The following is a 144,179-nucleotide window of genomic DNA, read 5'->3' on the forward strand; positions in this document are numbered from 1 at the left end:
ATCCTCCTCCACTGAGAGCTGAGGCCTTATGCCATTGGGTAAGGACTGTGAACCTTGGCCTTTCTAGAGCACATGTGAAGACTGTCTGTGGCTGGGGAACTGCAGGAGAAAGAAAACGGTGTGCTCCTGGGGGTGGGGGCGGGGACAGGAAAGCGACCTGGATCCATACCATTCGAGATTTCCTAATGCTGTGGGGAAGGAGGCAGGCTCACCAAAAAAGCCATCCCCAACCCCCATCCAGTCTAGGGCTACAAAACCTGCCTGAAGATTGAGGTTGAGCCAGAACACCAGAGGATCCCACTCCTTCTCCCCAGCAGGGTAGGGTAACAGGAAGGGTGAAATAGGAACACTGAGGAAAACCCTTTGACAAAAAGATACCCACCCCACGCACCAAGCAACTCCAGACAAGTTTAAAGCTGATGGTGAACCCAAGGTCACCATAGCAATAACAAAAACCCAAACCCAGCCAACTCCTGACTAAACTGAGTGAACCCCCTTCTGCCAACACACACACTAATGGCCTAGGAAAAGATAGGTAACTTTTCTGTGCATAAATACTATTTATTTCAGTCTATAGTTTTTCAGCTTTATGTTTGGCAATAAAAAAAAAAACTATGAAACACACAAATACACAAGGAAAAATAATCCATGGTAAAGAGCAAGGCAAACAATACAATCAGGTAAACAATAGAAATGACCCCGATATTGGAATTATCCGACAGCAACAGTCACAGAGGTGAACTACATCTGTGGTAGCTGTGATGGTTAATTTTATATGTCAACTTGACTGGGTTAAAAAAATGCCAAATAGCTGGTAAAATATTATTTGGGGAGTATCTATGAGGGTGTTTACAAAAGAGATTTATGATCCTAGGTAGACTGAGTAAAGTTTACCCTCATCCTTCACCAGTGTGGACGCACATCATCCTATCCATTGAGGGCCAGAAAGAATACAAAGATAGAGATAGGGTGAATTTGCCCTCACTACTTAAACTGAGACACCTATTTTTTCTTACCCCCAGATGTCAGTGCTTCTGGGTCTCAAGCCTTCACTCTCAGACTGGGATGAATACATATATATATTCGTACATACTTTCTCAATAAAATAAGCAATCCAGTTAGGGAGTGGGCAAAAGTTTATTAATTTCACCAAAGAATATATACAGATAGCAAATGAACATACCAAAAGATGTTCAATTTGTATTAGGGAGATTGGACATTATGAGAATAAAAATTAAAATTATAACCAGATACTACTACACATACATTAGAAGATCTTAAAAAAAAAAGCGGACAGGACCAAGTACTGTCAAAAACGTGGACAAACTGAAACTCTCATATATTGCTGATGGAGTATGCAAAAATGGTGCAGACATTGTGGAAAACAGTTTGGCAGTTTCTTATAATGTTGAAATAGACTTACCACCAACCACCCAAGAGAAATGGTAACTTGTGTCCACACAAAAATCCATTCATGGTTGTATGCAGAAGTTTTATTCAATAGTGCCCCAAACTAGAAATAGCCCAAATGTCCTTCAACTGGGTAAACAAACTGGGATGCATCCATATGATGAAATACTACTCATCAGTAAAAATGAACCAACTACTAATAGACACACAACATGTATTGACCACAAAGGAACATGAGATAAAGTCTGGGGTAATGGAACTGTTCTGTATCTTGATCGTGGTAATGGTCACATCCTGTCAAAACTCAGAACTATATACTAAAAATGTTGAATTTTACTATATATAAGTTGTACCTCAATAAACTGACTTAAAAAAAACCTGGACAGAGTGTCATTTTCCACACTAGCTGTCAGACGGGTTTGTACACCATGATGGAAAGGAACTCCTTAAAAGGTACAGATTCCTTATAGGACATACATAGAAGTTTGTACATACTTAAACACATGGTATTATAAATTATCTTATATACTCATTTTCCAATAAAAACATAAATTAGAGTTTTATTATAGACATATAAAATAGGTTTGCCATACTCTTCCTACTTTTTTTTTTATGATAAGGCTATTATCTTGGTAAAATACAGAACATAGTACCTATTTAAGATAAATTAGAAAATGTCAGTGGTGCGCCTGAGTGGCTCAGTCGGTTGAGTGTCCAACTTTGGCTCAAGTCATGATTTCACAGTTCATGAGTTCAAGTCCCATGTTGGGCTCTGTGCTCACAGCTCAGAGCCTGGGTCCGCTCTAGATTCTGTGTCTCCTTCTCTCTCTGCCCCTCCCCACCCCCTCACACTCTGTCTCTCTCAAAAATAAACCCTAAAAAAATTTTTTAAAAAATGCTGGCTATTCACAAAAATATTTTCTTATCCAGTTATATGCTAAAGAATTTTAAACGCTGATTCCCCCCACCCCAAATCTCTTCAATTAGAATATTGTGGTTGTAAGTCGATTTCACTTTGATGATCTGTTAATGAAAAGGTATGCCCTAAGCTTGTCCGAATTTTTAAAAATTTATGAACCTGATCGATGATTTTTACCCCAATGGTAGTCATGCTTTACTGAGGGTTGTATCAATATTCAATTTATCAATTTTAAACATGAAGGAGTTTGAAAAGTCTGAAGATCTCAAAGCATGCAAAGAGACTTGTACCTTTTAAGATATTCCGACAACATCTCTGAAGCCCACATAGTTAACATTGTGTGGTAGGACGGGACATGGAGAGCCAGAACAGTCTGTTGGAGCCTGTGTAGGTGGGAGATAATTCAACCTATTAAAAATAATTTAAAATCTGGAATCAGAAAGGCAGAGTGTGTAGGTGGCAAACATGGAGATAAAGTCAAGGTCAGAGTCCAGGGACTCACAGGAGAGCTGAGAGTATCAAAGTTAGAAACTTCCTCTTGCAAGTGTTCTCTCCTCCATGGCCTGAATAACTGAAGCTACCATTTGTCCGACATTAACAATGCACAAGGGCCTTTACCTGCACTAAAACCTGTATCTTCATGACAAACTCCTGTGCAGTTATTATTATCTCCTTTCACCAGGAAAGAGACGGAGTTAGTGGCAGAAATGAACTTCTAGCTTCCTGATTCTGATTTCTCTGTTTGTTGCACACTATCCAGCATCTTATGGAAAACCACCCAGCGGTCCATCTTATTTGGCCCGAATGCACATTTTCCAGGTTCTCAAGACACATTCCCCACCTTCACACAACAATACCATTCTTCCCATTGGTCCTATCTCCTTCTTTATGATTTCTGTTGTGCTCTAGAACTCAGAACTGGCCCCCTCTCAGCAAGGCCCTGACAGTTTGCTTTTTGAAACTGAAACACCTGTTTTGCCTGGTAGCCGGTGCCTTCCTCTTTACAAGATCTTCTTCCTGATACACAGCATCTTCAGGTTTACAACATTCCTTTCTCACCTGCAGCCTGTATCAGGATTTTCTTTATAGTGAAAGTCCCATAGCTCCACAATTACCCTTAATTTGGGGATGGGAAAATTTCCCGCCTAAAAATAATTATTTCTGTCCTAAGTGCATGGTTTAATCAGCTACGTCGTCTTTAATAAATCATAAAACCACTTTGAATTTGAGTTTCTTGATCTCAAAAATCAGGCATACTTGCCAAATAATTTCTAAAGAGGTCCTAGAGACCCAAATCTCACTCTAGCTTGTTACCACATGCATGGGATAAACTCATGGTAGCTGGAATATGAGCTCATCATGGAGAGCTCTCAATATACTTGTGTTTTTCTTATATTTATAGTCTTTGTGTGAGCTGAATTCTTGTTCTATCATGAGGGACCAAATTACTAAAGGAAAAACAAGCACCTTTCCTCATTCACGATATGCATACCTATATAGAAGACATACCTAAAACACATCCATACACATATCACATACCCATTTCATCGTGTAAACCCTGAGTGTTTGGTTGTAACACAAGTGCCTGATTTAAGCTTTGATTGCCGAGACACCCACTTCAAAGATGGTTGTCTCTAATAAACATATTGGCAGCCACACAACCAGATAAAAAATCAGGCCACCTTCCCCCACTGAGCCTTCTTAGTTTTAGAGATCTTACTTCATTTCAGTAACTGACCATTTGAGCCACTTGTTTTTTCTCTTCACACACTTTACATTCTCATTCTTATATTTTAAAGTCACCAATGAAGAGTGAGCCTGTGAAACCTTAGGTCCCTACCCTCTCCCCCAATAAAAGCAGAACCCCAGATCCCATCTCTCTCTCCCCACTTCCCACGATCTCACTGGGTGGCTGAGGTGTGCTGTATAATGTCCAGATTCTACACATAATAAACCTTTATTTTTTTCAAGGCTTCCTGATGGTTACTGCTAAAGGGGGTTTTACAATGGTAATAAGAACCACAAGGGCCAGTTGAACACCAACATTGGTTATTGGTAGGCTGATACTGGAGTGAAAAAATTGGGATTAACTAAGGGGAATGCCCTATACCTGTAACCTGCTTGACTAGCCACCTAGCCCAGGTGGGTACTACCATCTGGAAAGTTGCCACTACTTGCTGGGGATGATTCGCATACAACCTCTGTAGTGTACTGCCTGCTATATCCAATCCAAAGGTCACAGCTGCCATAATAATTCAACATCTCCCCTGAGCAGGGTGATCAAGGCCACACAGTCTAATGAAACTATCATGCCACTAATTATAAAGGCCTTAGTTGACTTTTAATGTGTGTAAGTCTCCTCCATGCCTCAAGGCCAAGGATAGATAAAGAGGATATGTAGATTGCAAGCCTATTGTGACTGCCTCAGGAGAGGCTCTGGGCTAAAGCCATAAAGAAAACATTCCTGTGGGTGAGGAGGACGGGAGACCTCCACCTGCGGCCACTGAGTCAGTGGGTCATGCTTGGACTAGGTGTCCTAGCACAAGAGTGAAATAGCCTTGCAACCAGAAACCAATGGCGGCACCAGAGGGAAAATAAAACAGAGGCTTATGGTCTCTGTCACTGTTTCACTCACTACTATTCTCTTCATCTACTGATCCACCTGGATATTATGGGTCCAAATCCCTGGTGTGATATTGCTAAAAAACTAATGGACAAATATAAATGTCCTGAACATCTGGTGCCAATGCCTCCTAAAAACCATGAGTAAGTATGCCAGCTTTCTGATAAATGCAAAAATCCCATGAATGCTTCCTGGATATTACTCAGTGCTATATACTAACATGCCAAAACTGTAATATTTACACTATAGAGACCTGGGCTCTATAGTGTTTTAAAAATTAAAAAAAAAAATATTTATTTATTTTCGCAGAATGCAAGTGGGTTAGGGGCAGAGAGAGAGAGAGGCAGACACAGAATCCAAAGCAGGCTGCAGGCTCTGAGCTGTCAGAACAGAGCCCAACCCGGGGCTCAAACTCACGGGCTGTGAGATCATGACCTGAGCTGAAGTCGGAGGCTTACCGACTGAGCCACCCAGGCACCCCAAGCCTGGGTTCTTTAATACACTGTGCGTATCATGCTAGTGGAGACAGAATTTCAGAGAGATCTCTTGGGACATGCTGGAAGGAAAGCAACCACCTATAAGGAAGGGCCACAGTGACATCCAAAAATTTCTGGTAACAACATGTAAGATTAAGGTAACAGGATAAAAACAAGAAATAGAAATGGAGATCAAAAACTCTGCCTTAACTGAAATTTATACCTTTCTTAAAGATTTTATGCAGCATGAAGCAGAGAGGGGAGCTAATTGGTTATTGTGGATTTTCTCTTTTGGACCAGAAATTTTTACTTACAGCTGACAAAATGTATTACCTGGACAGTACCTCTAAAGACCCTACAATCTAAAACCTTCTTAAAGATCAATCTGGGCTTGATGCTTATTTCCTCCAAGATACCGCAGAATTCCAAGACTCTGGCTTTCCCCTGACTGGAACAGAAGTGAGCAGCATGTCTCATGAGGCATTTCTGTTCAAGGGAAAAGCTGACAGGGTTAGTGAGGCACCCGCTGAGGGAAAGGGGAAAAAAGGAAGGCAAAGCCCTCCAGAGCCACTGATACTCAAACCAGAGCGCCCCCACTCCTCACTTGGATATTTATTACCTGGCCCCAAGCCCACCCTTCCATCACAGTCATCAACAAACAAGGCTTGCAGTGAATAGGAAGCATTAAAGTGAAGCTGCACAAAATTGACATGGTCCAATGGATTTTATCATTTCCCCAAATAGTGACCCAAATGACCCCTCTTTGTTTTTCACCCTGAAGATGCCCCATTTGATCCTGAGTCCAGAGAATTATTCTTCACATGGGACTCCCCCTAATTACAGGATGGCACTAACTACATTTTAATTGGGGCTGCCAAAACAACCCAAAATGTACTAAACCTCCTAGGATAAAATTTGCATTTTCTTTCTCTGTCCCTTGAAGATGTAAATCTTACCACGCTTTGAAATGTAAACACCCCAGGAGATAACTAAAACTCTGCTCACAATTGCTTATGAAGGAAAAAAATGAGAAGGGAAAAAAAAACCCCACAAAAAACCCAAAACAGAAAGAGGCCTTTTAAAAATATAAACTGCTAAAAAAGCTCTTTTGCCCAAAATCTAGTCCGTAGCCTCAAGATTACTTGTCAAGGACAAATACAAACTTTTAAAGTAAAAAGCTTTAGCCACTGGAATGGGTAATCTTTATTTTTTCCTCTGCCAGAGAGCATTTGGATTCAGCTGTTATTTATGAACCAGTGAGTTTTATATTGCGCTGACTCATGGGTAAAATTTTAGAAAGAAAGCTATAAGGTTTCCGTTTGAATTTGTTTGTATGTGTCTATACATGTATGTTGCAGATGTGTGCAATTTTTCTCCCTCTAGATCGAATTGCCAAAATTAACTTCTAAAAGAGCTTTATTTAATTAGCTTAAAAATAAGCACATATGAATTAAGTGTTCTAAAAATCACAAATACAGAAACCCAAATATTAAAAAAAAATTTTTTTTTTAATTTTTTTTTTAACGTTTATTTTTGAGACAGAGAGAGACAGAGCATGAACGGGGGAGGGGCAGAGAGAGAGGGAGACACAGAATCGGAAACAGGCTCCAGGCTCTGAGCCATCAGCCCAGAGCCCGACACGGGGCTCGAACTCACGGACCGCGAGATCGTGACCTGGCTGAAGTCGGACGCCCAACCGACTGCACCACCCAGGCGCCCCTGAGAGAGAGAGTGAACAAGCATGAGCAGGGGAGGGGACAGAGAGAGGGAGAGAGAGAATCTCAAGTAGGCTCCACACTCACTGCAAAGCCCTACACAGGGCTTGATCTCATGACTATGAGATCATGACCTGAGCTGAATTCAAGAGTTGGAGGTTTAACAGACTAAGCAACCCAGGTGCCCCTGGATATATGTTATTAAGTGTTCCAGAAAATGTATGAAATTCCTAAAAATCAGATGTGTAATGTTATCAGTCATAATTCCACTTGTCATCTTAAGTTGTAGGTCACAGAAGTAACTATATTTCTTTGTTAATTGCATTATAATGAACTCTCCTCAGACCTTGACATTTTTTATATCTTTTATATCTTTTGTCATTTATAAACAGTTATTGTTTTACTCTGCTGCTTTTGCAAAAGTGCTTCATCTTCAAAGAAATTCAAAGAGGGTTCTCTAACAAGTACAGATTTCTGATAACTTGGAGGTCATAACACTGAACTGGGTAAAGATTCAGAACTCTAAGGAAAAAGTGGGTTCATAAAACTAACAAAAGATCAGTAATTAGTTACATAGGACTGGGTGAACAGATGAGGATGATTATAATTTTTCATGACTTTTGTTTGATACATTGCTGATTCTTTAATCTTTTGTTCTTCAGATTTAATGAAATTTTCTCTTACGCTAACTGTGACTTCCTGCAATTTGGTCAAGTATACCTTGATGAACAAAGAAGAAATAATTATTTTTTCTCCCTACTTATTAAATACCAGATGCAAACACTTGCACTATATAGACCTAACTTAGGTGAGGTCACCACCTCCTGAAATAAGATACAACCCTCTAACTGAATTGACTTATTCTCAAGACTAAGAGACTAATTCAATGAGATATGGAGCAATCTACCAACACAGGATAGATTCACACCTACTTATACCAGATGACCCAAAATGTTACAGTTTGTCAGAATATTCTCCAAATCTTTGGACAATTTCTAGGGCCCCTCAGATTACTGACTTGATTTCATCATGGGACACTTCAAGCTTTGGATAAGCAGACGGATGTTATGCCAACAGATCAAGACAGCTTAACAGAGAGATCAGCATAAGAGACAAAGAGAACCATGATAGAACTATGGTCATCTCAGGGTGGTTGCATCAAGGCCCAAGGTTACACTTTCTGAGGAGTAGCATCAGGGTCTGCATACCCCAGAAGAAATCAACTTTACCAAAGTGTCCAACCAAGTCACTAAACAAATAAACAAGCAAACAACATCAAGATTCTTAGGGGTAGATTAGCACATAGAGTTACTGCAATATATTATCGGAAATGTCCAGTTTTCAACAAAAAAATATGAGGCATACAAAGAAACAGGGAAGTATGACTGGGAAAAAAAAAGCAAGCAACACAAACTGCCTGAGAGAGGGTCAAGGTGTCAGATCTAGTAGACAAAACTTCAAAACAACAACTATCAATATGTTTAAGGAATTAAGGGCAATTTTGTTTAAAGAGATAAAGAAAGGTATTCTGACAGAATCTCAACAAAGAGAGATCACCAATTCAGAGAAATTACTTAAAAAAAAAACCAAAAGATAATTTTAGAGTTGCAAAGGATAATAACTGAAAGGTTCACTAGTGGGGCTCAATATATTTGAGTGGGCATATCAGCTTATTTGAAGATAAATTGATACAGATTATACATTCTGAAGAATAGAGAGGAAAAATAAAAAATATAAACACATCATAGGGATGTGTGGTACAACTTAAGCACATCAACATACATACAATAAAAGAACCATAGGAGAGGAGAGGGAGGAAAAAATAGAAAAAAATATTTGAAAAAAATAATGGCTGAAAGTTTCTCAAATTTGATTAAAAGCACTCATCCATACATCCAGGAACTCAACCCACTCCAAATATGATAGTAGAGAGAGAGCGACATCTAGACACATAAAAGTAAAAAACGTTGAAAGACAAACTGAAAATCTGGAAAACAGAAAGAGAAAAATGCCTAGTCATGTGCAAAGTACTCACACAAGATTAACAGCTGATTTCTCATCAGAAAAAATGGAGCAAGAAGGGAGTAGAATGACATATTTAAATGACATATTTTAAGGAGGGGAAAGAGAAAAACAAGAAAACTCATCAGCCAGAATCTTTTATCCAGCAAAACAGTATTTCAAAATTGAAGGTTAAGAAATAAAAGACATTCCCAGAGAAATAAAAATGGAGAGAATCCAATGCTAACAGACCTGCCTTAAAAGAAATAGTAAGGGGAATTCATCAGGTTGAAAATAAGTGACTCAGTAATTTGACTTGACACACATACATGTACGTGCATGTGTGTGTGAGAGCAAGCCCAGGCACGCTCAAAGAGTAACTGTGGAACATAACTACCACACATCACCAGAATCTACTATATATGGTAATTGCAAGAACAACCATTAAAAATTTTTAAATAGTAAAAAATATTACTAAAGTAAGAGTTGCACCAGGAAATGTTCATTTAATGCAAAAGAAAGCAGTAAAGAAGGAACAAAGGAATAAAAAAAAAAAAAAACGGGACAGGAGTAGATGGCAGAGGAGGAAAATCCTGAGCTGAACTCATTCCATGGATATACCTAGGTAACACCCACATCATAAACCCATAAATGTCTTGAATACTGGCAGAAGAGACTCTCCACAGCTATTTATGGATTAGAGGCCACATAGAAAAACTGTAGAAAGGGCAGAGACCCATTTGGGAGCCAAATTAACCTTTAAGACTAACCACAAAAGAGACAATGAAAGTATGGAGAAGGGAAAGGAAGAGACCCCACATCAGGCACCCCAGGCACAAGGGACGTATACTAGGAAAATAAATCCCCATAACATTTCGCTATGAAAAGCAGAAAGCTTAACTTTGTAAGTTTTTGTAATTAGTGGGGTTTAACACTAGGAATTTTATAAGTCAGTGGGTTTTGCTCTGGGATAACTGGAAGGAGATAGGAAACAGAGGCTCTACCCTTAAAAAGACAGTATAACAACCAACCACACAGAGATATAGCACGGAACCATCAGTTTGGAAAATGCCTGGGGTATACAGAAAGGGGATTTATTTACTAATGTCAGAATGGGTACAGGAAGGGCAGGAAATCTGTAGGAAATTTCTCCAAAAACCAAAGAGCTAACTGGCATGATTTCTTTTTCCTACCCACAAGCCTCAACATATGCACACCTAAGGGAACCAGTGCAAATACCGTCCACCTGGCTTGATAATAATTCACCCCACCCGCACATTCTCTTGTGAATCTACCCCATCAAACCTGCCCCGTTCAGCAGGAATTCTGCAAAAGTGGCGCTATTTCACTTCCAACAAGCAGACCAGTGGGTACATTGCTAATGAACCCCATCCCACCCTCCTGTGGATTCGCCCCATCCAATCGGCTGCACTTGGCAGGGATCATTCCAATGTGATGTCACAAGCATGGCAATGTGCAAGCAATGGCCACCACCACTCCCAAGTGGTTCCTACCCTCTCCCGGGGATGATAACTGTACTCAAGTTTAATTGCAGCTACAGCAGTGGGCCAGGGGCAGATATCTGGTCTGACTACAAGCCCCACTCGTCAACATACACCGTAAAAGGGGCAACACAAAGAGACAGCCTGGTAATTTGGGGTCACTGCAACCTCAACCGATAGAATGCAGGCAGACGTGGAGTCTGATTTCAGGCCCTGCCACTGACAAAAGCATCTTAGGGGATAATTCAGGGAAAGAACTCTGCAGTTCTGTGCAACTGCAGTTCTGGCAAACACCAGGTCTGACCAAACTCAAGTCCAAAGCAGCCTTATACCGGCCCCTTAGCACAGGACAAAACCCTGCCCACAACAATCAAAGCAAGTCATTGCAGATGGCTGGTTTGAAGGAAAAAGCAGCTCAGCCTCAACAGTAGGGCACACAGAACGCACATAGGAGACACCTCTAAAGCAACACATTTTGGGGAACAGAGGACAGTGCACTGCAGGGGAACGAAGGACCTCTTCTGCATAAGGCCACTACTTTAACAGCAGGAGATATAGCAGACTTTCCTAACAAATAGACACCAATAGTTAGATACAATGAAGGGACAGAGGAGTATGTCCCAAATGAAAGAACAGGACAAAATCAAACCAAGAGAGCCAAACAGAATAGAGGTAAGTAATATAATTGATAGAGAAGTTAAAATAATGGTCATAAAGATACTCATTGGACTTGAAAAAAGAGTGGAATCATGGGGTGCCTGGGTGGATCAGTCAGTCAAGCATCTGACTTTTGATCTCAGCCCTGGTCATGATCTCACAGTTTGTGTGATTGAGCCCTGCATCAGGCTCTGTGCTGGCAGCATGGATCCTGCTTGGGATTCTTTCTCTCTCTCTCTCTTTCTCTCTCTCTCTCCCTCCCTCCCTCTCTCCCTCTCTCTGCTCCTCCCCTGCTCTCTATCTCTCAAGATAAACATTTTTAAAAAATAAAAGTAGAATTTCAGTGAGATCTTCAACAACGAGATAGAAAATATCAAAAAGAACCAATCATACATGAGCTCAATAACTGAAATTAAAAATACATTAGAGGTAATAAACAGACTAGAGGAAGGAGAAGAATTTATCAGTGAGCTGGAAGATAGAGTAATGGAAACAACTAGGCTGAACAACAAAAAGAACAATAAAATAGGAGAATAAGTTAAGGGAACTCGATGACACCATTGAGAATACTAACATTTGCATTATTGGGACCCCAAAAAGAATAGACAGAGAAAAGGGGACAAAACATTTATATGAAAAAATAATAGCTGAAAACTCCCTAACTCTAGGGAAGGAAACAGACATTCAGATCCAGAAGCCACAGAGAGCCCCAACAAAATCAGACCAACAAGCTCCACACCCAGACATAGTAATTAAAATGGTGAAAAGGCGTAATAAAGTGAATTTTATTTTATTTATTTATTTTTTATTTTTTTTTTCAACGTTTATTTATTTTTTTTGGGACAGAGAGAGACAGAGCATGAACGGGGGAGGGGCAGAGAGAGAGGGAGACACAGAATCGGAAACAGGCTCCAGGCTCTGAGCCATCAGCCCAGAGCCTGACGCGGGGCTCGAACTCACGGACCAGGAGATCGTGACCTGGCTGAAGTCGGACGCTCAACCGAATGCGCCACCCAGGCGCCCCGATAAAGTGAATTTTAAAAGCCACGAGAGAAAAGAAAACATATACCAGGAAAACCCCACAAAGCTATTAGCTCATTTTTCAGCAGAAACTTTTAGACTAGAAGGGAGTGGCATGATATCCTCAAAGTGCTGAAAGGAAAAACCCTGCAAACAAGAACACTCTATCCAGCAAAGTTATCATTTAGAATAGAAGGAGAGATAATGAGTTTCCCAAACAAAAGTTAAAGGAATTCATCACCACTACACCAGTCTTACAAAAAATGTTAAAACAGGTTCTCTGAATGAAAAACAAAGACGAGGGGTGCCTGGTGGTTCAGTAGGTTGAGCATGCAACTCTTGATTTCAGCTCAGATCATGATCTCATGGTTTGTGAGTTTGAGCCCCACATCAGGCTCTGTGTTGGCAGTGTGGACCCTGGTTAGGATTCTCTGTCTCCCTCCCCCTGCCTCTCTCTGCCCCTCTCCCACTCATATGCACATGCTCTCTTTTGCTCTCTCTCAAAAATGAATAAATAAACATTGAAAAAAAAAGCAAAGGAAAGACCACAAGCATGAGTAAGAAAAATAGGAAAGGAAAAAAAATTCACAGGCACATATAAACATAATAAAATTATTAGATTAATCACTTACAAAACCAGTATGGAGGTTAAAGCACAAAAGTAGTAAAATCCAGTATATCTATAAAAAATAAGTCATGGATTCATGAAATAAAACGATGTAAAAGATGATACCGTATACCTAAAAGGTGTAGGGGGTAGCAAAAATTTACTGCTTTTAGAATAGATTCAAAAGTAAGTGACCATAATCTTAGTATAGACTGTATGCATAAGAAATTATATATAAACCTAATGGAAAGCACAAGTCAAAAACCTGTAATAGATCTACAAAAACTAAAGAGAAAGTAGTCCAAGCATATTACTAAAGAAAGCCATCAAACCACAAGAGCAAGAGAAGAAAACAACAGAGAAGAACTACAAATACAACCATAAAACAAGTAACAAAATGTCAATAAATACACACCTACCAATTATTTTGAATGTAAACGAACTAAATGCTCCAATCAAAAGATATAGGATGAATGAATGGATAAAAAAGTAAGACCCATCTATATGCTGCTTACAAGACACCAATTTCAGACCTGAAGACACATGCAAATTGAAAGTAAAGGGATGGAAAAACATTTACTGTGCAAAGAGAAGTGAAAGGAAAGCTGGGTAGTAATACTTATATTGTATAAAATAGACTTTAAAACAAACTGTAACAAGAGACAAAGAAGAACCCCACATAATCAAAAAGGGAATAATCCAACAAGAAGATTATAAATATTATAAATATTTATACACTCAACATGGAAACACCCAAATACATAAAGCAGTTATTAACAAATATGCAGAAAGAAATCAGTAGTAATACAATAGTATTACAATAATAATAAGTCTTTAACACCCCACCTATAGCAATGGACAGATCATCCAAACAGAAAATGAACACAAAACAGTTGCTTTGAATGACACATTAGACTAGATGAATATAACAAATATATTCACAACACTCCATCCAAAACTAGCAGAATGCACATTCTTTCAAGTACACATGAAAAATTCTCTAGAACAGATTACACTAGGCCACAAGTCAACCTAGAAATAAACCATAAGAAAAAATCTGGAAGGAATACAAATCCATGGAGGTTAAATAACATGCTACTAAACGATAAATGGGTCAACCAAGACATAAAAGAAGAAAGAAAAAAATACATGAAGACAAGTGAAAATGAAAATACAATGGTTCAAAATCTTTTAGATGCAGCAAAAGCTGTTCTAAGAGGGATTATAGCAATACAGGCCTACTTCAAGAACAAAAATCCCAAACAACTTAACCTAGCTCTTAAAAGAACTACAAAAAGAAAAACAAAACCCCAAACCAGGAGAAGAAAGGAATAATTAAGATTAGAGCAGAAATAAGTGAAATAGAAACTAAACAATAGAACAGATCAATGAAACCAGGATCTGGTTCTTTGAAAAGATCAACCAAATTGATAAGCCTTGAGCCAGACTCATAAATAAAAGAGAGAGAGAGAGAGAGAGAGAGAGAAAGAGATCTCAAATAAACAGTATCTGCAATTAAAGAAGACTATTAACAATCAACACCACAGAAATACAAAGGATTATAAGAGAATATTATGAAAAATTATATGCCAACAAACTGGACAACCTGGAAGAAATGCATAAATTCCTAGAAATATCCAGTCTTCAACAAACTGAACCATGAAGAAATAAAAAATTTGACTAGACTGATAAGTAATGAAATTAAATAATTAATCAACCCCCTGCCAAATAAAAGTCCAGGACCCGATGGATTCACAAATGAGTTCTAGTAGACATTTATAGAAGAATTAATACCTATTCTCTTCAAACTATTCCAAAAAATGGAGAGGAAGTAAAGTTTCCAAATAGTTTCTACAGAGCCAGCATTACCCTAATACAAAGTCAGACAAGACACCACAAAAAAAGAGAACTACAGGCCGATATCCCTGATGAACATAGATGCAAAAATCCTCAACAAAATATTAGCAAACTACATATAACAATATATTAAAAAGATCATTCACCATGATCAGGTGGGATTTATTCCTGGGATGCTAGGATGATTCAAAGTCTGCAAATCAATCATCATGTACCCCATTAACAAAATGGACAAAAATCATACAATCATCTCAACAGATGCAGAAAAAGCATTTCACAAGATTCAATATCCTTGCATTATAAAAACTCTTAACAAAGTGGGGATAGATGGAACATACTTCAACATAATAAAGATCATATATGAAAAACTCGTGGCTAACATTATCTTAAGCAGTGAAAAACAGAGTTTTCCCTCTAAGGTCAGAAGCAAAACAGCATGTCAACTGTCTTCACTTTTATTCAACATAGTACTAAAAATCCTAGCCAAAGCAATCAGAGAAGAAAAAGAAATAAGAGGCATCCATATTGGTAAAGAAGTTAAACTGTCACTATTCACAGATGACATGATGCTATGTATAGAAAATCCTAGATTCCACCAAAAAAACTACTAGAAGCAATGAATGCAGTCAAGGGGCATGTAAATTCAGAAGTTGGTAGTGTCTTTATACACTACAACAAAGTAACAGGAAAGAGAAATTTAAAAAATAACACCATTTACAATTGCATCAGAAAGACGAAAGCATTTAAGAATAAACTTAACCAAAGAGGTGAAAGACCTGTACTCTGAAAATATAACACACTGATGAAAGAATTTGAAGATGACACAGACAAATGGGGATAGTCCAACCTCATGAACTGGAAGAATATTATCAGATGTCCATATCACCCAGGGCAATCTACAATTTCAATGCAATCTCTGCCAAGACACCAATAGCATTTATGGCAAAACTAGAATAAAACTAAAATTTGTATGGAATCACAGAAGACCCTGAATAACCAAAGCAACCTTGACAAAGAACAAAGCTGGAGTATCACAATCCCAGATTTCTAGATATATTACAGAGCTGTAGTAATCAAAAGAGTATGGTACTAGCACAAAAATAGACACATAGATTAACAAAACAGGATAGTGACTCCAGAAATAAACCCACATATACATACAGTCAATCAATCTATGACAAAGGAGAAAAGAATATCCAACAGGGGAAAACACAGTCTTTTCAATAAATGGTGCTGGGCAAACAGGACAGCTAGATGTAAAAGAATGAAAATGGACTGCTTTCCAACACCATACACAAAAATAAACTCACAATGGATTAGAGACCTGAAAATGAGACCTGAAACCATAAAAATCCTACACGAGAAAACAGGCAGTCATTTCTCTGACATCAGCCAAAGCAACTTATTTCTGGATAGGTCTCCTAAGGCAAGGGAAACAAAAGTAAAAATAAAGTACTGGGACTACATTGACACTTTTTTTTTTTTTTTTTTTTTTTTTTTTTTTGCATAGCAAAGAACACCATCAACAAAACAAAAAAGGCAATTTACTGAATGAGAGAATATATTTGGCAAGTGATATATCCAATAAGGAATTAATATCCAAAATACATAAAGAATTCATACTACTCAACACCAAAAAAACCCCCAAACAATCCAGTTAAAAATGGGCAAGGACCTTAATAGGCAGTTTTTCTAAAGAGGACATACAGATTGCCAACTGACACATGAAAAGATGCTCAAAATCACTAATCATGAGGGAAACAAATGAAAGCCACAATGAGATATCACCTCATACCTGTTAAAATGGGGAAAAAATCAAGAACATAAGAAATAACAAGTGTTGGCAAGGATGTAGAGAAAAAGGAACACTTGCATACTGTTGGTGAGAATGCAAATTGGTATAGTCCCTGTGAAAAACAGTATGGAGGTTCCTCATTAAAAAAAAATACCATATAGTCCAAAAATTCCACTACAGGGTATTTACTCAGGAAAAACGAAAACACTTAAAAAGATATATGAACCCCTATGTTTATTGCGGCATTATTTACAATAGCTAAGACATGGAAGCAATGTAAGTGTCTGTTAATAGACAAATGGATAACAAAATTTTGGTATATATACACAATAGAATATTGCATAGCCATAAAAAAGGAGATTGTGCCATTTGAGGCAACATGGATGGACCTATAAGGTTTCAGGTAAGTGAAATAAGTCCGACTGTGAAAGACAAATACCTTATGATTCCACTCATAAATGGAATCTAAAAAAAAAGTAAGAATCAGAACTATAAATACAGAGAATTGGTGGTTGCTAACAGGGGACAGGGGTCGGAGTTGGGCAAAATGGAAAGGAGAGAGGGAGATACAGGCCTCCAGTAATGGAATAAGTCATAGCGATAAAAAGGTAGAGCATAAGGAACACAATCAATGATATTGTAACAGCGATGTAAATGGGACAGATGGTAGGTCTACTTGTGGTGAACATAACATACTGTATACATGTGTCAAATCATTACGTTGTACACCTGAAACTAATGTAACATTGTGTCAAATATACTCAAAAAAATACAATCATCTCAATAGATGTGGAAAAAGCTTTAGACAAAGTACAACATCCATTCACGATAAAAACTCTCAGCCAAGTAGGTTTAGAGGGAACATGCCTCAACGTAATAAAGCCCATGTAATAGAATCCCACAGCTACCATACTCAATGGTGAAAAGCTGAGAGCTTTTTTACTAATATCAGGAATAAGGCAAGGATGTCTACTCTAACCACTTTTCTTGGTGGTGTAATTATTTTTTATTCTTAATTTTTAAATAACATCTTTGTTTTTATTCAAAATATCTGAGCAATTTTGACATTCTTTTAAAAAAAATAATTTTAACAGTTTTAAAAATTTAAATCCAAGTTAATTAACACAGAGTACTTATGGTTTCAGGAATAGAATTTAGTGATTCATCACTCTGCATGTAACACCTAGTGATCATCCCAACAAGTGCCTTCCTTAATACCCATCACCCATTTAACCCATTTCCCTGATCCAACCGTGGTCCAGCAACCCTCAGTTTATTCTCTGTATTTAAAAGTCTCTTCTGGGGTCACCTGAGTGGCTCAGTTGTTTAGGCATACGACTTTGGCTCAGGTCATGATCTCACGGTTCCTGAGTTCAAGCCCCACATAGGGCACAGAGCCTGAAACCTGCTTCAGATTCTGTTCTCCCTCTCTTTCCCACTCTCTTCCTCGTGCTGTGTCTCAAAAAGAGAGAAAGAAAACATAAAAAAAATTTTTTAAAAAGAGACTCATATGGTTTGCCTCCCTCTCTGTTTTTATCATAGATTTTTGTCTCCATTTTCATTCAACATAGTACTGGAAATCCTAGCTAAAGCAATCAGACAACAAAAATAAAAGGCATTCAAATTGGTAAGGAAGAAGTAAAACTTTCACTATTTGCAAAAGGCATAACAGTACACATAGAAAATCCTAAGACTCTACCAAAAATTACTAAAACTGACAAATTAGTTCAGTAAACTACCAGGATACAAAATTAATATACAGAAATCGGTTGCATTTCAATACACTAATAATGAAGTAGCAGAAAAAGAAACTTAGAAAACCATTTTGTTTACAATTACACCAGAAAATAATGTTTCAAGGAATAAACTTATCTAAGGATGCGAAAGGCTTGTGCTCTAAAAACTATGAAACACTGATGAAAAAAACTGAAGATAACACAAATAAATGGAAATACAGTCCGTTCTCATGGATTGGGGGAATATTGATAAAATGTTTCTACTACCCCAAAGCAATCTACAGATTTAATGAAATTCTTATCAAAACACCAACAGCATTTTTCCAACAGAACTAGAATAATCCTGAATTATTCTGAATAATTCAAATATACAACTTAATGACTTTGTAAGTTTACATATTATGCTATGTTCACCACAAGTATAGCTACCATGACCCTGAATAACCAAAGCAATCTTGAAAAAGAACAAAACTGCAAGTATCACAATCCCAGATTTCTAGATATACTACAAAGCTATAATAATAGCAGTATGGTATGGACACAAAAATAGACACATATGTCAATGGAATAGGATAGAGACCCCAGAAATAAACCCACAATTATATGGTCAATTAATAGATGGCAAAGGAGGCAAGAATATACAATGGAAATATGCAAGGTCTCTTCAACAAAGGGTGTTGAAAAATCTGGACGGCTACATGCAAAAGAAGGAAACTAGACCCCTTTCTAACACCATACACAAAAAGCAACTCAGAATGGATTAAAGACATAAATGTGAGACCTGAAACCATAAAAACGCTAGAAGAGAACACAGACAGTAATTTCTCTGCCATTGGCCATATCACTATTTTTCTAGAAGTGTTTCTTTCCTAAGACAAGGGAAACAAAAGCAAACAAAACAAAAAAACAACTGATAGCACTATTTCAAAATAAAAAGGTTTTGCACAAGAAAGGAAACAGTCAACAAAACTAAAAGACAACCTACTGAATGCGAGAAGATATCTGCAAATGATATATGTGATAAGGGATAAATATCCAAGATATATAAAGAACTCCTACAACTCAACACCCAAAAACCCAAATAATCCAATTAAACAATGGACAGAAGACATAAACAGACATTATTCCATAAACATAAAAATGACCAACACATGAAAACATAGTCAAAATTTCTAATAATCAGAGAAATGCAAATCAAAACCACAATGACCTATCACCTCACAGCTATCAGAATGGGTAAATTGAAGAAGACAAGGAACAAGTGTTGGTGAGGATGTGGAGAAAATGGAACTCTCATGCACTGTCGGTAGGATGCAAACTGGTGGAAAATAGCATGGAGGTACCTCAAAAAATTAAAAATAGAAATACTATATGACCCAGTAATTCTATTCAGTATTTACCCAAAGACAATGAAAACCGTAATATAAGAAAATATGCACCCAGAGGTTTATTGCAGCATTGTTTACAATAGGCAAGATATGAAAGCAACACAGGGTTCATTCATAGATGAATGGATCAAAAAGAGATGGGATACTCACACACACACACACACACACACACACACACACACCACACACTGGAATATTACTGAGCCATAAAAATGAAATTTTGCCAGTTATGACATCATGGATGAATGTAGAAAGTATAATGTTAAGTGAAATAAGTCCATCAGAGAAAGATAAATACCCTATGGTTTTACTCATACGTGGAATTTAAGGGAAAAAAGTGTGTGTGTGTGTGGGGGGGGGAGGACAAAAAACACTAGACTGTTAAATACAGAGAAGAAACTTATTGTTTCCAAAGAGGAGGTAAGAGGATAGGCAAAATAGTTGAAGAGGATTAAGAGTACACTTATCATGAAGAGCATGGAATAATGTAAAGAATTGTTGAATCACTTTATTATACACCTGAAAGTGATATAAGACTATATATTAATTATACTGGATTTAGAAAATAAATAAAATAAAAACACCCAAAATGGGACATACTGAAAATAAAAGTACAATTATCTCAGTATTAACATTAAATGTGAGTGGATTAATCAATCCAATCAAAAGGCACAGACTGCCAGATTGGTTAGTAAGAACCAACTCTAAATTGTCAACAGGAGACAACATTTAATAATGCTGAGAGACTGAAAGTAAAAGAATTTCAGAAGAATTTCTGTATAATTCATACAGAAAAAAATCTGGAGTTACTATAGATAAAATAGAATTATAGCAATATTACTAAAGACAATGAGGAACATTTTCTAGTGATAAAAAGCATTAATCAGGGATTTATAACAATTTTAAAAAATATACGCATCTAACAATGTTTGCTTCAGTGGAGCAAAACTAAGTGAAGGAAGAAATAAGACAATTCAGTGAGAATAGTTAGACACTTCAATATTTCACATTCAAAAAATATTAGAACAACCCGACAGAAGATCAAGGAAATCTAGTATTATTTAACATTATAAATGAACTAGACCTAATAAACATCTATACAAGTCTTCGCTCAGAAGACTACACAATTTTATCAAGTACACGTGGAATATTCTCCAGGACAGAACATGTACTATGCCAAAGAAGAAACTTCTCTCTATATGTAAGTTGAAATAATGCAGAGCATGTTCTCTAACCACACTGAATGAAATTAGACATTACTAATGGCAATGGGTTTGGTAAATTCACAAATAGGTGGAAAGTAAAACACTACTGAATAATCAGTGTGCCAAAGAAGAAACAAAAAGGAAAATTAGAATATTCTGAGAAAGAAATCAATGAATTATAAATTAACCTCCATCTTAAGAAAGTGGAAAAAGAGCAAACTAAACCCAAGGCAAGAAGAAGGAAGGAAATAGAAAGATTGGAGCAGAAATTAATAGAGAATAAAACAATCAGTAAAACCAAAAAAGGGTTCCTTTGCAAAGACCAACAAAATTAACATACCTTTATCTAGACTAGACAGGAAAAAAATTGAAGACTTAAATTACTAAAGTCAAGAATAAAAGGATAAATCACTGTTAATTTTACTGAAATAAAAAGGATTATAAGGAAGTGCCATGAATAACTGTATGCTAACAAATTAGATACTTTACATGAAGTAGATAAATTCCTAAAGAGACAAACAACCAACACTGCGTAAAAAAGAAAGAAAACGTTAATGACCTACAACAAATTTTAAAAAATGAATTGGTAATTTTAAAACTTCTTGCAAAGAAAAGCCCAGATCCAGATGACCTTATTGTTGAATTCAACTAAACACTTAAAAAAATTAATACCAATTATTCATAAACCCCTTTAAAAAATAGAAGAAGAGGGATCACTTCCCAACTCATTCTATGAAGCCTGTATTATTTGATCTCAAAACTGGACAAAGACACTACAAGAAAACTGTAGACCAGTATCTCTTATGAATATACATGCAAAATACTCAATAAAATATTAACAAACCACATTAACTTTAAGAAGGATTATACACCATGACCACATAGGATTTATTCCAGGAATGCAATATGAGTTTAACATGTGGAAATCAGTGTAATGTAACTTATCCATAGAATAAAGCACAAATCCCACAGGGTCATCTCACTACACACCAAAAAGGCATTTGACAAAATGTAACAGCTTTTCATGATTAAAACCTTCAACATACCATTAATAGAAGGTAACTTCCTCCACTTGCTAAGGGGCATCTATGAAAAACCCACAACTAATATCATACTTAACTGAAACAACTTAAGTGAAATACTGAACGCTTCCTCTAAGATCAAGATAAAGGCAAGGATGCCTGCTTTCACCACTGCTGCTCAACATTGTGCTGGAGATTCCAGGCAGGGCAATTAGGCATTAAGAAGGAATTAGGCATTCAGGTGGAAAAGAAGAAGTAAAATTATTTCTATTTGCAGGTGACATGATGATACCCTGTATAGAAATGCCCAAGCAATCCACTAAAAATTATTAGAACAACAACAAAAAAGAATTCAGCAAGGTTGCAGGGCAGATCAAAATACGAAAATCACTTGTATTTGTATAAATTATCAATGAACAACCTGAGGTTAAATTAAGAAAACAATTCTATTTATAGTTGCAAAAAATTAAGTATCTGAGAATAAATTAAATAAATGAAATCTTATAATCTGAATATTAAAAAACATTGTTGCAAGAAATTCAAGAAGACCGGGGGTCCCTGGGTGGCTCAGTCAATTAAGCATCTGACTTCAGCTCAGGTCATGATCTCATGATTCATGGGTTTGAGCCCCACAACAGGCTCTGTGCTGACAGCTCAGAGCCTGGACACTGCATCCAATTCTGTGTCTCCCTCTCTTTCTCTCTCTGCCCCTCCCCTGCTCATGCTATGTCTCTCTCTCTGAAAAATAAGCAAACATTAAAAAGTTAAAAAAAAAAAAAAAGAAATCAAAGAAGACCTTAAAAATATCAAAGTCATCCCTCGTTCATGGACCAGAGAACTTAACACTGTGAAGATGACAATCTCTCCAAATCGATCTTTAAGATTTAACACCATCTCTATCAAATTCCCAGTTTTTTTTTTCTCGGAAAGTAGCACTTTACTTCCTAAAATTCATGTGGAAATTCAAGGGACATGTAATAGACAAAACAATCGTGGGGGAAAAAAATAAGATTAGAGAATTCACACTTCCCAGTTTGAAACCTTCTACAAAGTAACAGTAATCAAGCCTGTGTGGTCCTGGCATGAGGATAGACTTATAAATGAATGGAATGGAATTCACAGTCCAGAAATAAACCCTTACACTTATAATTACTTGATTTTTGGTGTGGGTGCCAAGACAATTCAATAGGAAAATAATCGTCTGAATAGTCTATTTGACAAATGATGCTGGGACAACTCTGTAACCATAAGCAAATGAATGAAGCTGGACTTCATATGTAGTAATTAACTAAAAATAGATCATAGACCTAAATGATTATACAAGGAAAACTACAAAACTCCTAAAAAGAAAATATACAAGGAAATACTTGTGACCTCAGGTTAGACAAAGCCTTCTGAATTATGATACCAAAACACAAGGAACAAAAGAAAAAAAAATTCTGCTTCATTGCAAGAAAAAAAAAAAACGTTTGTGGTTCAAAGGACACCATTTAAAAAATAAAACAACAGTGATTGCTTCGGCAGCAAATAAACTCAAATTGGAACGATACAGAGAAGATTAGCATGGCCCTTGCACAAAGATGACATATAAATTCGTGAAGCCCTCCCTATTTTATGAAAAAATAAAACCACCCACAAAACTGGAGAAAATATTTGCCCCCATCTATCCAACTAGGTACTTGTAACTAGAATAAAGAACTCTTACACCTCAATAAGAAAAACACAAACCAATTTTAAAAATGGACAGAAGAGATGAATAGACATTTCACCAAAGATGATACACAAAAAGGCAATCAGCACATGAAAAGATGCTCGGCATCATTAGTCATTAGGGAAATGCAAATAAAAATCACATTGGAGATAGCTCTAAATAAAAAGACAATAGCAAGTGTTGGCGAGGATGTGGAGAAATGGAGATCCTCATACATTGCTGGTGGGAGTATAAAATGGCACAATTGCTTTGGAAAACTGTCTAGCAGCTCCTCAAAATGTTAAACATAGAGTTACCATGTGCCCAGAAATTCCAGTCCTTGGATATATACCCAAGAGAAATGAAATCATACCTCTATACAAAAACATGTACATAAATGTTCATGGCAGCATTATTAGCAAGATCGCCAAAGGGGAAACAACCTGAATATCCAACAACTGATGAATGGATAAATAAAATTTGGTCTATGTATGCGATGGATTACAGTTCAGCAATATAAAGGAATAAAGTACTGATTCATGCTGCTATTCGAATAAAACCTCATAAAAACTTTTATGCTGAGTGGGAAAAAAGTCATAAAAGACCATATATTGAATGATTACATTTATATGAAACATCCATAAAACCTAGAGACTCATAGCAGGTTAACAGATATCTATCCGGGGCTGGAAGTGGGAATGAGAAGCGACTGTAGATGGACACAAGGAAAATGTGCCAAAAGGAAATGTGCCAAAATTTTTTTGTGATGGTTTCACAACTGGGTACATTTATTAAGAGTCAGTGAACCTTACACTGGGTGAATTTTATGGTACGTATACTCTAGCTCAACAACGTTGTTAAAACAAAAAAATTATGTGGGATATATGCTCTAATAATGGAATGTGTGACATACTGGCAACAAATTAAGGGAACATCTGTTCATTTTGAGGCTAGAGGACACTGAATATAGAATGTGGAATGCAAACCATTCTTGGTTTCATCTATATCACCCTCTTCTATGGAATCCCTCCTGTTATGGAGGGTTATTCTCTCCTGCTAACACCCTCACCACCCTCCTTTGCCTTCTGTCAAGATCTCTCTTATATCTTAATAGAGTTTAGTATGCAGTTCACGACCTTCCTCCCCATTCTCATTTTGGGAGTTTTTAATAGTCTCAAAGATGGCACATGTGACATATAAGTCCTCCTAGCTTCTTATCTGTCTTCAACCCAGTGACCTTCCCTCTTCATACCACTTCAGATCATCAGACCCATAGGCACATGTTACAGCTTGTCATCAGCCATATTTCTCTGCCACTTGACTATGCTACCTGCTGAACACAACCTTCTCTTCTTGTTGCCCTCTCACTTTTTTATTCTTACGAATCCAACCAATTATTAGATTGTTTAGACCAGGGGTCATCAGCAAGCTTTTTCTGTCAAGAGCCAGATAGTAAGTATTTTAGGCTTGGGGTTCATATGACCTCTGTCACAATTCCTCAGCTCTGTGCCCTACTCTGTTGTTGTAGGGAGAACGCAACAAAAGGCAATAAGTAAGTGGGCCTGGTGGTCCTCCAAGAAAAACTTTTATAAAACAGGCCAAAGACTAGATTTGGTTTATGGGACACAGTTTGTACTTCTCTCTCCTTCATGGAGACATAGGCCTAGGCACAGACTTATAGGAAGGAGTACACGCAAATTGTTTTACTTTTCTGAGTCTCCCTTTTTCCGTGTATGTAGTGGAAATAATGCTTTCTACGTCTTCAAGTTTATAGCAGTCCAATGAGAAGATGAACAAAAAGTTTAAGTGCAGATGATGGCACATAGTAATGAGGAAATTCATGGGTTTTCAAATGAGTTCTAATAAATATATTCTTTCCTCTCTGTTGAGTTCTAAATGAGTTTAGAAATTAGAAAAAAGTAAGCAAGGTTGCCTGGGTAGCTTAGTCGGTCAAGGGTTCAACACTTGATTTTCGCTCAGGTCATGATCTCACAGTTGGTGAGTTCCAGTCCTTTGTCAGACTCTGTGCTGTCAGATTGAGATTCCCACCCACCCCCCCTCCTCCACTTCTCCCCCACTTGTGCGTGTACTCACACACATGCTCTCTCTCAAAATGGAGAATCACGCCCCAAAACTCACTGTCATATATAAGAAAGGTGAAGTTGGAGAATGCTGCATGTCTACAGGCCAGGGGTCTAATACTGAATTCTGGAATTGGAGAAGCTTACCTGTCCTGTCCAAGCAGCACTAGACCAAGCCAGGCCTTCCGGAACAGGAATAAGTAGAGAATTTTGGGTTCCTTCTTAAAAAAAAATTATCAAATGTTCTTCCAAACGGATGGAAACATCAGGAGTGGGTTCTTCATTTTCTGCCTAGAACAAATGTTCGTTTTCTTCTCCCACTGTCCCCAAACTGGATAGCTATGTTCATGAGGTCAGAGCAACCTCTCCCACAAGGGTACACACACATTCTTGTGGTTTCTCTGAGTGTGTGCCAGGAGAGTTTCTTAGAGGCTAGTTCAAACTTCTCTACAAATGTATTCTAAAAGTAAAGAAGAATAAACTCTAATCTCCAGGGGCCTATGGATATTGCTATAAAAGATCCTGCTAAGAGATTAAAATTCTTTAGCAGTCTTTTATCTTAAAAACCAAGCATATGTTGCATTGTTCCCTATGGTTGAAGTTTATTTACCAATTAAAGAGCTTTAATCACCTACCCCTAACGCAAAATAATTGAGTAAAATTAACAGTGTGAAGAAACGTGCTGTGTACATTTTCTAACAACCTTCCTGCCACACATACGGCCTCACTCCCTCCACCATCAGGCAAAATAACTTCGAGAAGCACAAGTCAGGACTATGTTACTTCATTTAAAATTCAGCTCTCTTTCATCATGTTTATTTCCTCTCAATCTGGTCTCAAGGATTTTGGAGCCAGACCCTACTTTCTGTGGGGTGCAGGTCCACAAAGGTCAGGGTCCTGGAGCTCCAGCCCCAACTCAATTGCTGAACTATGAGCTCAGACCGGTTTTGTGGCCTTTCTCCACATCACAGGCTCTTTGTTACTAAGGGTGGTAGTGTTTTTCCTGACCAGCTCAACACTATTACAAAACAACACGAGCTAATTATTTTAGGGGTGCAAAGCAAATGTCTGTTTACTGTGGTATTCTCTATGTGGTCATGGTAATTATGCCAGTAGCTCAGAGCACTGTCTTTCCCCACTCCCCAATAAATTCCTTTAGAAATTATCTATCATATCTCTGAGCCTATCTCCAACATGCTATGATCACAGTTCTGATATCCATACGATTGTATGGATATGTGCCTGGAAAGATTGGCAAACAAGTATTAAATGTATATACATAGACCCTATATATGAAAAACATGCATGTATACCTATATACATATCTATATCGATATCTCTATAATTGGATCTATCTGTATCTTCTTATACCTCTCTCCATATTTCTATCTATATAGATACCCCATGCAGAGCAATTCAAGTTGAGCATGGCTGGTGTAGTATGGTGTAACAGGTCATCTGGTAGGTGGCTGCACTGTGAACACGTACCACCTTTAGTGGTAGGGATACTCATGTCCACAGAGTTTGCTCCTTTAGCTCTGCTACAGATCTAAGTTTTACTGGGATTTAGACCTATGGCTCTTCCTTTTATGACCTGAGATTTAACTTAAATCATTGTTGGTTAGGTTCATTTGTAGGTATCTTACTGTTTTTGGTGCAATTGCAAATGGGATTCATTTATTTCTTTTTCTGCTGCTTCATTAGTGTATAAAAATGCAACACATTTCTGTATGTTGATTTTCTATCCTACAACTTTGCTGAATTCGTGTATTAGTTCTAGCAAGTTTTTGGTGGAGTCTTTTGGGTTTTCTACACAGAGTGTGTGTGTATCTGTCTGTCTGTCTGTCTGTCTCTCTCTCTCTCTCTCTCACACACACACACACACACACACACACACACACACACACACAGGAGTATTACTCAGCCATCAAAAAGAATGAAATCTTGCCAACTGAAATGACATGGATGGAGCCAGGATGTATTATGCTAAGCAAAATAAATCAGAGAAAGACAAATGCCATAAGGTTTCACTCATATGTGGAATTTAAGAAACAAAACAGATGATCATATGAGAAGTGGTGGAAGAGAAGAATGGTGGGAGAAACAAACTACAAGAGACTCTTAATACAGAGAACAAACTGAGGGTTGATGGAGGGAGGTGGGTGGGAGATGGGCTAGATGGGTGAGAGATAAAAGGAAAGCACTTGCGATGAGCAATGGGTGTTGTATGTAAGGGATGTATCACTAAAATCTACTCCTGAAACCAATATTGCATTATATGTTAACTAAAATGTAAACTAAAAAAATCAGTATATGCAGTTGTTTACAGCAAGAGAAAGAACTTATGAAAAAAAGCACTACAAATATTGAGAGAAATCAGCCAAATCAAGTCTCAGTTGTTCAGGAACTATAGACAAGGGCTTCTGTTTTCCTTCTTCCCAGTTTTTCAAATACTTCTGCTACTGTGGAAGTGACTACTTCCTCATGATAGCAAAACAAAGGCATTATTAAAGGAAATGCACTTGGTATAAAAATTTGCAAGGCCTCAACCACAGGTGGCAATAGGCTCTAATTAGATCTATTCTCTAAAACGCCCTGAAGAACTCCCTCCTGGCTGCTTTCTTCTGGCTGTGTGGAGTGAGCAGGGGCAGGTCATGGACGGGAGTTTTGTGATGCCAGGTGGCACACTGTGGCCATAAATGGCATTTCAGATTTTGACCAATGAAGCTTAGAGGGAAACTCTAACACTGAAAATAAAGACTGCTTGAACCAAAGAAACTCTGGATGGTTGTAATTCCTCTGAAAGAATATGTGCATCCATAGATGTGGTACTTTTCAACTCTTATTTTTAGGTTTAATAGCAAAGACAGGAGGGAGAACCACAGGCTGGTCAGTCTATCCTTTTCAAATGGTGCATTACAACCCTTAAGGGGATAGTAAAGTTATTTTATTTGGGCATGGAAAATACTTTACAACTGGAATAGAACGGAAGGGAGTCAAATAGAATAACTACAAAATATCATAATACATTGCATGCGGTTAGGATAAACATTGTTTTAACAGACTTGTGTTTTCTGTATATGCTCTGAAATGAGGTTTCATAGGGTTTTCTTATTGTGGACCCCAGGGAAAAAAAAGTTTGAGAAACAGTTACATAATTTAGGTCTTTGTCACATACTTTTGGGATTCTAGGTTTAAAAAATAAACTAAAATTCTGGCCACTTAACAATGGCCTTTTCTTTTCTTTTTTTTTTTTTTTTAATTTTTTTTTCAGTGTTTATTTATTTTTGGGACAGAGAGAGACAGAGCATGAATGGGGGAGAGGCAGAGAGAGAGGGAGACACAGAATCGGAAACAGGCTTCAGGCTCTGAGCCATCAGCCCAGAGCCTGACGCGGGGCTCGAACTCACGGACCGCGAGATCGTGACCTGGCTGAAGTCGGACGCCCAACCGACTGCACCACCCAGGCGCCCCATCAATGGCCTATTCTAAAGAATATACCCTTGTCACTTATGGCAATGTTTCTCAACTACTTCAACGTGAAGAGATTTAAAACCTGAGGTGGAAACAAGCTGCCTAAAAATCAAATAGGAGATTTAAAATGAAGTTTCAAGAAATGTATCCATTTCTTCCAGGTTGCCCAATTGGTTGGCATGTAATTTTTCATAGTATTCTTTTATAATTGTTTGTATTTCTGTGGTGTTGCTTATGATCTCTCTCGTTTATGATTTAGTTTATTTGGGTCCTTTCTTTTTTCTTTTTGATAAGTCTGGCTAGGGGTTTATACATTTTATAAATTCTTTCAAAATACCAATTCTTAGTTTTATTGATCTGTTTTTTGTTGTTGTTGTTCTGATAGCATTTATTTCTGCTCTCATCTTTATTATTACCCTTCTAGTGGCTTCAGTCTTCATCTGCTGTTCTTTTTCTAGCTTCTTTAGGTGCAAGCTTAGATTGTGTTTTGAGATTTTTCCTGCTTCTTGAGGTAGGCCTGTATTGCTCTCTACTTCCCTCTTATGACTGATTTTGTTGCATCTCAAAGGTTTGAACTGTTGTGTTTTCATTTTCATTTGTTTCTATGTTTTTTTTTATTTCTCCTTTAATTTCCTGGTTAAGATAAAAAGCTTCTGCAAAGCAAAGGAACAATCAACACAAAAGGCAACAGAATAAAAGAAGATATTTAAGAATGACAGACACGAAAAAAGAATTAGCATCTAATAATCTATGAATAACTTATCAAACTCAACACTTAACAAATAATCCAGTTAATAAATGGGCAGAATACATCAAAAGACATTTTCCCAAAGAAGACATCCAGATGGCTAACAGACACATGAAAATATGCTCATCATCAGGGAAAAACAAAACAAGACAACAAAGAGATACCACCTCAAACCTGTCAGAATGACTAAAATGAACAACTCAGGAAAAAAACAGATGCTGGTGAGGATGTAGATAAAGGGGAACCTTCTCACACAGTTGGTGGGAATGCAAACTGGCTCAGCCAGTTTGGAAGATGGTATGGAGGTTCCTCAAAAAGTTAAAAATAGAACTACCCTACAACCCAGCATTTGCACTGGTAGGTATTTACCCACGGGATACAGAAGTACTGATTCAAAGGGGCATATGCACCCTGATGTTTATAGCAGCATTATCAACAATAGCCAAACTATGGAAATGCCCAAGTCTCCATTGACTGATGGATGGATAATGATATGGCATATATACATATACAATGGAATATTGCTCAGCCATAAAGAGAATGAAATCTTGCCATTTGCATTGATGTGGATGGAGCTAGGGTGCTTTATGCTAAGTGAAGAAAGTCAGAGAAAAACAAATACCATATGGTTTCATACGTAGAATTTAACAAGCCAAACAGATCAACATAGGGGAAAGAGAAAAAAAAAAGAGAAGGAGGCAAACCTTAAGAGACTCTTAACTATAGAGAATAAACTGAGGGTTGCTGGAGGGGAGGTTGGTGGGGAAATGGGCTAAATGGATGACAGGTATTAAGGACAGCGCTTGTGAAGAACAGCAGGTGTTATATGTAAGTGATGAATCACTAAATTCTTCTCCTGAAACTAACATTACATTATGTGTTAACTAGAATTTAAACAAAAACTTGAAAGATTAAAATAAAAATAAAATGAAGCTTCACGAGGAGGGGAAGATCAAGGAGAGAGAACACCAAGTAATACATATATTTGTGTATCTGAGATTTAGACACTAGGATGCATTGGAGGGCACCAGGAAAGAGTGTTTCTTAGGGTAAACCATTGCTAAAACTTTGCTATAGCCACTAAGTACTTGAGGAGAGAAAAGGCTCAGAGCCCTTATGTCATTCCAAATGGAAGAATTAACCCGAGTCAGGAAAAGGAGTCCTTTAACAAGTTCACTTCCTGGCTTTAGGAAGGACCACTGTGTCTGATTTCTAGTAAAACATTTAAGGGAGCTTTCTGAAGACCCAGGAGATAGCAGCGTTATAGAACATAAGTAACCTTTTCTGGAAAGTTTTGAGGGATGTATGTAGAGCAGTATCATGTGTGTATGACTTAATGTGTGATTATGTCTCCTGTCCTCTCTTAAAGGATACTAACTTGGTTTATAAATGCCATAGTTCATAAATTACTGCTGATGTTGATATTTTTGTTAGTTTTCTGTGTCACTTATTTGGCTGCAGAAGACCATATAAGAAGGAAGAAAGGAAGGAGGAAGGAAGAAAGGAAGGGCAAGGGCAAGGGCAAGCAAGAAAGAAACCTAGAATGGCTTGACTCATGGGCTTTCAATGCTTTTTTCCTTTTCTTGATTTATTCTATTTCCTGGATAAAATTTTACCAAGTATCAAAGCAAAAACAATCCACCCGAAACCAAAACAAAACCGTCACCACTAAAAACAAAATAAAATGAAACGAAACAAGAGAGAGAGAGAGAGAGAGAGAGAGAGAGAAAGACCACAATTGTTTCCTTTTTCAAAATTTCAGGAATGGTCATATCCTTCGAAAGCTCACCTTGATTACCAAGGGAAAATCTAAAAATTAAAAGCATTTCATCTTAGAAACAGATGTGAAAAGAGGATTAGTCCCTTTGACAGTGGATTTGCAGCCAACTCTAGTATTTGGCTCTACCAACCATCTTTCCAAAAAATTCTTTCTGATATTGGCTTTTGAGACTCCAGTCCAGTTAAATCTCTGTTTCAGCCCTACTCTACTTTTTCCATAAGGGTTTTCTTATTTGTTTTGCATAGTTCAGCTAGTTTTTTTTTTTAATTACTTTTCTGCAGTCTTTAACTGATCTTGCGTACGCTTTCTCTTTCTCGCAAGTATATAGTACAAAATTGATCTTTCAAACTTTCTGCTTTCATAATCTTCTTGTCCCAGTCAAAAATTTTCACTAATGGTTCGCACAGATGATGGCACCAATGAGATAAAACTCCTTAGTTTAGCCACTAAAGCCATTAAATTTGAACACAATTTCTTTTAAAAGGTTCTTTCTTACCTCTATCTAATACAAACTTCCAGATCCAAACAAAAAGGACCCTAAGGGGTGGCTGGTTGGCTCAGTCAGTAGAGCATGTGACTTTTGACCTTGGGGTTGTAAATTCAAGACTCACAATGGGTAAGATGTGACCTGGGAAATAATAGAGCATTCAGACTATAGCTCAGAAGGTTTGTTTCCGTTTGTGAGTCCTCTCCATCGTATCTGTGCTCTCTAGATTTTTCCTTCTAATCTTTTTCTCTTTCACGCTTACACCTTTTAATTCACCTGCTCAGGTCCCATTATCCACTACTAATATTAAAGTGAGGTCTCGACAGTCTAGGCACTGTAACAGCAGCTGGGTTTCTGTGTGTGTGCAAAATGCAGATTCCTGGGCCATGCTTCAGTACTACTGAAAAGAAATTTCTGGGCTTAAGCCTAAAATTACTAAGTATTAACAAGCTCCCCTGCTGATTCTTATGCCTGCTAAAGTTTGAGAATCTCTGCTATGTAGCCCCAGAGCTGACTTCCTCTGTGTCTCACCCTTGAGTATGTGCTGCTCATCAGTTTTCTTCACCTCAGTCTTCCACTAGTGTTGGTACCAAAGAAATATATACTGAATCTATCATCTCCCTTACTACCCTTCTTGGCACAAACAGAATCAAATGAAAACAAATTCCCTGCTCTTCCTCCCATTTCTCCTATGTTGCCACAGCTCATTAGTCAACAAAACCAAAACTCTCTTCACAAGCAAGCTGCCACTAAACCTCATAAATTCTACCTCCTAAATAGCTCTCAAATTGAACCTTTTTCTCTCTATCCCTATTGTCTTGATTTAGTTCAGTCCTTTGTCATTTCTTATCCTTGGTATTGAAATAGTAGTCTTCTAATTAATTTCCCTGTCTCCAGTCCAAGCCTGCTCTCATCATTTATTCAACAAATATTTGTTGAATACAGACTGTGTCTAGCACTGAATTAAGTATTAGGGATACAGAAATACAGGACATCATCCTTGTGTTCAAGAATCTGAGATGATATTTCTAAAATGAAAATTTGGATATGTTACTCTAACCAATTTCAGCGGCTCTTCCTGTAGAGGACAGGGTCCACACTCCTTAGTACAGTGCTTCAGACTCAATTAAAGGAAACAAAAACCCACTTACTCTACCCCAGACATTCTTAGACTGGCTTTTCCTCTGGCTTCTTTTCCTCCAGGTTTTCACATTGCTAAATCTCTTCCTTCAAGTCTGTCCTCAGTGTCATATTCTTTATTTAACACTAGAAACAGCCTTACTTGCATGTTAGCATTACCCTTACTCTGTTTTTTTTCAATAATGCTTTTCACTTTCCAAAGGATTACATAATTTATGGATTTACTATGTTCATTACCTGTTGTCCATCATCACCTAATAAAAGGTGACCTGCATAAGAGCAAGCATTTTATCTGTATTTATTTATTGGTATATCCCAAGTGCCCAGAACAGTGTCTGGCACATAGTAGGTGCTTAATAAATAACTGTCAAATAACAGGAGATTGTTAACTGATCTAGATGGGAGGTAGTGGTGATTTAAAATAATGTGCTAAGAGAGAGGAGCCAAGATGGTGGAACAGCATGGAAGTTTTTTGTGTGTCTCACGCCAATGAAATACAGTCAGACCAACACTAAACCATCCTACACACCTAGAAAATTGATTGGAGGATTAACACAACAATCTTCACAACCTGAACCACAGAATTCAGCAGGTATGCGGTGCAGAGAGCTGAACGTGGGAAGTGGGAAGGAGCAGGAAGGGAGGTGCTTTTGCGAGCAGAAAGAGGAAAGAGACTGGGTGGGGGGGGGGGATACAGGAAAAACACCCTCCCCAAAAGCAGCTGGAGAGAAAGTGGAAAATTGGAAACAGCCATAGGGACTAAACTAAAAAGGGACAAAGGAGAAAGGAGAGGGTTTAAATTCCATTAAGACTGTAAACAAGGGGAGTGCAGAGTCTGCAACTCCACAGCTCGATACCTGGCGGTGCTCTGGTGGGAAGGGCAAATCCCCAGGAGCAGAATGGGGTCTGGGAGGTTCTCGGACCACACGGGGAAAGGTGGTTCCACTGCTGGAAGGACATTTGGTAGAGACCGTTGAGGCCACCTGATCCCAGCAGACCCCAGAAAATGGCCACATTCCCGGGTGCTGGAACAAGGTCATTGTGGGTGAAGCCTGGTGCCAGATGTGTGTTGTGATTTTCCATAATCCCTGAAATGCTGCTGCTACACTGTCTCACGAACTTTTTCTGGGGCAGACTGGCACCTGGCCACAGTCTTGGGGCACTGGCAGCATCAGGGTCCAGCAAGCGTTCACAGATGCGGCCGACATTCAGCCATTGCTCATTTGGCCATTGCTCAGTGAGACCCTCCCACGGGGGGGTGGGGGGAACAGATCAAAGCCACAGTCCTTCAGAAGTAAGGGGCCAGAGAAAACAGCTGCATCTGAGACAAAACTCGGGAGAGAGATGCTGCCTGGGGCCTGGTCACGGAGAGTGAAGAAGCGGGGAGTAGACAAGAGCTCAAGACTGAGGACAGGTGCGCGGTTGCTGATCCCGGAGAACCGACTGGGTAGCTGGGTGGCACCATTTTTACCTGCGCATGCGCTAACGCATGTACAAGCACCGCAACAATCCACCCCAGTAGGATATAAGCGCCATCTAGTGGAGAGCATAGCTGTTACACTGAGCCCAGCCCAAATGGGCCAACTTCAAGAACGCAAGTCTCACTGCCCGCTTAGTTTATGGACTATAAAGCGCTACATAGTCTGACTTCTAGGGGAAAATGAAGTAATTTCAGTCCTACTTCAATCTGTTAGCAGGTCCATTTATTTAATTTTCTTTCTTTTCTCTTTTACACATCTTTTCTTTTTCTTGAATGCAGAAAGAGAAAAACTTCCTGTTTACTTTCAATTTCTATTAAAAATATTTTTAATTTTTTTACTACATTGTTTGCTTGTATGTAATTTTTTTCAAATTCTGTTTTACTTCCTTCATTTTATTTTAGTCTACTATGGTATATTCACTTTTTCAAATTTCCAACGATTTTTAAAAATAATTTCTCCTTTTTCTTTTCCTCAAATACAGAAAAAGAAAAAAATTTTATTTTTATTAAAAATATTTTTCTTGGGAGGAGGGAAGATGGCGGCGTAGGAGGACTCTGGGCTCACTGCGCGTCCTGCTGATCACTTAGATTCCACCTACACCTGCCTAAATAACCCAGAAAACCGCCAGAGGATTAGCAGAACGGAGTGGCCGGAGCCAAGCGCAGACGAGAGGCCCACGGAAGAGGGTAGGAAGGGCGGCGAGGCGGTGCGCGCTCCACGGACTGGCGGGAGGGAGCCGGGGCGGAGGGGTGGCTCGCCGGCCAAGCAGAGCCCCCGAGTCTGGCGGGCAAAAGCGGAGGGGCCTGACGGACTGTGTTCCGACAGCAAGCGCGACTTAGCGTCTGGGAGGTCATAAGTTAACAGCTCTGCTCGGAAAGCGGGAAGGCTGGAGGACAAAGGGAGGGAGAGCTGCTGAGCCCCCGGACGACAGAGCTCAGTTTGGTGGGCAACAAAGGCGCTCGCCAGCGCCATCTCCCCCGCCCATCCCCCAGCCAAAATCCCAAAGAGAACCAGTTCCTGCCAGGGAACTTCCTCGCTTCGCGCAAACACCCAACTCTGTGCTTCTGCGGAGCCAAACCTCCGGCAGCGGATCTGACTCCCTCCCGCTGCCACAGGGCCCCTCCTGAAGTGGATCACCTAAGGAGAAGCGAGCTAAACCTGCCCCTCCTGCCCCCGTGCACCTTGCCTACCCACCCCAGCTAATACGCCAGATCCCCAGCATCACAAGCCTGGAAGTGTGCAAGTAGCCCAGACGGGCCACGCCACCCCACAGTGAATCCCGCCCCTAGGAGAGGGGAAGAGAAGGCACACACCAGTCTGACTGTGGCCCCAGCGGTGGGCCGGGGGCGGACATCAGGTCTGACTGCGACTCCGCCCACCAACTCCAGTTATACACCACAGCACAGGGGAAGTGCCCTGCAGGTCCTCACCACGCCAGGGACTATCCAAAATGACCAAGCGGAAGAATTCCCCTCAGAACAATCTCCAGGAAATAACAACAGCTAATGAGCTGATCAAAAAGGATTTAAATAATATAACAGAAAGTGAACTTAGAATAATAGTCATAAAATTAATCGCTGGGCTTGAAAACAGTATAGAGGACAGCAGAGAATCTCTTGCTACAGAGATCAAGGGACTAAGGAACAGTCATGAGGAGCTGAAAAACGCTTTAAATGAAATGCAAAACAAAATGGAAACCACCACGGCTCAGCTTGAAGAGGCAGAGGAGAGAATAGGTGAACTAGAAGATAAAGTTATGGAAAAAGAGGAAGCTGAGAGAAAGAGAGATAAAAAAATCCAGGAGTATGAGGGGAAAATTAGAGAACTAAGTGATACACTAAAAAGAAATAATATACGCATAATTGGTATCCCAGAGGAGGAAGAGAGAGGGAAAGGTGCTGAAGGGGTACTTGAAGAAATAATAGCTGAGAACCTCCCTGAACTGGGGAAGGAAAAAGGCATTGAAATCCAAGAGGCACAGAGAACTCCCTTCAGACGTAACTTGAATCGATCTTCTGCACGACATATCATAGTGAAACTGGCAAAATACAAGGATAAAGAGAAAATTCTGAAAGCAGCAAGGGGTAAACGTGCCCTCACATATAAAGGGAGACCTATAAGACTCGTGACTGATCTCTCTTTTGAAACTTGGCAGGCCAGAAAGGATTGGCACGAGATTTTCAGTGTGCTAGACAGAAAAAATATGCAGCCGAGAATCCTTTATCCAGCAAGTCTGTCATTTAGAATAGAAGGAGAGATAAAGGTCTTCCCAAACAAACAAAAACTGAAGGAATTTGTCACCACTAAACCAGCCCTACAAGAGATCCTAAGGGGGACCCTGTGAGACAAAGTACCAGAGACAACACTACAAGCATAAAACATACAGACATCACAATGACTCTAAACCCGTATCTTTCTATAATAACACTGAATGTAAATGGATTAAATGCGCCAACCAAAAGACATAGGGTATCAGAATGGATAAAAAAAACAAGACCCATCTATTTGCTGTCTACAAGAGACTCATTTTAGACCTGAGGACACCTTTAGATTGAGAGTGAGGGGATGGAGAACTATTTATCATGCTACTGGAAGCCAAAAGAAAGCTGGAGTAGCCATACTTATATCAGACAAACTAGACTTTAAATTAAAGGCTGTAACAAGAGATGAAGAAGGACATTATATAATAGTTACAGGGTCTATTCATCAGGAAGAGCTAACAATTATAAATGTCTATGCGCCGAATACTGGAGCCCCCAAATATATAAAACAACTACTCATAAACATAAGCAACCTTATTGATAAGAATGTGTAATTGCAGGGGACTTTAACACCCCACTTACAGAAATGGATAGATCATCTAGACACACGGTCAGTAAAGAAACAAGGGCCCTGAATGAGACATTGGATCAGATGGACTTGACAGATATATTTAGAACTCTGCACCCCAAAGCAACAGAATATACTTTCTTCTCGAGTGCACATGGAACATTCTCCAAGATAGATCACATACTGGGTCACAAAACAGCCCTTCATAAGTTTACCAGAATTGAAATTATACCATGCATACTTTCAGACCACAATGCTATGAAGCTTGAAATCAACCACAGAAAAAAGTCTGGAAAACCTCCAAAAGCATGGAGGTTAAAGAACACCCTACTAACGAATGAATGGGTCAACCAGGCAATTAGAGAAGAAATTAAAAAATATATGGAAACAAACGAAAATGAAAATACAACAATCCAAACGCTTTGGGACGCAGCGAAGGCAGTCCTGAATGGAAAATACATTGCAATCCAGGCCTATCTCAAGAAACAAGAAAAATCCCAAATACAAAATCTAACAGCACACCTAAAGGAAATAGAAGCAGAACAGCAAAGACACCCCAAACCCAGCAGAAGAAGAGAAATAATAAAGATCAGAGCAGAAATAAACAATATAGAGTCTAAAAAAACTGTAGAGCAGATCAACGAAACCAAGAGTTGGTTTTTTGAAAAAATAAACAAAATTGACAAACCTCTAGCCAGGCTTCTCAAAAAGAAAAGGGAGATGACCCAAATAGATAAAATCATGAATGAAAATGGAATAATTACAACCAATCCCTCAGAGATACAAACAATTATCAGGGAATACTATGAAAAATTATATGCCAACAAATTGGACAACCTGGAAGAAATGGACAAATTCCTGAACACCCACACTCTTCCAAAACTCAATCAGGAGGAAATAGAAAGCTTGAACAGACCCATAACCAGCGAAGAAATTGAATCGGTTATCAAAAATCTCCCAACAAATAAGAGTCCAGGACCAGATGGCTTCCCAGGGGAGTTCTACCAGACGTTTAAAGCAGAGATAATACCTATCCTTCTCAAGCTATTCCAAGAAATAGAAAGGGAAGGAAAACTTCCAGACTCATTCTATGAAGCCAGTATTACTTTGATTCCTAAACCAGACAGAGACCCAGTAAAAAAAGAGAACTACCGGCCAATATCCCTGATGAATATGGATGCAAAAATTCTCAATAAGATACTAGCAAATCGAATTCAACGGCATATAAAAAGAATTATTCACCATGATCAAGTGGGATTCATTCCTGGCATGCAGGGCTGGTTCAACATTCGCAAATCCATCAACGTGATACATCACATTAACAAAAAAAAAAAGAGAAGAACCATATGATCCTGTCAATCGATGCAGAAAAGGCCTTTGACAAAATCCAGCACCGTTTCTTAATAAAAACCCTTGAGAAAGTCGGGATAGAAGGAACATACTTAAAGATCATAAAAGCCATTTATGAAAAGCCCACAGCTAACATCATCCTCAACGGGGAAAAACTGAGAGCTTTTTCCCTGAGATCAGGAACACGACAGGGATGCCCACTCTCACTGCTGTTGTTTAACATAGTGCTGGAAGTTCTAGCATCAGCAATCAGACAACAAAAGGAAATCAAAGGCATCAAAATTGGCAAAGATGAAATCAAGCTTTCGCTTTTTGCAGATGACATGATATCATACATGGAAAATCTGACAGACTCCACCAAAAGTCTGCTAGAATTGATACATGAATTCATCAAAGTTGCAGGATACAAAATCAATGTACAGAAATCAGTTGCATTCTTATACACTAACAATGAAGCAACAGAAAGACAAATAAAGAAACTGATCCCATTCACAATTGCACCAAGAAGCATAAAATACCTAGGAATAAATCTAACCAAAGATGTAAAGGATCTGTATGCTGAAAACTATAGAAAGCTTATGAAGGTAATTGAAGAAGATTTAAAGAAATGGAAAGACATTCCCTGCTCATGGATTGGAAAAATAAATATTGTCAAAATGTCAATACTACCCAAAGCTATCTACACATTCAATGCAATCCCAATCAAAATTGCACCAGCATTCTTCTCAAAACTAGAACAAGCAATCCTAAAATTCATATGGAACCACAAAAGGCCCCGAATAGCCAAAGGAATTTTGAAGAAGAAGACCAAAGCAGGAGGCATCACAATCCCAGACTTTAGCCTCTACTACAAAGCTGTCATCATCAAGACAGCATGGTATTGGCACAAAAACAGACACAGAGACCAATGGAATAGAATAGAAACCCCAGAACTAGACCCACAAACGTATGGCCAACTCATCTTTGACAAAGCAGGAAAGAACATCCAATGGAAAAAAGACAGCCTCTTTAACAAATGGTGCTGGGAGAACTGGACAGCAACATGCAGAAGGTTGAAACTAGACCACTTTCTCACACCATTCACAAAAATAAACTCAAAAATGGATAAAGGACCTGAATGTGAGACAGGAAACCATCAAAACCTTAGAGGAGAAAGCAGGAAAAGACCTCTCTGACCTCAGCCGTAGCAATCTCTTACTCGACACATCCCCAAAGGCAAAGGAATTAAAAGCAAAAGTGAATTACTGGGACCTTATGAAGATAAAAAGCTTCTGCACAGCAAAGGAAACAACCAACAAAACTAAAAGGCAACCAACGGAATGGGAAAAGATATTTGCAAATGACATATCGGACAAAGGGCTAGTATCCAAAATCTATAAAGAGCTCACCAAACTCCACCCCCGAAAAACAAATAACCCAGTGAAGAAATGGGCAGAAAACATGAATAGACACTTCTCTAAAGAAGACATCCGGATGGCCAACAGGCACATGAAAAGATGTTCAACGTCGCTCCTTATCAGGGAAATACAAATCAAAACCACACTCAGGTATCACCTTATGCCAGTCAGAGTGGCAAAAATGAACAAATCAGGAGACTATAGATGCTGGAGAGGATGTGGAGAAATGGAACCCTCTTGCACTGTTGGTGGGAATGCAAATTGGTGCAGCCGCTCTGGAAAGCAGTGTGGAGGTTCCTCAGAAAATTAAAAATAGACCTACCCTATGACCCAGCAATAGCACTGCTAGGAATTTACCCAAGGGATACAGGAGTACTGATGCATAGGGGCACTTGTACCCCAATGTTTATAGCAGCACTCTCAACAATAGCCAAATTATGGAAAGAGCCTAAATATCCATCAATTGATGAATGGATAAAGAAATTGTGGTTTATATACACAATGGAGTACTATGTGGCAATGAGAAAAAATGAAATATGGCCTTTTGTAGCAACGTGGATGGAACTGGAGAGTGTGATGCTAAGTGAAATAAGCCATACAAAGAAAGACAGATACCATATGGTTTCACTCTTATGTGGATCCTGAGAAACTTAACCGGAACCCATGGGGGAGGGGGAGGAAAAAAGAAAAAAAAAAAGAAAAAAAAAAAAGAGGTTAGAGTGGGAGAGAGCCAAAGCATAAGAGACTGTTAAAAACTGAGAACAAACTGAGGGTTGATGGGGGGTGGGAGGGAGGGAAGGGTGGGTGATGGGTATGGAGGAGGGCACCTTTTGGGATGAGCACTGGGTGTTGTATGGAAACAAATTTGACAATAAATTTCATATAATAAAAAAAAAATAAAATAACAAAAAATAAAAATAAAAAAAATTTTTTCTTTAATTTTTTTCTACTGTATTCTTTACTTTTGTCTATATTTTTTCAAATTCTATTCTACTCCCATCTGATTTTAGTCTACTTCAGTGTATTCATTTTTTCAAATGCTCAAACTATTTCTATATTTTCTCCCCCCCCTTTTTATTGTCTAATCTGTCAAACCACTTTTAACACCCAGACCCAAACACACCTAGGAACTAGCATCATTTATTCAACTTTTGTGTGAGTGTGTGTTTAATTTTTTAATTTTAATTTTTTAATTTTTAATTTTTAATTTTTCTACTTCATTAATTCCTTTTCTCCCTTCAAAATGACAAAAAAAAAAAAAAAAAAAAAAGAATTCACCACAAAAGAGAGAGCACAAAGAAACAACATCCAGGGATTTAACCAACATAGATACAAGCAAGATGTCTGAACCAGAATTTAGTATCACAATAATTTAGAATCAGCAAACTTACAGAGAATAATGAAGCAGAAAACAGGAGGGAGATTAAGGCAAAAGAGCACGATTTAACAATTAGAGAAACCAGTGACTCATGAAAAAGGAACAACATCAGAATCATAGAGGTCCCAGAAGAGGAAGACAGAGAAATAGGAGTAGAAGGGTTATGTGAGCAAATCACAGAGGAAAACTTTCCTAACCTGTGGAAAGACACAGACATCAAAATCCAGGAAGCACAAAGGACCCCCCATTAGATTCAACAAAAACCGACCATCAACAAGGCATATCATAGTCAAATTCACAAAATACTCAGGCGAGGAGACAATCATGAAAGCAGCAAGGGAAAAAAAGTCTCTAACCTACAAGGGAAGAGAGATCAGGTTTGCACAGCAAACCTATCCACAGAAACTTGGCAGGCCAGAAAGGAGTGGCAGGATATATTCAGTATGCTGAATCAGAAAAATATGCAGCCAAGAATTCTTTATCCAGCAAGGTTGTCATTCAAAATAGAAGGAGAGATAAAAAGTTTCCCAAACAAAAATTAAAGGAGTTTGTGACCACTACACCAGCCCTGTAGGAAATTTTATGGGGGACTCTCTGAGGGGAGAATATGTATATATATGTATGTGTATATGTATATACACATATACATATACATATATATGTAAATATATAAAAATATATATAAATATAATATAAACAAACAAAAATTAAAGGAGTTTGTGACCACTACACCAGCCCTGTAAGAAATTTTATGGGGGACTCTCTGAGGGGAGAATATGTATATATATGTATGTATATATGTATATACACACATACATATACATATATATGTAAATATATAAAAATATACATAAATATAATATAAATATAATATAATAAATAATATAAATTATATTAAATATATATTAAGTATATATATATATTTTTATATATTAAATAAAATAAAATAAAATAATATATATATAAATTTATATATAAAAAATATACAAATAAATAAATACCAAAAGCAACAAAGATTAGAAAGGACCAAAGAACACCACCAGAAACTCCAACTCTACAAGCAACATAATGGCAATAAATTCATATCTTTCAGTACTTACTCTAAATATCAATGGACTCAATGCTCCAATCAAAAGACATAGGGTAACAGAATGGATAAGAAAACAAGATCCATCTATATTCAGTTTACAAGAGACCCACTTTAGACCTAAGACAACTTCAGATTGAAAATAAGGGGATGGAGAACCATCTACCATGCTAATGGCCAACAAAAGAAAGCCAGAATAGCCATACTTCTATCAGACAATCTAGACTTTAAAATAAAGACTGTATGAAGAGATGCAGAAGGGCATTATATCATAATCAAGGGGTCTGTCCACCAAGAAGACCTAACAATTGTAAACATTTATGAGCCAAATGTGAAGCACCCAAATATATAAACCAATTAATCACAAACGTAAAGAAACTCATTGATAATAGTACCATAATAGTAGGAGACTTCAACACCCCACTCACAACAATGGACAGATCATCTAATCAAAAAATCAACAAAGAAACTGGCTTTGAATGACACACTGGACCAGATGGACTTAACAGATATATTCAGAACATTTCATCCTAAAGCAGAATATACATTCTTCTCCAGTGCACATGGAACGTTCTCCAGAATAGACATTATACTGGGACACAAATCAGCCCTCGAGAAGTACAAAAAGATCGAGACCATACCGTGCATATTTTCAGACCACAACACTATGAAACTTGAAATTAACCACAAGAAAAAATTTGGAAAGGTAACAAATACTTGGAGACTGAAGAACATCCTACTAAAGAATGAATGGGCTACCCAAGAAGTTAAAGAGGAAATTAAAACATACATGGAAATCAATGAAAATGGTAACACCACAATCCAAAACCTCTGGGATGCAGCAAAGGCGGTCCTAAGAGAAAAGTATATAGCAATCCAGGCCTTCCTAAAGAAGATAGAAAGATCTCACATACACAACCTAACCTTACACTTTAAGGAGCTGGAAAAAGAACAGCAAATAAAACCCAAAACCAGCAGAAGACAGGAAATAATAAAGATTAGAGCAGAAATTAATGCTGTTGAAACCAAAAAAAAAAAAAAAAAAAAAAAAAACAGTAGAAAAGATCAATGAACCCAGAAGCCAGGTCTTTGAAAGAATTAACAAAACTGATAAACCACTAGCCAGTTGGATCAAAACAAAAAAGGAAAGGGCCGGAAGAAATAAAATCAAGAATGAAAGAGGAGAAATCACAACCAACACAGCAGAAATAAAAACAATAATACGAGAATATTATCAGCAATTATATGCCAATAAAATGGGCAATCTGGAAGAAATGGACAAATTCTTAGAAACATACACACTACCAAAAGTGAAACAGTAAGAAATAGAAAATGTGAACAGACCCATAACCAATAAGGAAATCGAAATAGTAATAAAAAATCTGCCAAAAAACAAGACTCCAGGGCTAGATGTCTTTCCAGGTGAATTTTACCAAACATTTAAGAAAGAGTTAACACCTATTCTCTTGAAGCTGTTCCAAAAAAAAAAAAAAACAAAACAAAAAAACAAAAAAACAAAAAGAAGGAAAACTTCCAAACTCTTTCTATGAAGCCAGCATTACCTTGATTCCAAAACCAGAAAGAAACCTCACTAAAAAGGAGAACTATAGGCCAATTTCCCTGATGAACATGGATGCAAAAATCCTCAAGATATTAGCCAACTGGATCCAACAATACATTAAAAAAAAATTATTCACCACGACCAAGTGGGATTTATACCTGAGATGCAGGGCTGGTTCAATATCTCCAAAACAACCAATGTGATTCATCACATCCTAAAAGAAAGGACAAGAACCTTGATCCTCTCAATAGATGCAGAGAAAATATTTGACAAAATACGGCATCCTTTCTTGATAAAAACCCTCAACAAAGTAGGGACAGAAGGAGCATACCTTGAAATCATAAAAGCCATATATGAACGACCCAACGCTAATAACATCCTCAATGGGGAAAAACTGAGAGCTTTCCCCCTAAGGTCAGGAACAAGACAGGGATGTCCACTCTTGCCACTATGATTCAACATAGTATTGGAAGTCTTAGCCTCTGCAATCAGACAACACAAAGAAATAAAAGGCATCCAAACTGGCCAGGAGGAGGTCATACTTCCACTCTTTGCAGATGACATGATACTCTGTATGGAAAACCCAAAAAGGTTCCACCAAAAAACTGCTAGAATTGATTCATGAACTCAGTAAAGTTGCAGGATATTAGATCAATGCACAGAAATGCATTCCTATATACCAACAATGAAGTGACAGAAAGAGAAATCAAGGAATTGATCCCATTTACAGTTGCGTGTGCATGTACACACACACACACACACACGCACACACACACAAATACCTAGGAATATATCTAACCAAAGATGTGAAAAATCTATCCACTGAAAACTATAGACTGCTTATGAAAGAAATTGAAGAAGACACAAAAAATGGAAAAAGATTCCATGCTCCTGGATAGGAAGAAAAAATATTGATAAAATGTTGCTACTACCCAAAGCCATCTACGTATTCAATACAATCCCTATCAAAATACCACCAGCACTTTTCACAGAGCTAGAACAAATAATCCTAAAATTTGTATGCAACCAGAAAAGACCCCGAATAGCCAAAGTGATCTTGAAAAAGAAAACCAAAGCAGGAGGCATCACAATCCCAGACTTCAAGATATACTACAAACCTGTATCATCAAGACAGTATGGTACTGGCACAAGAACAGATACTCCAATCAATGGAACAGAATAGAGAACCCAGAAATGGACCCACAAACGTATGGCCAACTAATCTTTGCCAAAGAAGGAAAGAATATCCAATGGAATAAAGACAGTCTCTTCAGCAAGTGGTTCTGGGAAAACTGGACAGCGACACACAGAAGAATGAACCTGGACCACTTTCTTTCACCATACACAAAAATAAACTAAAAGTGGATGAAAGACCTCAGTGTAAGACAGGAAGCCATCAAAATCCTCAAGGAGAAAGCAGGCAAAACCTCTTTGATCTTGGCTGCAGCAACTTCTTACTCAACACGTCTCCAGAGGCAAGGGAAACAAAAGCAAAAATGAACTACTGGAACCTCATCAAAATAAAAAGCTTCTGTACAGCGAAGGAAACTATTAGCAAGACAATTAGCAAGACTGACAGAACGGGAGAAGATATTTGCAAATGACATATCAGATAAAGGGTTAGTATCCAAAATCTATAAAGAACTGATCAAACTCAACACCCCAAAAATAAATAATCCAGTGAAGAAATGGGCAAGAGACATGAATAGACACTTCTCCAAAGACATCCAGATGGCCAACTGACACATGAAAAAACGCTCCACATCACTCATCATCAGGGAAATACAAATCAAAACCACAATGAGATACCATCTCATACCTCTCAGAATGGCTAACATGAACAACTCAGGCAACAAGAGATGTTGGTGAGGATGTGGAGAAAGAGGACCTCTTTTGCATTGTTGGTGGGAATGCAAGCTGGTGCAGCCACTCTGGAAGACAGTATGGAGGTTCCTCAAAAAACTAAAAATAGAACTACCCTATGACCCAGGAATTGCACTACTAGGCATTTATCCACGGGATACAGGTGTGCTATTTTGAAGGGACACATGCATCCCCATGTTTATAGCAGCACTATCCACAATAGTCAAAGTATGGAAAGAGTCCAAATGTCCATCGATGGATGAATGGATAAGGAAGATGTGGTGTGTGTGTGTGTATGTATGTATATATACACATATACATATATATACATATATATACATACATGTGTGTGTATGTATGTATATATACACATATACATATATATATACATACACACAATGGAGTATTACTCAGAAATCAAAAAGAATGAAATCTTGCCATTTGCAACTACGTGGATGGAACTAGAGGGTATTATGCTAAGTGAAATTAGTGAGTCAGAGAAAGACAACAATCAGATGACTTCACTCATCTGAGGACTTTAAGAGACAAAACAGATGAACATGAGGGAAGGGAAACAAAAATAACATAAAAACAGGAAGGGGGACAAAACAGAAGAGACTCATAAATATGGAGAACAAATTGAGGGTTATGGGAGGGGTTGTGGGAGGGGGGATGGGCTGAATGGGTAAGGGGTACTAAGGAATCTACTCCTTAAATCATTGTTGCACTATGTGCTAATTTGGATGCAAATTTTAAAACGTAAAAAATAAAATAAAAAAAATTGGCAAAAAAATAATGTGCTAACAATGAGGATGGCAAAAAGCCAACCTGAGATAAAATTGACAAAAATATTGATGGACTGTGGGGGTAAAAAGGTAGGGTTATAAGCAGGAATTATTTCAGGTATGTGCAGATGCATGACTGATGATGCCATTCGTTCAAGTACAGAACAGTAGGAGAAATGGTTTTGAAAGAAAAAGAAATTTAGATACAGTCTATGTTTGAGGTACTTTTTAGGTCATCCAAATGGAGACATTGCTTCAATAGACTGTTGAATATAAAGATTTGAAGCTGAGAAGGACTGGTTTAAAAAATTGATTTAGGAAGAATCAGAATATAAATGGCAGTTCAAATCATTGGATCCGGTGACAGTTCCCTGGGTGAACTATAGAGTGAGAAAAAAAAGTTGCTAATGATATCGCCTCAAGGAAAAACAACAAAAAACACTTGTTGAAGAAGTGAGTGGTAGCAGAGAAAGTGAGCACAGGGATTGAAGAGAACTTGTGAGAAGCTTAATTAGGTGACATTGGGAAATAGTAAAAATTAGGGTAGTAGTTAAAGGGAAGATAGAATGCTTAAAAAAAGTATATATTTTTCCCATATGGGAGATATTTGAATACTGTTAAATTCTTAAGGAAAAAAGCTAATAGAAATATCTAGGAAAGAAAGAGGAAAGAAAAGTTGTGGCTACAGTTACAGACAGGGTAACAGGTAACAGGGTAACAGGAAGTTGGATTGCTATTTGGCTACTCTTATGGGTCTCTAAAGCTAAGAAGGTTAAGAAGCAAAGAGATCTAGGTATTGAACAAGTTGTCTACATGGACATTGAGGTCTACCTGGAGGATGTAAAAAATATTAATAATAAGACTGTAACTTAAAATTCTTCAAAGTCTTCAGTAAATGAGTGGAAAAAAAAATCAATGGGTTGGAAAATGACAGAGAAAGGAGAGTTGTGTAGAAATAGGTGATATTTGATCAGATGTATAATGGCAAACAAAAGAGTTTAGAGTCTTCTGAAAAAGACCCTGTCTATTAGGGTCTATAAATTGAAACATGTATTTGAAGTGTGTATGTATTTATATTTACCTTTGTATTTATTATTTATATTTATATTTATATTTAAATTAAGTATCTCTTTTATACGTGTGTATATATGTATTAATTTATTTGAGATCGATTATAAAGAAGGAGGAAATTGAGTTAAGGGTTAAATTAATCATTGACTGCTGACTCTAGCTCTGCTACTACAATTTTAAAGAGTCTTTCCCCTTTATATGCCTAACTTTAAGCATAAAATGGCACAAAATTGTTTTCATTTGCTCAGATTTAGGTCTCATATGTTGTATGATTCCACTACGTAATATTTTTAAACGACAAAATAGAAACCGATTACAGGTAAATTATTGCCAGGGGCTAAAGGGGTTAAGAAGGACTAGGGGTGGAAGGAAAGTAGCTGTGGCTAGAAAAGGGAAATGTGAAGGAAATGTTCTGGATCTTGACTCTACCAGTGTTTGTATTCTGGTTATGGTATTTTGCTACTGTTTTGTAAGATGTTGTGGAAACTGGGTAGGGATACATGGGATTTCCCTATTATTTCTAACAACTAATGTATATTTCAATTATATAAACATTAAAAAGCTTAATTTTTCCTCTTTACTATGCTTTTGTTCAAGTTTAAAATCTTATTATATACTGAATCTTATCCAAACAATTTTTCCCTTAAGAGTTTAGAACTCAGTGTAGTGCTAAGAATGCCTCTGTCAGACCATGTTCAAATGTTCTTGCTTAATCTCAGGTGCTACAGGAAATCTAGGGGAACGTATTAGGTTTTTCACTCAGGCTAGGAATCCTTCTTCCTTTGCCATGTGTCTGCCTGAAAGACCAAAAGTAGGAACCCTGGAGAGTAGAAAATGTTAAGTGAAATTGCAGAGAAGACAAAGCTCCAAAAAGCTATCCCATAAAATTGTGGATGAACTTCTGGGCTCAACTCTGAATTTAGCATGTGTTTTTCTTACTCTGAAAATACACTCAAGGGTTTGGAAATTGACCTATAGGCTGGACCACTGTCTAGGTCCCAGATTGGCCACGGATGTCACACACATGGGACATATTTGAATAGCATAGCAAAGGGTTTAGAACCGAACAGACTTTAAAGCCCACAAAAGATAAGTTTGGAACTTGTGGTCTTAGCTAAATCAATTACCTAATTTTTAAACATCTACATTATCCTTAAGGTTCTAAACAAGACCCAGAATCTCATCGTCTAATATTTAAAATATCTAAGATACGAGCCAAACTATTCAGCTTCTGAAGAACCAGGAAAATCACCACTTACAAGGGAATAAACAACGGTCACCAACACTAAGATAACATAGATGTGGGAATTATCCAAGAGTAAAACAGCAGTCATCGTCATACTGGTTTTCTAATGCTGTTAAAACAAATTACCCCAAACATAGTAGTTAAAATAATACAAATGTATTATCTTACATTTCTGGACGTCAAAACTTTAGGATGGACCTCACTGGGCTAAAATCAAGGTGTTGGTAGGTTCTGTACCTTTTGGGACAGTCCAGGGAAGAATTCTTTCCCTAGCCATGTCTAGCTTCTAAAGGCTGTCTGCTTCCCTTGGGTCCTCCATTTTTAAAGCTAGAACATTAGACTGAGTTCCCACACTTCTCTCTTGTTTTCCCTTTTCTGCTTCCTTCACTCACTTGTGAGGACCTTTGTGTTGATAGTAGACTTACCTGGATAACTTAGGACACTCTCCCTATTTTAAGTCAGCTTATTAGCAACTTTAATTTCAACTGTGATCTTAATTTCCCTTCAACATGTAACCTAACATATTCATAAGTTTGTAGAATAGGACATAGACATCTTATGTGTGTGTTCTTCAACAGGGAAGATGATTTGCTCCCTCTGCTTTCTACCATGATTCTTCTCTTTGATTTTCTACTGTTTGAATGATATACTTTGGTGTAGATATTTTTGGTATTTATCATCCTTGGTGTTCTTTTAATTTCCTAAGTCTATGGTTTACCTTTGTTATTAATTCTGGGCAATTCTCAGATATTATTTTGAGTATTTTTTCTGTTTTTTTTTATTTTTCTCTTCCTTTTGGTATTCCCATTATGTGTATGTTATATCTTTTGTATTTGCCCCACAGTTTCAGATATTTTGTTGTTTCTTCTTTTTTTATTCTTTATTTTTTCCTATTCGCCTCGGGAAGATTCTATTGACATACCTTCCAGCTCACTGATTCTTTCCTTAGCTGTGCTCAGTCCACTAGTGAGTTCATCAAAGGAATTATTCATTTCTTTTTCAATGTTATAAATTTCTAGCACTTTGATTCTTACAGTTTCCTCTCTACTTATATTACCCATGTGTTTCTGTATGTTTCTTACTTTTTCCATTAGAACCATTAGCACATTATAGTTACATTACTGGTCTGATAATTCCAAAATCTCTACTATAACCTCGTTCTGATGCTTACATTGTTTCTCTAGCTTTTTTGGGCATGCCTTGTAATGTTTAAATGAAAACTAGACATGATATATTAGATAAACTGCAACTGGCATAGATTAGCTTTTAGTGTGAGACTTTGTTTATCTGGATAGGAGTTGGACTGTGTTTACTGTTTATTACAGATACACTGTTAAAGGCTATAATTTTCTTAGAATTGTTGGTTTGTTTCTTTTAGAGACGGTATTTGGTTTTTCCTACATGCTCTTTTAGGGATCTGAGGCTTACAATGCTTTTAGCTTTCACCCATTTTCATACAAGATTTCTGTTGATGTGGTGGTAAGGTGTTTGAGAGGAAAAGCATTCTACAGTACTATGATTTTAGTCTCAGTATTTTAGTGAGTTTGTACCCTAAGCTCTTTAAGAACTACTCAGCTTCCTGTCCCTGACTCCCCCACCTCACTCATTAAATAAATTAGGAAGGCTAAAAAGGAGCTGGACTTAGGTATTTTCTTTCTCCAAGGTTGGTTAGGCTTTGGTAAACCCAAGTTATTTAAGCTCTGGTGAAATTCTTTCCCATGAAGGCAAACGTTGTTAGGGGGAACAGAAAGCTCTGGGCATATTTCAAAAATAGTTCTAGAGGAACTAAAAAACAAAAAACCAAAAACAGAAAAACAAAAACTGAACAAAGAAAATAAAATGGCAGACCTAAGTAAAATCATATCAATAAATACATATAGTCAAAACATACCAATTAAAAGATAGTGAATATCAAATGATTTTTTTAAAAAGGAACCAAGCATAACTATAAAACATCTACATTTTAAATATAAAGATACAGGTAGACTAAAAGCAAAATTATGGAAACAAGTATACCATGCTAATATTAACCAAAGTAATGGTTATAAGGATTTATTAATATCAAAGTTGATTTCAGAAAAAGAAAGTTGACCAGAAGTGAAGAGTTTCATTATGTAGTGATAAAAGGATCAATTTACCCCAAATTCTTAATCATAAGTTCATGTACAACTGACATGAGAGCACATATAAACAAAAGAAGGACAAATCTAAAATTAGTAATAGCTGGTGACTTCAGTGGTGCTCTCAGTAACTGACAAACAAGTGGCCAGAAAGTCACATAGTAGGTTGAATGATATCCTCCAAAAAAGATAAGTCTACCTAAAACCACTGAATGTAAGCTATTTACTACAATACTTTTTGCAGATTTAATTAAATTAAGGATCTCAAGACGGGATCATCCTGGATTAGGGTGGACCCTAAATTTAAGGTAATTGTCCTTTTAAGGGAAAGGGAGACAACACACAGAGGGGAATGATGATGTGAAGATAATGGCAAAGATTGCAATGATACATCTACAAGTCAAGAATTGCAAGGATTGGTAGTAGCCACCAGAAGTTAGGACAAAGGCATTGAGTAGATTCTCCCTCAGTGCCTCCAGAGCAATCAACTCTGTTTACACCTTAAGACTTCTGGCCTCCGTACCTATGAGAGAATAATGTTTTTTTAAGCCAGGAAATTTGTGGTAATTTGTGACAGGAGCCCAAGGAAACTAATAATAAGCAAAAATATAAAAGAACTAAGGAATACAATCAATTAACTTGATTTGATTGACATTAAAAAATAGTTCACCAAATAGCAGAATATACATTTTTTTCAATGCACATGAAACATTCACCAAGATAGAACATATTTTGAATCACAAGACAAACCTTAAATTTTAAAATAATTGAAATCATACAAATAAGTCCTTTGACCATAATGAAATTAAACTGCAAATACATAACAGAAAAATTGGTAAATCTCCAAGCATTTGGAAATTAAATATTGCGCTTCTATGTAATACATAGATTAAAGATACAGTCTCAAGGAATATTAGAAAATACTTCGAACTCAACAAAAATTGCAATAGAACTTAATACTTATATACAGGTAAAATAGTGCTTAGAGTGACATTTATAACATTAAGTTAATATTCTAGAAAAAATTAATAGTTCAAAACCTAATATTCCATCTTAAAAAAACTAGAGAAAGAAGGACATATTACAGTAGAAATTATCAAAATAGGAAAGAAAAACACAATAGAAAAGTCAATAGAACTAAAACTGGTTCTTCAAAATGATGGATAAAATTGATAAAATGTGAGCCTAACTTAAAAGGAAATGAGACCTAAATAAGCAATATCAGGAATTAAAGAAGGAATACTACTAAAGAAATCACGGACTTTAAATGTATTAAGGGAACAGAGTTTGTGGAAATGACAGAGTAGGGGGATCTGGAGCTCAACTTCATCACATGGGCACAGTGAAATAACAGCCACATTAGTGCAACTAACTCTGAAAATCAACCACAGGACTGGCAGAACAAACTTTAGACAGTCAATTGTAGAGAGGAGGCTAAATCAAAAAGGGTTGGAGGGGTGGACACCAAACCCTGGTTGGTAACCAAACCCCTTGCTGGACTAACCACAAATGGGAGGGATACCACAAACATGGAGCAGATGATCAGACCCCACTTCAGGTACCCCAGACCTGGGTTATCTACAATGGGAAGATGAGTCGATATAACACTTTCACTTTGAAAACCAGGGGCTTTGCTTTGTGAGTTTTTACTATCAGCAGGGCTTAACTGTATACTTTTTTTTTAATGTTTATTTTTGAGAGAAAGAGAGACAGTGTGAGTGGGGGAGGGGCAGGGAGAGAGAGGAAGACACAGAATCTGAAGCAGGCTCCAGGCTCTGAGCTGTCAACACATAGCCCGACATGGGGCTCGAACTCATGAACCATGAGATCACGACATGAGCCAAAGTTGGACACTTAACTGGCTGAGCCACCCAGTGGCCTTTAACTCTACATACTTCAAAACTCAGCAGACTTAAGTCTGGGAGATCTAGAGGGTGATAGGAAACTGAGTCCCATCCTTAAAGAGCCAGGATAACAAATAACCTGGCTGAGATACAGCATAGAAGCAGCAGTTTGAAAAGCACCTGCGGTATACAACATTTATTTACTAATATCAGAACAGGTCCTGGGGTGGGGGCAGCAGAAATCTTTAGGAGACTTCTCCACAAACAAAAGTGCTGAGGGTGCTACTTCTCTCCTACCCTATCCGCTAAGCGTACATAGCCAGACATTTGCAGGAACTAGAGAAAAAATATATGAAATTTATTGTCAAATTGGTTTCCATACAACACCCAGTGCTCATCCCAAAAGGTGCCCTCTTCAATACCCATCACCCATCCTCCCCTCCTTCCCACCCCCCATCAACCCTCAGTTTGTTCTCAGTTTTTAAGAGTTAGAGAAAATACTTTATACCTATCTTGCTAGCACTGCACACTCCACTGTTTTCACGTTCTCCTAGGAATCTGCCCCATCAACCTGCCCCACTCTTCAGGCATTCCTCCAAAGTGCCTCCTGCTCATACAGATCATGTAAGAAGTCTTGGCAGACAAGCACCACTCCAAAGTGGCCCCTGCCCTGAGGAAAGGGGAACACAAACACATGCACCAGTGTGCCCTCAGTCCCAGCAGCTGAATTTTACAGCTAACATCACAGATAGAGTGCCCTTGAAATCAGTGCAACTGCAGCCATGCCAAAATGGACTAGGGGCAGGCACCTGGCCTGATTGCTAACCCTGACCATCAATGAAAGACTCATAGGGTGAAGGCAGGGAGGTTGCTTGGCAGGTTGATGCAACTACAGCACTGGCAGATGTGCTGAGGACAGGCATCTTGTCTGACTGCTGATACTATTAAACTACAGCCCACATCAGCCCCAGACTTGCCTCTGAAGAGCAGAGGGACCAAACCCTGCTTGGTGTACCCACAAAAGGCAAAGTGTGCCACTGCAGTTACTGATTTCAAGGCAAACGTGGATCAGCTACAATAGTACTACACTCACAATCTACAAAGGAAACACCACTCAAGTGCCTGGTTCTGGTGAACGGGGGGCATTGCACTACAGGATATCAAATGACTTCTTCATAAGGTCACTACTTTCAAGATCAAGAGACATAGCTGATTTTCCTAATACCTAGAAACAAGCACCAAGAAAGGGAAAGGGAAATGAGACAGAGGAATATGTTCCAAATGAAAGAAGAGGGAAAAACCACAGTAAAAGAGCTAAATGAAACAGAGATAAGCATTATGCCTGATAAAGAATTCAAAGTAATGGTCATAAAGTTACTCAACAGGACTGAGAAAAAGGTGGAGGATTTCCATGAGACCTTCAACAAAGAGATAGAAAATATAAAAAATAACTAGTCATAGATGAAGATTTCAATAACTGAAATGAACAAACTAGAGGGAATCAATAGCAGATTAGAGGAGGTGGAAGAATGGATCAGTGATCTGGAAGACAGAGCAATGGAAAGCAACCAAGCTGAAGAGTATAAAGAACAAAAAATAATATTTACACTAAAAATAATATGCATACAAATAACCTTAACCAAAGAGATGAATTATAAAATTATAAATTTATAAAATTATAAATTTATAAAATTATAAAACATTGATCAAAGAAATTAAAGATGACAGAAAGAAATGGAAAGATATTCCATGATCATGGATTGGAAGAATATTGTTAAAATGTCCCTACTACAAAAAGAAATCTACAGATTGAAGGCAATCTCTATTAAACTCCAACAACATTTATCACAGAACTAAAACAATCCTCAAATTTGTATGGAACCACAAAAGACCCTGAATAACCAAAGCAATCTTGAGAAAGAAGAACTAAGCTGGAGGTCTCAAAAACACTATGGCACTGGTAGAAAATAGACACATAGATTAATGAAACAGAAAAGAGAGCCCAGAAATAAACCCAAATTTATATGGTCAATTAATCTACAACAAAGGAGGCAAGAATATACAATGGGGGAAATACAGTCTCTTCAACAAATGGTACTGGGAAAACTGGACAGCAACAGGCAAAAGAATGAAATTGGACCACTTTCTTATACCATACACCAAAATAGGTCAAAATGGATTAAAGACCTAAATGTGAAACCTAAAGCCTTAAGACCCTGGAAGGAAACACAGGCAATAATTTCTTTGACACTGGCCATAGAAACATTTTTCAAGGTATGTTTACTCAGGCAAGGGAAACAAAAGCAAAATTAAACTATTGCGACTACACAAAAATAAAAAGGTTTTGTACAGTGAAGGAAACCATCAGTAAAAGGACAAGGCAACCTACTGGAAGGGAGAAAATATATGCAAGTGATATATCCAGTAAAGGGTTAATATCCAAATTATATAAAGAACTTATACAACCAACGCAACACTGAAAAACACAAATAACCCAATTTAAAAATGGGCAAAAGACCTGAATAGACATTTTTCAAAAGAAGACATCCAGATGGCCAACAGACACATGAGAAGATACTCAAAATCACTAATCATCAGGCAAATGCAAATCAAAGCGACAATGAGATATCATCTCACACCCGCCAGAATGTCCAAAATAAAAACACAAGAGTAAGTGTTGGCGAGGATGTGGAGAATAAGGAACACTTGTGCACTATTGGGGGGAGGGATGCAAATTGGGACAGCCACTGTGGAGAATGGTATAGAGGTTCCTCAAATAATTAAAACAATTCCCCTTTCTCCACATGCTCACCAACATCTGTTGTTTCTTGAGTTGTTAATTTTAGCCACTCTGACTGGGATGAGGTGCTATCTCAATGTGGTTTTGATTTGTATTTCCATGATGAAGACTGATTTCCCTGATGTCTTTCTTGGTAAAGTGTCTATTTATGTTTTCTGCCCATTTCTTCACTGGATTATTTGGTTTTTGGTTGTTGACTTTGGTATGTTTTTATAGATTTTGAATACTAACCCTTTATCCAATATGTCATTTGCAAATATCTTCTCCCATTCTGTTGGTTGCCTTTAAGTTTTCTTGATTGTTTCCTTCACTGTACAGAATCATTTTATCTTGATGAGGTCCCAATAGTTTATTTCTGCTTTTGTTTCCCTGACTCCACAGACACGTCTAGAAAGAAGTTGCTGCAGCTGAGGTCAAAGAGGTTGCTGCCTGTTTTCTCCTCTAATATTTTGATGACTCCTGTCCCACATTTGTGTCTTTCATCCATTTTTAATTTATTTTTGTGTATGGTGTAGGAAAGTGGTCCACGTTTATTATTCTGCATGTTGTTGTTCAGTTCTCCCAGGACCATTTGCTAAAGAGACTGTCTTCTTTTCCATTGGATGCACTTTCCTGTTTTGTTGAAGATTAGTTGGCCATATATTTGTGCATCAAGTTCTGGGTTCTCTCTTCTGTACCATTGGTCTATGTGTCTGTTTTGTGCCAAAACCATACTGTCTTGATAATTACGACTTTGTAGTAGGGGCTAAAATCCGGGATTGTGATGTCTCCCACTTTGGTTTTCTTTTTCAACATTACTTTGGCTCTTTGGGGTCTTTTGTGTTTCCAAATAAATTTTAAGATTGTTTGTTCTAGGTCTGAGAAAAATGCTAGTACAATTTTAAGTGGGACTGCACTGAGTGTGTAGATGACAGAGCAGCATGGAATTTTTTTTTTTGCTGCTCTCATCCATGAAATGCAGCCAGATAAACACAAAACCATCCTGCACACCTAGAAAACTGATTTGAGGATTAACACAACAATATGCACAACTTGAACCAAGAATTTGGCAGGTATGTGGGGCGGAGAGGTGAAATGGTGGAGAGAAATGCCACGGAGGGTAGGAAGCTATTTTTGCTTGCAGAGAGAGGATGGGGATAGTGGGGGAGAGTACAGGAAAAGCACTCTACCCAAAAGGAGCCAGAGAGAAAGAGTGGAAACACCCACAAGGGACTGAACAAAAGAGGGAGAAAGGAGCAAGAACAGAGTTTAAATCTAATTAGGAGTCTATAAAGAGGGGAGTTCAGAGTCTAAAACTCCACAGCTCAATACCTGGCAGAGTCCTGGTGGGAAGGGCAGATCCCCAGGAGTATACAGTGAGGTCTGAGGGGTCCTCAGACCACATGGGGAGTGGCAGAGTTCCTCTGCTGGGAGGACATTTGGTAGAGGCTGTGTGGCCTCCCCACAGGCAAAGGTCCCAGAAGATCCCAGAGAACAGCCACATTCGCTGGTGTTGGAACAAGTACATTAAAGGGGAAGCCTGGTGCCAGATGTATGTTGTCATTTACCATAATCCCTGAAACGCTGCTGTTACACGATTACATGAACTTTTTCTGGGGCAGCCTGGCACCCAGCCACAATCTCTAAGCGTCTGCAGCAGTATGGCTGTGTGAACATTCCTGGGGGTGGGCCAGCACCCATGAGACTCTCCCCGAGAGGGTCTGAATGGGTCAAAGCCACAGGACACTCAGAAGTGAGGGGTTTGGAAATATAGACCCATCCGATATAAACCCTGGAGGGAGGGGCCACCTGGGAGACTAACGGTATGGTCATGGACAGTGTAGAAGCAGGGAGTGGACAGAAGCCAGAAAAAAAGGTGGGGAGCTTGATTGTGGGGGCAAGAGCACATACTTTTGATACTAGAGACTGTATAGCTGGGTGATGCCATTTTCATCCCTCTTGTACATGTGCATACATGCCTACAAGTACCACAACAATCCACCCCAGTAAGCTAATCAGTGCAATCTAGTGGAGAATGGAGCCATTACACCAAGCCTCTTCAAACTTGGCCAACCACGCTCTAGAGGAACACCACAAGTCTCTCTGCCTGCATAGCTTACACACTATAAAGTGTTGCATAGTTTTATTTGTAGGGGAAACTGAATGTAACTTCAATCATATTTCATTGTGTTCACTGGTACAACTATTTAGTTTTTTTTTCTTATTCTTGAATAGAGAGAAAAAAGTTATTTTTATTTTCTGTTTTTATAAAAAAGATTTTTCTTTATTTTTTTTCTACTTTTTTGTAAATTTTTAAAATTATATTTTTATCATTTCATTTTATTCTATTCTGTTGTACTCATTTTTTAAACATTTCTAACGTTTTACTCCCCATCCCTGTTTTCTTTTCTTTCCCCTTTTTCCCTCTATTGTATCAAGCTTCTTTCAACAACCAGACAAAAACACACCTGGGATCTAGCATCCATTATTTGATTTTTTCTGTTTTTTTTTTTTTTTTTACTTTTTACATTTTTAATATTTTTATTGTATTAATTCTTCCTTCAAAATGGTGAATTGAAGTAATTCACCCAAAAGAAAAAACAGGAAAAAATGACAACCAGGGACTTAATGAACACAGATACAAGCAAGATGTCTGAACCTGAATTTAGAATCATAACAATAACAATACTAGCTGGGGTCAAAAATAGGTTAGAATCCCTCTCTCTGGAGATAAAAGAAGTAAAAGCTAGTCAGGATCAAATAAGAAATGTAACTGAGCTGCAATCTTGAATGGATGCCATGGCAGCAAGGATGGATGAGGCAGAACAGAGTCAGTAATAGAGGACAAACTTATAGAGAATAATGAAGCAGAAAAAAAGAGGGAGACTAAAGCAAAAGAGCACGATTTAAGAATTAGAGAAATCAGTGACTCATTAAAAAGGAACAACATCAGAATCATAGGGGTCCCAGAAGAGGAAGAGAGAGAAATAGGGGTAGAAGGGTTATGTCAGCAAATCACAGCAGAAAACTTTCCTAACCTGGGGAAAGACACAGACCTCAAAAATCCAGGAAGCACAGAGGACCCCCATTAGATTCAACAAAAACCGACCATCAACAAGGCATATCATAGTCAAATTCACAAAATACTCAGGTGAGGAGAGAACATGAAAGCAGCAAGGGAAAAAGTGTTCAGTCTACAAGGGAAGACAGATCAGGGTTTCAGCAAACCTATTCACAGAAACTTGGCAGGCCAGTGACAGGATATATTCAATGTGCTGAATTGGAAAAATAACCAGCCAAGAATTCTTTACCCAGCAAGGGTGTCATTCAAAATATAAGGAGAGATTAAAAGTTTGTCAGACAAACAAAAATTAAAGGAGTTTGTGACCACTAAACCAGCCCTGCAAGGTATTTTAAGGGGGAATCTTTGAGGGGAAAAAAAGATGAAGAAAAAAAAAAAAGACCAAAAGCAATGTAGACTAGAAAGGACCAAAGAACACTACCAGAAACTCCAACTCTACAAGCAACATAATGGCAATAAATTCATTTGTTTCATTACTCACTCTAACCATCAATGGACTCAATGCTCCAATCTAAAGACAAAGGGTAACAGAATGAATAAGACAACAAGACCCATCTATATGCTGTTTACAAGAGACCTACTTCACATCTAAAGACACCTTCCAATTGAAAGTAAGGGGATGGAGAACCATCTATCATGCTAATGGCAGACAAAAGAAAGCCAGAGTAGCCATACTTTTATCAGACAATCTAGACTTTAAAATAAAGACTATAACAAGAGATGAAGAAGGGCATTATATCATAATTAAGGGGTTTATCCACCAAGAAAACCTAACAATTGTAAACATTTATGCACAAAATTAGGAAGCACTGAATATATAAATCAATTAATTACAAACATAAAGACACTCATTGATAATAATACCATAATAGTAGGGGACTTCAACACCCCATTTACAGAAATGCACAGATCATCTGAACAGTAAATCAACAAGTAAACAATAGCTTTGAATGACACACTGGACCAGATGCACTTAACAGATATATTCAGAACATTTCATCCTAAAGCAGAGGAATATATCTTCTTCTCCAGTGCACATAGAACATTCTCCAGAATAGATCACATAATGGGACACAAATCAGCCATCAACAAGTACAAAAATATCGAGATCATACCATGCACATTTTCAGACCAAAACGCTATGAAACTCGAAATCAACCACAAGAAAAAATTTGGAAAGGTAACGAATACTTGGAGACTGAAAAACATCCTAGTAAAGAACGAACGGGCTAACCAAGAAGTTAAAGAAGAAATTAAAAAGTACATGGAAGCCGATGAAAATGGTAACACCACAGTCCAAACCTCTGGGATGCAGCAAAGGCGGTCTTAAGAGGAAAGTATAGCAATCCAGGCCTTCCTAAAGAAGGAAGAAAGATCACAGATACACAACCTAACATTTCACGGTAAGGAGCTGGAAAAAGAACAGCAAATAAAACCCCAAACCAGCACAAGATGGTAAATAATAAAGATTACAGCAGAAATCAATGCTATCAAAACAAACTAACAAAAACCCAGTAAAACAGATCAACAAAACCTGGAACTGGTTCTTTGAATTAACAATATTGATAAACCTCTAGCCAGTTTGATTAAAAAGAAAAAGGAAAGGGTCCAAATGAATAAAATCAAGAATGAAAGAGGAGAGATCACAACCACCACTGCGGAAATATAAACAATAAAATTATGAGCCATTATACACTGATAAATTGGACGATATGGAAGAAATAGACAAATTCCTAGAAACATATAAAGTACCAAACTGAAACAAGAAGAAATATAAAAATTTGAACAGACCCATAACCCATAAAGAACTCAAATTAGTAATCAAAAATCTCCCAAAAAACAAGGGTCCAGAGACAGAGGGCTTTCCAGGGAAATTCTACCAAACATTTAAGGAAGAGTTAACACTTATTCTTTTGAAGCTGTTCTAAAAAATGGAAATGGAAGGAAAACTTCCCAACTCATTCTATGAAGCTAGCATTACCTTGATTCCAAAACCAGACAGAGACCCCACTAAAAAAGGGTAACTATAGATTAATTTCCCTGATGAACATGGATGCAAAAATCCTCAAAAAGGTACTAGCCAACTGGATACAACGATACAGTAAAATAATTATTCACCACAAACCAAGTGGGATTTATACCTGAGATGCAGGGCTGGTTCAATATCTCCAAAACAATCAATGTGATTCATCACCTCAATAAAAGAAAGGAGAAGAACGCTATGATCCTCTCAGTCGATGCAGAGAAAGCATTTGACAAAATATAGCATCTTTTCTTGACAAAAACCCTCAAGACAGTAAGGATAGAAGGATCATATCTCAAGATCATAAAAGCCATAAAGGAAAGACCCACCACTAATACCATCCTCAATGGGGAAAAACTGAGAGCTTTCCCTCCAAGGTCAGGAACATGACAGGAATGTCCATTCTTGCCACTGTTAATTCAACATAGTATTAGAAGTCCTAGACTCAGCACTCAGACAACATAAAGGAATAAAAGGCATCCAAATCGGCAAAGAGGAAGTCAAACTTCCACTCTTCACAGATACCATGATACTCTATATGGAAAAACCCAAACTATTCCACCAAAAAACTGTTAGAATTGATCAATGCTTTCAGCTAAGTCACAGGATATAAAATCAATGCACAGAAAATGGTTGCATTTCTATACGCCAATGATGAAGCAACCAGAAAGAGAAATCAGGGAATCGATCCCATTTGCAGTTGCACCAAAAACCATAAAATACCTAGAATGAACCTAACCAAAGAGGTGAAAAATCTACACACTGATAACTATAGAAAGCTATGCATGAAATTTAAGACACAAAATCCGATAGACTCCACCAAAAGTCTGCTAGAACTGATACATGAATTCAGCAAAGTTGCAGGATACAAAATCAATGTACAGAAATCATTCTTATACACTAACAATGAAGCAACAGAAAGACAAATAAAGAAACTGATCCCATTCACAATTGCACCAAGAAGCATAAAATACCTAGGAATAAATCTAACCAAAGATGTAAAGGATCTGTATGCTGAAAACTATAGAAAGCTTATGAAGGTAATTGAAGAAGATTTAAAGAAATGGAAAGACATTCCCTGCTCACGGATTGGAAAAATAAATATTGTCAAAATGTCAATACTACCCAAAGCTATCTACACATTCAATGCAATCCCAATCAAAATTGCACCAGCATTCTTCTCAAAACTAGAACAAGCAATCCTAAAATTCATATGGAACCACAAAAGGCCCCGAATAGCCAAAGGAATTTTGAAGAAGAAGACCAAAGCAGGAGGCATCACAATCCCAGACTTTAGCCTCTACTACAAAGCTGTCATCATCAAGACAGCACGGTATTGGCACAAAAACAGACACATAGACCAATGGAATAGAATAGAAACCCCAGAACTAGACCCACAAACGTATGGCCAACTCATCTTTGACAAAGCAGGAAAGAACATCCAATGGAAAAAAGACAGTCTCTTTAACAAATGGTGCTGGGAGAACTGGACAGCAACATGCAGAAGGTTGAAACTAGACCACTTTCTCACACCATTCACAAAAATAAACTCAAAATGGATAAAGGACCTGAATGTGAGACAGGAAACCATCAAAACCCTAGAGGAGAACGCAGGAAAAGACCTCTCTGACCTCAGCCGTAGCAATCTCTTACTTGACACATCCCCAAAGGCAAAGGAATTAAAAGCAAAAGTGAATTACTGGGACCTTATGAAGATAAAAAGCTTCTGCACAGCAAAGGAAACAACCAACAAAACTAAAAGGCAACCAACGGAATGGGAAAAGATATTTGCAAATGACATATCGGACAAAGGGCTAGTATCCAAAATTTATAAAGAGCTCACCAAACTCCACCCCCGAAAAACAAATAACCCAGTGAAGAAATGGGCAGAAAACATGAATAGACACTTCTCTAAAGAAGACATCCGGATGGCCAACAGGCACATGAAAAGATGTTCAACGTCGCTCCTTATCAGGGAAATACAAATCAAAACCACACTCAGATATCACCTCACACCAGTCAGAGTGGCCAAAATGAACAAATCAGGAGACTATAGATGCTGGAGAGGATGTGGAGAAATGGAACCCTCTTGCACTGTTGGTGGGAATGCAAATTGGTGCAGCCGCTCTGGAAAGCAGTGTGGAGGTTCTTCAGAAAATTAAAAATAGACCTACCCTATGACCCAGCAATAGCACTGCTAGGAATTTACCCAAGGGATACAGGAGTACTGATGCATAGGGGCACTTGTACCCCAATGTTTATAGCAGCACTCTCAACAATAGCCAAATTATGGAAAGAGCCTAAATGTCCATCAACTGATGAATGGATAAAGAAATTGTGGTTTATATACACAATGGAGTACTATGTGGCAATGAGAAAGAATGAAATATGGCCTTTTCTGGCAACGTGGATGGAACTGGAGAGTGTGATGCTAAGTGAAATAAGCCATACAGAGAAAGACAGATACCATATGGTTTCACTCTTATGTGGATCCTGAGAAACTTAACAGAAACCTATGGGGGAGGGGAAGGAAAAAAAAAAAAAAGAGGTTAGAGTGGGAGAGAGCCAAAGCATAAGACACTCTTAAAAACTGAGAACAAACTGAGGGTTAATGGGGGGTGGGAGGGAGGGGAGGGTGGGTGATGGGTGTTGAGGAGGGCACCTTTTGGGATGAGCACTGGGTGTTGTATGGAAACCAATTTGACAATAAATTTCATACATTGAAAAAAATAAAAATAAAAAATAAAATAAAATATAATAAATAAATAAAAAATAAAATGTTATCTACATTTAGCTATCGACAAAGCTATGTACATATTCAATGTAATCCCTATCAAAATAACACCAACATTCTTCACAGAGCTAGAGAAAACAATCTTAAAATTTGTATGGAACCAGAAAAAAACACAAATAGCCAAAGCAATCCTGAAAAAGAAAACCAAAGCTGGAGGCATCACAATCCGGGAATTCAAGCTGTATTGCAAAGTTGTAATCGTCAAGACAGTATGGTACTGGCATAAAAATAGACGTACAGATCATAGGAACTGAATGCAGAACCCAGAAATGGATCTACAACCATACAGCAAAGTAAATTTTGGCAAAGCAGGAGAGAATATCCGTTGGAAAAAAGACAGTCTGTTCAGCAAATGGTGCTGGGAAAACTGGACAGTGACATGCATAAAAATGAATCTGGATCACTGTCTTATACCATACACAAAAATAAACTCAAAATGGATTAAAGACCTAAACACAAGACGGGAAGCCATCAAAATCCTAGGGTAGAAAGCAGGCAAAAACCTCTTTGACCTTGGCCACAGCAACTTCTTACTCAACACATCTCTGGAGGCAAGGAAAACAAAAGAAAAAATCTACTATTGGGACCTCATCAAGATAAAAAGCTTCTGCACAGCAAAGGAAAAAATCAGCAAAACTAAAAGGCAACCCACAGAATGGGGGAAGATACTTGCAAACGGCATATCAGATAAAGGGTTAGTATCCAAAATCTATAAAGAACTGATCAAACTCAACACGCAGAAAACAAATAATCCAGTGAAGAAATGGACAAAAGACATGAATAGACACTTCTCCAAAGAAGACATCCAGATGGCCAACTGACACATTAAAAAAAATGCTCAACATCAATCATCAGGGAAATACAAATCAAAACCACAATGAGATTCCACCTTACACCTGTCAGAAAGGCTAAAATTAACAACTCAGTCAACAACAGATATTGTTGAGGGTGTGGAGAAAAATGACCTCTTTTGCACTGCTGGTGGGAATGCAAACTGGTACAGTCACTCTGGAAAACAGTATGGAAATTCATCAAAAAATTAAAAGTAGAACTACCCTATGACATAGCAATTGCACTACTAGGTATTCATCTAATGGATACAGCTGTGCTGTTTCAAAGGGACACAGGTACCCCAATGTTTATAGTAGCATTATCAACAATAGCCAAAGAATACAAACAGCCCAAATGTCCATGAACTGATGAATGGATAATGATGTGGTATATTACATATATACATACATACATATACATATATATGTACACATGTATGTATGTGTGTATATATGTATAGATACATATATATGCGTGTATATGTATACATATACATGTATATGCATGTGTGTATATGTATACATATACACGCATATATATGTATACACACACACACATACATACAATGTAGTATTACTCAGCAATCAAGAAGAATGAAATCTTGGGGCTCTCGGGTGGCTCAGTTGGTTAGGCATCCAACTTCGGCTCAGGTCATGATTTCCCGGTTTGTGAGTTCGAGCCACGCATTGGGCTCTGTGCTGACAGCTCAGAGCCTGTAGCCTGCTTCAGATTCTGTGTCTCCCTGTCTCCGCCCCTCTCCCAATAGCACTCTGCCTGCCTCTCTCTCTCAAAAATAAACAAAATTTAAAAAAAAAGAATGAAATCTTGTCATTTGCAACAACGTGGATGGAACTAGAGGGTGTTATGCTAAGCGAAATTAGCCACAGAAAGGCAAATATCTTATCACTTCATTCATATGAATAATTTAATATACAAAACAGATAAACATAGGGGAAGGGCAACAAAAATAACATAAAAACAAGGAGGGGACAAAATTCTTAAAGAGAACAAACTGAGGGTTGCTGGAAGGGTTGTGGGTGGGGGATGGGCTAAATGGGTGAGGAGCATTAAGGAAGACACTTGGGATAAGCACTGGGTGTTATACATAGGGAATGCATCACTGGAATCTACTTCTGAAATCATTGCACTATATGCTAGCTAACTTGGATATAAAAGGAAGGAAGGAAGGAAGGAAGGAAGGAAGGAAGGAAGGAAGGAAGGAAGGAAGGAAGGAAGGAAGGAAGGAAGGATAGAAGGAAGGATAGAAGGAAGGAAGGAAGGATAGATTGCTATGGGTAGTATTGACATTTTAACAATATTTGTTCTTCCAATCCATGAGCATGGGGTGTGTTTTCAATTCTTTATGTCGTCTTCAATTTCTTTTATAAGTTTTCTATAGTTTTCAGCATAGAGATCTTTTACCTTTTCGTTATGTTTATTCCTAGGTATTTTATGGTTCTTGGTGCAATTTTAAATGGGATCTTGCACTGTGGTGGGAATGCAATCTAGCAGCTACTATGGAAAACAGTATGGAGGTTCCTCAAAATATTAAAAATAGAATTACCCTATGACCCATCAACAGCACTACTAGGAATTTATCCAAAGGATATGGAGTGCTGATTCATAGGGGCACATGTACCCTATGTTTACAGCAGCACTATCAATAATAGCCAAATTATGGAAAGGGCCCAAATGTCTATCAACCGATGAATGGATAAAGAATATGTGTTTTATATATACAATGGAATACTACTCGGCAATGATAAAGAATAAAATCTTGACATTTACAACAACGTGGATGGAACTGGAGGGTATTATGCCAAGTGAAGTCAGTCAGAGAAAGACAGATACTGTATGTTCTCACTCCTACGTAGAACTTGAGGAACCTAACAGAAACCATGGGGGGAAGGGTAGGGGAAAAATAGTTTCAAACAGAGAGGGAGGCAAACTGTAAGAGATTCTTAAACACAGAAAACAAACTGAGGGTTGAAGGGGTGTGCGGGGGGAGGGGAAAATGGTTGCTGGGCACTGAGGAGGGCACTTGTTGGGATGAGCACAGGGTGTTGTATGTAAGCAATGAATCATGGCAATCTCTCAAAGCCAAGAGCATATTGTACACACTATGTTAGTTAACTTGACAATAAACTATATTTAAAAATAAACTTTTAAAAGTTAAAAATTTTTAAAGTAAACAGGTAACAGGCAACAATACTGTTATTTACGTAAGCCTTTCTAAAAGCCAACTAATTAGTTACGATGTCACCTTCAGGTCTTTTATCCAGGTACCTACAGACTTCTCATGGGTTTTCATCACAAAACAGTGTTGAGTGCCTTGTTAAGGGATAAATAGATTATCATTATTCTGATACTCCTGTGTACTCATTCAATTATGTCAAAATACACACCGTGTTCTGATGTAGTTCAGGCTCTTACAAAAGTGTACCAATAACTTGGTTACATATCCTCCTTTCTGAGATAGACAAAATTAACTTCTTTGCATTGTTTTCAAATGCTTTTTGGAGATACCAACACACAAGTCATTTTAGTGATTAGCAGTTGACTCTGTCCCTTCTCAAATTTGACTCACATCATTTCTACAGCTCTGGAATAATTCCTTTGATGACTATAATAAATCAAAGATATCCTTTCCAATAATTTGCTGTCTCATAATCCTGATAAGATTGTTAATCTTCATTACTGCCTGTCTTCACTCTTGCATCTAGGGGTTGATTATGACAAACTTGAATTGTACATTAATCCATCTCTAGTTTGTTTCAAGCTTATTAACTGAAATTTATAAACCAATTTCTGTTTATATGCCCCTAGAACAGTAACCTTACACTGGACTGTCTCAGAGGCTTAATGTACATAGCAACTGGCGACATATAAAAGACTGGGTAAGTAAAATAAATAAAAATGCAAATACCATAAAACTCAGTAACTTCAATGAAAATGAGAACGCTAATTAAAAAAGTATATGTATTCCTATGTTTATTGCGCCCATATTATTTATAATAGTCAAGATAAGGAAGCAACCCAAGTGTCCATGGATAGATAAATGAAGGTGTGATACACGCTCATGCAGGCATACATGTGTACACACACACACACACACACACACACACACAGAGGAATATTATTTGACCATAAAAAGAAGGAGATCTTGCCTTTTGTAACAATATGGATGGATCTCGGGTGGTATAATGCTAAGTGACATAAGAGAAAGACAAATACCATATGATTTCACTCACATGTATGATTTATGAAACAAAAAAAGAAGAGAGAAAAAATATACTCTTAAATACAAAGAACAAACTGGTGGTTGTCAGAAGAAATTTGAGAGTATGAGTGAAATAATTGTTATCAAGAGTACAATTATCTTGAGGGACACTGAGAAGTGTATAGAATTGCTGCATCATTATACTGTATACTTGAAACTAATGTAATACTATGTACCAATTATACTTCAATAAAAAAACAATTAAAAACCCAGAAAACAATTAACAAGATGGCAAGAAGTACATACTTAACAATAATTATTGTAAGTGTAAATGGACTAAATACTCTAATCAAAGACATACAGTGAATAAATGGATAAAAACAAGTCCTTTCTATATGCTGCCTACAAGAGGCTCCCTTCAGACTTAAAGACACATATAACTAAAAGTGAAGAGATGGGAAAAAAATTTCATGCAAATTGAAGCAAAAAAAAAAAAAAGCTGGAGGAGCAATACTTCTATCAGAAAAAAATAGATTAAAAAAAGAGGCCGTGTAAGTGATGAATCTCTAAATTCTACTCCTGTAACCAAATTTACACTATATGTTAATTAACTAGAATTTAAATAAAAACTTGAAATGTGAAAAAGAGACTATAACAAGAAACAAAAAGGGCATCACACAATGATAAAGGGAACCATCCCACAAGAGAATAAAGCAATTATAAATACCTATGCACCCAACTTTAGAGCACCTAACTATAAAGTAGATATTAACAAAGGGAAAAATTAACAGTAATACAATGAAGAAGGGGACTTTAACACTTTACTTACATCAATGGATAGATCATCCAGAAGAAAATCAATAAAGAAACAGTGAGTTGAACACCACACTAGATTAGATGGATTTAACAGACATATATAGAGCATTAAATATAAAATACATACTCTTTTCAAATGTACATAAAACATTCTCTAGGATAGATCACAAGTTAGGCCAGAAAAAGTCTCAATACATTTAATAAAACTGAAATTATATCAAGAAGATTTTCTGACCACAATGGTAAGAAACGAAAACTTACAAGAAAAAGATTCTGGAAAAAACACAATCACACAGAGGCTAGAAAACATGCTACTAAACCATCAGTGGGTCAACTAAAGAAAAAACTAAAAAATACCTTGAGATAAATAAAATAAAAATACAATGGTTCAAAATCTTTGGTACAAAGCAAAAGCAGTTCTAAGTTTAAAGAAATACCTGCCTATCTTGAAAAACAAAAATCTCAAACCATCTATTGTTACACTTAAAGGAACGAGAAAAAGAATAAACAAAGCCCAAATATAGTTCAAGGAAAGAAATAACAAAGATCAGAGTGGAAATAAAGTACACATACACACACGGGAAAGATCAATAAAACAAAGAGCTGGCTCTCTGAAGATAAAATTGATAAGCTTTTAGCCAGAATCATCAAGAAAAGAGGACTCGAAATAAAAAAGTGGAAATTCTACAATTACCACCACAGAAATACACAAAATTATGAGGCAACTACAAAAAATTATATACCAACAAATTAGATAACCCAGAAGAAGATAAATTTCTAGAAACATACAGTCTTCTACAACTAGGAAAAAATAGAAAAGCTAAACAGACTGAAACTAGTAATGAAATTGAATTGGTGAGTAAAAACTCCCAACAAATCTAAGTCCAAGACCAAATGGCTTCACAGGTGAATTCTACCAAATATTTGAGGAATTAACACATATTCTTCTCAAATTATTTCACAAAGAGAAGAGGAAAGAAACTTTCAAATTCATTCTACAGGGCCAGCATTACCCTAATACCAAAACCTGACAAAGGCCCTATGCAAAACAGTGGGGCCAGAGGGAAATTACAGGCTAATATCCCTGATGAAGATAAATGAAAAAGCCTTCAATAAAGTAGTAGCAAACTGAATTCAAAAGTACATTGAAAGGATTGTTCACCAAAATCAATAAACATTTATTTCAGGGATCCAAGGATGGTTTAGTATTCCCAAATCAATCAATATACCAATACTGTGGCATGATATATCACAGTAACCAAATGAAGGATAAAAATTATCTTCATTGATACAGAAAAAGCACTTGACCGAATCAACATTCATTCATGATAAAAACTCTCAACCAACATGGGTTTAGAGGAGATGTATCTTATCACAATAAAGGCCATATATAAAAAAAAAAAAACCCATAGCTAATATCAATAATGAAAAGCCAAAAGTTTTTCTGTAAGATCAGGAACAAGACAAGGAAGTCCACTCTAGTGACTTTTACTCAACACAGTACTGGGAGTTCTAGCCACAGCAAAAAGGCAAGAAAAAGAAATAATGGTCATCCAAATTGGTAAGGAAGATGTAAAACTATTGCTATTTGCAGAGAATATGATATTATATACAGAAAAACCTAAAGAGTCACAAAAATTATAATAAATTCAGTAAAGTTGCAGGATACAGAAATTGTTTTCCATACATTATGCCAGGAAGAGAAATTAAGAAAATAATTCCATTTACAAATGCATAAAGAATAGCTAAAAAGAAATTCTCCAGGAAGGTAAAAAAAATATATATGTATGTATACTGAACACTATAAGACATTGATAGTGAAATTAAAGACCCCGTGAATAAATGCAAAGATATACCATGCTCATGGATTTGAAGAATAATTATTTTTTAAATATCCATACTACTAAAAGCAATGTATAGATTCAATGCAATCTCTATAAAAATACCAATAGTATTTTTCACAGAATTAGAGTAATCGAATTTATATGAAACCACAAAAGACCATCTTTTGCACAGCAAAGGAAGTCATCAGCAAAATGAAAGGACAGCTTCATGGAATGTAAAAAGATATTTTCAAACTATCTACCTCATAAAGGGTTAATATTCAAAACACAGAGTTCCAGGTGTAGGAATACCCTGAATTATCTGAATACCCTTAATACCCTGAATTATCTCTTCCATGGATAAGCCAAATCTACATCTATATACAGAGTGATCCTGCTGAAGAAGAACTGAAGGCTTATTGAGCAGCTCATGCCCAACAAAAGATGAAGAGACCACACAGAAAATGGCAAGAGAGACAGAGGCATGGTAACAAAGGGAACTTCCACCTCTGATGCTACTAACTGCAGTGAGGAAGAATAGGACTAAGTGTCTCTGAGCAGATACATATATCCTGGGACACAGAAAAATAAAAAGCTGCAGTTTAAAAAAGCAACTAAAATATAAAGGAAAGGAATATAAAGACAGAACCATGCCATATGTCAGGAAAGCTGCTGGAACTCTCTCCAAGTCAGAGCAGCTGGTGAACACCATTGTTTAGGTTACCCTCTTCACCTTAATAGTGAAGATAGAAGCAGGGTCCCAGTGCCATAGCTGGCTGCTTCCTCAGTGAGCCCTGGTCCCTTAGCCCATATCAGCTCTGGAGGCCATGAGGCATATAGAAAAGGCCATGATTTAAAAGAGCAAATAGAATATAAAAGATTCATCCCTAGAACTCTAATAAATGGTAGGGAAACTGCTGAAATTCTGTTCAAATAGGGGGGCTGGTGAGCACTATAGTTATGTTCCCCTTCTACCATGATAGCATGGACAGCAACAGGAGTTAGATGACCTACCTGGCCTCCCACCTCAGTGAGCCCTATTCCCCTAGCCCATCACAATCCCAGAAGTCCCACCAAGGCAGCCCAGCATGGTACACAATGGGACATCCCAGATCAGCTCTCAGTACATTCCCAGCCATCTTGCCAAGGTAACAAGGTGCACGACACCCTGTAACACTTCAGGCCCACATCATTTTGGCCTCAGACAACTTGCCAGGGCATCCCCAAGTGCAGAGTGCCCTGGTACTTCCTAGTTTATGTTTGTTTACTTTGACTCCAAACCACTCACCAGAGCATCCCCTGCAAAGCAACCCAAGGATCACCTTGGCCTATACCCACTTCAGCTTCAGGTATTTTTCCAAGATGCTTTCTAAAAAGAGCCCTGAGAATCCTGGTTTGTACCCACTTTAGTTAGCTTCAGCTGTCCTGCCAGGGAGCTCTCTATGTGAAAGCCTTGGGACTGCCTGAGCCTGTGTCCACCTCAGGTCTAGCCATCCCACCAGGGCAGCCCCTGCATGGAGTGATTCTGGCTGGTAGCCCAAATCAGCCACAGCTGCAGCCAGCAAACCAAAGTTGCAAGGCACACATGGACAACCATACATAAGAACACACCTTCAAGTTTAAGATAAGTAGCTATTCCGTCTAATTCATATATAAACCAACACAGAACACAGACAAATGATGAGACAGAAGACTATGCTCCAAATGAAAGAACAAGGCAAAATCTCAGAAAAAAAAAGAATAAATTTAATGGAGGTAAGCAATCTACCTGATATAAAGTTCAAAGTAATGGTCATAAAGATGATAACCGGACTGGAGATAAGAGTGTATGAACTCAGTGAGTACTTTAAGAAAAAATATAGAAAAGAACCAATCAGACTGAAGTATACAATAACTGAAATTAATACCACACTAGAGGGAATCAATACCAGATTACAGAATGTAGAATGGCTCAGTGGTCTGGAAGACAGGGTAATGAAAAGCACCCAAGGTGAACAGCAAAATAAAAAAAAAAAAAATTAAATGAGGATAGGTTACAGGATCTCTTGGATAACATTACATGAACAAACATGGGCGTTCATGAAGGAGAAAAGAGAGAAATGGGGTAGGAAACTTACCTGAAGAAATAATAGAAGAAAATTTTTCTAACGTGGGGAAGGAAACAGAATTCCAAACAAGATGAACCCAAGGAGGACCATGCTGAGACACATAGTAATTAAAATGTCAAAAATTAAAGATAAAGGTATTTGGGTAATGATTGCCTCAAAATGAATTTGGAAGTTTTTCTTCCATTTCTATTTTTTTTTTTTTTTTGGAATAATTTGAGAAGAATAGGTATTAACTCTTCCTTAAATGTTTGGTAAAATTCACCCATGAAGCTATTTGGCCCTGAACTTTGTTTCTTGGGAGATTTTTGATTACTGATTCAATTTCTTTGCTTGTTATCAGTATGTTCAAGTTTTCTATTTTTTCCTGTTTCAGTTTTGGTACTTTATATGTTTCTAGGAATTTATCCATTTCTTCCAGCTTGTTCAATCTGTTGGCATACAGATTTTTCATAATATTCTCATAATTGTTTGTATTTCTGTGATGTTGGTTGTTATTTCTCCTTATTTGTGATTTTATTTGAGTCTTTTTTTCTTTTTGTTAAGTCTGGCTAGGGGGTTACAGCATGGTTCTGGAACAAATATAGACAGATCAAGGGAACAGAATAGAGAACCTAGAAATAAACCTACAACTATATGGTCAAGTAATCTCTGACAAACCAAGAAGATATCCAATGGAAAAAAGACGGTCTCTTCAACAAATGGTGCTGGGAAAACTGGACAGCAACATGTAAAAGACTGGAACTAAGCCACTGACTTACACTATAAACAAAAATAAATTCAAAATTGATCAAAGACCCGAATGAGAGACAGAATACCATTACAATCCTAAAAGAAAACACAGGCAGTGACCACATTGACATTGGCTGTACCAACTTTTTACTAGATACGTCTCTGGAGGCCAGGTAAACAAAAGCAAAAATAAACTATTGGGACTTAAGATAAAAAAGCTCTGTACAGCAAAGAAACAATAAAACTAAAAGGTCAACTTCAGGATAGGCGAATATATTTGCAAATAACATATTGAATAAAGGGTTAGTATCCAAAGTATATAAAGAACTTATCAAACTCAAAACCCAAAAAACAAATAATCCAGTTAAGAAATAGGCAGAAAACATGAATTAACATTTTTCAAAAGATGACATACAGAAGCGAACAGACACATGAAATGGTGTTCAACATCCATCATTTTCAGGGAAATACAAATCAAAACTACAATGAGCTATCACTTTACCTCTGTCAGAATGGCTAAACACAGCAAACATGCTATGCAAGAATGTGGAGAAAGGGGAACCCTCTTATACTGTTGGTAGGAATGCAAACTGGTACAGCCACTCTGGAATTGAGGTTCCTCAAAAAATTAAAGATAGAACTACGCTATGACCCAGCAATTGCACTACTAGGTAATTATCCAAGGCATACAGGTATGTGGTTTCGAAGGGGCACATGTGCTCCAATGTTTATAGCAGCACTATCCACAATAGCCAAAGTATGGAAAGAGACCAAATGTCCATCGATGGATGAATGGATAAAGAAGATGTGGTATATATATATATGGTATAGATGTGGTGTATATATATATATACACCACATCTATACCATATATATATATATATATATATGGTGTGTGTATATATATATATATATATATATATATATATATATATATGTGGTATATAAACATATACATACACACAATGGAATATTTCTCAGAAATGAAAAAGAATGAAATCATGCCATTTGCAACTATGTGGATGGAACTGGAGGGTGTTATGCTAAGTGAAATTAGTCAGAGAAAGACAAAAATCATATGACTTCACTCATCTGAGGACTTTAAGAGACAAAACAGATGAACATAAGGAAAGGGAAACAAAAATAATATAAAACTGACTAATTTGGATGTAAATTAAAAAAAATAAAATAAAATAGAGACTGAAAAATCAATGTAAAAGATCAATGAAACCAAGAGTGGGTTCTTTGGAAAGAGAAATAAGGTTGACAAACTTTTAGAGACATCAAGGAAAAAAATATAGGACCCAAATAAAATCAGAATTTAAAGAGAAGTAACAACAGATATTACAGACACACAAAGAATTAGAAGAGACTACTTGAAAAATCACATGCCAACAAAGTGCACAAAGTAGAAGAAATAAATTCCTCAAAATGTATAATTTTCCAAACCTGAGTAAGAAAGAAAGAAAAATATGAAATCAATTACCAGTAATGAAATGGAATCAGTAATTAAAAACTCACAGTGATTCCAGGACCAGATGAGTTCACAGATAAATTCTACCAAACATTTAAAAAAAGAGGGGTTGCTTGGGTGGCTCAGTTGGTTAAGCATCCAACTTCGGCTTGGGTCATGATCTCACAGTTCCTGAATTCAAACCCTACCTTGAGTTCTGCGCTGACAGCGTGGAGCCTGGAGCCCACTTTGAGTTCAGTGTACCCCTGTAACTCTGCCATTCCCCCACTCATGCTCTGTCTCTCTCTCTTTCAAAAATAAAATAAACTTTAAAGGAGTTAATACCTATTCCTTAGACTATTCCAAAAATAAATAAATGAGAAAGGAAAACTTCTAACTACATTTTACAAGGCCAGCATTTCCCCGATGCCTATGTTAGACACACTATTAAAAAAAAAAAAAAAAGTACTGGCCAATATCTCTGATGAACAGGATGCAAAAATTCTCAACAAAATATCAGCAAACTGCATTGAACAATATACTATAAAGATCATTCACAGCAATCAAGTGGGATTTGTTCTGGGGATGCAAGGGTGGTTCAATATCCACAGATCAATTAACATGATAAAACACATTAACAAAATGAAGGATAAAAATCATCTGATGATCTCAATAGATTTAGAAAAAGCACCTGAAAAAATTCATCATTATTCATAAAATTCTCAACAACGTGGGTTTTAGAGAAAATATACCTCAACATAATAATGGCCATAAATGACAAACCCACAGCTAACATCAAACTTAACGGTGAAAAATAGAGCTCTTCCTGTAAGATTAGGAAGACAGCAAGGATGTCAACTTCTGCCAGTTTTACTCAACATAGTAATAGAAGTCCTAGTCACAGCAATCAGACAGGGAAAAGAAGTAACAGGCATCCAAATTAGTATAGCAGAAGTAAAACTGTCATTATTTCCAGATGGCAGGATACAATACATACAAAACCCTCAAGACTCTATCAAATAAACCATTAAAGTCATAAATGAATTCAGTAAAGTTGCAGGATACAAAATATTCAGAAAATGTGTCTTATTTCTACATACTAAGAACACATCAGAAATAGAAATTAAGAAAATAATCCTATTTACAAGTATATGAAAAAGAATTAAATTCTAGAAATAAATTTAACCAAGGAGATGAAGGACCTATACTCTGAATGCTATAATGATGGAAGCTTCACTCATGAAAGAAATTAAAGAGGACGCAAGTGGAAAGATAGTCCAAGCTAAGGAATTAGAAATATATTGTTAAAATATCTCTACTTCCAAAAGCAATCTACACTTTCAATGGAATCCTTATCAAAATATCAATAGCATTTTTCACAGAACTAGAAGAAATAGTATTAAGTTTGTGTGGATCCACCAAAGCCCTGAATAGCCAGAGCAATCCTGAGAAAGAAGAATGAAGCTGCAGGTATCACAATCCCATATTTCAAGATATACTAGACAGCTGTAAAAATCACCACACCTTAGTACTAAACCAAAATAGACACACAGATCAATGGAACAAAGTAAAGAGGCAAAAATAAACCCACACTTATACGGTCAATTAATCTACAACCAAGGAGGCAAGGATATACACGGGGAGAAAACAATCTCTTCAATAAATAGTACTGGAAAACTGGGCAGCTATAAGCTAAAGAAAGGAAACTGGACCACTCTCATGTCATACACTAAAATAAACTCAAAGTGGATTAAAGACCTAAATGTGAGACCTGAAACCATAAGACTCCTAGAAGAAATCAGAGGCATTAATCTCTGACATCAGCTTGAACAACATTTTCCTAGCTGTGTCTCCTCAGGCAATGGAAAGAAAAACAAAAATAAACTATTGGGACTACAACAAAATAAAAAGGGTTTACAGAGCAAAGGAAACTATGAACAAAACTGAATGGGAGAGGGTATCTCTAAATGATACATCCAGTAAGGAGTTAATATCCAAAATACACAAAATTATACAACTCCATCTAACCCCCCCACTCCAAATAAAAAATGGGCAGGTGACCTGAGTAGGAATTTTTTCAAAGAGGACACACAGATGGCCAGAAGACATATGAAAAGACGCTCAACATCACACATTATCAGGCAAATCCAAGTCAAAATCACAATGAAATATCACCTTGCACTCATCAAAATGCCTAGAATAAAAAAGATATGAAGTAGTGTGTTGGTGAGGATATGGAAAAAATGTATCCCTTGTGAGCTGTTGCTGGGAATGCAAACTGGTACAGCCACTGTGGAAAACAGTATGGAGGTTTCTCAAAAAATTAATGGTATCTTCCATGAATTTCTGTTTATAATGCAAGGAAAGGGTTGTCTGTTTAATTCTGAGTATTATCATTAGCAAGAAGTCTGAGCTTCCGGTGACCTGATAAACCTACTAGTAAGATTTTTAGCATCAAGAAATTTTTGGATCATGTTTACGTTAGCTAGAATAGGAAAAAAACATTAGATTTCTGTTGCCCACAATTTTCTACATAATAGAAAATGTGCTCACACTAAGAATCCAGAACAAACACGGCCTCATAACAACATTCTGTTTACAGACAAATTTGATTCCTGGTATTAATATATTTAAAGTGGGTTTTCTATTGTCATTTTAGGAAACTTAGATTTGATGGATGGGGATATGTGAGATAGCTTTTACATGTGTTGTCACTGTATAAATGAAATTTATCTCTTTTTTAAAAATTAAGACACAGTTCAAAACAATAGAAATACTTTATGATTTACTAATTCCACTACTGGGTTTTACCCAAAGAAAACCAAAACTCTAATTAAAGAAGATACATGCATCCCTATGTTTAATGTAGCATTATTTACAATACTCAAGCTATGGAAGCAACTTAAGTGTACATCAACAAATTAATGAATAAAGATGTGGTATATTATAAGTGAAATATTTAGCCGTTAAAAAAGAATGAAGTCTTTCCAGTCATGAAAATACAGAGGGACCTAGAAGATATTATACTTAGTAAAATGTTAGAGAAAGACATACCATACAATTTTACTTATATGCAGAATATAAAAAACAAGTCAACAAACAAAACAAAAATAACCCAGAAATGGACATAAATACAGAAAACTAGTGGTTGCCGGAAGGAAGGGGGTGAAGGATGGACAAAATAGGTGAAGGATATTAAGAGGTAAAAACTTTCATTTATGAAATCAGTCATGAAGATGAAAAGTATGCCATAGTTAATACAGTTATTAATATTGTAATAAATTTGTATGGTGACATATCATAACCATACTTACTGTGGTGAGCATTTTGTAATGTATAGAATTGTTGTATTACTATGCTATACACCTGAAATACAGTATTGTTCAACTCGAATAAAAAATCACTTATTAAATGCTAAGAGCAATTTGTAAATTAAACTTAAGAACTTATTCTGTATGTGGATAAAATGATAGTTTATTCTTATGCCTTTATAAATGAGTATTCATCTTTTATGATTCATTCTCAAGTATACATAGATTAAACAATATGATTTTTTGGAAATAACCCAGTAAGAAGAGTATGGGAGGTGAATAGCAGTATAAATGAGCTAGGATTGGTCACCATATGACAACTAACTGGACAAAGTAGAAGAAATGGATAAATCCCTCAAAACGTACAACTTCCCAAACCGGAGTCAGAAAGAAATAGAAAAATATGAAATCAATTGCTAGCAATGAAATGGAATCAATAATTAAAAACTTACAATGATTCCAGGACTAGATGAGTTCACAGATACATTCTACCAAACGTTTAAAAAACAGTTAATACCCGTTCTTCTCAAACTATTCCAAAAAATAGAAGAGAAAGGAAAACTTCTAAATATATCCTACAAGGCCAGCATTACCTTGATACCCAAGCCAGACAAACACTACAAAAAAAGAAAACTACAGGCTATTGTCTCTGATGAACAAGATGCAAAAATTCCTCACAAAATATTAGCAAACTGCATTCAACAATGCACTGCAAGGATCATTCATGGTGATCAAGTGGAATTTATTATGGGGATGCAGAAACACGTTTCTGAAGCTGAGTGATGAGTACATTGCAGGAGTAAGAGTTGCTTACACTACTCTCTGCTTCTGTATGCTTTTAATATCCATAACCAAAAGCTAAAATATCTTAAAAATGATAACATACGGCTTAATATGTGTAATGCCACTAGATTGTACACTTAAAAACTAGTTGTAATGGTAAATTTTGTATGTATGTTTTAACACAAAGAAAAATGGCCCAAAGGAAAAAAAAATTTAAGAAGATGATCCAGTGATTTGCTATTTATAAGGCATATGCGGAATTAAATAGATGCATTCTATTTTTTTTATTTCAACACCAAGGTCTCCTGTGTAAAGAACCCTGCTTTAACAGTGAGGAAATGGAACCTTGTCTAATGCATTATCACACAGGTAGTAATTGGTGATACCAGGAATCAAAACTCAGTGTTTTTACTGGAGCATATAATCACTATATATGTGATGAAGGAAAAAAAAAATCCTGTTTTCTTGGAATATCTGATGTCTTTAGCTGTCTATTCTGAGTCCTTGGCAATCTCATTCTCAATAATACTGAGTTGGATTTCGAAGTTTCAGGTATGACCATTGGCTAATGGAAGAGATCCCAACTCTTCAACTTCAGAGTTTGTCCCATGTATCATTTAGGACCCAGTGTTAGGAAAGGGGTCCTGAAGCCAAGAATTTTAACAAGCTCAAGAATATATGGTAGCCCTTAGTAATCAGATGAACACTCTGATCTTGAAGTTGTGTGTCAATAATAAGTTACAATTCTTCTTCAAAAACCCTAGCAAAAATATATATGCATCCCTATGTTTATTGTAGCATTATTTACAACAGTCAAGATATGGAAGCAGCCCAAATGTCCATCAATAGATGGATAAAGAAGATGTGGTGTGTGTGTGTGTGTGCCATATGCCAAATATATGCCATACAAATAGTATGTGTGTATTATATAAAGGAATATTACTCAGCCACAGAAAGGAATGAGATCTTGCCATTTGCAATGGGTCTAGGGGGCATAATGCTAAATGAAATAAGTTAGACAAAGACACATACCGTATGCTTTCATTTGTACGTGGGATTTAAGAAACAAAACAAATGAGCAAACAAAAGAGACAAAAAAAATGAACTTTTTAATACAAAGAAAAAACTGGTAATTGCCAGAGGGGAGATGGGGGTGAGGGAAAGAGTGAAATAAAAGGGATTAAGGTTACACTTATGGTGATGATCGCCGAGTATAGAATTATTAAATTATATTGTACATTTGAAATCAGTTTAACACTGTATGTTATCCTTCAATTAAAAAAAAAAAGTTACCATTCTTCAAAACCAACCAGAATGTCTTTACCACCTGTTAGCCTAGACTCTTCTTTAATTTGGTTATTACTTGTACCTTTTTAATGTAAGAACATTAGGATATTCGCTAATTTTTTTTCATGTTTATTTTTTTTGAAAGAGAGAGCGGGGGAGGGACATGGAGAGAAAGAGAGAAAATCCCAGGCAGGCTCCACTCTGTCAGCACAGAGCCAGAAGCGGGGCTCCATCTCACGAACCATGAGATCATGACCTGAGCCAGAATCCAGAGTCCAACATTTAACTGAGTCAACCAGACGCCCCAGAGGATATTTATTACTATAAAAGGATCAGGGAGCAGAACTGCCTAGTTATAATCAATGACTGTCTGTGTCAGATACAAGGAAACCAAGATAGCTGTCTTTATTAAGTCTGCTCCTCAGAGCTTCTCCAATCCTTTCAAAATATTTAGATTAACCCCTCATTTTTGGACACTAATAGCCTTCTTGCCTCAAGAAATTGTTCTTAAAGCAAGGTTAACAGTTCTGGACTTATGGACACACAGTTTACAGTGTGGAAGTTACAGCTACGCAGTTCACAGATACAGTGAAATTAAGATTTTTTAAAAAGAAAAATCCCATGGCAAATCTAGCTTTCCCTACCTAAAAGATGTTTTTTTCCTCCCCTCTGATCATCTCCTTCTAGTCTTTTGAGAATCAAAGGGCATCAGTCCTGTACAGTCATTCTTTTAAGGAAAAAAAAAAGTTTTGATAAATTGTTTACCTACTCTATAAATCTCATTTAAAGTCTTTAATTCTATAGTTTATGGTACATTATATTATTAATTATAAAAATTATGGTTATAGAGGCCCCTGGGTGGCTCAGTCAGTTAAGCATCCGACTCTTGGTTTAGGCTCAAGTCATGATCTTGCAGTCGTGAGACTGAACCCTGCATCATACTCTGCTCTGGGCATGAAGTCTGCTTAAGATTCTCTTTCTCCCACTGCCCCCCCCACCTCAAAAATATTATGGTTATAGATAACATAAAACTTTTCTCTTTTAACCATTGAAGTGTATAAAACAATGGCATTAATTACACTGACAGTATTATGCAACCATCACCACTATCCTTTTCATCACTCCACATGGAGACTCCCATGACCATTAAACTATAACTTCCATTCCCCCACCCCCATGAAGCCATTCTTAACTGTCCCAGGCCAAGTTTGCTACAATCTTTTAGGTACCCGTGAAATTTTGCTTATGTATCTTTCAAGTTACTTACTTTATTGTAATAAGTATACATGTTTGTTCTTCTCATGAGATTGGCTTCCCTGAGGGTATAATCATATCAGCTAAAAATAACAATTGTAGGTCCCTTTCATAATTAGTAATAATTAAGATTATTATAAAGATCAGTAAGAGAGCAGAGAGTATCTTTATCATAATAACCAGTAGACTTTCTATCCAATTGGCTGAATCTAGGTACACAAAAGAATAAAAAATCCAATCACAGAAGATATTTAAAAAATAAAATTAAATATTCAGAAATAAGTGTGGTGAACAGTCTAAATTTAGAAGCAACAGAAATAGGTCACAAAGGAAATCTTCACTGCTTTAACTCTAAATATTAAATATTTCTAAAATGTTGAACAATTAATAAAATATTTTCTGCAAAATTGAGAGACTGAGTGTTAAGATGTTTGTTATATAAGAATTGTCAACTAAGAAATTGAAAACGTTGACATCAAAATTAAAACAATGGGCAAAGGAAATAGATGATTTAGCTGAAATACCCTGGTACTAAAAGTCATTTAAAATAGGAAGTCTCCATTTTCGTCTGTAATATTGGCAAATATTTTTAATAGCATTTTATAATTTAACCAAAATACTTAAATTGAGGACAGTTATCCAAGGGCAATCTTGATGATCATTCATTCAGCTATTCATTCACCAATCAGAAGATGGATTTTCTAAGGATCTTTCTTTCAGGCACCTATCTAATTAGTAGCATATAATATAGGAGGTGTTTTAATTTTGGCATAATTAAATATCTTATTTCAGAAGAATCTTTAACAATTATGACAGAGGAAATAGTGTAACTAGGCTTCAAGCCTTTCTGTATTAATATTAAACAGCAGTTTAATTTAATTTGTAGATCTTGTTTCTTAAGTTCCACACAGAAGTGCAATGACATGGTGTTTGTCCTTTTCTGACTGACTTATTTTATTTAGCATTATACCCTCTAGGTCCATCGATGCCGTTTTAAATGGCAAGATCTCATTCTTTTTTATGGCTCAGTAATATTCCATTGTGTATATGTACCACGTCTTCTTTATCCAATCATTTATCAACGGACACTTGAATTGATGCCATATATTAGCTATTATAAGTAATGTTGCAATGAATATAGGAGTACAAAGATCTTTTTGCAGTAGTGTTTTTATTTTGTTTGGGTAAATACCTAGTAATGGAATTACTGGATCCTATGGTAATTTTTTTATTTTCTTGGAGAAACCTCCATATTGTTTTCTACAGCAGCTGTACCAATTGGCATCCCCACTAACAGCACATGATATGTCCTCATCAACACTTGTTATTTCCTGTATTTTTCATTTTAGCCATTCTGACAGGGTGTAAGGTGTTATGTGGAATTTAAAAAACAAAGACCAAAAACCAGATGCTTAAACACAGAGAACAAACCGGTGGTTTCCAGGAGGAAAGAGGATAGGAGGATAGGTAAGATAGATTCAAGAGATTAAGAATGAACTTATTTGGATAAGCAAGGAGAAATGTATAGCATTTTTGAATCATTATTTTGTACACCTGAAACACTGTGTGTTCTGCTTCAATAAAAACAATAAACACATTTTTGGCTAAACAAAAAAAGGCAATTTAAAAAAATAAAGGAAAAAACAGGCCAATTAACAAACAGGAGTAGATTTCCAACTTTGGCTTCACCTGTATTATTTTAGGCCATGGCTAAACATACCTCCATGGGGCTTAGGAGACGCCTGGGACCGTAACAGATGAATAGACTTTAGTATATATGCTGCCAAAGGGAGCACAAGATGAGCAGAATTTAAACTGGTGATGACATTCTCTTTACTTTGTTGTCCAAGTGAACACAATGACATTCAGTGTCAGTTAAACAAATATTTTTTATTAAATATTTGTCTCAGTATTCTTGTTGAGGAACACTATATGCAACTTTTGTGCTTTGTGTGTTGAGAAGCTGGAATGGTATACTGAAATGAGAACACGTAGATTATGACCTGATGAATGAGGGGGCACATGCCACACACGTTGGATCAGCAGGTAGTTCCCTCAGCATCCAAATTCCAAGTTTTTGGGGGGAGTAATAAGATCCACAGAGTCCTTTTGATTAAAGGTGCAGTTTCAATATACTCACACAAAGGAAGTAGAGTTACAGGGTTTATTCTTACAGAGAGCTCCCAATTTACAGTGGTTAGATTTATGATTCTTTGACTTTATGATGGTGTAAAAGCAGTAAGCCTTCAGCAGAAACCATACTTTGGATTTTGAACTTGAAGCTTTTCCCAAGGCTAGGAATATATAGTACAACACACTCTTGAGACCCTCTGCAGCAAGAGTGAACCACAGCCTACGGGCAGCCATGGGATCATGGGAGTCAACAACCCACACACTGACAATCATTCCATACATACAAGCATTCTGTTGTTCACTTTCAGTACAGTATGCGATTAAGTTACCTGAGATATTCAACATTCTTATAAAATAGGCTTTGGATTAGATGATTTTGCCCCACTGTAGGATAATAGAAGTGGTTCACATTTAGGGTGGGGTGGGTAAAGTAAGCTATGTTTTGTAGGTTACATGTATTAAATGCCTTTTTGTCTTATGGTATTTATTATTTTTTAAAGTATTTTTTTTTTTTAGAGAGCACGCAGACAAGGGTGCAAGAGCGGGGAAGGGGTGGACAGAGAGGGAGAGAGAGAATCCCAAGCAAGCTCTGCACTGCCAGTTCACAGACTGATCTCACCAACAGTGAGATCATGACCTGGGCTGCAATTAAGAGTTGGATGTCTAACTGACTGAGTCACAACTGACTGAGTCACCCAGGTGCCCCGGCTTCTGGTATTTTTTTCTAATTTAAAATGGACTTATTGGGATATAAACCCTATTATTAACTCAAGGAAAATCTGTACTTAGAAATCCCAGAAGGGAAGAGGGGTAATTGAGGGGGTGGGGAGTCCTCCATCAAGTAACCAGCAAGCAGGAGACAGGAGAGCAGGGTAGCAAGCACCTATTACTTATAAAGTGGCTGGGGTGGAGATTACTGACTTTTCATGGGCTCAAGCCTAAGTGGATATTTTACTTTTTTAAGTTTATTTATTTTTGAGAGCAAGAGAGAGAGAAGGAGAGAGAGAATCTCTGTGCTGTCAGCACAAAGCCCGAGGCAGGACTTCATCTCACAAACCATGAGATCATGACCTGAGGTGAAATCAAGAGTTGGATGCTTAAACGACTGAGCCGCCCAGCCACCCCTCTAAGTGGTTATTTTAAAAGGTGTCCAGGAAAAGTAAAAGGTGAACCTAGGGCAGGCACCCCAAACTCAAGTCCTTATCTAAATGTCCAGACTCGTATAGAGCAGGGTTCTACTGTAAAATGTCTGAATAGCAGCTCAGAAGAACAAAGTTGTTTTCCTCAAAAGTTATTTTCCTCATCACAGTTTGCTACCAAGACCAATGAGACACCTGTGTATTGTAACAGTCTTCCATACTGCTGGTGGCACTGTAAACTCTTACCTCGAGAGTATGTTTGACAGTCAAGAAGAATAAAAACACATATGTGCTTTCGCTGATTATTTAATTCAATAATATATAATCTGGTACTTCCACCCCTAGGTATTGATCATTAAAAGTCATGTAAAATAGCTATACTCCCGTTGTCCAATATCATTGTCTCCACAAGCCATTTCACATCCTCCTGTAGAATATCATGTGATTATAAATGATCACGAAAACTGATTAACAGTACTAAAATGTTTATACTGGGGTGCCTGTGTGGTTCAGTTCCTTAAGCATCTGACTTCGGCTCAGGTAATGATGTCATAGTTCATGGGTTCGAATCCCAGGTCAGGCTCTGCGCTGACAGCTCAGAACCTGACGCCTGCTTCTGATTATGTGTCTCCCTCACTCTCTCTGCCCCTTCTCACTCATCCTGTCTCTCACTCTCTCAAAAATAAATAAATATTAACAGATTTAAAAACTGTTTATAATGGTATTAGCTGCAAAAAGTACTAGTACTAATTTTAATGTGATCATTACTAAACAAAATACATACATGAAAGAAAAAAGGAAAAGGGGACACAATAAATAAAAAATACCATAAAAACAGCAAAGCGTGGGCAGGATCGTATTTTTAAAAGTTTGCTGTTTTCCGTATTGTCTATAACATGGCTATGTGATTTTTATAAAGAAAAAGTTAAGTGAGGATACGGCAAAGGGGCACACTTTAAAATTCAATCACAAAGTGATATATACTTATTTTATGTAGTCAATTTTTAAGCCAATGACTTCCAAAAAATCATCTGTTGGTGACAGAGGAAGTCACATTTCATGGAAATTGATTCTTATGATTCCAAAATTGCAAACCGTTAGAATCCGTTTTTGGTAGGTGTTTACACCAACTGAAATGTGTTTAAGCCGGGCCATAATAATTTATATTGAAAGCAGACTATATTATTTGTTGATAGTGCCTTCCTTTTCCCTCAATACTTCAGTTCTTGTTGAGTTTGAGAAGCCCTATTGCCCTGAACCAATGGAACATCTTAATAAAGACCTTACATCTTGAAGTACCACTGGATCCAGCAGTATGACTAACAGACTGAGCTGAGAATAAAGGGAATCATGGAGAAAGTAAACCAGCTGATCTGACCCAGACGTTTCACCCACACGAACACCACCACCAGGGCTGCACATGGCACAGCCACCATCTTCCAACCTCGAGACACCTATTGCAGGAGGAAGCAGCTAGATATCCTACTGGAGGCAAGGGACCAGTTGGGACATAGGAAGATGTATGGTGGGGATTTCCTGAGGGCCAGGATGTCCTCCCCAGCCCTGAAGGTAGGCGCTTCAGAATAGGTGACAGACTTCAACAACAGCACCCACCTTGTCAGCTTCATTTTGTTTAGGGAGGGCTGGGTCTCTATCTCTCCTGCTCATCCACCCCAGTGAAGGGGTGTCTGCTCTCTGGAGGGCAAGGAACCAAGACTATGACCGAATGATCTCCACAGGCCAGTTTGACAATGGCACCTCCTAGTCTTCGCTCTGTGTGGTCTGAACCTGAACTCGACTGCTCAACCATGTAAAGACCTGGACTACCAAGACCAAGAGGCCTTCTACTGCATGAAGCCTCCACATATTCCCTGTAGGTATGACTCACATGACCACCAGCGAGGGAAATATTTGCTATCTTAGAAAGGAAGAACCAAGTCTTTTCCACAGGTAACAGGCCTTCACATTCAATAGGCAATACAAAGAGGTAGGCTTAGGTTCAGACCAACCCTGCCTAGAAACTTTTCCTAATCAAGCTCCCTAACACCAAATAAATGTTGATTTGGTTATAATCCTATCAGAGTCGGTTCAGCTGGTGGTATACTCACAGGCCCCATACAGGTCATCTCTACACCTGTGGTTTTAAGGAGTATAACCAATGAAGCACTTTACATATCCCGATTGTTATCCATTGGTTTGTAATGCTTCTAGAGTTGGTAAGAGACCAACTTTTTAAGAGACCAGTATTTTCTGTAACATATTCTATAGGACAACAATCCTACAGAATATTAGATGCCATGTCAAAAAAAAGGGGGGGGGATGAATATCATTGGTCTACTTCACCCTGTACATTAAATAAATCACCAAATTCTATGCATTGTACCTCCCACAGAGTTACTGAACCCAGTCATCACTCCATTGCTGTTGCCTCTGTGGAGAAACTATCATTGTACCTCAATTAGATTATTCCACCCATCCCCAGAGCTGGTTTCCTTGTCCACAGTCTTGTTTCCTTCAATCTACTGTATCCAAACTAAGGTTTCTAAAATCTGGATGACTTTTACTTTTCCTTGCTTAAATTCCTGTATGTGACCCCATTGCTCTAAGGGTAAAACCCATACTCTGTAATGTTTACAAGGACTTGCCTAGCTCTAAACCTTGTTGTCTCACCCTTATGCTGCCTTGCTCTGTCAGACAAGCTAAATGTTTATTTCACAAATGGACCATGTGCTCCTTCAACTCTGTAATTATACAAGTCTTGGTTTAAATAGTACTCTTCCGCCTTTGGGTAAAGTGCTATTCCCATATTCTTTCAGTACATTCTGATTTTTTTTCCCAATCGTAACACTCATTATACTGTTAAATTTCACACATATTTTTATATCTTCTGCTAAATTTTAAGTTCTGTGAAGCAATAACCATAATTTTGTTGCCATTTATTCAATTTTTAAATAGTTAGGACTTTTATGTTCCAGACATAACTCTGGGTTGTGGGGAATAAGTTTAGGAATTCCCTGAGTTTGCACCAATGGTTTAACAAGGTTTAGGATGAAAGAATCCAAGATTAGGTAAACAGGGCACCCCAGTATAGAAGTATAGGAGTAGGAACCCACAGGATGAATGCATCCAAGATTAGGTAATAGACTGCTGGTGAAATTGCCTGAAGCAGAGGTAATTACCAAAAGAAAGGTGCCATGTTGACCCTGGGGTAGCATGCTCTGTCTTATCCCCTAGGCAAGTTGAGACAAACAGACTCACTCAGCACCTGATACTCACACCAGGATTTTGTTTTGTATTGACCCAAACCCCTAACACTGCATATCTTTGAAAGCCCCTTTCTTTCACACACATGAATTCATGATTACCGTTTCAATGTCTCTTTCTGCACACTCATCACGTTTGTAAGCCTTCTGATCCTAATAAAAACTGAGCAAGGACCCTTACTTGGGGCTCTTATCTCCTCCCAGACATTATTAGCCTCTCTCACATTTAATTTTGCATCCGCTTTCTTGCTGGACAAGAGAGAACTCCAGACTCATTCTGCAACACTGGGTATTTGGAATTCTATATTCTAGTGGAGTAAAAAGACGGCAAACAACAAGTTGTAACAAAGTCACTAGAATAAGGATTGTTAATGAAATGGTGAGTGCTATTTTAGAAGAGGCAGGTGAGACCTGTTTTGAATACCAACCTGAGAACAGGTGAGCTGAGCAACACCTTGAATGAAGTGAGGAAGTGAGCCAGATGAATTTGGGGGGAAATACCATTCCCGAGAGAGTATATGAACTGAGGTGAGAACATGCTGGAATGTTTCAGAAATGGTGAGGGGAACCACTGAGGCTCGAATGCAATGGATGATGGAGCAAGGAGGTCAGATGGGTAGGCAGAGCTTAGAGGCCATCTATATATGATAGGAAGCCATTAAGAGCCACCACTTTGTCTCCTAGCCCAGTGATGCCTAACATGTGGAATGTTCTCAACTGCTGAATGGAAAATAAGTGAAATACAATCAGGGAAAATAATTAAATAGGTTTATTTTCAGCTGGCTTATTCAGTAACTTTAGTATGTATCCATTCAAGTGGGGATGGAAGACAGAGTTTCAAAATTATTTGACCATGGAACAGTTATACCATTTTTAGAGACTTTGGTTCCATAGTTTGGTAATTGCTGCTATAGAAAGGCCTTGTTTTGTGATGTGGGTTCAAAAAAGCAAGTGGAATAATATAGTATCCTGAAAATTTAAGTTCAAATCCATTTCAAACATTATGACGACACCAGGGCAGGGGGCAGGGCACAACTGACCCTAGGTTTCTACAAAATGTCCCTTTCACGCTCTGTCACCTTCGCTTTTTTGTTTTCCTGATAAAGATATGGAACCATTCCTTTATCCTATGGCTCAGACAAAAGAGGCTGGGCTTTTCCAAAAAACTATTTTAACTAATACCTAAAGGAGGTATCCTCATGAAGATGTAGAGCCCTTTTCATTTTGAAGGCCATGTTTTAACTCTACAGGCTGAGTCTTGCTGTGCTGATTCCATTTTCCCTGTTGGCCACATACAGCTCCCTCTTGAGATGGTCTTCAACGCAGCCTGTGTTGGGGGAGCTCTCCCTACACACTTTCCTCCTTGTTCTCAGGAAATCCTAAATTCCTGGTCTAGCTAACGTACATGTATTTTTGGCTCAATCATGCTTCCAAAGTGGACTATATTTATGACAATTTGCCTGACCCTGTTTCACTTTCCAATACACACATTTACTTCTGGATTCCAAGCTTCATTAAAAAATGTCTTTTTTTCTCCTCTTGCACGGAAGATACGTTTCCTCACAGGTGAATAGTCAGTTTCACAGTTGATTCCATATCCAAGAACTCTTGCAGATTATTCTAATACAAAACTCTAAGCCCCATTCTTAAGCCCAAGTCAGGTGCTAGGACATCATTTCTTCCCACAAGTCCAAGGACTAAATTGGTTTCTTTCATTTGTAACGTAGTAAATACAGTTTCTCCCTCATGTTCTCTCATCCCTAGCTACCCAATCAGATGCTACCTCCTCAAATACTCACTTCTTCCAAGTTAAAAAAATATTTTTAATTTTAGTATTTTTTTTGATAATCATGGTGGGAAAATAAGCAAATGGTTGCCACCTGAGAAGATTTCATACAGGAAACACAGTTGTTGAGAAATCTTTCAGTTTCTGTCATGGTCTGTTACAGACTCCCTTCTGAAACATAATATGCATGTGTGTGTGAGTGTGTGTGAATGTGTGTGCACGCATATGTATATATACACGTGTGTGTATGTATATGTGTGTGTGTGTATATATACACAGATACATATATATACATACACATACCTGCACACTTAATACTAAGACAAGACACATTGACATGAACGTCATACTGTGTTTTTAATTCTACTTTTTTATATGTTTATATATGTTTATTTTTTTAAATTTTTTTTTTCAACGTTTATTTATTTTTGGGACAGAGAGAGACAGAGCATGAACGGGGGAGGGGCAGAGAGAGAGGGAGACACAGAATCGGAAACAGGCTCCAGGCTCTGAGCCATCAGCCCAGAGCCTGACGCGGGGCTCGAACTCACGGACCGCGAGATCGTGACCTGGCTGAAGTCGGACGCTTAACCGACTGCGCCACCCAGGCGCCCCTATATATGTTTATTTTTGAGAGAGCAAGAGAGAGCAAGTGCACACAAGCAGGGGAGGGGCAGAGAGACAAGGAGACAGAGAATCCCAAGTAGGCTCTGCACTGTCAGCACAGAGCCTGACATCGGGCTCGTACTCACTAACCGTGAGATCATGACCTGAGCCTAAGTTAGATGTCTAACCAACTGAGCCAACCAGGTGCCCCCCTTTAATCTTATTTTTAATGTCCCAAAGTTTGGCTTTGGTAATCCAATTCACAAGGTTGTCTCTTGACAACTTCAACTTTACCTTAAATAGATGTAGGAGAATAAATATTTCAAATTTCAGAAATCCAGGTTCTGCAACGAGACAAATTTTAACCTTGTGCCAAAGATAGGTCTGACGTGATCCTCAGTAAAAATAATCTGGAGTGACTATTATGCTTATTTAACATATGTGGAAATTTCAGCCCAAATATATTAAATAGCTTGGCCAAAGTAAGTTACACCTAGCAAGATGCAGTCAGAACCTGTATCCCAATCTACTTTATGCGAAAGTCAAGAGGCTATATATAACACTGTCTCCCATGACTCCACCACTCCCGACAGCTGTTACTGTCCAAATGCCCTGACTCCTCACTTCTGCAACCCTATGATGCCCGTGATGAGGGATTATTCTCATTTGACCCCAAAATTCAGACAATCTTTTTCAATTTTGGAAAATACTTCCTTTGTCCTTCCTCGAGGTCTCTGTGGACCTGGCCCCTGAAGTCCTTCATTTCCCAAGATGGATACTATGTTGATGGAATGAATTCAGTTGACCAGATATACTCACCAACTTAATTTGTAAAACCTATATACCTCGAGGTGAAGTTCACTGTGCTAGGCCACTAAAACATTATAATAAGACTGACCCAAATGCTACTCTCAAGGAGATGACAAAGTACAGAAAATAACCTCTGGGGATCTTGTGAAGGTCAAAAGTGCATGAATAGGAGGCTGGACAAATGGACTTTCATAGAAGGTTGTAAGCCAGTCAAGGACCTTGGTCCTTATCCTGTAGGTTGATGATGGAAAGTCATGGAAGTATTTTGTCTAGAGGAAAACAGGCAGCACAGAGGATGTTTTATTTGGGATAAACCAAAGGAGCAGAAATACACATATAACTTGTAGAATAGTTATCATGATCAAGTTGAATAACATATCCATCACCTCACATAGTTTGTATTTTTGTGTGTGTTTTATTTTTTATTTTTAAGTAATCTCTGCATTCAATGTGGGGCTTATAATCTTGAGACCAAGAGATGCATGCTCTACTGACTGAGCCAGCCAGGTGCTCGTGTGTGTGTTGTGTAAGGACACTTAAGATCTGCTTTCACAGCCAATTTTAAACCTACATTAACTATAGTTATCATGCTGTACGTTAGATCCCCAGACCTTAGTCATCTTATAACTGAAAGTTTATACCCCTTAACCAACATCTCCCCATTTCTCCCACCCCCAAACTCTGAAAACTACCATTCTACTGTTTCTATGAATTTGACTTGTTTAGATTTCATATACAAGTGAAATTTATCTTTCTGTATCTGACTTATTTTACTTAGCATGTCCTCCACGTTTATCCATGTTATTGCAAATGGCAAGCTATTTTTCTTTAAGTCTGAATGATATTGCATTGTATATTTAGACTACATCTGTATTCATTCATCCATCAATGGACACTTAGGTTCTTTCCATATCGTGGCTACTGTGAATTAATGAGGCTATGAACATGGGGTGTAGGTATCTCTTCAAGTGCCCCAGAACTATTGAATCAGAAGCCCTGGGGATACAGTTCAGTAATCGGAGTTATAATAAGCTCTCCAGATAATCCTGATGTACACTCAAGTTTGAGAAGTACTGCCATAGGACAATGTTGATGAAGGCCTGAATTACCACAGGTGGTAAAGATGCAAAGGCTGGCTTGCAGTAGAAAATCATTTAGAAGATAAAACCAAAGATATATGTTTTATGAATTCCACATCGCCCTCTTTCTGGATCTTTGGATCCCTTCCCTTACCAGGAGAATGATTTTCCAGAATCCTAACCCATTTACTTTCTCAGAATATCTTAGATATATCAAAGTAAAGGAAAATAAAGCATTTGTAGAGAGTTAAGAGTGGCTCAATCTCTCTCAGCTAGTGATTCATTTTTTACTTTAATACCTGGGCAGATATCTGGCTAATTTATTTTTCCATTTTTTTGAAGATCAAACATGGGGGTTGAAATGATAAAGAACTTTACCTACATTGAAGTCTTACCACATAATAGTAAGTCTATTGTGCTACTGCTTGCCGTGTTCACAATTTATCCATTTAAATGACTTACTTTGAGAAATTTCTTATACATTAACTATTTCAAACTTTCATTTCCTCGGACAAAGAGTATCAATCATCTTGGGTTTTACAGGGGGGACTTTATTATTCTTAGAAATTATTTTCATATCAATTTAAATCAATTTTAATACTAAGTCAGATCTAAATGTCTAACCAACTCTTAATTTCAGCTGCCTGCTCTCAAAATGTACATGTTATTTTTATTTAAACTTAAGATTTATTCTTAAAAATCCAATAATTAGGTACTGTGAAAATGTCACAGATAAGCTACAGAGTTAGATAATTTCTTTGGTGGTTTCTCATATCTGTTTCAGCCAAACCATCTTAATTAAAGTTCTATGAACTAGCAATTTCTGTGGATATTTTCATTTTATCACAGGAAATTCAGTGGTCAATATTCAGCCATCTCACTCATAAAAGCGATGGTTTTGCTATACCAGAATTTAAGTGAACTTCAGAAAAGCAAATGACTTCCGTTATAACAATCAATGCTGTATGCATTTGCACACTGCCCATTTTTCATATATTCAGTAAATGTTTATGGAGGGCCTACTGTAGGCAAAGTACTTTGCTAAACCTTGTGGAGAACATATAAATAAATCATGAACCCACTGAAAGCTCAGTCTATGGAAAAGACAGATCCCTTATCTCTGCCATGGCAACCATCATTCATACCAACTATTACACCAAAAAAAGTTGTTAGACTTGAAACAACTGGAGGCCTTTTAACACCTCTGTGGTTTCCCTATTTCCTGGACCATAATTTTTAATACAATTATGTGGTTCCTTAGATGATAATGCCAGATTGTTATTTTTAGAGCTATTTATAAATCTGATATAATTCAATATACATAAATTTAATTGTCTAAACATATACCACAAGTCCCAACAATGTAGGGAGATGACAAAGAAGGTATATTGTTTAAGCGGCAAAATATATAAATGACCTCCATCTTGAAAGAGAGAAGACAGTGGATTAGGAAAATCCTGAGCTCACCTCATCCCATGGACACTATGAGGCAACAACTATACATATTGCAACTAACTCCAAAAACAATCTGAAGTCCGGCAGAACATATCTTCCATAGCTAGTTGTAGAGAGAAGGCCACATCAAAAAGGGTAGGAGGGATACAGCTGGAAACCAAACCCCTGGTATAGTATAACTGACCACAAATGGGAGGGACATAACATGTATGGAGGAACAAGAGAATCAGACTCCATGGCAGACATCCCCGGTCCCGGGGACCTGCATGGAGAAGACCAGTCCCCATAGTATCTGGTTTTGAAAATCAGCAGGATTAACTCCAGGAGAGCCAGTGGGCAAAAGGAAACTGAGTCCCATCCCTTCAAGAGCTAGCCACTAAATAACTCAGCCTGAGACATAGTACAGGAGCAGCAATTTGAAAAGTGTATGGAGTATATGTGAAGGAGATTTATTGACTAATTTTAGGATGCGTTCTGGGGAAGGGCAAGTGTCTGCAGGAGCTTTCTACAAGAATGAAAGTGCTTGTGGGTGCCATTTTTCTTACCATCCCAAGCCTAGATAGCCAAATGCTTTCTGGACCCAGTTCTTTTTTTTATTCAAAAAAATTTTTTTTAATGTTTTTTTTTTTTTTTTTGAGAGAGAGAGAGAGAGAGTGCACAAGCAGGGGAGGGGCAGACAGAGAGGAAGACACAGAATCCTGTAGCAGGCTCCAGGCTCTGAGCTGTCAGCAAAGAGCCCGGTGTGGGGCTCAAACTCACAACCTGAGATCACAACCTGAGCCGAAGTCAGATGTTTAACCAACTGAGCCATCCAGGCGCCCCTCTGGAGCCAGTTTTAATACTCTCCATTCACCTTGCTGGCACTGCATGCCCCACCCCAGCATTTCCCTGTAGACCTGCCTCACCCAACCCACTTGCCCCAGCAGGTACCCCTCTAAAGCACCCTGTCACATCTATTGGGCAGGCCATTCTGCCCTGTGGAGGTGGCAAACTAACCCCACACACCAGCACCCTCCAGTGCTTGCAGCTGGGCCTCTCACCCGGCTTTGCAGGGAGCAAGCCCTGCCCTTTGATGTACCCACAGATGTCACAGGGGCTAATGGTGAACAGATAGTCTGAGGTCCGGTCCTACCCACCAGTGGGTCTGGGCTGAGCCTCTTACCAGCACAAGGAGCAAACTTGGCTGCCCAGGGCTCCTACAACCAGCAAAGAGGGTAATTACAGCAAGTAGGGCTGAGCACCAGCTTAACCCACCCAGCATCCTTACAGCAATTGTGGGTCAGCCATAACAAGATGGCATATGTAGCCTACATAGGGGAGACCCATGGAGGGCCTAGCTGTGGTGACCAAAGGGGATTATGCTACAGAGCACCACAGGAATCCTTCTACACAAGGCCACTACTTTTAAGACCAGTAGACATACCTGACCTACCAAATATATAGAAACAAATACAAAGATAAACAAAATGAAGAAACAGAGGACTATGATCCAAATGAAGAAAAAAAACCCACAGAAAAACAGGTAAATGAAACAAAGATAAGCAATATGGCTGTTAAAGAGTTCAAATTAATGGTCATAAAAATACTCACTTTTCTTGACATTAGAGTTGATAAACTCAGTAAAAACTTCAACAAAGAGATAGAAAATATAAAAAATAACCTGTCAGAGCTGAAGAATACGTAACTGAAATTAAAAATACACTAGAGGGAATCAATAGAAAATTAGAGGATGCAGAAGAATGGATAATTGATATTGAAGAAAGGGTCGTGGAAGGCAACCATGCTGAAAAAAAAAGAATAATAAATGAGAATACATTAAGGGACCCTGTGACATCATTAAGCATAATAACATTCACAGTACGGAGATCTCTGGAGGAGCAAGAGAGAGTGAGCAAAAGGGAAGGGGGAAGATCACTTAAAGAAATAGCTGAAAACTTCCCTAATCTGGGAGGAAGGGAACAGATATCCAGGTTCTGGACAGATGAGCCCAAATTAGATGAACCCATGGAGGTCCATACCAATTTAAACACATAACAATTTTAAAAGCAAGAATCCTGGGTGGCTGAGTCAGTTAACCATCTACCTTCAGCTCAGGTCATGATCTCATGGTTTATGAGTTCAATCCCCACATAGGACTCTCTGCTGTCAGTGCAGAGCCTGCTTCAGATCCTCTGTCCCCCTCTCTTTCTGCTCCTGCCCCACTCATGCTCGTGCCCTCTGTCAAAAATAAATTAAGAAAAAAAAGCAAAAAACAAAGATAGAGAATATTAAAAGCAGCAAGAGCAAAGATACTAGTTATAGGCCAGAGAAACTCTATAAGGCTATGAAGTGATTTTTGAATGGAAAGTTTGCAGGCCAGAAAGGAGTTGCATGGTATCTTCAAAGTGCTGAAAGCAAAAAACCTGCAACAAACAATAGCCTACAAGATCATCTATCAGTATTGAAGGAGATCTAAAGAAATTTCTAGACAAATAAAAGTTAAAGGAGTTCATCATCACTAATTTTGCCTTTCAAGAAATGTTAAGGGGAAATTTTTAAATGGAAAGCAAAGACCTTAACTAGAAGAAAATTATGAAAAAAAATTTCACTGGTTAAAGCAAACATAGTAAATGTAGTACAATAATCACTTATAAAGCCAGTACAGAAGTTAAAACATAAAAATAATAAAATCAATTATGTCTACAAAAATTACTCAAAAGACATACAAAGTAAAAACATGTAAAGCGACCTATATATAAAACAAGGAGGGAGCAATAAAAATGTAGTTCTTTTAGAATATATTCGAAAAATTTTAATGTTTATTTATTTATTTTGAGAGAGAGAGAGAGAGAGAGAGGGAACAAGCAGAGGAGGGACAGAGAGAGAATCCTGAGTGGGCTCTGTACTGTCGGTACAGAGCTTGACATGGAGCTTGAACCCACGAACCATGAAATCATGACCCGAGCTGAAATCAAAAGTCAGATGCTCAACCAACTGAACCACCCAGGTGCCCCAGAATGTGTTTAAATTTAAGGGGTCATCAACTTAATGTAGATTTATATATATATATATATATATATATATATATATATATATATATATATATATATATAAGATGTTACATATGAATCCGATGGTAACTATAAATCAAAACTTATTAATAGATACAAAAAATTAATGAGAAAGTAATCCAAGCATAACACTAAAGAAAGCCATCAAAACAGAATAGACAAGGGAAGAAGAAATCAACAGAACTACAAAAACAACAAAAACCATAACAAAATGGCAATATATATACTTATCAATAGTTATTGTCAATATAAGTGGTCTAAATGCTCTCATCAAAAGACATAGTGTGTCTGAGTGATTAAACTAACAAACTTGACCCATCTATATGCTGCCTACTTGAGATTCCCTTTTGATTTAAAGACATATAGGGGCGCCTGGGTGGCGCAGTCGGTTAAGCGTCCGACTTCAGCCAGGTCACGATCTCGCGGTCCGTGAGTTCGAGCCCCGCATCGGGCTCTGGGCTGATGGCTCAGAGCCTGGAGCCTGTTTCCGATTCTGTGTCTCCCTCTCTCTCTCTCTGCCCCTCCCCCGTTCATGCTCTGTCTCTCTCTGTCCCAAAAATAAATAAACGTTGAAAAAAAATTTAAAGACATATATAGCTTGAAAGTGTAAGGGCTGGACAAAGATATTCCATGCAAATAGAAGCAAAAAAAAAAAAAAAAAAAAAAAAAAAAGAAAAGAAAAAAAAAAGCTGTGATAACAATACTTATATCAGACAAAATAGACTTTAAAATGGAAACTGTAACCAGAGATAAAGCAGGGCATTACATAATGATAATACGATTATTCTAACAGGAGAATTATAAAAACTAGAAATGTCTAGCACCCATGTAGGAGCACCTAAATGCATAAAGCAATTATTAACAGACAGATGGAGAAATTGACATTGACACAATACTACTATGGGACTTTATACTTCTATCAATGGATAGATCATTCAGACAGAAAAATCAATGAAGAAACAGGGACTTTGAATGACACATTATACCAGATAGACTTAAAAGATACATAGAGGACCTTTTATCCCAAAACAGAATACATATTCCTTTCAAGTGCACGTGGAATATTCTATAGCACATATCACATATTAGGCCATAGAACAAGTCTCAATAAATTTAGGATTGAAATCATATTGAGCATTTTTTTCTGATGAAAATGGTATGAAATGAGAAATTAATTACAAGAAAAAAACTGGCAAAAACACAAACACACAGAAGCTAAACGACACACTACTAAACAACCAATAGGTTAATGAAGACATCAAAGTGGAAATAAAATACCTGCAGACAAATGAAAATAGAAACAATGGTCCAAAATCTTTGGGACACAACCAAATCAGTTCAATGAGGAAAATTTACAGCAATACAGGTTTACTGCATAAAACAAAAATCTTAAAAAGGAGGTGGGTGGGAGAAGAGCTAGATGGGTGATGGATATTAGGGAGAGCACTTGTTGTGAGGAGCACTGGGTATTGTATGTGAGTGATAAACCACTGCATTCTATTCCAGAACCAGTACTGCACTTTATGTTAACTAAAGTTTAAAAATAAAATAATCCAATCTCATACCTCAAGGAACTAAAGAAAGGAAGAATATCCAACATCTGTAGAAGAAAGGAAATAATAAAGATCAGAGTATAAGTTGAAACTGAAAAAAAAAAACAACCCAAAAACCAAAAAACAAAGAAAAAACAAACAAACAAAAAAACCCAAAACACCCCCCCCCCTAAAAAACAATAGATAAAAACACTGAAACTAAGAGCTGATTCTTTGAAAGGATAAATAAAAATGATAAACCTTTAGCCAGATTCATCAAGAACAAAAGAGAGAGGACTCAAACAAATAGAATAAAAAATTAAAAGGGAGAAATAACAACCAATATCACCAATACAGAAAGGATTATAAGAGTACTATTAAAAATTACATGTGAACAGGGGCACCTGGGTGGCTCAGTTAACTAAGCTTCTGACTCTTGATTTCAGCTCAGGTCATGATCTCACAGTTGGTGAAATCAACTCCCTTTGGGCTCTGTGCTGACAGCATGGGGCCTGTTTGGGATTCTCTCTCTCTCCTCCTCTCTCTGCTCCTCCCCTGCTCGTCCTGTCTCTCTCCCTCCTTCCCTCCTTCTCTCTCTGAAAATAAATCAACTTTAAAAATGTTGTGTATAAACAAATTAGACAACCTAGAAAAAAAATGGATAAATTCCTTGAAATTGGGTGAATTGGTAATCAAAACTCTTAAGCAATAAAAGTCCAATACCAAATGGTTTCACAGATGAGTTCTACCAAACATTTAAAGAAGAGTTAATACCTAGTCTCCTCAAAGTAGTCCAAAAAGAAGAAGAGGAAGGAAAATTTCCAGACTCATTCTACCTGTCTGGCATTCCCATGCTAGCAAAACCAGATAAAGACACCTAAGGGGGAAAAAAAAGTAAAGTTCAATATCCCTGATCAATATATATGCAAAATTCTTAATACTGGCAAACCAAATTCAATGATACATTTTTTTAAATATTTATTTTTTAAAATTTACATCCTAATTAGTTACCACATAGTGAAACAATGATTTCAGGAGTAGATTCCTTAATGTCTCTTACCCATTTAGCCCATCCTCCCTCCCACAACCCCTCCAGTAACCCTCAATTTGTTCTCCATATTTATGAGTCTCCTCTGTTTTGTCCCCCTTCCTGTTTTTGTTGTTTCCATTCCCTTATGTTCATCTGTTTTGTCTCTTAAAGTCCTCAGATGAGTGAGGTCATATGATTTTTGTCTTTCTCTAACTAATTTCACTTAGCATAATACCTTACAGTTCTATCCATGTAGTTGCAAATGGCAAGATTTCATTCTGATTGCCGAGTAATACTCCATTGTGTATGTGTATGTATATATATGTATATGTATATATATATATGTATGTATATGTGTATATATATGTATGTATGTGTGTATATATATGTATATATGTATATACACACATACATACATATATATATACACCACATCTTCTTTATCCATTCATCCATCGATGGACATTTGGGCTCTTTCCATACTTTGGCTCTTGTTGATAGTGCTGTTATAAACATGGGGGTGCATGTGTCCTTTTGAAACAGCACACCTGTATCCCATGGATAAATGTCTAGCAGTGCAATTGCTGGACTGTAGGGTAGTTCTATGTTTAGTTTTTTGAGGAACCTCCATACTGTTTTCCAGAAGGGCTGCACCAGCTTGCATTCCATCAATGCAAAAGAGATCCTCTTTCTCCACATCCTCACCAACATCTGTTCTTGCCTGAGTTTAATGTTAGTCATTCTGACAGGTGTAACATGGTATCTCATTGTGGTTTTGATTTGTATTTCCCTGATGATGACTGATGTGGAGCATGTTTTCATGTGTCGGTTGGCCATCTGGATGTCTTCTTTGGAGAAGTGTCTATTCGTGTCTTTTGTCCATTTCTTCATTGGATGATTTGTTTTTTGGGTGTTGAGTTTGATAAGTTCTTTATAGATTTTGGATACCAACCCTTTATCTAATATGTCGTTTGCAAATATCTTCTCCCATTCTGTCGGTTGCCTTTTAGTTTTGCTGATTGTTTCCTTCGTTGTGCAGAAGCTTTTTATTTTGACGAGGTTCCAGTAGTTCATTTTTGCTTTTGTTTCCCTTGCCTCCAGAGATGCAATGACACATTTTTTTAAATCACTCTTTTGTGTGTAGCTGTCTGGTTTTCCCAATGCCATTTATCAAAGAGACTGTCTTTTCCCCATTGTATAATCTTGCTTCCTGTCATAAATTAACTGACAATACAAGTTTGGGTTTATTTCTGTGATCTCTCTCCTGTGATACCAATCCACATATCTATTTTGTGCCAGTAGCATACAGTTTTGAATACTATAGCTTTCTAGTATATTTTTACATCTGAGATTGTGATACCTGAAGTTTTGGTCTCCTTTCTCAAGATTGCTTTGGCTATTCAGCATCTTCTATGCTCCAAACCAATTTTAGAATTATTTGTTCTAGTTCTGTGAAAAGTCCTATTGTAACTCTGATAAGGATTACATTAAATCTGTAAATTATTTGTGGTAATATGGACATGTGAACAGTATTCATTGTTCCGATCATGAGCATGGAATACTTTTCCACTTACTTGTGTCCTCTTCAATTCTTTAATCAATGTTTTACAGGTTTCAGAGTACTGGTCTTTCACTTCCTTGGTTAAGTTTATTTCTAGGTATTTTATTTTATGTTGCAATTTTAAATGGGATTGTTTTCTTGATTTCTTTCAGCTATGTTATTAAATTGGACCACTTTCTATACCACACACAAAAATGAACTAAAATGGATTAACAACATAATTTTGAGACCTAAAACCATAGAACTCCTGCAAGAAAACAGGCAGTGATCGCTTTGACATCAGCCTCAGCAACAGTTTTCTAAACAAATCAACTATTGAGAGTACACGAAGTAAAAAGCTTTTGCACAGGAAAGAAAAACAACAAAATGAAAAGACAACCTACTTAATGGGAGAAGGTATTTACAAATGATAGATCTTATTAGAGATTAATATCCAGAATATATAAGGAACTTGTACAACACCAAAACAAATAATCTGATTAAAAAATGGGCAGAGGACCTGAATAGACATTTTTCCAAATAGATATACAGATGGCCAACAGACACATGGAAAGATGCCCAAAATCATGGATTATCAGGCAAACGAAAATCAACACAATATCACCTTATACCTGTCAGAATGGCTCAAATAAAAAAAGACAAGAAATAGTAAGTGTTGATGATGATGTAGATAAAAAGAGAAACCCTTCTGTACTGTTGGTGGGAATGTAAATAGATGTTTATTGTGGAAAATAGTTTAGATGTTCCTCAAAAAATTAAAAATAGGATATGATTCAGTAATCCACTACTGGGTGTTTACCCCCAAACAATAAAAAACACTAATTTGAAAAGATATATGTACCTGTATGTTTTTTGCAGCATTATTTACAATAGCCAAGTTATGGAGGCAACCCAAGCATCCATTGATAAATGAATGGAAAAAGATGTTGTGGTATATAAATACAATGGGATACTAGTCAGGCATGAAAAAAGAATGTGATCTTGCTATTTGTAACATGGATAGACCTAGAGCATTACACTACGAAATAAGTCAGACACAAAGACAAGCATCATGTGATCCATCTTATATGTGTAATCCAAGAAACAAAGTAAATGAAGAAATAAAGCATAAACAGACCCAGAGAGAACAAACTGATGGTTTCTGGAGGTGAGGGGATGGCCACAAAGGGTGAGGGGAATGGGAGGTACAGGCTTCCAGTTAAGGAATAAATAAATCTCGGGATTAAAGGCACAGCACAGGGAATATAGTCAATGGTATTTTAATTGTGTTATGGTGAATGATGGTGGCTATACTTGTGGTAAACATAGCTGAACACACAGAGTTGTTGAATCACTCTGTTGTTATGCATGTGAACCTCATGTAACATTGTGTCAACTATACTTCATTAAAAAAAAAAAGGATTATTTGCTATAATCAAGTGGGATTCATTCCAGGGATGCAAGAATTTCTAAATATTTGCAAATCAATATTATGTATCTCACATTCAGAAGAGGAAGGATTAAAACCATGTGATCATCTGAATAGGAAAAAACACTTGACAAAATTCAACATATATTTATAATAAAAATTCTCAACGTGGGTTTAGAGGGTAACTACCTCAACATAATGTGGCTATATGGGACAAACCCACAGCTGACATCATACTCAGCAGTGAAGCTTAGCTTTTCCTCTAAGATCAGGAATAAGACAAAGATGTCCACTCTCAACACATTTAGTTAACATAGTACTGGAAGTCCTAGACAATGTAATCACACATGAAAAAGAATTAAAAGACATCCAAAATGGTAACAAAGAAGTAAAACTCTCACTATTTGCAGATGTGATTCAGTTTATAGTAAACCCTATAGACTCGAAGAAACTACTAGAAATAATAAATGAATTTAGTAAAGTTGCAGGATATAAAATTTACAGAAATTGGTTGCATTTCTATACACTAAAAATGATGTGTCGGAGAAATTAAGAAAACAATTCCATTTACAATTTTACCAAAAAGAATACCTAGGAATAAACTTAACCAAGGAGATGAAATAAGTAGACTCAGAAAAATAATATTAGATATTGATGAAAGAAACTGAAGATTTCACAAATATATAAAAAGATATTCCATACTTAGGGATTCAAAGAGTATGATTATAATGTCCTTATTACCCCCAATCTACAGATTCAATGCAATCCCTATCAAAATAGTGAGTGAGTGACTATAAGTGAGTGAGTGAGTGAGTTTGTTTTACAGAACTAGAATAATCCTGAAGTTTGTATGGAGCGCAAAAGACCCTGAAGAGCCAAAGCAATCTTGGGAAAAGACCAAAGGTGCAGGTATCACAATCCTAGATTTCAAGATGTACTAAAAAGCTATAGGAATTAAAACAGTATGCTACTGGCAGAAAAAAAGACACATCAATAGAACATGATAAAGAGCCCAGAAATACACCCATACTTACATAATTAATCTATGACAAAGGAGGTAAGAATACATAATAGGGAAAAGGCAGTATCTGCAATAAATGGTACAGGGAAAACTGGACAGCTACATAAAAAATGATACAAGGGGACCACTTTCTCACAATCATTCACAAAAATAAACTCAAATTGGACTAGAGACCTAAATGTGAGACCTGCAACTATAAAACTCCTAGAAGAAAACAGGCAGTAATCTCTGACACCAACCTTAACATTTGTAGATAGTTCTCCTCAGGGAAGGTAAACAAAAGCAAAAATAATGTATTTGGACTACACCAAAAATAAATCAATCAACGTGAATACATCACATTAATAAGACAAAGGATAAGAACCATATGATCCTCTCAATAGGTACAGAAAAAGCATTTGACAAGATAGAGTAGCCTTTCTTCATAAAAACCCTCAAGAAATTAAGGATAGAAGGAACATACCTCAAAATTGTAAAGTCCATATATGAAAGACAGTTAATACCATCCTCAATGGGGAAAAAATGAGAGCTTTCCCCCTAAGTCAGGAAGACAACAGGGAGGTCCACTCTCACCAGCTGTTGAACATAGTCCTGGAAGTCCTAGCCTCAGCAATCGGACAACGATGAAACAGAAGGCATCCAAATCAGCAAACGAGATCAGTTTTTCACTCATTGCACAAAACATGATACTTTATGTGGAAAACCCAAAAGACTCCACCAAAAATCAGGAAAGTTGCAGGATATAAAATCAACATACAGAAATCAGTTGCATTTCTATACACCAATAATGAAGCAGCACAAAGAGAAATCAAGGAATCAATCCCATTTATAATTGCACCAAAAACCCTATGATACTTAGGAATAAGCCTAGCTAAAAAGGTGAGACATCTGTATGTTGAAAACTGTATAAAGCTTATTCAAGAAATGTAAAAAGATGCAAAGAATTAGAGAAACATTCCATGCTCATGGATTGGAAGAATACCATCAAAGTGTTGATACTACCCAAAGCAATCTACACATTCAGTGCAACCCCTGTCAAATAACACCAGTATTCTTCACAGAGCTAGAATAAAAATTCTAAAATTAGTATGCAACCAGAAAAGACCCCAAGTAGCCAAAATGATGTTGAAAAAGAAAACCAAAGCTGGAGGCACCAGAATCCCAGACTTCAAGGTATATTACAGAGCTGTCATCATCAAGACAATATGGTACTGGCACAAAAACAGAAAGTCAGATCAATGGAATAGAATAGAAAACCCAGAAATGGACCCACAAACGTGTGGCCAAGTAATCTTTGACAAAGCAGGAAAGAATATCCTTTGGAAAAAAGACAGTCTCTTCAGCAAGTGGTGCTGGGAAAACTGGACAGTGATATGCAGAAAAATGAACCTGGACCACTTTATTTCACCATACACAAAAATAAACTCAAAATGGATGAAACACCTAAACATAAGACAGGAAGCCATCAAAATCCTAGGGGAGAAAGCAGGCAGCAACCTCTTTGATCTCAGCTACGGCAACTTCTTACTAGACAGATCTCTGGATGCAAGGAAAACAAAAGCAAAAATGAACTACTGTGACCTCATCAAGATAAAAAGCTTCTGCCTGGTGAAGGAAACAATCAGCAAAACTCAAGGCAACCAATGGAAAGGGATAAGATATTTGAAAATGACATATTGGATAAAGGGTTAGTATCCAAAATCTATAAATAACTTATCAAACTCAACACCCAAAAAAACAAATAATCCAGACAAGAAATCGGCAGAAGAAACAAACACTTTTCCAAAGAAGACATCCAAATGGCTAACACACATTTAAAAAATGCTCAAAATCACTCATCATCAAGGAACTACAAACCAAAACCATAATGAGATATCACCTCACACTTGCCAGAATGGCTAGAATGAACAACTCAGAAAACAACAGATGTTTGCGAGGATGTGGAGAAAGGGGAACACATTTACCTTGTTAGTGGGAATGCAAACTGGTGCAGCCACTCTGCTAGACAGTGTGGAGTTTCCTCAAAAAATTATAAATAGAACTATGCTACAACCCAGCTATTGCACTACTAGGTATTTATCCAAAGGATATAAAAACACTGATTCAAAACAATTGCACCCCAATGTTTATAATAGTGCTATCAACAAGAGCCAAATTATGGAAAGAGCCCAAATATCCATCAGCTGATAAATGGATAAAGATAGGGGCACTTGGGTGGCTCACAGTTAAGTGTTAGACTTCGGCTCAGGTCATGATCTTGCAGACCGTGAGTTTGAGCCCCGCACTGGGCTCTGTGCTGACAACTCAGAGCCTGGAGCCTGCCTCAGATTTGGTGTCTCCCTCTCAGCCCCCCACCCACTTGCACTCTGTCTCTCTCACTCTCTTTCACAAATAAACATTTATAATTTTTTTTTAAAAGAGGTGGTATGTGCACGCGCACACACACACACAACGGGATACTACTCAATGATCAACAAAAATGAAATCTTGCCATTTCCAACAACATGGACGGAACTAGAATGTGTTATGCTAAGCAAAGTAAGTCTGAGAAAGACAAATATATGATTACACTCACATGTGGAACTTAAGCAACAAAACATGTTCATCTGAACATAGGAAGGAAAATAAGATAGAAACAGAAGGGGAGGGAAACCAGAAGAATTTCTTAAATACAGAGAACTGAGCATTGCTGGAGGGCAAGTGGATGGAGGGATGGGCTAAATCAGTGAGGAGCATTAAGGAGGGCACTTACTGGGATGAGCACTGGGTGTTATATGTGTAAGTGATGAATCACTTGGGTTTGACTCCTGAAACCAATACTACGCTGGATGTTAACTAACTTGAATTTAAATAAATTAAACAAAACCCAACAAAAAAGCTTCACACACTGTAGGAAACTGTCAACAAAATTAAAAAGCAACCTACTGAATTACAGTGTGTATTGCAAATGATTTATCTGATAAGGGGTTAAGATCTAAAATATATTACTATCTTTTACAACTCAACACCAAAACAAACAACCCCATTAAAAAAAATGAGCAGAGGACCGGAATAGACATTTTTTTTAAGAAGACAGATAGCAGACACATGAAAATATCCTCCATATCACGAATCCTCAGGGAAATGCAAATCAAAACCACAAGGAGATGTTACCTTACACCTGTCAAAATGGCTAGAATCAGAAAGACAAGAAATAACAAACTTTGATGAGGCTGTAGATGAAAGGGAACACTTGTACACTGTTTGTGGGAATGTAAATTGGTGCAGCCACTGTGGAAAAGAAGTATGTAGGTTCATCAAAAAATTAAAAATAGAAATACTATGCAATCCAGTAATTACTGATTATTTATGCAGAGAAACCAAAAACACAAACTGAAAAAGATATATGCACTGCTGTGTTTATTGCAGTATTTATAATAGCCAAGATAGGAAAGCAACCTAGGTGTCCATCAATAGATGAATGGCAACAGAGATGCAGTATATATAAACACAATGGAGCATACTAGGCCTTATAAAGAGTGGGATCTTGCCATTTGCAACAAAATGGATGGACCTAGAGGGTATTGTGTTATATGAGTTAAGTCAGAAAGACAAAGACCATAGGATTTCTCCTTTGTGTGGAATCTAAAAATAAAAAATAAAAATAAAAAACCCAGAAAACCAGGAACAGACTCTGAGAACAAAGTGTTTGCTGCCAGAGGTATACAGAGCTCGGGAGATGGATCAAATAGGTGAAGGGTATTCAGAGGTACAAACTTCCAGTTATAAAGTAAGTAAGTCATGGGGATGAAAAGTACATCACAGGCAATATAATCAATAATACTGTAACAATGTTGTATGGTGACAGATGACGACTATAGTTATTGTAGTGAGAACTAAGTAATAAACAGAATTGTGGAATCACTATGTTGTACACTTGAAACTAATATAACATTTTTTATCAACTATACTTCAATGATATTTGTTTAAAAGGCCCGAGTCTTACCTGGGTCAAACCATGATGTGAGTCAATGAATACAGCTGAGGCTACTTTTATAGTGAAGTATTCAGAATAAGGAGGTATCAGCCCTCCCTTTTTCTACATTTATCAGACCTCACTGATAAGATGTTCAGCCTGGGCCCAACACTGAAATTTTAACCCAAGAACCGGATTCTGGTGCACACAAAATAAACAATGTGTGTGACATCATTTCATAAACACATTCAAGGTTTCTCCATGGAGAAGAGTTTGAGGGGAAATTTCACAAGTTACCAAGGTCAATGTTATTGGTACAATGTTTAGCTGAGTTACTGAGGCCTGCTATTTCATGGCCACTTATTTCCTCCTCATTTGGCTAGCTGTTGAGTAACTTGGGGGACTAGGTAAAGCCTGAGGAAAACATTGCAAATGCACAAGAAAAATTATCTCTACTCCAGGACAAACCATTCATTAGTGAGATTCAAAAGTGAGACTTTTAATTCATCCTTTAACATGATCTTGTTAAAAAAATTATTTGTTGAAGAGAGGAAAGAATGAATAGAGAAGGGTGGAGAGAAAAGAGAAAAAGAAGGGAGAAAATGAGGAATTTGTTTCAAAAATAATTTGTGGTAATAAAAATTGTTTACTGCACATATTTTTATTGCCAGAGAGTGAGAACATAGGAAAAAGTCAGACTGAAACGAAGACTCCTTTCCCCAGTGGTCATACTGTGAAAATAAGGTGGATTACAGCATTTTGTAAATAGAGCAAGTCAAACACAAATTAAAAATGACTGCTTGAAGAGAAAACTTACTTTCCTCATTGAAGATTCAACACTGCATCAATGGGTTTACTACTTACAAAAAAAGGTGAAAAGTATGTATTTTTATTTTGAAATTACAGTTGATTTATGAGTTTCTTATAAAATAATGTTTGTTTTTTTAATTTGCCAAACATTTGGATTTGGGTTTTTAACTACAAGTCAAATTTTATTTTTTCATTCATAAATACTAACATTTTTCTTCCTCTTTCTACACCCATTTTGTTAAGATTTTAATGCATCTGGTAAAGTTCTTTTCTTCCCCTTAGCAGTAATGCTATTATCGTTAGAAATTATCTTGGTTAGAATTTTACAAATGTGTACATTTAAAAATTATATAATTAATTTCATTTAGTTACAAAGAATTATTGATTTGTTTTCCATCAGCCTTAAAATATTTTTATCATCATGGAACTGGGGTCTTTAAAACATGTATACTTCTGGATGCCACAAGACATATTTTGATTCAGTGGAAAAAGCATGGTCCTCCGTGTATTACCAAACATCTGTTTGGTAATGAAAACTATATCCCAAGGAAAATTGATCGAGCAGCCAGAGACAATGACACAGCCATTGTCATTACCCCTGGCCAGCACCGCAGACCTTCTCCTGTCAAAATTTTCATTCACAGGGCCATTAATGTTCAAAAGGCCATTGAATGTCCACTCTCACAAAGCCCAGAGACCAAGTTGATCTTAAAACTGAAAATACCAGAGATGATTAGTGATTTCCATGGTTGTATTAAAAATCGTATTGTGAAGGATATTTTTGTGGATTTCGATGTGGGTATTATTGATGTTTGGGAGAGGACTACTGCATACGTTGCTAATAATGCTCATCCACCTGATTATGTGACTGGAAATCTTATTAACATTTTCTTTTTTTTTTTAATTTTACAAAAGTGTTTATTTTTGAGAGAGACAGAGACAGAGTGTGAGTGGGGCAGGGACAGAGAGAAAGGGAAACAGAATCTGGAGCAGGCTCCAGGCTCTGAGCAAGCTCTCAGCACAGAGCCTGACGTGGGGCTTGAACTCACAAACTGTGAGATCATGACCTGAGCCAAAGTTGGACACTCAACCAACTGAGCCACCCAGGCACCCTGAAATCATATTAACATGTCCTTATACTCTATTTGCTAGAGGAAAAATACAGAAAAACAGTACTAGCTATTCTCTATAGATGACCTTAGACTACCAGGACAATTTAATGTAATCCAAGAATAAAGAAATGAAATTTAAACAAATTAATGTAATAAATACAGAACAAATATACAGAACATAAAAATTACCATTGAAACGTTTTTTAAAATGTTTATTCATTTTTGAGAGAGAGAGAGAGAGAGAGAGAGAGAGAGAGAGAGAGAAAATGCACGTGAGCAGGGAGGAGCAGAAAGAGAGGGATACAGAGGATCCAAAGTGGCCTCTGAGCCGACAGCAGCAAGCCCAATGCGGGACTCGAACTCACAAACTGTGAGATCATGACCCGAGCTGAAGTTGGATGCTCAACTGACCAAGCCACCCAGGTATCCCCATTTAAACAATTTTTAAGTGTACAATTCAGTGGCTGTGCAATTCAGATACATTCACATTCATACTGTTATACAAACATTAGCATGATCTAGCTCCAGAACCTTTCATCATCCCAAACAAAAACTCTATGCCCATAAACTAACCCCTCATTCTCTGTTATCCCCAGGACCTGGCAACCACCATTCTAATGTCTCTATCAATTAGCATGTTCTATGTATAGCTCATAAAGTGGAATTATACAGTATTTGTCTTTTGTATCTGCTTATTTCATTTGATATAATGTCAAGTTTTATCTATGTTGTTGCCTATGTAAGAATTTCCTTTTTTAAGGCTGAATAATATTTCATTGTATACGTACACACACTTTGTTTATCCACCATCTATCAATTAACACTTGGGTTGTTTCCACTTTTTGGCAATTGTGAATAATGCTGCGATGAAGAGAAAACCAAAGTTGAAAGGAATGTCTCTAGTGCTTAGTGTGAGGACAGAAAAGATCATCATTCATAATTTAATTGTAAGAAATGCGTTGCCCAGAAACGAAGAGTCTAAATAATCGAAGTTTAGAGAAAATGGAATTTGGTAACCAGTTGTTCTTTAAATTCCAGTAAGAATCAGAGATCACAAACACCCATCAATGCATTGAGAGAAACCAAGTATCAAGTCAACATACAGATCCTGAAACCCTGCTTCCTGCTGACCCCAAAATTATGAGGTGAGATACCCTCCAGAGGACCCAAAATGACTTTATAAATGTCTCTAAAAATTCCTTTCAGCATTAAACTATGCACTTTTCCCATTAACATGTTCAAGGTCTCAAGAGTGAAACTGTTGTTTATTCCACATTTGAAATGTGTTTCTTAGTGAGAGGAAGTGAAACTACAATACTTTAGCATTAATACCATAGCCCAATCACACAGGTTAGGACTGGGATCCTCTCACCAAAGGAACACACATAGAAAGCTCTTTCTTGTATCAAACTTACCCACTAGTTCTATTTCTTTTTAAAGAAAACTTTTTTTTAAAAAAGATTTTTTTTAAGTAATCTCTAAGACCAAACTTGGGCTCGAACTCACAACCCCAGGATCAAGAGTCACACGCTCTACTGAGTGAGGAAGCCAGGAGCCCCTAAAGGAAACCTTCAAAATAAATGCATTCTTCCATGTACTGCAGTCTTACCTGCTTACATGAGTTAGCATTTTCCCTCCAAGGCCACTTCAAATTTCTTCATTCTAGTTCCAATACAACGAAGTTTCTAGTTTTCTTACCATGGCTCTTCTCTGAATACACTAAAGTTTGTCTATGTCACTCTATAACATGCTTTCCACCCCATCTCACATGCTCTAATGCAAATGCGATCATTAGTATAAAATAATGAGAATCTATTATTTTTCTTGTTCCAGAGCTGCATCGTACAACAGAATTGCTTTAAGTCATATGTGACTGTTTAAGTGAAGTGAAAAATTAGCTCCTTGGTTGCAACAATCACATTTCAAGTGTTCAACAGACATGTGTACCTAGCGGACTATAATGACAGCACAGTATTTGCTTTCATTGGTCTCTGGAGAGTTTTTTTTTTTTTAAGTTTTGTTGTATTTGTTTAAGTTTGTTGTATTTGTATTTTGTTGTATTTGTTTTTTTTTTTTAAGTTTTGTTGTATTTTAAAAATAAGTCAGTGGTATTTTATTAATTTTATGATGAGTAAAATAATCAAATATTAAGTGTTAAGGTCTTGACTTTTAAGTCATTTACTTCTGGCTCAGTTTTTTAGAGAAATTCTGGTATCTACATATTTTATAATGTTTTGGCCTTGAAGCGATAGTTTCAGGTCACTGCAGATATCGACTATATTGCTAATGTGTATGACTTGAGTAAGCCATTTGAAATGGTAAAAAGGCTCCTGACTGGAATTATCAGGCTTCTTTCAAAAGAAAGAAGTATACACAATGGATGTATACACAATGGAATGAAACTAGAAATCATTAGCATAAGGAAAACAGAAAAATACAAATATGTGGAAATTAAACACTGCATTCTTTATCGATAGGTCAAAGAATAAATAAAATTTAGAAAATATTTGGAGACAAGTGAAAATAAAAACAACATATCAAAACTTCTGGGATGCAGCAAAAATAGTACCAAGGGGTCTTTTCAATAAATGGTGCTGAAAAACTCGATAGGACAACAAATTGGACAACCCAGAAGATATGGAAAAATTCCTAGAACCATATAACCTACCAAGACTGACTCAGGAATACATTTAAAAATATATATAATTACATTTAATACAAGGAGTTTATTGAAGCAGTAATCAAAAACCTCCCCCAAAAAGAAAAGTCCCAAACCAGATGGCTTCACTGGAGAATTCTACATAACATTTAAAGAATAATTAACACCAATCCATCCCAAAATCTTACAAAGAATAGAAGACGGGAACACTGACTAACTCATTCTGGGAAGCCAGCATTACTCCAATACTAAAACCACACAAAGAGACAAAAAGAAAACTACACACCACTATCCCTGATGAATATTAATGCACAAGTCCTAAACAAGACACTAATAAAGTGAATTCATCAGCATATTGAAAAGATTGTATGTCATGAACAAGTGGAATTTATATCTGGAAACAAGGATAGCTCAGCTTATTAAAAATCAGTGTAATACACTACATTGACAAAATAAAGGTCAAAAGCCACAGTCTTAGTCAACGCAGAACAAAACATCTGAGAAAATTCTAGGTCCTTTTATGAGAAAAACATCTGACAAACTAGGAATAGAAGAAAACTACCTCAAAATAATAAAGTCTGTATATCAAAAGCCCACAGCTATCATCATATTCAATAGGGAAAGTCTGCAAGCTTTTCCTCCAAGATCAGGAAAAAGCAAGGGCTTGCAGCACATTCACCACTACTATGTAACATAGGACTGGAAGTTCTAGCCAGAGCAATTATATGAGAAAAAGAAAATTAGGGGCAAATTGGAAAAGAAGTAAAATTATATGTTTGCAGATGATACTATCTTTTATTTAAAAAATCCTAAAGGTTCCACAACAGAATTCTTAGAACTAATAAATTTACTAAGTTGCAAGACACAAAATCAACACGTAAAAATCAGTTGCATGTCTATACCTAACTATGAAACTCTGAAAATCAACAGTCCCATTTTCCATAGCATCAAAAAAATGAAATATTTTGGAATAAGTTTAACCAAGGAGGTGAAAGACTTGTACACTTGCAATATAAAACATTGTTGAAATAAATTAAAGAAGAGGGGCACCTGGGTAGCTCAGCTGGTTAAGTATCCAACTTCGGCTGAGGTCATGATCTCATGGTTTGTGGGTTCAAGGGCGCATCTGGCTCTGTGCTGACAGCTTGGACCCTGGAGCCTGCTTTGGATTCTGTGTCTCTCTCTCTCTCTCTCTGCTCCTCCAACATACGCACTCTCTCTCTCTCAAAAATAAATAAACATTAAAAAAATTGTAATAAAAAAATTAAAAAATTACACACACACGCCATGAGATAATCACCTCACACACCAGGATGGCCGCTATCCTAAGAACAGAAAATAGTATTAGTGAAGATGTGGAGACGTTAGAACACTTGTGTACTGTTAGTGTGAATGTAAACTGATACAGGTATTATGGAAAACCATATGGGGGATCCTCAAAGAGTTAAAGCTAGAATTACCATATGACCCAAAAATTCTACTTCTGGGTATACATCCCAAAGAACTAAAATCAGGTTTTAAAGAGATAATGTACACTTTCAAGTCCACTGCAGTATTGTTCATGATAGTCAAGACAGGGCAACAACCCGATGTTCATCAACATATGCACAGATAAAGAAAACAGGGTATACACATCCACTGTAATACAATACCATCTCTAAACAGGGATTCTGTCACATGCTACGTGGATAAATGTTGAGGACTTCTAAGGGAAATGAGCCAGTCAATAAAGGATAAATATTGTATGATTCCAATCATACAAAGTTTCTAAAATAGTCAAAATCATAAAAACAAAGTAGAAAAGCAAATACCAAATGTTGAGGAGGGGGATATTAATGTTTAGTGGGTATAGAGTATTAGTGTTGCAAGATAGAAGTTCTAGAGATCAATTGCACAACAAAGTGAATATACCTAATGCTACTGCACTGTAAATTTAAAATTGGTTAAGATGGTAAATTTCATGTTATGTTTTTTTTTTTACCACACAAATTCCTGATATATGTTCTTTTCCTTTCATAGAAAATAAACTTTAATGTGAGAACCAAGAGTATTTAAATTTTTTTTTGCCCAACCTGCTGAAATCAATTTGTGTCAGTTGCTCAGTAACCAATAATGACTTGAATTCCTTACCTTCTTCCTTAACAAATCAACATCAGGAAGCACAGTTTTTAAAAACTGTTCCTTTAATAAAAGAGCAAGTCAAGTGGCTTCAGGTATGGCATGCTGCACACATAGCTGCTGTTCCATTAGGAATAATCCCAATGTTCCTTTCCATTCTACACCATAGTTCACAAAATAATGCTCATGAAAATTCCTCCTCTAGAGCAGGAGTTTTCAATGACAACCAGAAGCAAAAAGTCATCAAGTGCTTCCATCTCTTATCAATGGGTACAGATGCCAAGAACTTTTTCATACTCTACATTATCACTTCAACCTACCACAAAGCAAAATGCGTCTAGTACACACCTTTCAATTTACACTGTATGCTACTGACATAATGTTTGTACAGCAGTATCATTTGATGAAAGAATTTTGTCAGTAGTTCATTCGGATTTAGCTCTAACCATGTTTGTCATTAACTCATGACTGGCTTTATAAACTTATCAGTGGTTTGACTTGTACCTTTTCTCTTTATGAGGAATGCAATACTGAGTGATAGCTTGGTAATTCTAGCTTTTCCTTTTACTTTATTGATAGAATTCATCAAATTCATACTGGAAGGCAATATTTTGTTCTTGTCCTAGAGAAAAGCACATTGCTTTAGCAGAGAGAGGACTGTGCTTTGTATGCTAAGTATAAAATCTTTGATGGCTTTCCACTTTTGTGTTAAACAGAACATTTATTTTTTACAGGTGATAGAAATCCACCTTAAACTCTTTAATGAGGGGTGGGAAGGAATGTATTAACTCATAACTGGAAAGTACAGAGAGGGCAGAAAAGTTGAGGGGTGTTGCATCCAGATGCTTAAAGTACAATGTTAGTTCTCTGTCTCCCCCTTGCCATCTTTTGGCTCTGTGTTTCTGTGTTGGTTTCATTTTCAGGTGGGATCTTTACATGTGACAGCTGAAAAAGGTAACATGTCCTTGTGAGGTGTAATCCCAGAGACCCTCTCCTAGTGTATACATATAGATAGAAAACAGAGCAGACTCTGGATGTCCCAGTTTGGGTTACATGTCCATGTTGGAACCAGTGCCAATAGTCAGGGGGATAATGGACCTTGATTGTCAAGCCTGGACCATATGCCAACTCTTGGGCCAGAGTCCATTGACAGAAATGAAGGAAACATAGACATCAAATATTTTTCTTCTACTGCATATTTGACAAAATCTCATAAAAAATAGTACCCAAAGGACAAATAGATTATTGATGCCATAAAATTTAATTACCAGAGATTCATGGCTATATTGCCTTTGTGTACTTTTTTTACTTAATTGCATAAAATCACCACATTCACAGGTATTTAAAAAGAAGTTCTTGGGGCGCCTGGGTGGCGCAGTCAGTTAAGCGTCCGACTTCAGCCAGGTCACGATCTCGCGGTCCGGGAGTTCGAGCCCCGCGTCGGGCTCTGGGCTGATGGCTCAGAGCCTGGAGCCTGTTTCTGATTCTGTGTCTCCCTCTCTCTCTGCCCCTCCCCCGTTCATGCTCTGTCTCTCTCTGTCCCAAAAATAAATAAACGTTGAAAAAAAAATTAAAAAAAAAAATAAATAAAAAAATAAAAAGAAGTTCTTTACTTTATGTTTAAAAATTACTTAAGTATTTATGTTACTAATTTTATCACTACCTTTACTTTTAATAATCTATTCTTAAGTCTTTGTTCCATAGTGAGCATAGAAAATCAAATAGAAACCAATAGAATATTAATTTAACACATACAAACAAAACACTGTAATAATGTAAAAATATGTTCAGAAAGATCAAACTGTTAACTGAATATTAGTCAAGAAGGACTTCCAGGGAAGATGGTGGAGTAGGAGGATCCTGGGCTCACCTTGTCCCCATGAACACAACTAGGTAAGAGCCACATCGGTGTAAATAAACCAGAAAATGATCTGAAGATTGGCAGGACAGACTCTGTACAGATAAATGTAGAGAAATGGCTACATCAAAGAGGGTAGAAAGGGTGGAGACGCCATCAGGAGACAAACCTTCAGGACTACCCATGGGAGGGAGGGATGCCCCATGTGCAGAGAAGGGAGAGGAGCAGATCCCCATGCCGGCACCCCAGGGTCAAGGACCCACACTGTAAAGACCAATGCCCCTAACATTTGGCTTTGAAAACAAGAAGGGCAATCAGTGGAGCTTAACAACTGGACACGAAAAATCAGTTGGCTCTGCTCTGGGAGCACAGAACAAGCAAAGAGAGCCATTTAAGATGACTGTACTAAAGGCAAATGCAGCTCAGCCCCAACAATAGGATACATACAACACACATGAGGCATCCCTAAAGTGTCAAGTTCCTGGTGAACAGGGGACATTGCACTGCAGGGCACTACAGGAGCTTTTCCTTATGAGGCCACTATTTTCAGGAGCAGGAGATACAGCTGACTTTCCTAACACAGAGACACCGATAGATTTAGACAAAATGAGGGGACAGAGGAACATGTCCCAAATGAAAAAAGAGGACAAAAATCAGAGCAAAATAGCAAAGCAAAACAGAGATCAGCAATATGCCTGATAGAGAATTTAAAGTAATGGTCCAAGTCCAGGACCAGATGGCTTCACAGGTGAATTCTACCCAACATTTATTATTTTTTTCTTTTCTTAATATGAAATTTATTGTCAAATTGGTTTCCATACAACACCCAGTGCTCATCCCAACAGATGCTTTCCTCAATGCCCATCACCCTCTTTCCCCTCCCTCCCACCCCCCATCAACCTTCAGTTCATTCTCAGTTTTTAAGAGTCTCTTATGGTTTGCCTCCCTCCCTCCCTAACTTTTTTTTCCCTCTTCCCCTTCCCCATGATCTTCTGTTAAGTTTCTCAGGATCCACCTAAAAGTGAAAACATACAGTATCTGTCTTTCTCTGCCTGACTTATTTCACTTAGCATAACACCCCCCAGTTCCATCCATGCTGCTACAAAAGGTCGTATTTCATTCTTTCTCATTGCCAAGTACTATTCTATTGTATATATAAACCACAACTTCTTTACCCCTTCATCAGTTGATGGACATTTATGGCTCTTTCCATAATTTGGCTATTGTTGAAAGTGCTGCTATAAACATTGGGGTACAAGTGCCCCCATGCATCAGGACTCCTGTATCCCTTGGGCAAATTCCTAGCAGTGCTATTGCTTCTACCAAACATTTAAGGAAGAGTTAAAATCTATTCTTCTCAAACTATTCTAGAAAAGAGCAAGGAAAACTTCCAAATTCATTCTCTGAGACCAGCATTACCCCTACAGGAAAACCAGATAAAGACACTAAAGAGGGAGAGAGAAAAGACAGAACTACAGGCCAAGATCTTTGATGAACACAGATGGAAAATTCCTCAACAAAATATTAGCAAACAAAATCCAACAATACATGAAGAGAATTATTTACCATTATCAAATGGGATTTATTTCTGGGAGGCAAGGGTGGTTCAGTATTTGCAAATCAATGTGATACATCATTTAAGAGAAAGGATAAAAAGCCCATGATTATTTCAATAGATGCAGAAAAAGCATTTGACAAGGTACAATATTCATTCACAATAAAACCTACAACACAGTAGATTTAGAGGGAACATACCTGAACATACTAAGGGCCATATAGAAAAAACTCACAGGAAACATTATACTCAAAGGTGAGAAACTGAGAGCTTTCCCCCTAAGATTAGGAACAAGAGAATGATGTCCACTCTCACCATTTTTACTCAACATAGTATTGGAAATCTTAGCCACAGCAATCAGAAAACAAAAAGAAATAAATGGCATCCAAATTGGTGAGGAAAAAGTAAAATATTCACTATTTGCAGATGACATGTTTCTCTATATAGGAAACCCTAAAGACTCCACCAAAAAACTACTAGAACTAATAAATGAACAGAGTAAGGTCAATGGATACAAAATCAATATACAGAAATCCATGCATATCAATACACTAATAATGAAGTAGAAATTTAAAAAAATCCCATTTACAATTACACCAAAAATAATATAATACCTAGCATTAAACTTAACCAAGGGGATAAAAGACCTATACTCTGAAAACTATAAAACTCTCATGAAAAAAACTGAAGATGACACAAACAAATGGAAAGATATTCCATGCTTATGGATTGGGAAAACAAATAGTGTTAAAATGTCCATACTAGCCAAAGCAATCTACACATCTAATGCAATCCCTATCAAAACATCAACAATATTCTTCACAGAACTAGAATAATCTGAAGACTAGTATGGAATCACAAAAGATCTCAAGTAGCCAAAACAACCTTGAAAAAGAACAAAACTGGAGGTATCACCATCCTAGATTTCAAGATTCACTACAAACCTGTAATAATGAAAACAGTATGATCTATGTGCCACAAAAAGAGACACATAGATTAATAGAAAAGGATAGAGAACCCAGAAATACACCCACAATTATATGGTCAATTAATCTTCGACACAGCAAGAACATGCAATGGGAAAAAGATGGTCTCTTCAAAAAATGGTGTTGGGAAAACAGGACAGCTACGTAAAAAAAACAATCAAAGTAGACCACTTTCTTATACCACACACAACTATACACTCAAAAAGAATAACTAAAAGTAAGACTTGAAACCTTAAAAATCATAGAAAAGAGCACAGGCAGTAAGGTCTCTGACACTGGCTGTAGCAACATTTTTCTAGATAGGTCTCCTGAAGCAAAGGAAACAAAAGCAAAAATAAACTATCAGGGCTATGTCAAAATAAAAAGCTTCTGTGTAGTAAAGGAAACAATCAACAAAACTAAAAGGCAACCTACTGAATGGGAGAAGATATCTACAAATGAGATCCAGTAAAAGGATAGATGTATATATATGTATCCAGATATGCATGCATATATGTTAATGTGTATCCATGTGTTTGTGTGTATATGTTCTTGTGGATATGTGTGTGTACGCACATGTATATGTATGTATGTGTGTATATACGCTTATGTACACAATTATACGTGTGCATATATGTCTCCAAAATATATAAAGAACTTCTATAATAGCCAAAAATAAACCAATTAAAAAATGGGCAGAAGACATGAATAGACATGTCTCCCAAGAAGGCATACAGAGGAGCAATGGACACATAAAAAGATGTTCAATACCACTAATCACAAGGAAATGCTAACTGAAACCACAATAGGTATTACATCACACCTGTCAAAATACCGAAAACCAAAAACACAAGAACTGCGGGTGAAGATGTGGAGAAAAAGGAACCCTCTTGCACTGTTGGTGGGAATGCAAACTGGTGCAGCTGCCACTGTGTTAAACAGTATGAAGTTCCCGCAAAAATTTATAAGTAGAATTACCATATGATCCAGTTACTTCATTACTGGGTATTTACCCAAAGAATATGAAAACACTAATTCAAAAAGAGATATGCACCATATGTGTATTGTAGTATTATTTACAATAGCCAAATTATGAAAGCAACCCAAGTGCCCACCAATAATGAACGAGTAAAGATGATGTGGTACCTACATAAATATCGTGCAGCCATAAAAAGGAAATGGGGTCTTGCCACTTGCAACAACATGGATGGACAAGAGGATGTTGTGTCAAGTGAAGTAAGTCAAAGAAAGATCCATAAGATTTCACTCATATGTGGACTATAAGAAAACAAATGAAGAAAGAAAGAGACAAACAAAAAAACCAGACTCTTACATATGGAGAACAAACTGTTGGTTGCCAGAGGGGAGGTGGGTGGGTAATGGGTGAAAGAGGTGATGGGAATTAAGAGCACACTTATCATGATGAGTACTGGACTGATGGATAGAATTGGTGAATCCCTATATTGTATACCTGAATCTAATATAACTCTATATTTACACTGCAATTAAAATTTAAAAAATATTAACTGACTCATAATTCATGCCTCACCTTTGAGAAAATAATTTTTAACAAAAATATAGAGGAGTTTTAGGAAAATCATAATTTTGCCTGACAATTATATACATCCTTTCATGGCTTTATTCCTTTGTAGTCAAGACTTTTTTCTTTAAACAGGTGACAGAAACTCACCTTAAAATAGCTTAAGGAGGGGTGTGAAGGAACGTATTTCATTACACATTTATGAAATGTAACAACAAGTTTAAGTGGTTTTCTTTTTCTTTGTTTTTGTTTTTGAGAACTACCCAAACATCTGAAGACTGCAGGCACACTCTGAGAACTCATGCTTTCTCCTAACAGGGCACCTTTAGAGCAAGCTTCCCCCATTAGCCTGGGTGCCACAGGTACCTCAGGAGCCTTTGGAAGACACGGATTGCTAGCTTTAACTTTTGATCAACCCAGATAAGACTTTTCCCGAGTGATTCCCAGTAAGCTATCTTCTCATATAGTCCTCCAATGTAATTCGGCTACATCCACCCTGGCAATAGATCAATTTTAGAATCACACCCTAAACCATCCTCTCCAGTATGTTACCCAAGGCCCTAAGCTTTTGTATGTACATGTGCCTTGTCCATATCCTTCCTAAGTGCTCATCTAAACCTGCTGTCTGACTTCTCACCATAGGACCCTACGGGAAGTGGAGAGAAGCAACTCCCAAAATGGATAATTCACAAACCTTGTGAAAGCTTTGTCATCATGGTTGACAAGAAAAGCAGACTCTGTGAGGCTCGACGCCAGGAAGCTCGTCTCTACCCTCCCTTACTCTGGATGCAGCGAAAGTAGGTCTCTATGCCTCCTTTTCTATTCCACTTCCTGAAAAAAGGGATTCTGGCGATCAAAATTACATATCCCACGAAGCCAAGTAGAAGCTCTGTGATTAAAAAGATCTGTCGTGGGGCACCTGGATGGTTCAGTTGTTTGCGAGTCCGACTCTTGATTTCGGCTCAAGTCATGATGCCAGCGCGGTGGGATTGAGCCCCACATGGAGCTCTGTGCTGAGTGTGGAGCCTGCTGAATTCTGTCTCTTCCTCTGCCCCTCTCTCTGTGTCACGTGCTCTACTCAGCAGGCAGTTTGCTATCAGGCTAATGTCCTTTAGTGGGTAGGTAGGTGGTGTTGCAGTGTTCCATGCTCTAAGCAGACGAGGACAGTATTCCTCCCAATCACAAAGAATGCTTTCTCTAAGAGTAATTAAAACGAATAGGTTTGGCTTTTCTATATATCTGGTACTAGTTTATAGCAGGGGTCAGCAAACTAATGGCTGCCAGCCAAACCCAGTCTGCAGCCTGTTTTTATACGGCCTGTGAGAGAAGAATGGTTTTTACCTTTGTAAAGGTTTCCAAAAATAAATACAGGGCCAGCAAAACCTAATGCATTTACCATCTGGACCTTTACGGCAAAATTTGCTGGCCTTTGGCATAGAGTCTTTTTAGACTGCTTTACTTGGTTACCATTTGGCTGGCTTTCCCTCATTCCACCATGCAGACTAGCTAAGAGTCATTTCTAACCTAGGTCACATGGCAGTTCTCCATTTAACAGATCCCACAGGTGTGCAGGTAAGTGTTCAGGAAACTGAACTAAGAGAGCCCTGATTTGTAACATCTGCCACCTTCTGTGGTATTAAGCACTCCTCCAGGACTGATTTCAAACTACCAACATGGTATCACTGAACGTGGAAATGGAGGAGATGCACATAATCATGTAACAGAACTGAGGTTTGCACAGACAGTCGTGACAATGAGGCTTTTTTTTTTTCTAGGAAGCAACTGTATTTGGGCTGCCACAGGCTCAGTGGGTTCACACCTGAAAAACTGAGCCCTGAGCACAGTGGGGTGTAGCCTTTAATAAAATTTCTACTTCTTTGTCTCCCATACTTGGTAACATACAGACATATGGTCTGATTGGGTTGTCTTATGTTACAGAGTCGTGAGAAATGGTACATACATGCTCATAGCTAGGTTGCCTTCCCTGGTCTTAAAGGGTTTTCACCACATTCCTTAGGGAAGGGTCTCTACCACAATCCTATCTCATCAGACTACATGAGCCAACTCCAGCAAACTTGGAAGGCTTGAAGTATCTGCCATAGTGGAAAGAGCATCAGCCTTTAGTTAAACCTTCTTAAATTCAAATGTCATCTTCACTACTTAACTAGTTCATTGACCTTCAAAAAGCCACTTAGCTTTGACGACTTTGTTTTCTCACTTGCAAATTTGAAATAATACTACAGGCCTCACAGAGAGAAGGATTTGGGAAGATTAACAATAGGTACAAGTAAATACACCACACACTGCTTGGGGCATACAATCCCTGGTTTCCCTCCACTGCTCTGATAGAGTGGGTTGGTTTTTTACTCCCTCTCCTATCTTATAAATGGCTCTCTCCCCTTAAGCCAGGACTGGGATGTGGGTCCAGTGGGTCCTCCTACTGGGTCTGTTCTGAGGTAAGGGTCACCCGAATTGTTTGGGCCCCAGGAAAGTTTAAGTTCTCAAGGAGTTGGCTGGAGACTTTGGAACAGGACAAACTTAAAAGCTTGGATGAACTGTCCTAAAGATAAGTCTGTCAAGGAAAAAGTGTTCACTAGATTCCACATTAAGGGAAGAGTTCTGGTCTTCTTTTTCTATCTATAATGCCCAGCATAATTGTGTGGGATACAAGAAGCACTCAATATGTAACTACTGGATCAATGAACGAATGGATGGTTGTTTGAATGATGAATGTATCTGACAATAAATGATCACAATCATAGTCAAATAGTGATTAAGAGCTCGAGTTCTCAACAGCCTGGATTTGAATCCCAGCTTTGTCCTTTACTAGCCGTGCATCCTCGGACAAGTTACTTAACCTCTCCCTACCTCAGCTGCACCATCTGCAAAATAGATAATTATCTACTTGCTAGGATTAAACTAAAGTACTTAGTAAAATAAGTCTGGAACAATCTAAGCGCTCAATGTAAGCTGTTACTGTCTTTATCAAAATCAACATTAACAACCAACACTTGGGGATATATACCAGGGATTATGTTCTTTGTTCAATCTGTTGTTCAGATTGGCATTTCAAGGAAAAGATGCATGCCTCAGGATAGTTCTACTCTAAAATGCTGAGGCCTAATTTTAATAAACCAAATGCCTCATAGCCCAGTTTTTCTATTTATTCACTCATGCTCATCAGATTCAAGGAGCAAAGAGGGCAGCGCAGTCCAACCAACTCTGAATTATAGTATCAAAAGAATATTTTAAGTCCCTATGGCCCACTCTTGACAGAGAGGTGCTCTGCTTCACAGACATGTCCACCCCTCCCCCATCTGTGTAACTGTGCTCAGTTCTTAGGTTTCAGAGCTTTGTGAGACCTAAGCAAGATAATGGTTATGAAATAGTAAAATTTTGATGCAGACATTAGGATTCGGTCATTTTTTATCCTTTTCACAGGTGGTGGTCTGGGGTCGCATTCACTTTTTACCTTTTATTGCTGCCTATTAGGTGATGTAAAAAATGTATGCCCTCAAATCATCGCCAGCATTTACCCTACTTCTAAACATAATCTCATCGCCAACAGGTCATCCAAATATTTTACTTTACTATTATTTACTAACTTTATTATGGACATTTTGCTGTTAAGTCCTACAATTAAACTTTGGTTTTACAATTAAGCAACAAGATTTAGATTCTGGCTTAAATGTTGGCTTCACTGCTTTTGAATTGAGCTGTAACTTAGGTAACATCTGTTGTCATACAAGGTTGTGTCAGTGTATCAGTAACCAATGTTGGGATTGGACTGACCCTTGTGGTTAGGATTTCAAGACATCCTCAGGTAAGAACCATTGGGAAACTTTGAAAAAAAAAAAAAATCAATGTTTTACTTATAAGGCCTGAAAATTACACAGCACAACAAGATCACGAGTAGAACAAAAGTTGCTAGGGGCACCTGGGTGGCTCAGTCGGTTGAGGGTCCAACTTCAGCTCAGGTCATGATGTCACAGTCTGAGTTCAAGCCCCGAGTCAGGCTCTGTGCTGACAGCTCGGAGCCTGGAGCCTGCTCCAGATTCGGTGTCCCTCCCTCGCTCTGCACCCCCCCCCAGCTCATGCTCTCTCTCTGCCTCAAAAATAAATAAGAACATTTAAAAAAAAGTTCCTATAGACCTAGGGTTCTGCCTATATTGGGATTAACGGTGAAGGCTTTGGATCTTGCAGTCTTGCTCTTCATTGTAAGTTTAAACAGAAGAACAATCAAGTGTGAGAACAAAAAAAAAAAAAAAAAAAAAACACTGGTGAAACCAGCCAAGATCTCTAAAACAAAGGAGCCTCAGTTAGGGGAGGTGCTCTGCCTATACTTAGGGGAGGCGGTCAATATACTTAATCAAAAAAAGCCCCCTTCATTCATTAGGAAGATGTGGTAACTCTCACACACTCTCATACACACAGAGGCATGAAGCAAAATGTTTATAGCAGTGTTTTCACCAACAGCCATATTATGGAAAGATCCTAAATATCCATTAACTGATGAATGGATAAAGAAGATGGGGTTTATATATACACAATGTACTACTACTTGGCAATGAGAAAAAATTAAATACTGCCATTTGCAGCAAGGTGTATGGAACTGGAGGGTATTACACTAAGTGAAGTAAGTGCGAGAAAGATGTAGGTTTTCAGTCACATGTGGAATTTTAGAAACGTAACACAAGACCATGAGGGAAGGATAGGGGAAAATAGTCACAAACCGAAGGGGGGAGGCAATTGTAAGAGACTCTTAAATACAGAGAACAAACTGAAGACTGACGGGAGTGAGGAGGGGAAAATGGGTGATAGGCACTGAGGAGGGCACTTGTTGGGATGAGCACTGGGTGTTGTATGTAAGCGGTAAATCATGGCAATCTACCCCCACAACCAAGAGGACACCGTATATACTGGATGTTAGCCAACTTGACAATAAATTATATTTAAAAAATAAAATACAAGGGCACAAGGAAACTTTGAGGTGATCGACAGGTTTATTACCTCGATTGTAATGACGGTTTCACGGGCATATGCAAGTGTCCAAACTCCAGTTGTATATTTCTTTATTATGCCTCAATAAGCCTCTCTTAAAAGGAGACCAAAAAGGTTTAAGTGGTAGAATATCCAATTATTGGAATGTGTGATCATTTATTGGATCCTGGTTTGATGAAAGAGGTTTTGGAGGCAACTGGGGAACTTTGAATATGAATAGGATATTAGATGAACTTAAGGCATTACTATAAATCTTAGAAATGCTAAGGACATTGTCCTTAAGTGAGAAATGCCATTTTTTTAAAAAAAAAGAGACATACATATATATTTGGAGGTAAAAATGTCATTCGTCTGACATTTACCTTAAAATACTTCAGCCAACACAGAACAAAATAGATGGATGAATATATTAAAATGTTATTCATTGTTAAAACCAGATAATAAGTATTCAAGGATTCATTATATTATTCCATTGTACCCACTTAAAAAAATATTTTAAAATGTTCAAAATAAAAAGTGAAAAAGAATTTGAGTGCCCAGAATTCCTGTGGTACAAGGAAATGGAGGAGGTCACATCCATCATGGCTGCTTCTCTCTAGGTCAGCTGAAATCCCTAATAAGGGTATAAATCTGGTCACATTTCCAGTGAAACTGCTGTCATTATAGTTACCTATAATCATTAGTGTGACTAGAATGTTCAGGCTTTAAGAATCTCTGACAAAACTAAAGGTCACAAATCTTTTTTTTTTTTTTTTTTTTTTTTTTTTAAGAATATATATGTGAAAGCAAGCCCAAGTACAATGCATGGTATTACATAGGAAGTGCTTTGCCCTAGCCCCTCCCTCTAAAGAGGTAATCATTTCTGTTTAGGTCATCAGGTAGTTAAAACATGAATTCAATTTTATACTTCTGCTTATTGATCACACAGACATTAGAATCTACTGAGTAGCCATTGGGAAAGAAGAGAAATCTAGATCACTTCCAGCTTCTCTCCACTACTGTGAAATATGTTGTTTTATGATTTTAGTGCTTCCGTTCATCTTTTATGTTACGTTAGTTTATACAGTTAACTCCTAAATAATGCAGTGGTTAGGAACACTGACCCCCATGAACGGTGGAAAATCCATGTTCAGGGGCGCCTGGGTGGTTCAGCCGGTTAAGCATCTGACTTCGGCTCAGGTCATGATCTCACGGTCTGTGAGTTCGAGCCCTGCGTGGCGCTCTGTGCTGACAGCTCAGAGCCTGGAGCCTGCTTCAGATTCTGTGTCTCCCTCTTTCTCTGCCCCTCCCCCGTTCACGCTCTCTGTCTCAAAAATAAATAAATGTTAAAAAAATTAAAAAAAGAAAATCCATGTTCAACTTTTGATTCTTCCCCCAAATTTTAATGGTCTCTTATTGACTTACCAACAACAGTTAACACATTTCATATGTTGTATTACATATTGTATTCTTAAACTAGAAAAAAAGGTTAATAAAATCCTAAGAGGAAGTACATTTCTAATACTTTAGAGGAAAAAAAAAATCGGTCTAAGTGGACCTCTGCAGTTCAAACCCATGTTGTTCAAAGGTCAACTGTACATGTCATGTTCAATTGATTGTAGTCAGGTCTTTCCTACCAGCATGTAACATAAATGGTAAACCTCTGCTACTTCATCCTTCCTTTGACCACCCTCGCCCCCCAAAATGACAGTGTTTATTTTAAAGAATAATTTAGGGGAGCACCTGGATCGCTTAGTTGGTTAAGCATCCAACTCTTGGTTTCAACTCAGGTCATGAGCTCATGGTTTCAGGAGGTCAAGCACCGTGTCATGAGGTCAAGCCCCTAAGCCCTTGCTTGGGACTCTGTCTTCCTTTCTCTCTGCCCCTCACCCAACTCCTACAGTCTCTGTCTCTCTCAAAATAAACTTAAAAAAGATAATAATAATTTAGGAAATAAGAATACCAATAGCAGACAAGAAATAGTAATTTCTGAAAGAAAAATTTGGATCAGGGTGGGTATGGGGAAGCTCTCAAGTTGTGACTCTGTTCTCCACATTGTTTGGGGTGGACTGTTAACCATTTTCTTGTTACCGTAGCTCTCGGTTATTAATCAGAGGTGGTAGCGACTATCAGAACTATTGGATCCATACATGCAAAGAGAGTTTAGAAGTGAAACAGACGGAGTCTTAACCTCCCCAGGCTTGGTGGAGGGTCTGCAAAAACCACCGCTGACAGCCTTAGGCTTTTGATGGCTGTGGCACTGGGTGGGCAGGGGGGAGCGGTCTCACGGCACAACAGGAGTATCTTGTGTCTTCTCTCAAGTAGTTTCCTGGTCTCATTCCTCTGCTGAGAATCTTTCAAGGTAAGTGGGGTTTGAAGGTGAGTCCAGAGTACCCAGCCTCTGGCCCCAGATCTCTAAAGCCATCCCCTTCCATAGGTCCTGCTGGAAGCTGCATATTTCTCAGCATACAGAAGGCTACACCCCAACAAAGATGGAAAACTGGGAGAAGGCCCAGCTGTGAGCCAGACTGTGTCATGTCTGACCCCTCAAGACTGTGCACCATTCCTAGTAAATGAGGAGCCTGCAAGGTCAAGAGGCTGCCGAACACGTTGAGGAGTTTAGGCCATGGGCAGCCAGAGTCCACTCTCATTTCCCTCCTCCTGGGAAACCTGTAAGTTTTTTTTTTTTTTTTTTTTTTTTTTTAGAGTTCCATTCCTTTCTCCAAAACCTCAATACCCCTTATCCCTGAAAAGGGAAGATTCTCTGGCTGGTGATCAGAGCTCCACAGACCCTGTCCTGATTCCCCTCCATCATTCTGCTACACCAACCACTTCCAAATCATCGCTCCCTTCCATTCTCATGCTGTTACTTCCTTAAAACCCAGTTCAAGTGCTCTCTTCTTCCTGAACTCACATGGACACACTTGTCTGTCTCACCTGTCATCGAGGGCACATTGTGTCTGCCTCCCAGGCTGGGGTGCTGTTGGGGTGGTCTCGGACTTCAGCAACGATCCAAGCTCAGGTCTTTTCTTACCCATCAACGGGATTTGAGAGTTTAATAGTGTCTCCTCCTTGAAACCCTCTTCCAGGGAGGTTGCTTCTCTGGGTGTTCTCCTTTTCAAGACCCTTTCAGGGAAAGGAGGTTGGAGCAGTGCAAGTAAAATGGACAGTTTTCTGTAAATAGACTCCCTAAGCGCAGTTGACCTGGAGGCCACAGAGCTGATGGATCTGACTGCTGAACTCCACATTAATAGCAGAGCAACTCGGCTAGGAAAAGACCCACCTGAGGGAGTCTGACCTGGCTCTAGTCTCATCTTTCTGCATATCTTCATGAAGGCCTATTTATCTGTGGAGCAAATGTTTTCTCTGAAACTAAGAAAAGACACTTTGCTGTTCCTGTTCTTTCATATGGGTCAGGGAACAGGTCAGGTTTCATGCAGAAGGCTTCTTGGTCGAAAGCTACAGTGTCCACTTCAGTAGCTACCAACCACATGTGGCTATTAAGCACTTGAGAAGTGGCTGGCCCAAATGAGGTAGGCTGTAGGCATAAAATGCACACATTCCAAAGGCTTAGTATAAAAAAATAAATCCAAGAATGTAAGCTAGCTCATTAATAACTTTATGGTATATGTTGAAATAGATGTTGGGTTGAACGTATTGAAGTCAATTCCATCTAAGTCTTTTTTAAACAGGTATGGCTCTCCTGTTTGTTTTTAATGCATCCAGGTCCAGGCACTGTTGAGATCATTTTGTACTCAGGTCACACTCAGGATTTTGAGAGGATGTAGCAAAGGGTTTCTTGTTCTCTAGAAAACAGAAGAGCCCCTCGTTCCCAGGGAAGGATGAGCACAAGAAACATAGTGACCGGGCCTTCCCAGAGCCAGGTAAGCTTGACAAGGTAGGTCCCATCTTTGGAGTTGGTTCCCCTTCCTGAGGTACCTTCCTTCATGTCCTGGCCTTTTGAAAATATCCACCCTATGTCTATGTTCTCCTGACACCCTAATGTTCTCTCAGCTCTAGCAGGACATTTAGGGGACTCCTCTGAAGTAGAAGTTGATTACTGGGAGGACATGGAGGTATGAGCTGACAGCAGTGTTAAGATCTTCTGGTTTAGCTTGTTCATGATTTTTCACAATTCTCAAGTTGGTTATCGTGACTCTGTGCTTCAAAGTACAATAAATGATTCCTTAGAGCAGGACCATAACGGAATAAGAAACTTACTTTAGTGTTCTATGCAAATCACACACTGTCTCTACATTACCTACATTGGTAGGTTTGTAACTATCCTGTTGCTGTTCTTGTCTGCAATAGGTCCCATTTCTAGGTACCCATGGGTTGGAAAAACACAGCCTGAAGGCACCCACAGAAGAAATTAAGGGAGCTGTGGGGCACCTTGGTGGCTCAGTCAGTTGAGTGTTCAACGTCGGCTCAGGTCAGGATCTCACGGTCCATGAGTTCAAGCCCCACGTCGGGCTCTGTGCTGACAGCTCAAAGCCTGGAGCCTGTTTCAGATTCTGTGTCTCTCTCTCTGTGCCCCTTCCCCGCTCATGCTCTGTCTTGGTCTTTCAAAAGTGAATAAACTTTAAAAAAAATTTAGAAGAGAAATTAAGGGAGCTAAAGGAAGCTAGGGGAGTAAAAACAAGTAACAATTACCTGACAAAAGATAGAAAAGGATGGCAAATAGAGTAAAATGTGATGATGGGTATTTAATAGCTTTGGAGAAAGGACTAGGTATCAGTCACACGCAACAAGTTTCGGGTATTGATGTTTTTCTTTTACTTCCCATAACCCCTGTGGAAGGCACTAAATACAGGGAACTCAATTTAACCTAGGAGGTGAAAGAACTGTACCCTAAAACTACAAGATACTGATGAAGTAAATTGGAGATGATACAAATAAACAGAAGGATATATGATAATCATGGATTCCAAGAATGTTGTTAAAACATCCATACTACCACTAGCCAAAGCAATGTACATCTTCAATGCAATCACATTCCAAGATTTTAAACTATTTAACAAATCTAGGGTAACTAATACAGTATGGTATGGACACAAAAGTAAGCACCTAGGATATAGAGCTAGAAATAAACTCAAACTTCTGTGGTCAATTAGTCTATGACAAAGGAGGCAAGAATATGCAGTGGGGGAAAAGACAATCTCTTAAGTGGTGCTGGGAAAACTGGACAGTCACATGCAAAAGAATCCAAGTGGAGCACTTTCTTACACCCTAAAATAACTTCAAAAAGGATTAAAGACCTAAATATCAGGTCTGAAGCCATAAAACTCTTACAAAAAAAAAATTAAAAAAAAACAGACAGTAAACTCTCTGACATCAGTCTTAGCAGATGAATTGACAAGGTAGGTTCCATCTTTGGAGTTGGTTCCCCTTCCTGAGGGACCTTCCTTCATGTCCTGGCCTTTTGAAAAAAAAATGAATTCATTTTTTGTATTCATCTCAGGCAAGGACAACAGAAGCAAAAACAATTGAAACTATATCGAACTAAAAAACTTTTGCACAGAGAAGGAAACCATTAACAAAGTGGAAAGGCAACCTACTCAAAGTGAGAAGATGCTTACAATAGATATTTGGTAAGGAGTTAATATCCAAAATATACAGTTGACCCTTGAACACGGATTGAAACTGCACATGTCCATTGAACATGGATTTTTAAAACACAGTATTGTAAGTCTATTTTTCTTTATGATTTTCTTAACATTTTCTTTTCTCTGGTTATAAAAATACATTATACTCAATTTATTTAAATTGACTTATTAAAGCTTACAGTTCACAGTAGGCTATTGGTAAAGTTTTGGAGACAACCAGAAGTCACAGGCAGCTTTGACTGTGTAGAGGGGTGGGCCCTTAACCTCCACGTTTTTCAAGGATACACTGTATCAAGAACTCCTACAACTTAACACCAAAAAACCAAGCAAGCAGATTTAAAAAATGGACAGAAGACCTGAATAGAGATTTTTCCAAAGACATACAGGCAGCAAATAAGAAGATGCTCATCGCTAATGATCAGTAAAACGCAAATCAAAACCACAATGACATTATCACCTCACTCCTGTTAGAACAGCTAGTATCAAAATGACAAGAAAAAAGTTTTGGTAAAGATGTGGAGAAAAAGGAATCCTCATCAACTGTTGGCAGAAATATGAAATTGGTATTGCCACTATGGAAACAGTATGGAGATTTCTCGAAAATTAAAAACAAAGCTACCATATGATCTATAAGAACAACTACCATATGATCTATACTTCTGGGTTTTTATCCAAAGAAAATAAGTGTTCATCAATAAATGGGAAGATAAAGATGTGGTATATATAGTCAAAGGAATATTCCTCAACCATAAAAAGCAATCTTACCATTTGCAACAGCATGGATGGATACAGAAAGCATTATGCTAAGTGAAGTAAGTCACAAGAAGACAAATACTATGGGATTCCACTTAAGTGGAATTTAACAAAATAGACTCCAAAAGCAGAGAACTTGTCTTTGCTGAAGAGAAGGGAAATGAGAAGATGGGTGAAATAGGTAAAAGAGACTGACATACAAACTTCCGGTTATAAATAAGTCACAGGATGTACAGTATAGGGAATGTAGTCCAACATTTTAATATTGGTATGCTGTATTACACACAGTAGCTAGCCTCATTGGGGTGATCAATTTGTAATAGATGTAAATATTGAATTACCAGGTTCTACACCTGAAACTAATTTTGTATGTCAACATAATTCAATTAATAAGAAAAGGTGGAAAGAAAAAGAAGCTTTAAGTTTTTCTTTATACACTTGGCACATCTTATTCTCACCTTTACCAGCTAAGCCTCTAAGCTATTTTTTTCCTGTATGGTTTAGGGAGTTCTGCTTGACACAATTTATGTGGGTGCCACTACAGCAAATTGTGAAGAGAGAGGTGGAGTCTTTGTCAGAGGGGACACGGATTCTTCAAGTCAGTCTTCTGGGGTTGGGAGTGGGAGTGGGGAAAAGCACTTTTTAAAAAAAAAAAATTTTTTTTAACGTTTATTCATTTTAGAGACAGAGAGAGACAGAGCATGAATAGGGGAAGATCAGAGAGAGAGGGAGACACAGAATCCGAAACAGGCTCCAGGCTCCGAGCTGTCAGCACAGAGCCCGATGCGGGGCTCGAACTCACGGACCACGAGATCATGACCTGAGCCGAAGATGGTCGCCCAACCGACTGAGCCACCCAGGCGGCCCGGAAAAGCACTTTTCAAGAGTAGGAGTGTTTCTCCCAAAGAGAGACACAAGAGAGCCATGGTCTGCATGAAGACAAAAAGTACCTTGGATATTAGCTCCAAGTTAGGCCTCTCAAATATTGTCCTGCTTTTCTTGCCTAGTGTTTTGTAGATCCTCAGAAGCATGTAGAGCCTTGAAGATGCTAGCAAGGATGGGCAGAGATGCACTTACACGTTGCTGGACGACACCCTCTTCTCAGCTTGGGAGGACATTTCTGTCAGTCCAAGGTTGAATAGGAAACGAAAACTGATACAGTACCTTACGTAAGGTAGGTGTACACCCTTTAAGAAAAATGTCAAAATGTTGGCTCATTCATGGGTCACCTTTCATTAAAGGCAGACAAGTGTATCATCGTCTTTAAAATGTCCTTTTGGTGAATAAAAAAAAATTCAAAACCGTCTCCAACAAAATTTTGAGCCAAATGAAAAGGAAGTTTCAGAATAGAAGTCATAGGCTCTGAGCTGTCAGCACAGAGCCCAACTGAGGGCTCGAACCTACGAACTTCGAGATCATGACCTGAGCACGGTGGGACACGGAACCAACTGAGCCACCCAGGCACCCCTGCCGTTTTAAAACCTACAAACAGTACCTATATGTACTATAGTTACATACCTATGTGGTGAAATTCTATCATCATCACCAGAATGAGACACATTACATTGTGTGGATGCTTTTAGTAGTGGGAGCATAGAGTAGCTGGATTGCAGAGGGTATCCAAGGAGCTTTATTTTATTTCTTAAACTGGGAAAGGAGTACATGGGTGTTCAATACATTATTCCCTAACCTTTACAGAGTGTTTGCCGTTTACTGAAAAACTCCAAGGAAAAAAGGAAGAAAAGACAGTTTAAGAAAGAATGGAGGGAGGTAGGGATAAGAAGGTATGGAAGGCAGGAGAGAAGGGAAGGATTACTCATTTTGAAATCCCAAGGGTGGAAAGCATAGAATTTAAGAAGGGCTATAAAAAAAAAAAAACCACACAGTAATAAAGGATATATTTGGGCAAGAAGAGAGGAAAAACTCAAGGTTACACCATATGGCAAAATTCTGTGGGGCATTCAGAAGGAAAGATCCTCAGGACGGAATTCATGTTTGTGTGCAGTTATAAATTCCTCTGAGCATGCACCAGCTGTATCCCCAAATGTGACTTATCCTTATAAGGAGATGGCTTTTCATGAAATGACGCCTTTACCTAATATAGGGAGTGAGCAAACACTTCCTAGCTTTACAGAGTCTTTTGCAAGGTGGTCACAAAAATGATCCAAGTGAGTACAAACAGCAATATAGAAAATGATGTAGGGTCTTTCCTCCAAATCTAAAATATGTAGCATGAACCTTATGATAGGTAGATAATATAGGGAAATTCATGTTGAATCACAAGCAATACAGCACCCCTGGGTGCTCACACTGTTCACTCAATCTTTTGTGCTCAGAAACTTCTCCTGGCTGGCATTCCAGATTTTTTCCAGCTGTCATTTCTTTGTAGCTCAGCATTCGTCAACAGTAGTTCCTAATTTTTCCCCTCTACAGTAACCAAGAACCTTCATAAATTTCCTCCAAAAACTCAAACATCAAACTGGTTGGAGATAACAATAGTAATTTTTAAAAATATTTTTAATGTTTATTTTTGAGACAGAGACAGAGCGTGAGCAGGGGAGGGGCAGAGATAGAGAGGAAGACACAGAATCTTAAACAGGCTCCAGGCTCTGAGCTATCAGCACAGAGCTCGACATGGGGCTCGAACCCACAAGCTGTGAGATCCTGACCTGAGCCAAAGTTGGACGCTTAACTGACTGAGCCACCCAGGCGCCCCAACAATAGCAATTATCTAATCCTATGGGTCAAGCCTAGGATTACCTCCACTTTACAAATGAGGAACCTGAAGTTCAAAGAGAAGTGCAACATTCAAAGTCATGTGAAGGTTACACTGGTATCGAGCTTTAATGTCAGATCTATATGGATTCCTAAACCAGATCCTAATTACAACACCATACTGCCTCTCATGCCGCCAACAAAAGCCCACATTCTAATTAGATTCTCATCCTCGACCCTCAAGTGAAGGGCAGAATAGAGGTCTCTTTCCCCTTATCCCACCAGACAGTGGCCACAGAGCATCAACATGTGGACACTGAAAACATTACACTCACTTCTGCCTGGTAATGAGCAATGTTATAACCAACAGTGTGTTAATGCTTACTTTCAAAACTGATGATCACAGTTGACTTTCTTTTCCATCACCTTTTTCCTAAAACTTGACTATTCCCTTGCCACACACACACACACACACACACACACACACACACACACACCTTTGAAGCGCCTATTAGCTGCAGACACCAAAAACAGTGGTTTACTCCATCATGTTTTAAGTGACTGTGAGACTCCTACGAGCTCAAGCAAAACTATGCAATGCTTTATTACACTTGGTCTTCCTATTTGCTACTCCCCACAAAAAAGTTTTCCTCGTTATTTCTGATCATTTCCAAAAGGGTGCCTCCTGTATGCCTCTGAACCAGTCTGTTGGCCATTATTTTGTCTGTCTCCTCCACACTTTCTTACTTGGGTTTATGCCGGCTGACAAACAGGGAGTGCCAAGTTATTTGAGGCTTCCATGGCTTTATTTTACACTGTAGGTAACATTAGCTTCAGAAACTGTTGCCTCCTAATGCTAACAAAGGTAGTGATGCTCAGGGTCCCATGATAGTGCTAGAGTTCAGGCAGTGGTTGGAGAATACTCTCTCAAACTCTATGCTACGCTTCTATACTGAGCATTGCTTGTACCCGAGCTCATGAAAGCTAGTGTCCACCCTAAAAGTACCTGAGGCATGTCTCAGGCAACCACAGTTCCTTACTCTATGTTCTTCAGTCATACAATCCTACAACTTCAAGGGAATGGTAAAAACTTAGGTTCGCCTTGTACAAAGCGCCAAATTTCTACTTTACATCCTTGATTTTCAAAATCTAACATGTATCCGAATCACTAGGGAGGCTTGTTGAAATCACACGTGTTTCTTGAAGTGTATACCCATTGACAAGTGCTTTTAGTTTATCTGTAAAGATTTATATATTCAAATAACTAAGTTATTCTTTTTTTAATGATTTAACTTTACTTGCCTTGGAAATCTTAATTGCCACTTCAGTTGAACAGACATCTAAGAACTGTTGCACAATCACCCACGATCCTGTTTCATCAAGTGTTTTTGGCATTTTGCGATTTGTAACAACTTGCCCATATCCAACTCTGAAGTAAAGAAAATATAAGAAACGCTCATCTATCTGGACTTGATACATTAAGTTGTATGGGAAACATCATGAAATAAAATATTTAACCTTTCAGATCACATTGATGTGAGATGTAGGTCATTAAAATAAGCAATTCAGAAATTATAGCCAAGTCCTAGAAATCTGGCATGTCCTGGTATACTGCCATCAGTCATAATTGTAGCCATTATCTTAAGATATTGTTTATCACAAAAATCAAACTTACTTGTCAATTGCATTATGTCATTGTATATATGTCAACTCTCACCAGATCTTTAACTGTGGCTATTTTTAAAAGAGTTTGTCGCTCACAGGAAGTTATGTTTCTACTCTGATGCTTTTCCAAAAGTGCTGCCACATCTTCAAGGAGGTTCATGGAAAGGACTCCACCCAGTCCAGGTTTCCAGTAACTTTAAGATCGTACCACTGAATGACTATTTCTAAAATGGTCATGAAAAGCTGATTCATGAAATGGTTAACCCACAATGAAGCATAGCAACAATTACAGCAGATGAAATGAACTGAAGACGATTTTTACTTTTTCGCTTTAAAACGTGGCTGGTTCTTTCATGTTTTCCAGATTGAAAGGACCCCCTTCTCCTTTATACTAGAACTTAGAGAAATTTCTATAATTTTTTCAGTAAACATGCCAACATTTAGTTCTTCCTCTATACCTGACACGTCTGGAGCTGGTTTCTTAGCCTCAAGGGAGTTTAAAAGGTCCAATCTGAGATTCCTTATTACCAACAATTTTAAACAACTAAGGTTGACTTTATGGAGCTGGTCAAACTCCGTGGATATTCTCAAAGCTTTGACTGAAATAACCTATTTGAGATCACACAAAGAATCACTATTCTTGCTATAATCATGTAAATCATCAAGGCAGTTCAGTAAGACTAGACCTCTTTTACCATCAGATTAGTTTCCCCGTATTTTTAATAAAAAAAAGGACTACTAGAATGTTTCAATAGAAAATACAGCATATCCACAATCAGATTCTAGTAACCAGCACCACAGGTGACACAGGGACAACCTTCGTGGCTATTGCTGTATGGACCACTCAAGAAAAAAGTCAACAGAACACCTACTGACAAAGACAGACTACAACCTAGGACAATCTGCCACACTGAAACGGCCATCTTCATTCTACCATCTGGAGGTACTTCCAATTCAAATCTAAAAGTCTTCTCAACAAACTGTGCCCCAATCTTCGAAACGGAGTTCATAATTTGCTTTATCTATGAACACTTTTCTTTTGTCCCAGTAGAAATGCTTCATCAACTTACCTGATTGCTCACATCATACAGGAGCCTAATTCAGATCAAAGTTCACCTACAACACTGCGTTCTGGAATAAAACATCCTCGCATCCTGAGTCATCAGGAGAATAGGTGTTTGCTAATGCATCACGTTGTGCCTATGTAAAGAACTTAAGAACTTGAAACCCAAATTGCATAATCCAAAACAACTGTAGATGTGTTAGAAAGGTAAAACCTTATTCTGAGAATAACCCATTTCAATTATTGAGTTGTTTCAATCTTGATTCCTGGGCATCTCTTGCTTTGGGGAATTTTTGAATTCTGGGCTGCTTTTCTCTAAGTCCTCATGTGAGCCCATCTAGTACAGTGTATATTCTCAGGGGTTTCAAATACCTATTGGTAGGCACTTATAGACCAAATGGGATCCATGGAGATCAGGCCGCTGAATGATATCAACAATAATTATGTAAGGGATGAGCATGACCACGTGGCCCTCTGGCCCAATAGATCAACTGGTGGAAACTGTGCCTATGTGATTCTTCAGCTGGACCACATTAATGGTGGTAACTTAGAATAATGCTATACTGGTTGGTCATATTCTCAGAATGGGGGATAAAGACCAAAAGGAGGGAAATGGTTAACAACAACAACAACAACAACAACAAAAAAAAACCAAAAAACCAAAACAAAAAACCCAAAAACAAATGGAGACCAACCTTGACAATTCCCTGAGCAGACAAAACCCAGTTTAGACATACAAGCAAAACTTAATTTAGCTTTGTTTGCAAGACTCACCTAACCTGAGTCATTTCTTGTTCATCAATCCCGTGATTGCTAGGAAGTAACCACTGATCATGTCCCCATCCTTGAAGAACATGTTAGTCTTCTAACCCATCACAGTGCAAAATTAACAGTCACTATCTCCTTACTGTAGAAGCTGAGCCTCATTCCCTGTTTGGCTTGAATGCTCTGGGTTTGCAAACTGAATTTTTATTGGTGTGTGCACAGACTTCTATTTACTACAGGGATTCGTTGTTTTTCCACGAGCTAATTTCTGAACTTTTGACAGATTCCAATTCCATTCATGTTAGACATTTTGATATTGTCCCTGAGGCTTGGTTCATCTAAAATTTGTTTATTTTAAAATAATTTAAAATTTTACATCCTAATTAGTTAGCATATAGTGGAACAATCATTTCAGGAGTAGATTCCTTAGCACCCCTTACCCATTTAGCCCATCCCCCCTCCCACAACCCCTTTCATCTAAAAAAAAAAAAGTGTTTTAAAGATGGAGTATTTCCTATCAATTTACCTTTAAGTTCACAGACTCACTTATTATCTCCATTCTGCTGGGGAGTATATTCAGTAACCGTTTAAACCATTCTCTCTAAAGATCTTAAATTTTAAAATTAGTGTCTATTTCTCTGCTGAGAATTCCTGTGTTTTCATGTATTACAAGCACATTTTTAGGTCACTGAGAGTAAAGTCTGCTAATTCCACAATTAGAGTCACCTTCGGGTTGGGGTCCATTGAATGTTTTTTCTCCTGAAAACAGGTCACATTTTCCTGTTTTTTTCACAAACTCAGAAATCAGGAACTGAATCCAAGGTATTGTAAATGCTATGAAGTCTCTTAATGTGAAGACTCTATATGTCTCTGTATTTTTCTGATAAATATTGTATAGGTGTTCTTCTGGTTTTAGCATTCAATTGACCTGGTTGGATTCCAACTGCAAACCTGCTTCTTTATCCTTTGCTAAGCAGCATTTGCCCTCACATTCATGGTCTAGGGACAGCCAGAGATCCAGTTAAAGATCGTACACAGCATTTTGGCCTCCCCTACTCTCATTTCTAGGATTCTCTTCTTTCTTTCCAGGGGCTAGCTTTTCTGGCTCAAGTCAGAACGACAGAAGATTTGCTATAGGAGCTTCAAACACCCTGCGTAGTGCAGACTAGCATTTCCCTCAGGCTCAAAGCTGTGAAAACACAAAACATACCCAGTACATTTTCCAAATGCCAACCCCTCTTAAAAATCTACCTACTTTTAGTTTTTCGCCTGCTCCTTTAGAGAGTTCCTCCCACCCCAGATCTTCCAGTAGTTGTTCGTGGAAGGATTAGCCCCATAGAAGCTGACTTGGCTATACTAGAATAGCACTACCACCAGTCTTAATGGTGAACTTGCTTCAACTTAACACACTCCTTACTTGCTGACCTAAAACCCTGGATCCACAACAGACAGGCCACTGGCCTTGAGAAGAGAAGGACCAGAAAGAACCTCCCTACCCAGAGACCAGCAAGTCTATTTGAAGCCACCATGGCTTTCCGATTAGCCTAGCAATTTTTTGGCAAAAAGGTTTTTCTTTCTCAGGTCACAAAATAAGTTTACTCACCTCCCACTTTGTGGATCTACAGAGTTTGCCCTCCTTCCCATCAAGGACAGAGGCCTCCTGCAGGTCACGAAACAGGAACTGGACCCCTTTGCACAACACTGACACTGAGGAAAAACATCTATTGCTGACTGAATGGTGCCAGATAAAATCAAGAAATGTTGCAGACTGCTGCACTGCCTTTCCTGATTAACTGCTTCCAAAACCCCTGGACCAGGCAGAAATTTTGGAGTTGCCTTTCTGACAAAAGTCTGCCTTTTTCCCAAGTGGCCAGCCTCCAGAATAAACCTCAAATTCCTTTCCAATCAAAACTCTTGAGTATTGGCCTTGCTTGGGCTTTTGAGCAGCTGGTGGCTGAACTTGGGCTTTGGTAACAGAACCTCCTCCAGTAATTTGAAAGATACATACTCCTCTTCCTCTTTTTGGTAGTAGCCCTAAAAATATTAGTATACACCTTTAATTTTTATTTAGCCATTAATATCTAGAGTTAATCAAACTACATCTAGAACTTACCAAAACAAACACACACACACACACACACACACACACCCAAGAAGCTTAGCAGAATTTAGTTTTATCTTCTTCCTTTGCGGTCATTTTGTCTATTGAGATCATCTGAAATGCAGATTATGCACTCTTTCACATTTAGCCTTCTTTAGCTTCTTTGGACCAGTTTTTATTCTGAATTCATTCCCTACCCCTACTGGGGTATATCCTCTGATAATTCTGCCAGAGTATGAAGTTAGTAACCTTTGATTTAGTTTTTTAATCAATATATGTACATGGATTAACATCATAAGGACAAAGCTTATAATAAGAGCAATGTCTACATCCTTACTCCTCACTCAAGTTGTTTTCTAGTTCATTTAGTTGTTTTTGTTGTTTTCATTTTAGACGTTATTCACTGGCTTATTTGGGAATATTAGCATTTCCTTTTTACCCTACTTACCACCCCTGTGTACACATACATCTTTTCCCTTCTCTTCCTTGCAAGGGATCACAAATTTCACTTATTATTGTCTGTAAAAATATTTTTGAGAGAAGGAGCGAGAGAGTGAGTGCACAAGCACACATACAGAGAAGGGGGGGAGAGGGGGAGAGGGGGAGAGGGGGAGAGGGGGAGAGGGGGATTCTGAAACAGGTTCCCGGCTCTGAGCTATCAGCACAGAGTCCAACAGAGCGCTTGAACCCACAAACCGTGAGGTCATGACCTGAGCCGGAGTCAGACGCTTAACCGGCTGAGCAACCCAGTGCCCCAAAAGATCACAATTTTAATCACTCAGGATTTTATATTACTAGGTGTATTTGTCTCTTATTACTGCCAGAACAGAATACCACCAACTGGTAGCTTAATTTGACACAAAACTATTACCTTACATTTTGCAGGTCAGAAGTAAAAACGGAGTCTCACCGGGGTGGGGTCAAGGTGCTGACAGTGCTGGTTCCTTCTGGAAGCTCTGAGGGAGAATCTGTTACCCTGTGTTTGCCAGTTTCCAGAGACTAGCTACATTCCTCGGCGGGTTCCCTTTCTCCACCTTCTGCCCAACCTCCTAACACCTCCACTTCTCTGACTCTCTGATCCTTTCCATCACATCTCCTTCGCTCACACAAACCCTCCCTCCCGTCTCTCTCTTGTAAGGACGCCTGTGATTACATTGGGCTCACCTGGATAATCACCCAGCTTAGGATCCCTAACTTAATCACATCTCCAGATCTATGTATTCACAGGCTCCAGGAATTAAGATGTGGCCATCCCGGGGGTCTGACAGACATCACTTTGCCTACCACACTAGGATCATATCAGTATTTCTCATAGATGAATCACATGGTATCCTATGATCACTTTTCATTCCTTATACAGTTTTTGTTGGTGTTGATACTTATCTTTTGCTGTTTGCTTAATTTTCTGTCAATGCACAGAAATTCTTTTCCCTATTCTATGTTAGAATAAAACTCTTCTTAATATATCAAATACACTGCGTAAATGATTAGTTCCTGTGACGGTTAATTTTGTGTCAATTTGGTTAAACCACAGTGCACAGATATTTGGTCAAATATTATTCTAGATGTTTCTGTGAAGTGTTTGTTTTTTTTTAATGTGAGACTAACATTTAAATCAGCAGACTTTGATTAATGCAGATTGCCCTCTATAATGTGTTTGGGTCTCATTCAATTACTTCAAAGTCTTAATAGAAAAAGGCTGGGGCTCCTGGAAGGCTCAGTTATTGAGTATCAGACTCCTGATTTTGGCTTAGGTCATGATCCCAGGGTTGTAAGATCCAATCCCACATCAGGCTCTGAGCTGAGTGTGGAGCCTCTTTGAGATTCTCTCTCTCTAAAGTAAAAAAAAAAAAAAAAAAAAAAAAATATATATATATATATATATAAGTATATATATATAAATATAAATATATATATAGATAAATAAATATAGATATCTATCTGATTTATCTATTTATCTAATTTATCTATTTATATATATATATATATATATATATATATATATATATATATATATATATATATATATATATATATATATATATCGAAAATGACTGACGTTCCCTGAAGAAGCGGGAATTCTCCCAGCTGACTGCCTTGGAATCCCAATTGCATTTCTTTCCTAGGTCTCCAGCCTCACAGTCCACCCTGCAGATTTTGGCTGTTCCAAGCCTCTATAATCTCATGAGCCAGTTTCTTAAAATAAACCTCTCTTTCTCTCTCTCTCTCTTTCTCTCCTTCAGGATATATACACATTCTGGTGGTTCTGTTTCTCTGGAAAACCCTAACACAGACTTTGGTACCAAGAGTGGTTCTAGAAAAACAGAATCTTAAGGATAAGTTTCCGGAATTGGTTCTGGCGTCTCTGGAATGGGTTCTCTGATCTGAAAGATTTAAAGATGCTAATGACTTTATTTCCAGCAATAAAAAATGGCATCCTTATAAGGCCAGAAGACCAGGACCCAGGCAGGTATAGAGGAAAAGCCATTTGAAGAATCAGGGAGAAGACAGTTATCTACAAGCCAAGTAAAGCTGCCTCTGAAGAAACCAACCATGCCAACATTTCGATCTGGGACTTCTAGCCTCCAGAATTGTGAAAAAATAAATCTTTGTTGTATAAGCCAGCCATCAACTAGCTCTTTACACTAATTCTATAATTTCTGACTTTCTCATTTTTTTTTAGCCTGTTCTTATTTAATTGATGTAATATTTTGTCTTCCTTCTGAGGATATTACCTTCACTTAAAGAATGCTTCTGTTTGTTCTTTTAACTGTTTTCTTCAGTGTCCTCTCTGTAGAGTGCAGTAGCTTGTTTTTTTTTTTTTTTGTAATTAATTTCCACAATGTTAGGCGCTTGTTGACGCCTACTCATCCTCTGCAAGAGTTTCCCTACTCTATATCATTGGATTTTTTTTTTTTTTCTTACGGCGGGGAGGGGGGACACTCTTGCCTCAAGCGACTGAGGGTACTTTAAAAATAAGATATACTTCAAGCAGGTGATAATAGCTGTTTTGAGGGGCATCGTTTTCCTGCTTCTGGATGTTGCAAGTCCCCCAGTATATTACCCTTCCTCTTTTGCGCAGGCACCCATATTCAGTCTTAACCCAGAAGGGAACACGCTGTTGGCCGCTGCTTGGTACAAGCAGACATGGAATGTCGGAATGTCGCTGTCCAATGGGGTCAGCTCCCCTGGACGTCCACGATGCATTTCTTTAACCACTCAGCAGGTGTTTTCCTTCCTGATGCCCTGCCTCTACATCTCCCACCTGAAGCACTTCTAGAAGAACTGCCACCTTCTCTGATGGTCCTGTCACATGTTTTGAACAATAGTGTCCTCTGTTAACCGGTGTGTATTTTCTGACTTCTGTGGATTCGCCATCTCTGGTATGTATTTTTGTTTTACTTACTTTAAGAAGTTTATTCTTTTAAACAACATCTTTGATGCTATATGTAAGAGTTTAGGTCAGGAAGTAAAGACAGGAGTTTGTAGTCAATTGTTAATTTGTATTTTGTGTACGCCATGCAATACTTTAAATAGCACTAGAGTTAGTATTTTAGGTCTTGACAGAAATTATCTTAAAAATGGAAACCCTCTGCGCCTGTGTTCATGGTAGAGTTTGGGCTACCTATAGTAATTCTCCAATGAATATTAGACTTTCCAAGTTTTCTTTACCTTGGTCAATTTTGATCATCTGCATTTTGTTTGAAAACCCATCCTTTTTATGGCTCTTTTAGTCTGATACAAATTTGGCATCGTAAATTCTTATGACTTTAAAAGTCTCCTGTGTATCTCTAGGTATGTCTTCCAAATACTGTTCACCAGTGTAATGTGCAGTTTTTAGGGAAAAGATAATTCATCTTGTTTCCTCCACAGTGTATGAGCACAGCACTTTATCTCTTTCAACGTGCTCATCGTACTGGCACTGGTTATGGTTCAGGGAACTATGACTTTTGCCACCACCAAGTATATGGCTAATAATTTACTTTTGTATATACTAATCATCTTTAAAGCTGTGGCTAGCAATAGGAGGCAGTGAAAGTTAGCATGACCTATATTTTACTTAGTTTCACAATTGTATCATCTCCTGAATCTGTTATTTGTAAGCTTGGTAAGCTCCCCACCCCCTTCTCCTAGATACATATTCCTGGAAAAAGTAAGCACGTGTCCCTGTGTGACTCAATGGTCACTTCTCTGAACTATAACAGGGAGTTATTAGTAATCTTTGCATGTCTTTTCCCTCTGTGGTGATTGGGAACTTTGGGGGGGGGGGCATTTCTAAAAGCATGATTTAGTTTTACTTTTTCAGTCTACAAAAGAGCTCAACTCTATATTTCTAAGAATGTAAGTGTTTCTCCCTTTTTTACCTCTACTGTTGGGATCTTTCAAAATCTACTTAAGTGGTTTGCGTTTACCACTGTATTTTTACAGAAGAATTTCTTATATTTTAT

At 37.7% G+C, this 144,179-nt stretch overlaps 1 protein-coding gene and 1 non-coding gene across 2 annotated transcripts; both read left to right on the forward strand.

Annotated features, from left to right (window-relative positions):
• Positions 1-23,445: 23,445 nt before the first annotated feature.
• LOC123602879 lies at positions 23,446-23,548 on the forward strand. The gene has a single exon (XR_006714632.1). It is a non-coding gene; the product is annotated as a U6 spliceosomal RNA (small nuclear RNA).
• A 7,724-nt stretch (positions 23,549-31,272) lies between these two features.
• NXPE2 (neurexophilin and PC-esterase domain family member 2) lies at positions 31,273-109,161 on the forward strand (the record flags this gene model as incomplete). Its single annotated transcript, XM_045482879.1, is given in 10 exon segments — positions 31,273-31,399; positions 86,132-86,225; positions 86,227-86,556; positions 86,558-86,670; positions 86,673-86,784; positions 86,786-86,860; positions 92,797-92,858; positions 108,138-108,231; positions 108,233-108,345; positions 108,677-109,161. Coding segments are annotated over 10 exon segments (1,605 nt in total), but the record flags the coding sequence as incomplete, so codon positions are not given.
• Positions 109,162-144,179: the final 35,018 nt, after the last annotated feature.

This window comes from Leopardus geoffroyi, chromosome D1, assembly GCF_018350155.1.
Source record: "Leopardus geoffroyi isolate Oge1 chromosome D1, O.geoffroyi_Oge1_pat1.0, whole genome shotgun sequence".
Taxonomy (NCBI): domain Eukaryota; kingdom Metazoa; phylum Chordata; class Mammalia; order Carnivora; family Felidae; genus Leopardus; species Leopardus geoffroyi.